Genomic DNA, 144,179 nt, shown 5'->3' on the forward strand with positions numbered 1-144,179 from the left:
TATAACTCAGAATTTCTAAAAACTTGTTTAAAAAATAAAAACCTCACTAGACCAGCATGATGTTAAGACTGGAGATTTATTTGCAGTCACCTAGCATTCACATCTGCATCCAGCTGTGTCAGAAATGTCCTTTTAACTTGCCTGTACACATGTGCTACCAGAGGACATCGAGGGCGCACCAGAGAGCTACAGCTGTATACAACTACCTGATGTGTGTGATGTAAACTATGAAAATGGTAACAGTAAAACCAATGATAATTCTGAGCTCAAAACTGACATAATAAACATCAATAATCAATAAAAAAACATGAATTCAGACTCAGACTGATGACCAGAGTCAGAACGTGATATTATTTTTTTTTAAGCTTGGCTTCAAAATAGAGAGCAGTGGTTCTCAGCTGGCCATTAGTCAGGACCCATCACCAGCTCCCTATGGACAAACTAGGATCCATATAGCTCACATGTTTTCAGTTTCTTTATATTCTATACTTTTTGCTCGCAGTACTCTCCTTACTTTATGCAGATTCTTCTTTGCCAAGCTGTTTTTACTGTATGTTTATCGTTGCGTAGCATCCCCTCTTCTTTTGACAGTCTGTAAATGTCTGGACAGTGAGGAGACAAGTTGCTGCAGGTTTGGGAAAGGAATGCTGTCCCATTCTTGTCTGATGTAGGTTTCTAGCTGGGTCTTCTTTGCCGGATTTTTCATTTCAGGATGCCCCAGTTGTTTTCTTTTAGGGAAATATCTGGACTGCAGGCAGACCAGTTCAGCACTCAGACTCTCCGACTGTTAAGCCATGTTGTTTTGATGGATGGGGTATGTGGTTTAGCACCGTCTCGCTGAAACATGCAAGGCCTTTCTTGGCAGAGACGTTGTCTGGATGGGAACATTTGTTGCTCTGAAACCTTTACATACTTTTCAGCACTGAAAGTGCCTTTACAGATGTAGAAGCTGCCCACACCATAATCACTAATGCAACTCCATACCATGAGAGATGCAGGCCTTTGAACTGTTCCCTGATAACAAGCTGGATGATCCCTCTCCACTTTGGTCCATAGGACATGGCACCCATGGTTTCTAAAAACAATTTCACATTTTGAATCATCTGACCACAGAACGGTTTTCCATTTTGCCTACAGCTATTTCAAATGAGCTTCAACCCAGAGAAGACGGTAGCGCCCCTGGATCGTGTTCACATATGCTGTCTTCTATGCATGATGCTACTTTAACTTGGATTTGTGGATGGCACAGTGAACTGTTATGACAGACAGTGATTTCTGAAAGTGTTCCTGAGCCCATGCAGTAATTTCCAGTACAGAATCATGCCTGTTTTTAGAGCAGTGCTGGCTGAGGGCCTGAAGATTACGAGCATTCAATATTGCCTTTTGGTCTTGTCCCTTAAGCTCAGAGATTTCTCCAGATTCTCTGAATCTTTTGATGATAATATGGACTGCAGATGGTGAGACATACAAAGTATTAACAATTTTAAATTGAGGGACATTTTTTTGAAATTGTTCCACAATTTTTATATGCAGTTTTTCACAGACTGGTGAACCTCTGCCCATCATTTCTTCTAAGAGGCTCTGCCTCTCTAAAATGCTCCTTTTTTATCCACTCATATGCTGTTTTTTGTTAGTACCACATACTTTTCCAGCCTTTTGTTGCCCTATCCCTACTTTTTTGAGAAGTGTTGCAAGCATCAAATTCAAAATGAGCCAAGATTAGTAGTAAAATGTCTCTTTCATGACTGATGTGTTGTTTGTTTTCAGTAGAATATAATAGATTTGTAAATCACTGCATTCTGTTTTTCTCCACATATTCTACAGTGTCCCAACATTTTTGGAGTTGGGGTTGTATTTGAGCCACAAGGGATTTCAGTCCGTCACCCCTTTCAGGAGAGCACACTAAGGACACCAGCAACCTGGCTTCTTAACACCCATGCAGCGGTAGTAATTCATGCAAAAGGAGCTCAGAACAAGTACTGAGTATGAATGAACAGAATTCTCCATGTCAGCTTCTCTGTTTTATAAATTCTTTGTGTTTTAATTGGTCTATTGTAATATTTTAATGTTGCTGTCCATAGAGTTGAACCCAAAGAAGCCGTTTTTCATAATAAAGCTTCTGTTTAAGAAACAGGACAACCAGTGACACACTGAACACTTCACACAGATAGTTTGTCTAACCAGAGGTAGTAGCACCGGCTACAATTGGGGCTCTCTGATTGGTGAGTCAGCTGACCAATCAGAGAGCCAACAAAGTGTCAGTTGATGAAGAAAAAAGATTTGTTAGAATATCCCATGCATTTTCCCAAATCCTCACTAATTTCTTTAAGAAGTATTTAATTAAATCATGAGAATTAGCACTAGAGAGCGTAATCCTCGACCCACTCCTCTCCTGACACGCACAAACTCCCACTTCTCAGAGCCGCGGTTCTTCCCTCAGTGATAAATGTCAGACTCCCTCCTCCTGAACAGATATCGATGGTTATTCGGGCTTATTTCTCCAATCTGTTGTTCACCTCGGAGCGGAGATGGAATCCATTTCTGCCTGGTTGGCGGCGAGGGGGACTGTAGGACAAGGTAATTTGGCCGCCTGGCACCCTCTACTATCTCTCTGTCTGAGCTGCTGAGCTATCACAGCCTCTATTTCCAAAGTTTACCTCAAACAAACAACTGCGGAGACACAAAACCCCTCAGCTCTCTGCTCTGAGACACACAAACCGGTCTTCAGCTGAAATGAAACAGGAGAGTTGTTTTAGTAGGATCTGCTTCCACTAAAACAATCTCCTGAGGAAGTTAAGGAAAGGACATGGAGGAAAAAACTTTTCTTTTTTAATCAGTCATTTCAGTTTATCTACATTTTAGGATTTCGACAGGAGATCAAAATACTGAACGGTTGATCTCTTCAATAATTGTTTGGACCCATGTGAATTCAGGAGCAGAAAATCCAGGATGAAGGTTAGAGAAATGTAGTGTCAGTGGATTTTAGAGGAGTGTAGTGTCTGAAAAAGGAACCAACTGCGGTAATATGAAGGATCCAGCTGGGATACAAGTACAGAAATCTCTAAGACTAGCACTAAGAGAGTACTCTAGGGCATAGCTCAAGCTTTTCTTCAAATATGGATCTGAACCCTAAAGATGGGATTGAGACAATGACAATGGCCATTTCTGTGCATTGTTGCCTTTTCCACAGATGGCATTTTTTGTGCTGGCAGCCCTCATCACCTCAGTTCATTGATGCCAGTCTTGAAAGTTAACCACTGAAGCTTGGCTGAATGTTGCGTAGTGCTGGACTCATGTAAGATTAATGTTAGGTTGTTCTTTGTATACGATATGACAGACTGCACAGTCAAAACCAGTCATTCTAAACTGCTGAGTCGAGATGAAAAGTGGGTTGCGGAGCTGATTTCTGCTGATGGCAAATGTGAATGCAAATGGAAAAAAACAGGGTATAAGTCTATAATGAACAGAAGCCTTCAGCATACATGCATCCATACTTTTTTATTCTACAAAGGTTTCCTGTCCTGCCGAGTAAATTTTTGTAATTTTCACAAGATTTCTACTGATTTATTTTTTTTTATCTATTTTCCCCTGATGAAAAAGCCACTTTTCCCAAGTTAAAGTCCCTGTAAACTGAGATCTAAATGTGTGTCTCAACACACTAGATATGTTGGCATATGGTTGATGTAAACATTTGAAAACACTGACATCTAAGTGTAACTGGATTTTGGATTTAGACCATTAGAAAGTTGTTCACCTCTTTCATTGCTTGGTTTTATTTGAATAGGGCTAATTCCCTATTCAAAGGGTCCCTTTGAATAGGGAATTAGCCTGCCCCACTAATGCTACAATGATATAAAACCACCATGCAGTTAATCTCAGTACAGTCTGTTAGCTGATGTCATATTCTTCATTGAAAGTTAAAAGCCATTGTGAGGTACAGTTCCCAAATCAAAACAAAGAGATTTGTGCCAGAAAACAGTAAATTTAATCCCCAAATTCTGTCTCTGCTCTGGCGCAGAGCCCAGCAACAGCGCTCTGACCAGAGTTCACCATTAGGCCAGGGGTAGGCTAATTGCTGGAGTACTCATCTATTTTCTACTTGAAACAGATGCGGCTGTAACAGAGATATTACTGCTGAAGGTGTATTTTAATCCATATTTAACTTGTCTTTAGTCCTGGATGATAAAAAGAAGCAGGATGTGGCTTTGTCTCTCTCAAAGCAGCAACAGTTCAATCCCCCCTGTCTGTTAAAGTTTAGTAACAGATGATAAACACAGTCTACTCCTGTCACAATAAAAGCCTCCAATACAAATCATCATTGAAGACTTTTATTTTGGATAGCAACAACAGAAAATGGGGTGTTTTCAGTAACAGCTAAACAGACATGTCAAACAGGACAAATAACTTCAAATTACTCACAAAATTAGATTTAGACAATATCTGAAGAGTAAAACACAGAATGAGAAAATTAAACTGACTTTTTAGCTCTAAAGTGTCTGCCTGCCATGACATAAACGTGATTGTCTCTCTGGTAAAAAGAGAGTTGTAGCACAGCAGCAGAGCGCACAGATGATTCCTTCTTTCAGATTGTAGAATTTTTAGAAAATTTGAGAGGATAGTGTTTCTCGTGAGTGGGCGTGGCTTCAGCTCATTCAACCAACACACTCACACCATCCTGAAGCAGATATAACTGCCTCATTTTTTCATGATTTTGAAGCTTAACTTTAAGAATAAACTCAGAGATGTTTTTCATGACTGAAATTTGGCCTGGTGGTTCATAACACACTGGTCCGTCATACAACAAACCTGATACAGATTTTTTTTTTATCACTTAACAGGAACTTTAATGGGGTAATTTCTCAAAAAATTACCAAAACAATGGAGTAAAAATAAAATATATTTATGAATGCTTTTTGTATTATACTCTTTTCGGACATGATTATTTTGCCTTCTTTTTTATCCAAGGTCCACTCCAAACTGCTACATTTTTATTTAATAAATTTGTGTGGCTAATATAAAAAAAGAATGGAAAAGAATAGAAAACCTGGCCTTAGACAGTGGAGATGAATTAAATAAACTCTAAAAAAAAATCTGTAGACACTGGAAATATCACTCTGCCAACCTTTACAATCATTTATTACAGTTAACACAACAAACACAGATCTTTAGACAGAAGGCATTGATGTTTCCATGATCTAAAATACTAAATACCACAGAATTATAACACAAGTCATTCTCACAGTGAAACACAGCAACTTGTAAAGGAAGAAACACAAGTCTTTCTTTGACAAATGACAACTTTAACTGATAATCAACAGTTTTGTTTTTGAAGACCCTGTTTGTAGGGTCTCACCTGCAGTTTCCATCTGGTCTGTGTCAGCAGTGTTCTGTCAGTGCAACAGTTTTGCTCGACTGATAGCACATGCCCTCACTCACTGGGTCCTTTTCTGAAGCTGTGCTCAGCCCAGCCCAGCAGTTGGATCATGAAAACACAAGTTCATGGGGCAATAAAGAAAAATAACAAACAGCCTGTGAGTTATTATTTTGTTTGATGCTAATTTGGGGTTCATCTGCTTCCTGTTTTGATGCAATTCTGATAAGAGTGCTGCAGGGATCACGTACTTCTGTAGGCCAAATTGAATGTTAGCATTGCACAGCTTTCTTTGACCAAATGCCTAAAGTTTTTTTTCGACATTTGGATGACTGCTAAAAAAAAAAAAAAAGCTCTGTGTTGAAAACATATTGAAACTACATTTATGTTCATCAAATAATCTTGATAAATCAACACTACTTTCATAATTTTGAAGTGCAAACACATTTGGCAAAAGTAAAAAGCTACGAAGGCTATGAAGGAACTACAGCACAGTCGACTGACTTAAAGATTACCACTAAACTTCCTACTTATATTTAATGCTGTTACCTCCTCTATAAATGTTATTTTTCTTACTTTGACCAACAACTTTCAAAGTTTTAGTAAGAGTAGTTTCAGTGCAAAACACAAACCAAGGGAAAGGTGGACTTGTTAGATGGGTCTGCATGTTTGGACAATTATCGTCCCCACTTTTAACTCTGTAGTCCTTACCATCTGCTGTTAGCAACTGCTGTTTAAAAGCTTCAAAATTCACAAAAAGGGCCCATCCAGAAGTTTTTTTTATGCTGCATAAAAATAAACTTTGCAATCTCTTCAGCTTTTGTTTACCACAGACCTCATTTTGGACTTCTAATGGAAAACAAAAATCCTTCCAGACTTCCAGATGAGGGAACTGATCGCACTAAAATGCTAATTCATTTACAGGTTTCAGCACTCCCTACTGCAGCACTCTATAGTGATGGGATAAAGGAACTGTTGTCTGTATGTGGTGTTTTATTTTGAAATCAAACGGATGCTCTGTGTGTATCTCAAGAGGACCAGAGTGGAGTGGCACCTCTGGAACATGATGCGACTTAAAGCTTGAGGTGCAGACAGAACACTTCTCAGACTGACAGTGGAAAATGCAGGTTTAGTGGTGTAGTACAACAGTAGTGAAGCTGTTTTTGCATACTGTATGTAGTCTGATATCATTTAGTGAGTTCTTAGAATTGTATCTTGCGCTATGTTTATCAGGGCTGCCCTCAAACGACCAAAGTTTGAAAAGCCAGAGCTCTTATTTCAGTCAGTGGTTTCTTTTGCTCTGTTTGTACAACTGTTAAACCTGTTTTAGTGAAGTCAGCTCAATCTTAACTTTTAAAAACATTAAAATCCCATGCAGTCTGTTATGGCAGCCAGACCCAGTGAATGGTGTTTTCCTGGTTTGTCAAGTCAGCAGAAAGACATCAACACTGGGTTAGATAGCTATGCTTAACTTCAAATATGTCCTAGTTGGTTTAAGTTTCCAATTTATGACAGAGTTTATGAGTAACTGACCTGTCAGTGTAGCACCATCTGAAACAGTAAAATAGTAGAAATATGAAGTGAAGATAATAATAGAGTAGAGTTAAATTAACTTGTGTTAAAGTTGAAAACTTCACAACACTATTGTTGTTTGACACTCAGTGGATTGCAGAGATTCATGTAGTCAAAATGCTTTGCCTTATTCTACATACATTTGTGTGCATTTGTTCTTCAATAGCCGAAGTTACTTTTAGCCTTTAGATCTGAAACAACACGGCACTAGAGAAGACACTAAAAACAACATTAAGAGAAAGATTTTTGCTGATTGTTAACATGAAGTTAAAACTTCATTTCTGCAACTATATTCTGATTAGTTTGGACCAGTTAAGTTCCTAAGCAGATAATTAAAATCAGGTTTAATGCAAATCAGAACTGCATTTAACCTTTTAGTTGCTTTTCCTATATGATGCTACTGGTTCTATCAGTTCACTGTTGTTTACTTTCATGCTAAAGAGGATTAGCCATTAACTGCAGCTACATTGGCAACCAGTGTTGGGTAGCTGCATAACAGTTAAGTTGGAGCATTTGACCAAAATTGTTGGGTTAAACTGGTGAAAATTTTACAAACTAGATTAACCAATATGCAACTGACTGCTAAGGGATCTGACTTCGGCCAGCCAATCACGGCCATCCCTGGTTTGGACGTTAATACTCTACTTGTAAAGATGATTCTTGTATTTCTGAAGTGAAACTCAACAACAACATAAGTTACAAACTAATGAGTTTCAGTGCAGGGTTCCTACTCCTGCTTTTTAAAATCAAATTTAAGACTTTTTAAGACCTGAACTGAGAAAAATTAATACCACTTTGTGCGCAGTAAACTGTCAAAAATGAAAGGCATATGAGGTTTCTCGGTACACTGGACAAGGGCTGAGTTTTTTTGTTTTTATGTTTCTGTTTATGAAATGTCAAATTGTACAGGGCAAAGAAATTTATTAAGTCATAGGGCACATAATGGATGATTTCTGATACTTAATTCAATCAATATTTCATATTCTGATATTCAACATAACACATTTCAGCAGGTGTACTGGGCTGGTTCAAAACAGTTGTCAAAATAAGGGTGGGCTGAATGGATTTTTAAGTTTGCATCCTGGTAGCCCAGATGTGAGAGAACAAGACGAGTGTTTTACAAGAGTATATGGTCTATTTTTCCACCAGTGAGACGGATAAAATCAGAGAGGCATCTGGGGTCCTCCACCAGGAAGTGTGCAACACTAAATTCCCTGAATTCTGGAGAATATTTATGTAACAATTTGTGGGCTAAGATAACAAAAACCGTATAAGGTTGGCTTAAAAACGAAGATTGGAAAAGGACATGTCTACATCAAAGTGCCTTCTAAAACTTAAGACCTCTCACTGGTAAAAATTGAAGAATTTTTAAGACTTTCTAAGGTCTTAAATTCTATATGTGCAGTTTAAGACTATTTAAAACTTCTCAAGGATCTGCAGGAACCTCATAGTGTACGGTTCAACCTAAGACAGAACTTCTTTATGGGTTGAAATGCTGATTATTTTCGGTTCAAAACATTGTCTTTACTTGCTAGGGTTGGCTTTTAGTTATACAGAAAAAAGCAAAAAAGGTCAGCCATAGAAGAAGGCCAAATGTCTTTCAGCTGCATAGCATGTCTTGACTAAATAGCTAGGGTAATGTTGGTGAGGATATTGGGGGGTTGACATAGTGTGTTAATGATGCTCTGTGGATGTGCTTTAGAGACTTATGTTGTAGTTTTCTACTTTAATTGAGGAGATTTTGAGTTTAGGGCAGCCCTTATATGAACACTATGATTACCTTTTTCCTAGAAATGCCACTACATCACTCAGCCAGAGCTACATCGGATCAATGTAACTAATACTTTGGGTTGATCAAAGATTGAAATTCATTAAGGCACTTTCACAGTGAGGCTGGTCAGGCATCGTGGTCATGATAAAGTAAAAACAACTCTAAAAAGACAGACTACCTAAAATTCATTTAAAAAATCAACAACATTGTAGATATTTACAGGAGTTACTGGTGCTGTAAACACGTAAACAGGAGGCAGATTTGCAGAAGGAGGTCAAAGTGCATTTGGAAAAAAGGAAGGACTGTCTTCCTGAGACACTGAAATGATTTTGGAGGAGTACCATAACAACTTCAACAGTACCACAGTGGCTAAACTGTTCTCCTTCGTCCTAATCTCCTAAAATGGAAAAACAGATTATCTGCAGCTGACTGCTCTCAGGTGTAACCCAGCTCAACTTTCTGTCCTTCATGGAATCAGTCCAGATTTAAGCTCCCTAACTAGCTAAGACACTTTTTGCTGTGAATGCAAATGGAATGATCATTTCAAGATATTCAAGTAGCAGAAATTAAGGAAAATTTAAAGGGCAGTAGAAGGAACACCATCATTTGAAAGTTGGCCTGTTAGCATGTGGACCACTGCCAACTATTACAACTCTGTGCAAACAGAGATGCACTAATTTTGGGAAAATTAGGGCAGCTACCAATGTTTAAAATGACAACTTAGCCGATACTAATGTTTCTCATTCTTCTTTTGTGTTATACTTCTGTTAGGCCAACAGTTTCTCTTGTGTTTGACAGACCAGAGTATTTTAAACAGGTGACTTATTCAGCTAAAAAGGTCTGTTCTTTGATTCAGCAGTTAGGTATACCTGATGGCAGCACTAAAATCATGACACACAACAGATAAACATCAGCTACTGATAGCTGTTAATGAAATTATCTGCCTTTGGCCAATACTGGTGCATCGGTACATCCCTAGCGCAAAATTATTAGGTGGAACACTGTTATATTTGATACTGATTTTATCCAGTAGGCTTGGCAGTAGGGATGGAGATCACTGAATCGGATTGATATCGATACTCTTATCAGTACTCTTTATTGATCCAAGTCCTTGTCAATAACACTATCAAGCATTTTTTGTTGTCTGATGGAAAGACAAAATGTAATAAGCTGAGTAGAGCTGAGTAAAAAAGCTAAAAGGTAATGATTCCATATCTGCCGGTCACTGCTGAAAAACAAATTTTGACACTTCCAACTGTATTAATTTAATCTTTTTTGTTCAAAACTATATTTTTGATTTATCAATGTGACATTTGAACATTATATTTACATAATTTGCATAATTGCCAAATAATCACTTTACTAAGCTGATCTTGAAATCATCACAATATAGTCTGTCTGGTGTTAAATAGCGTATTAACTTTTTATTCTGCTAATTTCAACACAAATATCAAGAATGGGTTAATATTTTCATCTAACAAGGCTTGCTTCAAAGTTTGGGGGCACCTTTAACTTTTTACTGATCTGAGCAGATGAAGAAGAAAATTGTCCTGTGTTATGAGTGCACGTTACTTTCAGTGCAGCCGGAGTCTTTTTCTTTTTTCTTCAAACCAATTGTTGAGGGTCTGACCATTTTTGTATTTGATGCACTTTGCTGATGTGCTTTGAGCTCATATTCCCCCTTGTAAGAACTGATGTACAGTCATGTGCACAGGTTGTAGGCATGTAATGTACTAAGGATTCAACACTGGTCTGATGTGCCACGACCCGGGGCAGTCAAGCACAACACATCTCGACACACGTGTGTTGCTTATCATCCAAGATCAAGCTCGACAGCATCTCTTTTGTCTGGGCCTTTTCACTACTGATGATACACCCAGAAACTGCTGGCATTGTTTGGCTCCTCTGGACATCCACAGCATAACCAGGGGCCTATGCCAACCCTACTACCCACCCTAACCCACATCCACCCCCAACTCCACCCTAAAGGTGTGGACTTAATTATTTTTTATACTGAATTTTTTCTAATGCCCCCTGGTAATACACAAGAACATCCATAATCCTTCCTGCTTGCCTGCTGGTGCCTACAGGCAGCTTACCTGCCAGATCTACACCTTATCACAGTCTCAAATTTTGGCCCAAATACGCCTAAAACTTCTGCACAGAACTGTATGTTTTTGCACCAGTGATAGGATAAAACAGTGTTACGTGAAAGAACTCACAAGACTTGATAGCAGTATTGATAAGCTAGACATCATTCATTTTCTGTTTTGAACTGGGTGTTTATGTACCCAGCTTTTGACCTCCATCCCTACTTTGAAGGTTTAATGTTTTGTCTGAAAAACTGTAGATTAAACTTTGGTACATTCAGCCACAGTTTGATTGTTTTGTGGCTAAAATGACTGGATAACTGACCTAATAATAAACCTCAGGGTTCCTTCAAACCTTGATTGAAATACCAGAACTACTAGATTTAAATGCAACACAAAGAAAGGACAACAAAGTAGACTTTTGTGATCCTCAAGTGGTAAGACATTAAAATGTTTTAAATATTCTAAAATAGGCCTTTTCTCTATGTATTGTTCTACATTGTTTGAGGCAGTGCAGATGGTATCATTCAGTCAGCAGTAGTTGCTGAGTCTAAGTCAAACTTAAAGAGCTATTTAATGCTCCTCAGTTGCGTTCTGGGTGGAGATGTTGATCATGAACCACTGCTGAGGTCTGCAGTGATTCTGCACCAAGAGTGATCTGTACTCTTTCAGAGGAAATCCGCAGCTGGTACACTGAAAATGACTCTCAGCTTCTAAAGGAAAGGAATGGTTTAAAGGTCGGTTGTGATGACTGGTGTGACACCATGGATGAGGAGGGTGGGGCCAAGGTCCTGAGTCAGCAGCTCCAGCTGGTGCAAATAGGTGTTGTAGCGGCGGGTGTCAGCTGGGGGGCGGGGAAGGTACAGAAAACGCACGGCAGGGGTGGGCTTGGCAGCCTCCCGGATCAGCTTGTTGACAGCTGACAGGTAGTCATCTGACAGACGTGTGGCATTGCTTGGGAAGTTGTTCACGTAATCCTCTTCATTGTCCTCTTCCTTCACAGCTCCCAGCTTGTTCTGTTCATTTCTGTCAGGAGATTGGGAATTTCTTTCCCACCCTCCTTGTCGCTGCCAGTGCAGCGCCACCTGATGGTCCCAGGGCACGGGGTAGATCTGAGCCTTAATCCTCAGCTCTTTTAACAGCTGGCCCAGTTTTGCCTCAGAGCCTCTCACACTTCTTCCTTCCTCCACACAAAGGAACAGACGAAGGCGAGCCTTGCGCCAGGCTCTCACCATGTTGAGGATGCATGCTAGCTGTAGCAAGAACAATGAGCACGTGTCGACATAGCTGCAACTGTCTGGACGTAAAAGATTGACTGGCCAGACGTCAACGTACACCCTCTTTTGGGATGGTGGAGACAGGGCCTGGGCTCTGTCAAAGTTGTTGAAGTATCGGGCAAGTACCACATTCTTTAACATCTTCATGGCGTCAGCGATGATCGACACATACTCCTGGGATCCTAGTGCCTTCCTATCCCCAAAATCCCCATAATCCTGTCTGTCGCCTGACCCCCGTAGGGAGGGGAAGTGGAAAAGAGGGGGTTCTTTCTCTTGCTCCTCAATGGGGTCAGAGGAATTAGGGCAATTACTGGTACTGAGTGTTGGATCAATCAGCTTGTCCTTTGGCAGACAGTCATCATAGAAACCAAGGACAAGGGTGTTCGGACGCATCCCACCTGAAGACAGGGAAGGAAAATGAAAAAAACTGACAAAATATTTCTTTCAATACAACTTATTTAGCTCTTCAGATAAGACAAAGGAAGATCTGGTGTGAGACATGTAATAAAATCAAAGACATGAGATATGAAAGGGCTGTAGAGAAGAGGAGTTTTTTTTTTTTTTTTTTTTTACGATATATTTTTGGGCTTTTTCGCGCCTTTATTAGAGATAGGAGGACAGTGGATAGATTCGGAAACAGGGAAGAGAGCGGGGAGAGACATGCAGGAAATGGTGCCACAGGCCAGATTTGGGCCGCCTGCATACATGGTGCGCGCCCTAACCACTTGACTACCAGCGCACCCCGAGAAGAGGAGATTTTAAAGTGAGACATAAGTGACAACATTCAGGAAAGACGGAAGACAGAAAATATGGAAAGCGTCAAGAGACACATCACTTTACAGTTTGGAGAGGAACAGAAGAGGAGAGGATTCACAATATGTGTTAGATATTAAAGGCTAAAGCTATTTCAAAACAGTTTGGGCAAGGAGAGCAACATCTTTTATGAAAACAAGAGGAAACTCGAAACTACACAGAGAGGATGTTCTTCATAAAACTTAAGCATGCTTGCAGAACTTAAGTGGCTGTTGAAACCGAATTACTGTCAAGTTGAAATGGAAGCTGCAATGAAACTGTTGAGAGAAGCTGAAGAGTCATTTCTGCTTAAACACAAAGCTGAAGTGTTATTTGAAACAAAATCCCTGAAAGGAGAAATGTCTGTTTTACAAAATCAAAGATGTGAAAGGAGTTTTTACCCAAAGTAAGTAGTGGTGTAAATTTCAGTATAATTATATCATATGTTGATATAAGTTGTTTTTTAAGTTACTCAAACAAAAAGACAAAAACTAAGCAATCCATGGTAAAACATGTTATGATGCTATGTCTTACAAGAAAACACAGACAGTTCAGCACTCACTAATGTCCTTTTAAATTCTATAACTCTGGATAAGGCGGTATGTCAGACAAAACGTATGTTTCAAAAATCATTCTTCTTCAGCCATGTTGCTAAGTCTGACAGGGCTACTTTGCCTCCCCTCAAGCATGATGGCTTTGTGCTATAGGGCAGTAAATCTAATATCTGTTTATGTTGTCATGATGGGACACTGACCTAGCCCAGAGATGAAGAGGAGATGCTGGACTCCATGACGCACAGAGTCGGACAATGTCAGGTTGACGAAAGCTTTGATGTTGAGATGGTCCACCAGAGATAACCAGGAGTCGTACTGAGACTGTAGAGGGTCCGATGGTAGAGTGCCTGGGAGGGGGAAGAAAACAAAACATCTGAGCTGACAGCTCAGTAGAAGCATTTTGGTATTCAAAAGGAGAAAGCAAGAGAGTAAAAGAGTCAGTATGACAGAGCTGGAATTAGAGGCACAGCATGAGATGGACACGAGACAAGATTCAGAGATGTCAGGGTGGGAGGCGAGTAGGGGTAGAGATGCTAGGCCATTTGACAGGTAGACAGCATGTGAGACAAAGAGGAAAACACAAAGGAGCACATAAAGTCAGGCAAGTAATCCATGATTCCAAAAACTAGACAGCAATGTGTATGAGAGAAATCCAGGGGACTAATGTGAGCTTCATGGACAATTCCTCACTGTATTAGGACCCCTTAGGACTCCAAACAACTGCTCTTCCTATGCAAAAATTTGAAAATGCATGATATGCATAGAAGCAATCACAAAGCAGAGCTGGTGTGTGCAATACTAGAAGTCATTTTGCTGTACTGGCTAGAGGGAAAGTAACTCTATTACCAGCAAGTTTTTGTCCATGCTTGATGGTTCTCATTTTCAACTGTTGTACAAAAAGCAGTACATCTGATAGAAAGGGTCCTATTTTAGCAACATAAAGTGCACTGTATAAAGCATACTGTCTGAGCATGTTATTTATAGTGGACAATTTGGGCACAAAGGCAGACACACAGAGAAAGAGGATTGATTTGTGTCTTGACTATACATGGGTGTGTTATGGGATTTAAATTTATCAAACCAATTAGAGCATCATCTCTTGTTCCCTTTTAGATGCAGGTGCACCTGCAGGCTGGAACATTTGTATTTGCTGAATGGATTTTAGTTTTTAATCTTAAATAGACCAAACTCCAGTTGCTCATTTTAATAGTCTCCTTAAATTATGCCACTGAACACAGAGATGACACACAGGACACAGATGATGGATGAAATGTTACATTTCCCTGAAACATTCCCAAAACATTAGAAAATATTTTAAAAAGGACTGCGAAAACCTCTGTGTTATGCACAAAGTGTTACTTTATTAACAATTAAATTCTCCATCAGTGTGTTCCCCATATAAGCAGGCGGCCCGGGTTCAAGTCTGGCCAGTGGCTCCTTTCCTGCATGTCTCTCCCCGACTCTCTCATTCCTGTTTATAACTTTATCCACTATTCAAATCTTTGTCAAAGGGGCAATTTGAATTCATGAAGTTCTTGAAGATATTTTGTCTCCTCCAAACGTTTTTTTCAGTAAAGTGACTGGGGCCAAAGCTAGAATGCCACCTTGGCGAAGATTTTGGCAACCATAGCCTGGATGAATGCCAACATACACAGACTCCACTATATTTCTCTCTTAATAAAGGCACAAAAAGCCCCTAAAAGATATCTTATAACAAAAAAGACTTAGAATCCCTAGACAAGGGATGGAGATCAAAATGTTCATACCCAAACACCTGGTTCTTCATTTTACATTTTCATTTTAAATGTGTTTCACCTTATTGATACTGCTAACAAGTCTTACTGGTTCTGTGACGTCATTTTATCAATCATAATACTGGCTTTAGCTGCCATAGGACAATTTTCTTCCTCATCTGCTCAAATCAGACCTAATAAATGCTCTAACTTTGTAGCAAGTTCAGTTAAAAATTAAGGATGTGCGTGGTTAAAGGATTAAATGAGGAAATTCTTTTATTAAATTAGCTGATACGAGATTTAAGAGCCCATTAAACCAATTAGCTATCATTTTTCTTTTTTTTTGTTCTTCATTTTTATTTTGCTTTTTTTTTATAAACAGATGACAACAATATAACAAAACACACAAACAGTTGGTCATCCATATATCCACTGTAACTGCAGTGATAAAAATACATGCCAGTTCATATAATAGTTGACTAATCACCTGTCAGCATTGAAAACACAGTTCATTTTTCCCAGTATTGTGAAAATTGTCCCTCCCTTTGATTAAGTGAAAAAGTCACTTTCTCCATGTTTTCAATACCAGTTACAGTATTTATCCAGTAGGTCTTTGTTGGAGGTTTAGGCTGCAACAACCTTCTCATTACTGTTTTTTTTTTTGTTTGTTTGTTTTTTTTGCTAGCAGCTAATAATATTTTATAAGGTATTTATCCTGTGCTGAAAAGTACGTAGTAATGTTCCCCAAATAAATTGTTAAGTAAGAACAATCAGTCGCAGCTCCAAAGGGTTAGGGTTTGTTTCTGATTGCTTGTGTTACTTCATTCCAATAAAGAAAAATAACTGGGCTACCTATATATTATTTTAATAAACACTAGCTTGAAATCCTGGTCTATAACGCTCTTTTAAACTGTAGTGAACCTCCTGTCACGAGAGGCCACTGTAGCTTCAGTTAATTGCTGCTGTCTTCCTGTCAGAGCTTTCCCCCTGGCACTTCAGCTAACTTAAATATGAGAAGCTTAGCGGTAGCTTAGTGGTTAGCGTGTAGTAGGACCAGTGCAGTATGCCAGTTTTTTAAATAGTTAATGGAAAAAAGTGGTATGTAGGTTGTCCAGGGTTGAAATCACTTACAGGTATTCAACTAAAAAGAAAAGAGGCCACATATCAAAGCATGGTATTAATCTGCAAAAAAGGAAGGACAGCTGGCAAAGCTAAATGCTAATGTTAGTCATGCTGTAAAGAGTGTATCAGGCTCACATACCTGCTGACACAATAACCCTGTCATGAATTTGACTGGTTTTTTTTTGTTTTTGTTTTTAATATTAACTTAAATTGACCAGTTGGTTAGACACAATTTAAATTGGCCTAGCTAGGGAAGTAGATGCCAGGGAACAGTATTATTAAAATATGAATCAAATGTTTAAATCTGTGTTAATGTCAGCAAGATAAAGCTTCATTAGCTCACCTAACGAGCAACGAACTGTTATTATATGATGCGTTCAACGACAGTTCGGTAAAAAGGAAATTTCTGTAAATGTGAATGAAATGAGAAGATGTGTTTAAATGATACATCAAAAAAACAAAATTCAGTTTTTGACAAGAAACTTGATCAAATACAGTTGTGTGGATGAGAAATTTGTTTTCAATCAAATTATGGTTACAACTTGTTGTAATGATAGGACTTTGATTGATAAGGAGTATTGAAAAAGGGTTCCTCATCAATAAAAATGTACAATCTCCATCCCTACTCTAGACACACTGATAGGTTTAGACAAGATCCATGTAAATTAATCATCTGTGAGCTCAACATGAAATAAAATATTTAGAAATAGATTTACTTTGCTGGATTGGTTTCAGACGGATGGACGGACACACAGACAGATAGACAGGCAGACAGACAGATATCGTATGTATTCGACTTGAACGAAGAGAGCTGTGAGGATAATTTCTTATTTTGAATACATTAGGCCAGCAGTGTGGGAGTATCTTGGAGTTCCAAACAACATGATCCTCTTCAATGTAATTATCTGAACAAATGACTCTTTCATATTTTCTCAAGACCAAGTGCCTCATCAGCACTCAAAGTGAGAGAAGGGCTCTTCAGTGGCTAATGAACATGTCATTTTTGATACTGTGAAGCACTAAGAGGATTTGAATTCTGAAGACTTCATTCTTTGACGGTCTCAGCCTCCAATTGAGACATAAAAACTCCAGACAAAATCCTCTGAAGACAAAGAAAACAATCAATGACCCTGCTCCTTTTAAAATCTAAGAGTGTGTTCCTCTGCTGAAAAAAGAAAGGGAGAAGCCTCCGGAGCATTGTATGAATGATTACTTCCATTGGAATAAAGCAGCGACACAGATCATGGAGAAAAGTCTAGCATGCTAAAAAGATCCATTGAATGACTCAGTGTGAAATGAGGACACATTTGCTAATTCGTATACTTACATGTCCTCTAAGAGATTTAAAGCAAGCTCTGAATGAGGATGCTTATGTAGAGTGGCAGTAGTTTTCCCAGGAAAGAATAATTCAGCTTTATCCTATTAAAATTCAACAATAATGCTGCAGTTGACTCTAAACAAGCTTTTAGCTTTGTCATTGCAGACTCTAAATGTCATAATAATGTTAAATTATCCAGAAAAAAAGACAACTATATCCCATCACGGTCGCTGATTTGTTTTTCTCATAATTAATAGTCGCCCTGTCACACTGTGCTAGATTGGATGAGAGATCGTGCAGAAGAAAATGTTCAAGCACTCCTCATGAACTAACTCTGTCATGCAAGAGAAGTTTGGAAGTCAAAACTATCTGGTGTCTGATCATTAACAAAGAAAAAACTAAATGTTTGTTTTTCTCTTTTAATACAAGAGTTGGATTCAGCATGACTGTTGTATAAACATCTGTAACCAACTGAGACTTTTTCCAGTAAGGAGCCAGATGTGGCTGTTTATGATGAAAATCTGTTCATTTGTCACCTTTTATCATGACTGTTGAGAAAAAAACACAGATAACCGAAAACCAAATTGCTAGACAATTTGGATTCTTAAACGCTTTCAAATGAGTTCAAAATAAATTTTCAGAGGAAGGCTTGAAAAGTTCAAGTAAAAATAAGATGTGTAGTAGACAAAAAAGGGAGACAGAGATACATATTTTGAAGACTAAAATAATTTCAATGTCCTTACTGAGATCTCCAAGCTGGACATGTCCCAGCACGTACAGGCCGCTCTTCTTGATGTCATTGATGAAGGTGATGAGGCCCACGCTGCTGCGAGGATTGGAAACCATCAGCAGGACCTGAGGCCTCCAGAACTTCACATGGTCCTTTCTCACGTCCAGCATGAGCAGGTATTTGCGCACCTATAGGGGAACAGAAAAGTAAGATGGACAATGTAATTTCTACATTTTCACCCTAGCTCTTCTTATCAACCCAAAGGTCCATAAAGATAGACTAGAGCCAGTGTCAGAATACATATTTTAAGCATGACTATAGTCAAATCTGGCAGTTGTAGGATTACTGGGGCCCACTGGTCATGAAAACCTATCCTTTTCCATAATTAATGAAAACTACAGCCACACTTGAGATGCTTCATGGCCTCCAGACAGACTCCATCATGTTTGATTTTGCTCTCTGCCTTCTACAATTTGTTTTCATTTTGCCATTTTTTGATAGGACAGCAGAAGAGAGACAAAAAATGTGGGGAGATGGAATGGGGGAAAACACGCACCGAACAACCACAGACACTGGGACTCAATCCTGCGACCAGTGTGTAGAGGACTACAGCCTCTGCTTATGGCTGCCTGCTCTACCAACTGAGCTACAGCAGTGCCCAACATCAGTGAGGGTGGCCATTCACGTGCAAGAGTCCAAAATGTAAATAAACCAAAGGGTGAAGTCAAAGAAGAATGATGATGTTGGTTCTGAGATAAAACTACGAGACAGAGGAAATGATTCTCAAGTTCTGGAAACAACATTCTTATTTTATTTGGAATGTGTTGTAGAGGAACTACCATCACGCAAGAACTATCACATACACTTCAGCAACCTTTTAAGTAACTAGGTCCATAAGCTTGGACCTAGTGTATCATTCATCATAATGTTTGGATAAAACAAACATACTATACTGTACAATAAATACAGTACATTTGTTTGTAGTTATCTTCAGGGAGTTGTCAAACCCCACCCCTGTTCTTTCCAAGGTCATCAAACCAACCGTTACTGGTTGGGTACCAACATGAAGCCAGTCATGTGTGCCTTTGTCTAGACACAGTACAAACTTATAGATCTGTCATCATCTAATCGGACACAGTGACCATCATAACAGACAAAAAGCTCATATGGTCTGACCTTGACTAAGACAGCCATGTGCATGGATGTTTTATTCCCTAAAAATACATCAGTCCAATTTGGAGTTAAAACAGCTTTCCCTACGTTTCTTTGAATAAAATGCATGTTCCAGCCATCAGATTTAGGGCAACATTCCTAATGCTTTCTAAATCACTGCAGAATTTTAATTAAGCCAGCTGAAATTGGTCTTATATATAATAAGACAAGCTCTCTCTTACATTTAATGTCTGCTTCATGTTTTGCTTTCCCTCTGTGACTGGAGACGTGTGCAGAAAGGGGAAGTAACTTTTATGGATCATTGATGCATTAAGATTCCACATGGGGTTCATGCAACGGCCTATAATAAGCCCAATAATGACTTTAATATCTATACTGTAGATCATTTCTTATGCACAAGGAAAATACATTTGTTAAATTGATCACTTTAGAAAAAATGTAATGAGGGTTGGTTAATGAACTAATCTAAGTTAAATAAGATGCAGGTGCTTTATGCATTTCAGATATAAGTATACCACTGAGCTACCACACAGAGGCAAAGGCTTTTAATATTCTGATGTTTTATTCATATGCACAAGACAATTAAAAATTAAAAGAGTGATGATAAAGTGGCATTTGTGGGGACACAAAGATGACTAAAAATAACAAACATTAAAGAAAACAATTTTCAAGCTATTTAATTATTATGGTATTAGGTCATTAATACTTTGCATCAACATCCATTTCAGCCATTTATATATAAAGCTGACTGCACCTAGTACGTGAATCAAAGACTTCATATTAACACCTTGTCTTCAGTGAAGACCTGCAACTCAGTGCCTGCCTCTAAAACAAGTAACAGCCCATACATCATTCTATGGCTCTCAGACTTACTGTGGTTATTAATGTCCATCTTGACTCGCTGGTCACTTACCTGGAACAAAGTTATCATTTTTATCCAACTAGTACCCTGCAAGATTTTCCTTTCCTGTTTATGACAAAACGAGGGAGAAAAGATGTTAAAGAGCCCCTGCAAGCCTCTTAACCTGTGGCTATAGGTGTCCCTGCAGTGAAGCTGCTGGCAATACAAATGAATGGAATTAACTAGCCACTATGTTGACATTGCTGCAGCCCTACATTTCCAATAATAGTGATGACGCATGCAGTTAGATAAACTTGAACCTGAATCAGTGGAAGGAAGCCCAAAAGGAACCCCCACATGCAGAGAGAACATACAAATTCCAAACAAAAAAAGCCTTGTCCTACTGAGATTTATCCCAGAAACTTTTATGCTATGAGGTAATAGCCCTAGCCACTGAACCACCATAAAGCCCTAATTGTGTCGGTTGAAACCCCAACCATCTTAGTACCGATGTTAATGGGGCTTTCTTTCTTAGAGCCTTCTTCAAGATTCCAGGCATTGCAGTTTTTATTTCTTAGATGCATATGTTCCATTTTTAAGCATGACAGTGATAGTGCTGCTAAGGTTAGCCACAGCCAACAACCACAAACCAACAGTGCACTGTTATGGTGTGAAATTGGTTTAGTACAGTTTGAAGTTGATCTGGGTCAATGATGTATAAGCGTTCATTCATATGTGGTTGCGTCACCTGACATACCTGTTGCGTGACTTGACATCTGCAGCTAATTAAACAGGAAAGTACTTTCACACGTTATTACTTTTGCTCTTGTTATAAATTGGATACATGTATTTTTAAAATAAAACGAAGAATATTTTTCTTAATTAAAACCGTGCTGTCTTGGTTGTAACACCTGATATCGAAAGTGTACCTATTCTCCTACGCAAAATTGTAATAAATCTTTTTTTCTTTAGTATGTGATACCTCTGCTCAAAAACGTCAAAATATGCTCATCAGGCTACACAAAGAGGTATTTGCCGGTACTCTTTCTGTTTAACCTAATTTCATTGAAAGTCACCAGTAAACAGGGCCATGTTTTTTAACTGTTGCTTGTTTGCCTTGTTTTACATTTCATAAATTGATTAGCAGATATCTAATACTGAAATGTCAAGCTTCCTAAGCCTGACTTGTGCAAAATGTGCAGTAAACAGGTTTCAAAGAAGAATTTGTGGAAGATTATTTATTTGGCAGTGGCATCCAGTGAGGAGCATACAACTTTAGCCATCCAAGTGGGGGTGAGACCATGCAGTAGAGACTATGTGAAGTCATATGCAAAGGTAAAACTGTAAATGCACCCATCTGTGAGGGTTATATTAAAATGCAATCTATAACACAGTCATCATTAGGATTCTGACAGTGTTTTGAAATTTTTGCATGAAAGTACCATTATGGAAATGCAACCGAGTGGAACTACACATTAAATCAAAACCTAGATCATAATATGAATGATTAACACTCCTTCAATGGAATTAATGACCATCTCAGTGGCAACATATCCACCATGTTTAATTATTGGTGAAACAGAAGGATTTAACTCTCTGAGGGAAGAATGATAACTTGAAGGTATAAATACATATTTTTGTTCTTTCATGGCCTTATTTCAAATTATAAAATTGTTGGAAAAATGAAAGACTGACTTTTTTCTTTTTTGCTTCAGTGCTCCTGGAAAGAATCAGGAAAACATGCCACTAATGACCGTCTTGGCAGCACAAGTTTAAGTCAAGATCCTGAAGCTGCAGGGTACACATTTGTGTCTAAACAACCATCAATCAGAAGTGAAGATGCAACCATTTCTAGCCTTATTACTGTCATAATCACCCTAACTGTTTTCATGCTCTCGTCCCGTAATTGCCATAAAAGACGTAGAAAACGAGGCCTTAGAGGCTAGGTCCAACTGCTGCCACTCATCTAATCATCTGTCTCTCTTTATCTCTCCATTCCCCCGCTGTCTTCTCATCCATCAGGCTATCATCATTTCTCCATCACGTCACTCTCATCCATCACTTTGTTTCTCCATCACTCATCCCCTCTGCCTGCTTATTTTCTGTCCCTATCTCTCCCTGCAATGATACCATCAGCATTTCTTGCTTCCGTTTGTCTTTTTCTTGGTTCTCTTTTCCTCATAAACATTGTCGTCAGCCGCCTGTTATCTTCCAGTGTGTTTTTTGTGAGCTGTTGTCTCCCATCCCTGCTTCAATGTCACCCAGTTGGCGCTCTGCCACACAGCCTCAGGCTTTAGAGAACAGGAGAGGAGGACATGTATGAGATATGTATATGCACACACTTAAGAGTTTCTTGCCAGACCTATCAGTTTAATCCTTTTATGAGACTGGGCTCCATGCCAGGGCTTTAAGACACTTTGGAGTGTTCTTCTGCATCTTATTTGGTCCTTGTGCATCTCCACATACAGCTTTTCTGTATGTCGGTGGTCATTGATGGTGTTCTTTTTGCATGTCCATTTGCATGTTTTGATCACAGTGCATCTTGCAGTCATTTACAAACATATGCATGCTTTTTTGGCATGTTGTAGAAAGTTAACAACTCTTTGTGCCATTTTTGCACATTTTGGTATCACTGCATCTTCTAGTCATTTATTTCTCCTTACGGTTATTTGTACATTTTTAAAATGGATCATATTTTCACATAATGATGCATCTTTATGATTATTTTTAATCTCTGTGTGATCCTTTTGCCTCTTTTTGGTCTTTGTACATCTCCTTTTACCAGGCGCACCACCTGGATTACAATTTCAGATGGGCCCATGTGATTTTGGCTTGGCTTTTTGTTCTCAGAGATTAAAACTGTTTCTCTTCTTACAGAATATCATACTTTTAAAGGGCTTACTGAAAAAGGCTTTCAGAGAGATTTAACCTGTGACACAGAGACAGCCTTTTGTTCACCTTCAGATGAGTCTGATATTAATTAGTTATTAACACAGGCAAAGAAACTATGCCACTCTTACTGCCTGGTATAAAATATGACCCTATGATACAAAAACCTGTAAATCAATTTTCAGAACAATGTTATCTAACCTTTATTTAAGAAAACTATTCTTATTTATTTAGATGAATAAATAGTTTTTCAACAGGTAGCAGGGAGGGGAAAAGAGTGTTTTGATGGACACTACATTGACATTCAGTGAGAAGTGCTGCATGCTTTGCTGTCTGATAATGAGCTTTTATCAACAGAAACTGTTCAAGTGGGCTTTTACAATAATTTAAAGACCAGGTAGGGAGTACTTCCAGTCTTCCTTCTTCTTCTTTTTTTTTGCTTGGTTTTGTTAACCTGAAAAGCTGATGGATTAGCTGGGTTCTGGCTGGCTGTCAAGCACGCATTTTGCAGTTTCTTTTTTTGGCTGTTGCGTACGTCTATGCTGTCATATGTTTTGTTGCTCTTATTGGCCCCTAATGAATTTGACACAATGTTAATCCAGTCACTCACTACCTTCTTTTCAAAGGTTTTCCCCTTCCCAAAAGGTGTAGAATACTGTGTATCTCGTGTAATGGACATGTGAAACAGCCTTTCTGGCTTGTCTGCTTGGGTTTTTTCTAACCTTGCAAAGCAGATGGCTTTCCCAGCCTCCGTGTCTGTCATTAGACAAATTTATTCTGCAAAGCTCTAATCAACAATGTTTGTGCTGAACTGAAAATGGCTCAGACCAAACAGCGTCATTTGACGTTAGCTATGGGCACTGTATGGTTGCACTGAAAGCCGCTACCTGCCGCTAGTGAAGCAATTAGTTTGGATATAGCCATAGTATAGCAGCAATTTTCTCAGAATTAGACCACATTTCTGAATGAAAAAAGAGCAAAAAAAAACCAGCACTGAAAGCTCTCCATGATGGCTGATCTGTTTCGCACGGAGGTGGATTAAGGACACAGGGGAATAAAAAAATAAAAAAATAAAACCTTGAGAAGCTATCTCACCTTTACCTGGGTAAAAGTTTACTTTCTGTCCTTCACATGTAGCCCTCTCTCTCTCTCTCTGTCCACATGCATCCATCTCCTGCTCTGAAAAGCAACATGATGTGCTTGTGGCTAGATTTAAAAGCTTGAGAAGCAACTGCCTGATACGATCGTTATGACTTCAACCATGAAATCAGCATAGTTAGAATTTTTAAAAGGGGAAACTGAAAGGTTAAATGTCATTCAAATATCAAACATAAATCAACACAAGTGCAGGCAAGAAAAGTCTATAATATCCCAATCACTTAGGTTGGGCTGACAGCACAAGTTGCCATAATGCCATGTCTTCCTTTTGATGATTTTTAGATCACTCTGTGTTAATTTCCCATACCTTTGGTCGTCTGAGTCTCTTTTTTGTGTTATGGCAACCACGATTTAAAAAGAGAATACAAATAGTTGGGATGTTGCAACTCTTTATCTTTGCACTTCAGTCTCTTTGCTGCTTTCTTGATCCTGATACATCTTTTCACAGTCATTTTGAAAACTTATTCAATCATTTTGCACAATTTTGTATGAAGTTTCAACCTCTGTGGTCATTGATCTCTACGTCTATGTACACTCTGTATTCAGTATTTTGTGCCTCTCAGTAACATTGATGTTTCACCATGTAAACGTTGGTATAATTCATAGTCTAGTCATCTTCTTGTGATTCTTTTTAGTTGATTTGTCTCTTTGTACCATTTGTTCTTCTGGTTATCTTTTGAAGCCACATTCGTTGCTCACTTTGTGTTTCCTTGTGTTCCTTTTGGGTTTATTTCCATTTAAAGGCATTGTTTTGTGCTCATTTGTGTTTGTTTTCTTGTCTCTTCTGGTCGTTGTGCATCTCATTTATGCCATATTGGGTCGCTATCTCTTAAATCTCTTTGTGGTTGTTCTGCTTCGTGTTTGGAGGCTTGCACATCACATTGTGAGTTTTCTACACATTTTTTCATTTTTGTCCCATTGCAATTAATTGATTAATTTTCTAAGAGGACATATTAACAGTTAGACACAGGCCATACTCCATGTGCTGCTTGGCCTATAATCTATCACTGGTATTAATAAGCCAACTACCCATCACCTCCTGATGATGGCCGAGTTCACAGTTTCATGTCCCTTTCCTGAGGCCTAACAGGCATCTTTTAAATATTTCATCATTGATTTTCTCTACAAGATGTTTTAACACTGGATGAATTCATATTGAATTTTACTCATCTCTGTGCACCCAGAACTATATCCCCAGGATATTGTCTGACCTTTTCTTTACCCATCACCTTTTGACTCTACAAGAAGAAGCTGGCCAATCAGAATCCAGGCAGGGCCTGGCTGCCCCTCTGGCCCTTCTACCCTAGCTTCTTGGAGTTGAGAGAAAAACCAAAGGAGGGAGAGAAGGAGGACAAGAAGAAGGAAACAAGGCGAAAGAAGGAAATAGAGGACAGGCTCAATAAGTTAAGTGGTTGTAATAATGTTCTGCCTCCTGACAAGCTACTGGCAAACCCAGCAACCCTCACCGTCCCAGCCCACAACCCCTGCCTGCAGCCTTGGCAACGAATCCCCTCTGCAAGAGGCCCTCCTGGCAACAGTGCCCCCCTCTTCCTGAGAGCAACAGGCTCACCAGATAGAGGACAAGGGGAGCTGGATGATGTAAAACTCTGGGTGTGTTTGTATGATAAATGTAGAGAGCTGTGCTGAGGGAGAAGATGCAGATGTGTATGTGTGTCTGGTAAACCTGATATAAACATGATAGATAGCTGCTGTAGAAACGACAAGGCAGTGTTATGTTTATGTTTGAGAAAAAAGACAGAAAGGGAAATGTGTGTGTGTTTGTGTGCTAAATGCAGAGGGTTTGGCTGAAGGAGAGGCAGCAAACATCAGTCTGTGTGTCTCTATAAACCTGATGGAACGATTGCTTGGCAGACGTACAGGCTCTTGTAAAGCTGAGGGGATGAGATTTTAGTTGCTCTGGTAATGACAATGCAGTATTGAGATTGTATGTCTGAGTGTGTGTTTGTGCGTGCTTGTGTGTCAGACCTGGTGGAAAATGAGAGCCTGGCTGATGTAGCCCCAGCTGGAGGTGGGACTGAGGTAGTGAATCACTAGAAGCAGCAGCAGCATGAAGGCGATGCTGGCCGAGGCGTAGATGGCGTTGATCAGAAACATCATGACGGCACAGCCCACGATGCCCAACACACATGTGTGCCAGGTGAAGTAACGGAAGGTAGGTCTAAAAGAGAAAAGAAGAGGTGAAAGAGTCATTATCAATGTAGAAAAAAAGGTTTGAATATCTTCTAAAAAATAAAAAAGAAACAAAGTTAACATTCCCTCATAATCAGTATCGTCAGATAACAGCATAAAGATTTAAATATCATATTGGCAGATATGAAATATGTTTGTTGAGATGAAGGAAGAACCTGTATTAAATCTGGCATTTTTTTTAAAATTAGTCTTATACTTTCTTTTGTTTTAGTCAAATCTCAGTCATTTTTAACCTTTATAGTTTTAGTCTAGTTTCAGTCGAGGAAAACTGAAAAACATTCTAGTCCAGTTATATTCAATAAAACATCTCTACATTTAAGCCTTCACTTTTAGTCAAGGCATTAAATCCTCTGAACTAATGTAATTATCCATATTGTCAAATTAATTAAATGTGAAACACTTGTATCAATGCACTATCAGTACTTGAATTAGTTAAATCATACTGATGAAAATACAGACATACTTAATATGCACAGTGCAGAAATTTTTATTTTGTTTATTTGGCATTAACATTTTAGTCTTGTTTTAGTATCCAGACTGAAAACTAAAATTGCTTTTTGTCCTAGTTTTTAATCACCAAAATTAATTTTAGTTAGTATAGTCTCGTCGTCCTCACGGAAAAAAGGTGGGCTAATATATTTATAAAGTTTTAATCTATGAAATTACCACAGGATAGAACCAACAGACCTACCTCCTCATTCGTCCTGATTCTTTAGAGCTTAAAATGTTTTCTAAGGACTGAAGTTAAAGGTCTGAAAAATCCAATGTTTTCTGCACTTGATAAGAACGGGTGTTGAGCACTTTCAGGATTGTCTACAGGAACCACCTAGCAAACCTGTTTCAAATTATAAACATTTATTTTAAAGCGCAACTACTGTAGAAGTCCACGTTTAAGTCTCACTTTTAATACTTATTTTTCACCTAAAAGGTTGGCTGCAGTTTGTTTAACAGTGTGACTTGTATACCATTACAAAGTGCTGAGAAAGTAATGTCAATACAAGGAGTGTGTGCAGCTATCACTGTCACACACTACAAAAGACCTAACAAAATGAAACAATCATTCACATTCACAGCAGTCACTGCACAGAAAGTACTGGAATCCATAATGACAAAAACCACTTCAGTTCGGGCTGGTCTTTTTAACTGCTTTCTACCTTGTTATTACTAACTGTGCATTTAAAGAAAACAGAGAGTATTATGTTAATAAGGGCTGGGTAATTAATCGAAATTTAGATTAAATTGCAATCTCTCCTACTGCAAATTTTCAAATCACAGAAGATATAATATTTCTGTGAACTGAAATGTCTTTCAAAATACCCTTTTTTGCAGCAGGGAGGTTATACTCTACGCATCATGCAAACTTTCAAGGGTTAAGTGTTGCTCGAGTAATTAATAAAAATCACTCTCTTTTTGATTTTGTATATGCGTATCTTATTTAAAATTAGAAAGACATAAAATCTTCATTCCCTTCAATACAGCAATTCATATCCCCAAAAAAATAATTTTATATTTTTTAATAATTGTTCAGCCTTAGTTTAATCTTCCAAATACTATGTTCATTATACTTGTCAGAATATTTTCCCAAATCATTCAGTCCTACTGTTATTACAGCTTGTGGTTTGACTGAGAGTACTCCTCAGTAAGTAACAAGCGACAGGTGGAGGTGGGCAGACTCACGGGCCATGAGTTTGTCTCACTAGAATCACCAGGGGCTGAGAGCTCAGCTACCGTAATATCACTAGAAGATGCGCAAACTCAATATGGTGAAAACAGATGGTACTAAAAAGCCATACAGTTGCACAAAAACAGCAAGTTGAGAACTTTGATGAACAAATGGAAATCTCTATGCAAAAGGACAGTTTAGCCCTTTTTCCCTTGGGAAATTTCAAAAACAGATTGCCGCTTATGTACCAGGAGGTTTATAATATGGTAAACCCCAGAGTTTGGTCTGAGGTGCATCTATCCCTGCAGTTAAACAAGCCTTTAGAACATCATGGCTGAGAGGAATAAGGAATTAGTCACCATCAACTCCTTGGTGCCGTTCCAATCAGCCACAACATAAACAGTCTTTGCTGCTTTTTCAGATTTGATTATCAGCCATAAGTCACAACCAACCAAGGCAGACTTACCACTAGCTATCTAATGAAATGATGGTATATGCTTCTGTAGAAGATACACGTTTGTTTGATATCAGCCTTGTTTTCAGATAAGAATGATTTATTCATGAGCACATTGAAAACAACCACGTTACCCATATGTAGGATCGTTTAAAACTGCATCTGTGATTGCTGTAGTCCTCTACAATAAAGAAATGTATATTCTGTGTCCAACATGTTTATTATCCAAAATCAGCACATATTATGATATATATGGTATCTTGAGGCTAATGAAAACACCAAGCCATAATCCAAACACAAGCACAATATGACTAATGATGTCTAACCAGCTTAAAAGTCTAAGAGTGACCACTGATGGCATTCCCCACATGAAACAGTACATGCCTCAGGAAGCAAAATGATTTATCAACTTTTATGTATGAATTGAATTAAATAAGAACTGATTATTAGATTTTAAAATCCTTTGAAACAAGCTTGTGATCAAGCTTATTGATTATTAACTATTTCCTTATATAGTTTGATTTTACGACAACTTTAACATCAAGTTTTTGTAAAAAGTCTCTCTACACCAGAACTGAAGAATTTTTCGATACAGTTTTGAATATAATCCAGCATTTTCCTTTAATTCTCCTCTAAAATGTCAGTTCTTAGACTGAGGGGAGATTTTGCAAACCACAGAGGATTTCAGGAAAAAGATGAGAGGAATAAAATCTAAATTCTTAGTGCATGTGTTTCTACCTGGGTTACATAAGCTAATGAAACAGGAAGCTCAGACTGAATTATTGAAGTCTAGCAAGGGCAAAGAAATTATCTTTAGTCAGGGTATTACCATCTACTGACCTTATTCCCACACTATCGACTCTATGGTCAAAAAGCACAGCAATTTTCACAAGTGTTGGATCTTTTACACAACATGAAACCATTTCTTTAGTCTTTCAACAGAACAGGAGTTTAGCACTTCATACATCTGAATATTTAATAACATGAAAATGTCAACCTGGCATTTGGAGGGGTTGATAACTTCAAGTGTTTTGAGGTGTAGAAGAAACATTTTCTGCCATTATACTAATAACTCACTTTTGAACTGTGTTTCATTCCCAGGGCATAAAAATGCCACACATAAAGATCGCTGGTTTATCCTCAACAATGAAAATAAGGTCCTTGGAGTAAGATGGAGGATGCTTTAATACTTATTTCCATTAATGGTTGGTGTTTTCGTACTTTCTACTTTTATGGCTTACTTAAAATGAGTTTATTCTGGAATAATAAGTGTTCAGTTTGTCTCTAAGTAAAAGTTCAAATGACTACATTTAAGGAAAAGGACAGCACTGTGAGAATTGAACACCGTCTTTACATTTAAGGAAAGAATTTAACATAAAGCAATTTCACAACAGCAAGTGAGCCATCTGGAAAGTGAATTAACTTTCACCAAGACTGTGGGAATCTTTAAAAAAGCTGCTTCACCAATGAAAGAATTTAATTTGTCTGGGTTTGACTGGAGAGTCTTAGTGTCCCACAATGGTCTAAATCACTCTTCCAGAGACTTTCCAGCCCTGACAGCAATGCAATTATTTAGAAAGCACTTAAGACACTAAATAAGAGTCATTTGTTTAGAAAATTGTAGAATAAAATTGAGAAACTCAAAGCCAGAAGTTCTAAGGCATCAGCTGAAGCTTCAAAAATAAAACATCCAAAAACATCAGAGTGATTAACTGTATTATCTCATGCTTGGCCTTGGTTATGGTCAGACAATTTTTATTATATGTATAATAGGAGGTCACAGTGCACAACAAAGCAAAGTAGACTGAAAAAACAACTAAAATAGCTGCAAAGGAACAATAAAATAAGACTGTATCAGCAGTAAGCTGGGCAGTTAATCAAATTTAAGATTAAACTGCAATATGACCTGCTGAAGTTTTCATATCGCAGAAGGTACAATATTTATTTGGCCTGAAATGTGCGTTTAAATGATCAGTTCGATACAGCTTTTTTGCCGCAGCAGAGATGTTATGCTCTACACATTGTGCAAACATTCAAGTGTCAATTTTTTCTACATCACTTTACAAAGTGTCCAACTTTCCTTGAAGTTGTTTTTCCTATTCAGAATTATAACGGCATAAAAATGATCATTCCCTTCAAAACAATTCATACTGAATTTACAAAATAGTCAAAAAATCTAAAGTAAAATACTTTTTCAAGATTGTTCTAGTTTATTCTATCTGATATTGTGTTGGTTGTAATAGAAAATGACTGATGATGCTTGTGTTGGTTTAAAAATACATAAAATGAGGAACTTAGAAAATAACTGCATAGTAAATTGAAATTGCAAATCTTGGGGGGGGGGGGGGGACATCGCAATAACATTATTTTCCAAAATCATTCAGTCCTGATTGGTATTGCATTGCCTGATCTCAATCACAGATGATAGATATTGGCAGCAAAAAATGTGGTGAGGACATCCTTACTCATAATATTCCCTTTCTGTTGATAATGTCATTTTTCTCCTTTTGTGTAATCCTTTTTTTACACAGTTATAGTTTGATTTCAAATAAACTGCAATTCTTTTGTACTTAACCAACATGCACAAATAAAAAGTAAACTATTTTGTCTGATGTTACTTATTTCAGTGACTGAACAGCAGCACTGTCAAAGTTATATTTATTCTAGCCTCTTAAAATTGAAAATATTGCTGGTTTTCATTTTAATACATGACAGTCAATGAAGTTTTTAACATTTGGTTGCACAGAAGAAAAGTGGACACAACTCTGGTCTTTTAGAAATTCATTTCTTTTTTTAAATGCTTTGACATTCATGACTGAAGTGAGGGTGCTGCAGGGATGACATATTTTTGTAGGTTAACCCAGGAGTATGAGTCAAGCTGTCTCCATCGATAAAAAGCCTATGTCTTGTCTCTTTTCTTTGAAGGGGTTATTGGATAATTGCTGGAAATCAGCTCTGTAGTGAAAAGAAAACATGTTTTGTTCACCAAAGCAATCCTTATGAATAAACACTGATTTCATAATTTTTGATACTTCGGTGCAATCAGTGAAAGTAAGAAGATAATGTTAGGCTATTAGGAAGTACAACACAGTTGACTGACCTACACTTCATCACCAGTAAGTGTCACCTTTAATTTGACACTCGTTCCTCTTTTATGAAAGACTCTTCCTTGTGCAGAGTTTGAGTTGAAATAGCTTTAGTAGAAAACATACTGTGTAATGGGTGGACTAGCTGATGAATTTATATGTCTGGTGTTTAATGTCCTTGACAAAACTCTGTTTTCCAAGTTAGCCACGTGTTGGCAACTGCCTTTTTAAGACATAAAATAAAGCTTCAAAATTCACAAGTGGGGCACTGAATGACAGATGCTTAAATGTGGTAGAAAATAATGCTAAATTTCAAAATCAAATTTACCACAGACCTTATTTTGGGTGTCTAACTGAAACTCATTAAAAAATCCCACAGACTTTAAACGATGGATCTGCAAAACTGCAGATTCATTTCTGGGTTTTATGTGTCATCACTGTCAATAAAGCTTAGCTCTGCATTTATGAATCGTTATCAATCACCCATCTTGTTTTAAAGTTAGTGTCACTAAGAACAACTACTGACTAGTTATTTAACTTTCCCATTAAATGTTTTCTAAAATGTACCCTCTTCCCATAAACTTTGCTATTTCTAAGGCTCATAGTTGATGCACCTTCAGCTTTGATTTTGAACATTTTTCATGTTTTAGTTGGATGCCATACAACAGCTGTATACTGAACACTAGTTAACCATGTTTGGCAGTTGGTGTGGTCCATGCAGGCAAACTCAGGAGGACTCAGCACACACTAGCAAAGCCCTTGACTTTAACAAAGGTATTATTTAACTGTAAATAGTTTAGAGGAAACATTAAATTAGCATTTTAATGACAGTTACATGATTTTAACTTGGCTACAATTACACTGAATTACTATTAAACTTTGCATTCAACACTGAGTATAATCTGAATATCACTCAGAAAATAAAGATAAAACTTCACTGCATAATCTATAAACACACACACACACACACCCAAACACCTAGAGAGCTATTTCCTGATGCGTGACTTCACAGCAGTGTTGAAAAGAATGTGGAGTGCGTGCTGGGACGAGAGCAATTAAAGCAAACACCACACATAGATAATAAGCAGCAGACTGCTTTAAACTGTCAGTGTTTGAGTGCATCCCTGTGCATTCATAAACAAATAAGTGCTTTAGAAGTTTTCAGTACACACACATACCCATTGTAATAGTATGTATGCATGGAGGACATGGCCAAATGCCAAACGTCATGGACATTTTATACATTTTTTCATGTCACCATGTACATGAAAAAAAATTTAACCACACATTAGTGAAAGAAATCAAGTAAATGAGGTCAATAAGCATATTGCTGTTTGGCCAGACATGTCCTGCTGTTCAACTCTGTGTTCACAAACCCATCTGACTGCATCATGAGCAGATCTGTGAATATTTGACTTTGTAAATGCACGTCACTAGAGAACACCACTAGAGGGCACATGACAGAGCTCAGGCCGCGTACAAGTGCCTGAGATGTAAACAGGACGACACTTGAGATGGTTGCAACTGCTCAATCCGAATTGAAGCTACCTTAATAAACTTAGCAAAAAATGAAATGTGTGTTTGGTAGATTGTTGTAACAATGCTTCTTGGCAATAAAGCCTACACTGTTGAAAAGCCTTTTTATTTCCCTTTAAAATGGTGTCACATTTATAAGGAACATGCAACTGTAGCATGAGCAGCAGAGCTGAGTATGTGGGTTGCACCCATGAAGATTTTGCCTGATCTTTTCTGTCAATGCCGAACAGCTTTATCTGCCATTAATTCTCGTTTGGTGGAGTGGATGAATGAAGTTTGAAGAAACAAGACATTGGCAAATTCTCACACTCAGCTCTGTTGCTCAACCCACAAAAGCATGCTTCTTACAAATGTGGCAACATTTAAAAGGGAAATAAACAGGCTTTCCAAAGGTATAAGATTTATTGCCAAGAAGCAACAAAGAAATAATCTACAAAATACAAATTTAGAAACATCAGTAGTAGACAGTATGTCAGATCACCTCTAATTGACTATTGGTAAGAACAAACCATCAGCACTAAAAATCTCCTCTGCTGACACTACCATATGCCACATCCCTTCTGTCTCTACATTCCTTCCATAGGTCATAAGATAAAGTGTCTTGTGCCTATGTTATCTCAATTTTTGTAGACATGCAAAGCCCATGTAAGTGATATGGTCTTTCTCTATATCTCATTTGAAAATACATAAACATATCTTAAAACTTCAACCTCCCAGCCCTTTATGTTAATGTACGTGTCAGTAAAGTGTTGGTGAGTTGAAGTGGTTCTGGGATCAACACAGCTGATGGGGGTACTTTCTGTTGACCCCAATTTCCCTGCAATAACTGCAGCAGTTTGAATAAACAGCTGAAATTACACATAACCAGACTGGACTTCTGCACAGACCAAATATCAGACTTATGGGCATACAACATAGACTGATATTACGACTTTCTTCTGTTATGACTATATACACATTCATTCACAACTTTATTCTTGTTATGTTATGACTCTGACCTTATTCTCTCTTTAAAGTGGCCATAAAGCTCTGTCATAGTGTGGTGTTGTACTAACCTGAAAAAAAACAGGATTGAGCAATCAGATCTTAACATTGAAGAGACGAGTCTGAGTCTTTTGAGTCCTAAAGCCGATGTAGGTTGGTTAGATTGTTTGCAGCTTTTTAAGATGGAGTCAGGCAGGTTACAATGCAAGTTTAAGAGACTGTCATATCTGAGGCAGCAGAGTAAAACCCTCATAATAAAGAGGAACAATCCCTCCACACTTCATTATTTTATTAGTGGATGACTATATCATCCCGACTTATCAGTCCTCCCAAGCTTGCTCACTGTTTCTCGCCTTAGATATTCCCTATTTATTTCCTCTGGACTTGATCCCTTAGCATCGTTGGTGCCCACAATTCTTCCGTCTTATCCCTCTTTCCATCCCACTGGAGAGAGGCTGTAATTACGATAAAAGCTCACCTAACAGGCCCACCTCCCCCTCCCATCTCTTTTCCCTCTGCCCTCCTTATATCTTCAGCGGTGGCGGTCCCTCCACCGAGTCACCTCGCTCTCACCCATTCTGCCGTTTCTCTTGTTCTCCAGCAACTGATGTCACTTAGCTGACGCAGCAAAAGCAGCGTGAAATAATCGCTGCCAATCAAGTCCTTAGAGACATTAAGAAAAAGAAACGGAGAGCGATGGAGATAGAGAGAGAAGATCCGGCCCTAAGCCAAAAACACACGTCATAATTTAGGGAAAGTGGGGACTGGAACTTTGTTGGTGGTCGGTGAGTTATAAGATACATTAGACAAGGCCACGCCATTGGCAGAATACCAGTGCAGACTGGTTTAAAAAAAATCACTGAAGAAATTCTTCACATTGGATCTGCCTGATATAACATGATAACCAAATGGGCTCAATCTCAGGTTATTCTTTTATCTGATAAACCTCCAAACAATACAAACAAAGACATGCATTTTCATCATGTTTTGTAAACTGCATGTCTGGCTTCTTTTTTCATTTATATGCAGTTAAATGCCTTGATCTCTGGAAACAATTGAGAGACAATGATGGTACAGAGGTGGCTGAAGAAGAAAGGATGGGCCGGTTTTTTCGAGGTAGTGTTTGGTAGAAATCTTACTTTTTTAATGGTGAAAGTGCATGTTTTATAATAACCTTCACATTACAGATCTAGTTAAAGAGATTCTTTCTTTGATTTGGAATTGTGGTGCAGGTGTATCATCTCATCCAGCTGTGCCAAATACGTTTCCTTGTGGGAGTGTTTCAACAAGGCTATGTTGCTTACTCTTATGAAAAATTTGTTCACAGACACGCATCGCTGTGTTTTTGTTGTAAAAGGACGGTTTAAATTCTCTTTTTTCCATGTCATTTGTTTAGTTCCATCATATTAAACATTGCTTTCCCTTAGAAAAACTGATATTCCATAATCCACAACTGCCCACTCCCCCAAGATTTCTGCTGGGTTCCACTCCCAATGCAGCCATCTACCTCAAAGCATTCTTGAGATATAAAGTTATTAAGAGATATCAAGTTCACAAGCAAGGGATTGCCATAAAGTCAAAAGGCCTAATGACCCTTAGTCTTTCCGATGTCTGATTGATTCATCCTCAAGTCAGACAGGACATTAAAAGTTTGAAGAAAATTCCTCAGTGTTTTTAGACATTACTGCATTAAAAAGATAAGGATGAACATGACCCAGGCCCCATGATCTTGGCCTTGAAGTCTAAAATGTGATCAATTCACTCTTCTTTGCAAAGCATTCTTGAGTAATGTGGTCTTGTGTCAGAGTGGACATTAGTGTAAATCCATTCATTCCTCCATCCATCCATTTCTATTGCACTTACCCCATTGGGGGGTTGGGGGCTGGAGCCTATTCCAGCTGTCATTGGGATTGTAATTGACTTGACATAATTGTAAATGAGGGTTCCCCTCAATGATATCTCGAGTATAAATAAAGGTTGATTTTGATTGGGCAAGAGGCGGGGTACACCTTGGATTGGTAACCAGTCAATCAAAGACATTAGTGCAAATTCTGAACATCTCTCATAGCATACTCAAGGTATTTGGTTCACAAGAAAAATCCACATGTATGTATATATGAAGGTGTAATGAAAACATAAAGCCTTGCTTTACCCTGTATAGAGTTCTAAAAAATGCCCCTGTTGCAAAGAAAGGTTATCACACTGTGGGATTGTTTTGAGAAACATATCAAACTCATGCAAAGTGCTAACTTCATACATTTTAGAGAGAAAGAGTCTCACCCAGTACCCAGTATCCTTCATGTAAGGGAGTTTCTATAGACTGGCATGATATAAGGAAAATATGTGATCACATTGTTCAGCAACATCATGACAGTATGACTAATCTTAAATAAACAAGTGTGTTTGAAGTGTGCATGAAACGTTTCCATCTTTCCGCTTTATCAAGCAGCCTGTGTCATTAGGCCCCAAACATGTGCTTCCATTAAAAACAAATTTTTCATTACCCAGTTATTTCAACAGAAAACGACAAAAAGATGTAATGACTCATATGAATATACGTATATTTCACTTCCTCTACCATTAATAATATACTACTTTACTCAAAAAAGCTTTTGTACTATTAAACAGTATAATGATAAACATAAACATGGCATTTTCAGGGAATGTATACTCTTTTGTTAAGTCATCAAGATGCTCTACTCTTCCCGAGGTGAAGAGTTTCCATGTATGAGAGGGAAAAATTTGAAAGAGCAGAGCAACTATGTCAAAAGAGCTTTAAAATAAAACAGGTAAAATAAATCCACCTCATGACCAAAAGAGTTTGTATGTATCATGTCCTCAGCCAAATAACAAGTAGTAACCTCTGCCAGGTCTCTGTGGGGCTTGAATATTTCTGGATGAGTCATTCTCACAATGCCTGATAAACTGTTGTAGCGATAGAAGATTTTGACTTACTGCTGCCCTGTGTTCTGCTTCTGTTTAAATATTGTTGGGCATTTCTTGTATTATTTATGGTTGTGCTACAGGTGGCAATAAGAGTTGTCAATTTTCTCCGAAAGAAGCCATGACTTCTCTTGAACTTCTACTCAGTACCTCTGTCTGTAGCGTGTAGTCTCTCCTCAGTCGTGGCAACTCCATATAAAGTACATGCATTTGAATATAATGTCATACAGTCCCTGCTGGGATGGTCAGGGGGATGAATAATTTCCAGCATTGCTATTTACAAAACAGAAAACCAACGCTTTGTTTTCATTCATAAATTTCTCATAATGTGGGAGAAATGCACCGAAAAGGCACTTTGGTTTGGAGGTGGCCCAGATTCTGCATGTACGCTCCAAGTAACATTAGAGTGCAGTACACATGTGCATTCTGGGACTGAGAACTGAGTCCTGCATTCAAAACAATAAGTAAACAGCAGAGATGGCAGCGCTGGTCTGGACTCGTCATAATGTGTTTTTGTTTTGGTTGAGTGCCCCCTTTTGGTGGAATTTTAGGTACAGTGCTTTTGATTGTGCAGCACTAGTGTGCGCGATAACCAGACATTTGTTCTCCAACTGGTAATGGCGGTATAGAAAAAATCCAATTTGAGGCTGAATAAATGTCATTGAATGTACTGATATCAGTTTTCAGCCCACCACTGAAGGATTTGAAAGCTGACAGAGACCTTTTTGGGCCAAGGCAGGCCCTTTTATGTTCAATCATAACAAAGTCATACCCACCGATTATCAAATAATGACTCTGTAACAACCTATGTTCCCTCATCTATCCAGACACAGCTGATGATCCATCTGGATTTTTTCACAGCCCAATCTATCAAACCACACTGACTTGTATTTGGACAAAGGACAGCCCCACAGTGGACAATGTTTTTGTTTTAGAGCTAGCAGTTCAGCTGGTCACTTCACACAGATTATTTAAGAGGCAATCACGGAGGCTGCAGAGAATGCGGCAGCAATTTGGACATCAGATGGCATCAAGCTGGTAAAAGTAAAAGCAGTAAAAATGTGTTTATGAAGAGCTGCCAGTTGTGTCTGAGCTTCATGCTCTGACTGAAGGTCGCCGCTTGTGTGTGACTGAGCTCAGCGCAGCACCCTTTGGCATCAGTGCTCTGTTGTGTCCCGAGTTTTGGCCATTGACCCTGTCCTCCAAAATGAACGTGTGCCTCTGTGTAATGTGTTTGTTCATGCATGTTTAAGCCCCAAGTCTGAGTTGATGGTGCCTGTGCAGCATCAGCAGCAGGACACAGAGCACCCCCAGTGGAGCACTCATACACAGCTGGAGCAACCACTGATAAAGCTGCAGCCAACAGAAGCCTACATAAAGCACCACCACACAGATAAAGCTGCAAACACACACAAATGAGGGAGAATACTAGCGAGCAGGCAGCCACAAATGCATAGATAGTCCAACAGGCATATGCACTCACATCAAAGATATGTAAAAACATTAAAAAAAACACCCGGTGGTACTTGGATTACAGACAAACAAACATGATTTTAAATTGCATACCTTCACACTTGTGTTGCACACTTTTATATGCAAACACAAACCCAAGCAAACACACACTTAAGCAGACATATTTTCCGCTACATCATAATTTCATCCCTCCCCTCTTCTACACAACGGCAAATTTTCGAGAAAGGGAAATATTTCTGCTAAATTAGTTATGCTAATTACAGAGCAGTTCTCAGGGGGAGAGACGGCGCTAAATGGCTTTTAATTCTTTTTGCCTGGAAAGAGATGTGGGAGAGAGCCAAACAGAGTGAAAGAAGCACAGAGCTGGAGAATCAAATAAATAAACCGACAAACACACAAACAACTGGCGTTAAAATTTGCTGGTGACACAGCAACAATAAACTACCAGAACTAAGAAACTCATGGGAAGTAGAAGGAGACCCAAAGCAGGCGTCGGGCCAGACAAACAAGCCGCCTTATCAGCTCCAGGGCCCCCAAGTCCCCCAGCCGACAGGGAGGGAAGAGATCTACGGTAGAAAAAGTTTTGCTGCTAACTTTGTGTCCTGTAGCCTTTGCCAGCGGTCACGCAGTGATAACAAGGCCTGAGCTGATAGTATACACTGCTGTACATGAAGGACACCAGAGAAAACACTGGGAAACTGTAGCTCAGACATTTTTTTTCTCTCTCTCTCTCACTCTTCAACAGCAAAGTCCAGACTATTCCACTGCTGGACTCCACAGCCTGCCATTGATGGGGCACTCTTGTGGTAGCCAAACTGAAGAGGATCTATAAAGCATAATATCTTCATTTACTGGCATCAAAAGTGTAATTCTAAACATGTCATAGTTAAAAAAGTTTTATACATCTAGTACTTGTGATATGACCAGTATCTCAGCCCCCCTCAGTCAAAAACAAATAGATTTAGTTTATTTTTTTAAATATATCAGAAGTGCCACAGTTCAAACAGTGCAATTCTGCCAAGAATACATGTAAACACTGAATATACAAGAAATCTGTTCTCACAACTGATGTCCACAGCAGTGTCAAAAATCTTTCAGAACTTTTCAGACTGTGTCAGTAAGTGTGAAACAAAGACTGAGTGCTCATAAAGACGTGGTGTACGGCTGCTTCTTTTTTGATACCAATGCAGCTAATGACACTATGCCCTTATTGGGATCAGCTCTCAAAAAACTCATTAGCAAGCTAAATGTAGCTAATGCTAATGAGCTAATGTTTACCCATATCTGCAGAAACAATTCTCTGCTACAAGCTTATTCACAAACCTCAAACATAAGTCAACAGTTCAATGATGCAGCTTATTTAATAACTTTGGATGGTAGCTATCAGAGATGTAACAGTATTGGGAAAACTGCAGTATCTCGGTGACAGAAGTGCCTTTATGTTGTTGTAGACATGTGATGGTTTCATGTGATGGTTTTCAGGGCAAAAAGTGAAGTACTTTAGTGACGCAGAGCAAAGGGAAGTGTGAACAACAGTTCCCACAGGCCCTTGTATACCCATTATCCTTGGCGCTCTAACAGCACAAAAATGGAGGAAACTATGAGTGGCAAAGAAGAATCAGTCTATGGGGAGAACCAAGTGACTGAAGTTTTTGAGATTGCAGAAGCTCCAGCAACTTTTAAATCTGACATGTGGAAGCATTTTGGTTTCTCAGAAGTGAGAAGAAATGAGAAAGGACAAAAAGGTGACAGACAAGGTGACAGAAAACAATATGCAGACACTGCCGTGGCATATTTCATGGTGATACAAGGAGCCACTTGGCAAATCAGATGAGCGAGGATACGAGGAGCAGAATCGGGCCAGGTTAAAGGACTCTAGTGTTCACAATCTCACTTCCCCACAACAGCGTGAGGGCTCAACAGATCACAAGTATCAACGAATATATCACCAAGGACGTACAGCTGATTTCAGCGGTGGACAACAAAGGTTTCAGAAGGTTAGTAAACACTGTAGCCATAGTATGTTTTTTTAAGCCAATGCACACCTACGGCGCTTTTTCTGCTATACTGTAATATTTGAAGTGCAGCTGTTGTTTCACCCTTTCATCCATAGGCCCTTTTTCTGTGTTCAAGCTTGAGAATTACATGCCCAAATACAACTGAACATTTCTCAGCAACTACAAAGTCTACATGAATAAGCTTGGCATCAATGTAAAGACTCTTTATAGATTTCAGCAGACATGTAAAAATCCCTGTAGAAGTTACTGGGACTGAGTAAATAAAGTTGGAAAACAGCATAACTGTTTTTTTTTTGTCTGCCTAAAATTGTACACTTTTAGAGTAAATATCTCCTGTGAAATCTGTAGCAGCCTCAAAAGCTCTGTTGGAAGCCGTAGAACAAGATGTCAATATTACTGTTGCCAAGATTGATATAAATAAAGTGAAGCAGTGCAAAGTTACAGAGGTTTAAGTAAAAGAATGCTCAGGCACAATCTCCACTGTGCCATTTTGGCACAATTGGCACCCCCTGTGCCATTTGATATTACTCAGAAACAAGACTGTTTAACTCATTGAATTCTATTTATAGGTGATAATATCAATTCTATCCACCCATTTACAACTTTATTTGGATATTTTCAGATGCAATTTAGTATCATTCTAGATAGAATATGTCAAATATAATCTCTTTTCTTTATGTGAAAACCTTCCAGACCTCTTTGTGTGGTTGAACTGAAATAAAATCATACAACTACAATAGATTTTATATACACTTTGATTAGATTTATATAGAATGTTGTAAAAATGTACATAGACAAAATATGAGTTGTACTAATATATTGAACTTGGAGATGGATGTCGGTTCGTGAAGGGAAGGGTGTGGCTGAGAAACATGTCCAGAAGTGCTTCTAGTGGAGCTACGTCCCTTTGACTGGAAGGAAGGGGGAAGAGGGTCCAGCTGAAGAGCCAGGAGCAATACCAGCAGAAGCTGGACTAGGCAGTTCTTCATCTTCATCATCACTGCCACCGTCATCTCTGCTAGTGACCAAAAAGACAAAAGAAGTCAGAACCAGATGTGATGAATTTACCTTTAAATAGGCCTGTAACCCAAACAGAATAAACAGTACCAGAACACAAATGCATGAAATGTAAACAGTTACAAGATTCAGGAGTATGTAACTTTAGTAAAGAAGTATCTGTAGATATCTCTACGTGTCTTTATATACCTTTATCTACTTATTATAGTAACTGATTTACTGTAAAAGCTTTCAGACAACCTTATAAGCCTATTTATAGTCCAATTATATTTTATTATATAAATCCAGTTGTTTGAACTAATATATCTATGCCATTATGCGGTAAACTCTGTTTTTATACCTCTGTTTCACAGAGAAAGCTGCTCATAACCCTGCCTTTTAGATGTTGTTTACAAACATCCCGCTGTCACTTTGATCACAACATAAACAAAAAGAGCATTGACTTCAAGCAAAAGTAAGAAAAAAAAAAAAGGAAAATAAGAGGATAAGTAAGGGGAATGCAGTGTTTTATGTAGTAAAGTTGTGCTGTTTTAGGGTCCCTGCTTCACAGTGAGAGTGATAATACACACTTCAATGTTTGTTGACGTCCGCCACGCCGTTATCTATGCCGACAATGCAAATAAACAGAAAACCGACTTCACAAAAACATAAGAAATGTGACAGGAGAACACTAGTAAGATATCCAGCAGTTTTTGTAGTGAAACACGGTCTTTTTACAGACTATTTTACAGAGACAGCGATGACATAATTATCTTTGTAACATGAGACACAAAGTGGCTGATCTGAAAAATAACCTAGCCATGCATTCTTAGCAAAAAGAAAACTCACCATGTCTCTAGGGCTTGATAATCCGTCCCATATCCTTATATCCATATTGTTCAAGTCCAGCTTCCAAGAAAAATCTTCCTCGTCAGACTCCAAATCAGTCTGGATTTTTACAGCTAAGTTGTCAGAGACCCAGAGAACCTCTTCCTTCGTCTTCAGTGAACTGTTGTTGTTCATTTGTAACAAACGTTGCTTGTTGAACAGTGAAGTGCGTTATCAGGCACAGACTCATGCGCTCTGCCATGCCCCCTGGGCTTGTATATGCGTCATTGCTGTGTGCGGTTCCGCGTAAGCACAGAAATATCTCGGCAATGCGGTGGTCAATCCTAAAGCTCGAACCCTCTCTGGAAAGCACCAGGCTCGTAGAATCCCACAGAACTTTGTAAACACAGGTCAATGCATTCAGTGAACTAATAGGTGGCAGCAAAAACTGCATTTTCTTAGAGAGGGCATTAGGCTTTGGTCTGGTTCAACCTGCCCCTAACATTGTAGAAATGGAGACACAGAGACTTGGATAGGCTCAAAATGATGGGAAGACATTGGAGTGTTGATTACAAGTGCACTTATTTGATTGGGACTCTGTCTGATCCAAAAAACAGCAAAGGTATGATGAAAACTATTGTTCTTATTGGCGAATTGGATTTTTGCTTGGTCTGTTTTTCTGCTGTTTACTTCGTGAGTTTTGATCCTAGAGTGGCAAGAGGAGTACGGTTGGAATCTGTGGAGTCTCAGCTTTCATCTGAGGGGTTGTTTGTGTCATGACATATACAGTATTGAGGGAGCCTTGTTTGCAGTAAAGTAATGTGTTTAGAGGAACAGTAGTTTTTGACATCTTTTCATTCTACTGGTTGTAGTCTGAGCTGTGTTTTGTTTAGGTGGAAAATGTTGTGCTTGTTTGCCAAAATCTGTGGGCTTCAAACAGTGTGTAACAGGACTCTGTCATGGACTTTGAGAGTGCTTTTTAAATGCTTTTCTCTTGCTATCTTGAGACCACAGTCCACCAGTGGATTATTGCTGGGGGTCTGGATGCTTTCCAGTTTAAAACTGTGCATTTCCTCACTCCTAGCAAGGCTAGATGTGTGGACCTGCATTCATATTTAACCCACTGGTCTGACATTTAAGTTCCCAGAAAACATCATTGGAGTAAAAGGGAATAGAAAAATAGAAACACTGAGATTTCAACCTGAAAGCAGAGTTCCAAAACACAGAAATAGGTCACATGACCAAAGTAAATACTGATCCTTACCATATTTGAATCACTTCATGAAAATTACGTTTATATCTACAACTACAAAGGCTCTCAACTGAAAAATAACAGGCTTGCATTCGATTTCATAAACTTTTGTTATTATGAAGAAAATTTAAGTCGAATCTGCATGAAAGATTTTAAGATATTACAGGTTATACGATAATATTCGGGAAAAACAGTGGAAGCAAACAAAACTTCCTTTCATTGACCACTTTCATTTTGCTTACTATGTCAACTTCAGTGTTTAACTTGGTTATATCACAGAACCAACATGGTCTAAGATCATTATAATAGTGAAGAAAGGGGGATCCTCTTAAATGTTGTACTAAAGTATAAGGATAGACATATATAGTCAATGACTTTTTAATAATATATGATTAAAAATGCATGCACTCAGAAGGGTTAATTATAGAGCTAATCATGCTTTATCCCACTGCAATCAAACACACTGTGCAGTTAATGCACTGATGAAACATGTTGGCTCGCATGCTTAACTAGTATTTGAAAGTCAAAACAAGGTAGGTTTGTTTGTTTGTTGACTCCCATCCCAAATAAATGGTCAGATCAAAAGGCACATTGTTTACAGTTTAAGTGTTTTCATACAATATATATTGATCTAATAACTGCTATTGATAAGAACAGTCAAATGTCATACCCGCCCTTTCCTGATTGACTATGCCTCCATTTGGATGAAAACAAGCCCAGAGACTGAATGGTGGTCAATTAGATAACAAGCAACATGACTGAGCACCATTCCACTGTTTAGTACTACAAATAATTCAGTTTATAACGCGTCTGGTCACAAGATGAGCTTGTTTGACATTAAAGACATCAATCTTCACTTATAACTTAATTTATTTTTTAATGCAATGATGCCAATCCCTGTTCAGAAAAGTCATGATTTTTATGTTTAACTCCCTGGCCACTGGATGTAGTCTCCAAAACAAATGTAAAATCATATGATTTGGTATTTAAGCATTTAAATTACTAAAGACCCTGTCTTTCCTGTTTATCACCATTTATTGTGAAGGAATGTTTTCACCCAAAAGCTTCAGGGCCTGCATCATTTGGACAAGTACCTACACTGATTGCTCTTTTCAGTTTGTATCTTTGCACAAAACGTGGCAGTAATAGATAGATGGCTTACAAAAAACATTTTTGACCTGATAATTGTTTTTTATTTGACTTGCATGCTGTAAATGTGGTTAAATATGTGTTTGCCCTGCTTCTTCGCCTCCATTTTATAGATGTCCAGAGTGTCTCACAGTTTGATTCTGTTTTCTGAATTCAGCTAAACCTGACAGAGGTGTCCTTGATCTAGGAAGCTGCAGATGTATTCTCATCCTTTTTCCAACAACTGAAGAGAAAAATGAAACACAGAATGCACTGCTGAAGGCAAACTGTCACAACAATAAAGTGATACACGGTGTTTAAACAGTGTCTCTCCTCCACAACAAATAAAAACTGGAGCAATTGTCATGTTCAAATGTATTTCACAGCCAGTGGAGAAGTTTAATCGAGGGAAGGTATGCCTTTAGAAAAACAACTTTTTTAAATTAAAGATTTGGAAGACAGCATATTTCTGTGTGACAACATAAACACTTCGCACAGAAAATCTCATAAAAAGTTGCAGAGTGAATCGAATGGCAAACTGTGGCTACGTTGATGTTATGATATAATCATTGAGCTACATCTGCGCAGTTTCTGTCCTCAGGTTATGCTACTGTTGTGTGAAAATGGCTTCAGGGAGCGTTTATAAATCAGGATCATTGCAAGTGTCCAGAAACACAAACAACCCACGCACACACATCGATGCAGAAATACAAACATTGTAAATTTAAATCTTTAAGCATCTCCATGCGTTGTTACTTGAGCATTCAGTGTAGGCTGCAGCTCCACAAAAACAAACACAAACTCACGGTTTTATAGCTGGTCCCTCTCCAATATGAGGCTATAAGCAGCGGCCAGTTTTATGTCTTTTAATTTGTACACTGTCCCCATAGCAGCATCCAGCTGGCACTCAACCAGCTGCTTCCACACGTACATAAACAATGACAGAGGTAGAAAAAAGAGAAGAAGAGTGTTTAGAGGAACAAAAATTCACTCTGTAGGATGTCCATCACATGCCATCATTGTGTACATTTTAGCCTTTGGAAACCAGCAGTAGCCTTCGACCTATGCAGTATAGAAACTTAGGTACATAGCTATAGGCATTTAATGTATAGTTTTCAGGTGACTTCATACACTTGTGGAGCAGTGGTTAGTTCTGCTAAGAGATCCCTCATAGGGGCGACCTGAAGGCAGTACAGTAAACTCACAAACCAGGTCTCAGCCTTTATTTCCCCTGAATGTCCCAGAGGGAACAGAATTCTCTTTGCCTGACTCCAATGATCTCAGAGCAGACCTTAACAATATTATGCAGGCTATTCTTGTCCTTAATGGATAATCCAATGAACCAAGAAATAAAAGAAATGTTAAAAGGTTTTTAATAAAGGAACAACCAAAGTTATTAAAATCCTCTTGCTAACATTGAAAGAGTTCAGCTTCCTCATCAAATGAACATAAAACAGTAGCGCTGAAGAGACTGCCTCTAATCCTGCCATCAAATGTAAGATTAAGTAGATCAATAACTGGGCAGATGACCTAATTTTTTTTTTCACATTAATAATATGGTATCCTTTATCAGCCAGAACATCGCTCAGACTATGCTGCTTTTCATATTTGACTGTTAGCCATAATGTCATATCCATTTGGGGTAGACTTACCACAAGCTACCTCAGTGTGAAACAATGATATATGGTCATGTGGAAGACACAAGAAAGTGTATTATCAATATCAACCTTGTTTTAAGAATATCAGGATTTTTTCACAATCTTAAGTAACAGCACTAAATTACCCACAAACTAAGAGTGTCCCTGATTGGTGGGTGGCAAATTTCTGCTGTCGGCTGCTATGAATGAAGATCACTTTGGTGGAAAAAGTGGGCGCTAACTGTTGAATACTGTGACAGATGGCACAACTTACATGACTTAGCACCAAATCAGCCTGTAGATATTTAAAAAAAAATTAAAAAAAAAAAAAAAGCTCAATTTCAGCCAGCAGTTTCAACCTGTAGAGGACAGTCACTATACATATAATGCATTTCATTCAATCTCAGAACCTGGAAATTCCAAGTTGACGTTGTCAAAAATGCACCCTGAAGTCGTAATTTTGACTGACAGTCAGAGCAACCTCCAGTCAGGAGCTTGTAGCAAATGGAACACATTCAACTTAGGTGTGACTTCATTCCCAGCTCCCATATCGGACTCCCGAGATAAATGGGACACAGTAATTGTCGTCACCTGCAATTTCCACGTAGAACACTCTGCCCTTCGCAGTGCCACGGCTTTGCTTTGACAGGAGGAGAGTGACCTTACCCACTGGAAGCGTGTCGAGAGGGCCGTGCCGCTGCACGCAGCCCTGATCAGTGGGCAAAGATCACGGTAGAATTGCGAGTTCACCCAGGAATAGTGTGTCAACAGCAGACTATTTTACCTTTTGGGTTTAATTTATCATCCACTCCAGTATAAGTCCATGATATTATTGCTTCCACCATTGGGTGAGCACATTAAGAAGTTAAAAGGTTGCTTAAAGGATCTGTGGTTTTCTGTAAAATTCTTTGGATTAACGTTGTCAAAAGTTAACTTTTCCCCATCAATGGCGCCGTTGTAGCTCTGCATCCCACTGACCTCCCGGTGACATTCTGATGATTTACAATTAGGAGTCCGTGCATTGTGTTGTATTTTGAAAGAACCGGATATTCTACGCTTGTGACTTTCTGTTTGGAGCATTCTGATTGACAGGAATTGACGCGGTTTAGTAGCGGCCAGTGCTGAAAATAGACCTGCAACGTATTCCCAGCGAAGTGGAGCGGAATGGCGATTCAGGGGCAGTGGAACTGCTCTGACAGGGAGCGACTTGCTCTGCTGTACGATTCGCCGGAAGATCATGGTGCAGCAGCTGTATGTGGAAATTGGAGGTAACACAAAATGTAGACTTTAGATACTTTGTGCTAACATGACAAGATTTGGACCCTAATTGAAAAAAAGTGGTGTGAGGGTTTAGTTAATCCTTAAGCACAAAGGATTAACCTGTTACTCTTACAAATGATAGAGCCATTCCACGAGTAAGGTAGAATGGGAGCAATGACTTGAGGGTGACTGGATGAACATTCTGTCTTTCACATTCATTATGGGCAACATAACATATGAGGTGTCAAACCTAAGTCAACTGTTGATGATTCAACATTAGTATTTAAAGCAGCAATTCAAAATGGTCAAACCGATTGCACATTACTCCACAGTCTAAAAAACTTGTATCAACTGCAAAAGAAGCTCTTACTGTTTAGTTGTTTTTAACAGTTACAAACCAGATTTCAAGAGGTTGCACGAATGTAAATGTGTACCTGAAATTAGGTGCAGATGCCCACTCCAGAGCCAGGCATGCCAAGTCCACAGCCGCGTACACCAGTAGGAAGAAAATGGTCACAATACTGGCGATGGTGTTGAGTTTCCCAGAGAAGAGCACCAGCTGAAAAAAATAGGAAGGAGAGAAAAGGAAAGAAGGGTTAGACAGCAGAAAAGGAGGACAGTGGATTAACAGTTGGACAGTGAAGCGGAATTTTATAATCCCTGTTCCATGTAACCATTTAAACACACAGAAAAGATTAATCTAAAAATCTAGGACATGCAAGAAATTTTTGCTTGTGTTCTGAAATGTGTATTTTATCAGTAAAAGATATTTTATATATTTTTTCTTATTAAGTATTTCTAAATTTTGTATAAGACCAACTTTACATCCTTATTTCGGATTCTGATTTACAAACCAGGGTACAGTGCAAACTTTTACCCAGATCCAAAGTGAGACCAGTGATCAACTCCACTCCACAATCAGATTATGAATGCTAGACAACCAGTGTCATCCAGTATTTTTACAGATGAAAGTTTTGCAGTTGTATTCATTAAAATAAATGTGTTATTTACAGAAAAAAAAAAAAAAACATGAGGCTTTCTACCCAATGATCCCAGATAACAGAGCACCATCCCACTTTGGTCCCTGTAGACTTTCTGCTGTTAGATATGATTATGTGTCTGCTCTGTGCTCAAAGGTCACATTAAGAACAGATTTGACCAACATCAAGGGAGCACGACATTTTGAAATTAAATTGTTCTACATTTTCCTTGGGACCAGCGCAGACCACAGGTGTTCCTGTGGCTCTAGTTTGGGGGCAACGGATTGAGGCTGATGTTCAGTTCTAATTAAGATGGTATCGAGCCTGCTGCTGTGTGCCAGCTACAGCAGCTACATGGCAATGCAGTCCAGTCCAGCTTCATGGACAGTCGTCAGCAGCTGATTTGAAGGTAGGGGTGGAACACCTTATAATACAGACAGCACATGAATGTTTGAGATTCAGCTTCACCCTCTGACTGAGGAGTAGCCAGTAACCTCTGATCGAGGAGCGAGATGATGACCTCATTATAAGCACTGCTCGCTGCCAGGTGCTCTGACACCTGAATGTGTGAACAGGTCTGTGTGGAACTCACTGCAAGTTATTACGGACCTGAGAGCCAAAAATGAGGGCAAGACGAGCCTGCATTGCATTTTGCAATTACAGCCACAAGGGGTGGTGTCAAAGAGGCTTTTTGTTTATGTCATCAAGCAACATATGTCCACCAAATCTTACACATGTAGTTAAAAACAACTCTAACGGGACCCCTTTAGAAAATTTCAAGAGTGCTATAGACATACTTTGCTTCACTCCAGCATGACACCTTTAGAATATTAATTTTTTTTTTGATATTTCAAGTGAGATCTCAGGCAAAATTTGTAATTTAAGGACATAAAAGAAAGAAAAAGACAGAAAGACAGAAGAATAAACAAATAAACTGCAAAGTTGTTGAAGGGAAATCACTAATGCATATGCATTATGGCAAATAGCATATGACTCCCTTACATTTCCCTCTGTCAGGTTATCGTGGTCTAACTCATTTGCTCAAGGACTGCTGCTCAACTTCTTTAGTTAAAGACAAAACTAGGTCTTGCAATAGTTTTGGCAGATTGGGTAGGCCTAGTGATTAAAACATATCAAAACACTGACAAAGTCAGTATGAGTGTGGCCATAATCAAGTAAAATGAGCATTCTGGAATTACATTGCTGTTTTGTGTAAAACATTTAGATTTCCTGAACTTGAATTCTAAACAGTTAGGACGTTGTGTAAAATGTAAATCAAAATGCAGTCATTTGTAAATCAATTTCAACCAACATTTAATCTCATTCAACACAAACTCTAGATACTTAATGTTCAATGTGATAAACTATTGTTTTTGGAAATATACACACATTCTAAACACATTCAGCAACATGTTCAGAAAAAGGTGGGTCAGGAGCATGTTTGCCTCTGTGTTGCATCATCTTTTCTTCTAACACACTCTGTTGTGGGACTGAAGACACTAATAATGAAGTTTTGAAAGGGGAATTAAGTTGCTCAACAATGTGAGTGTTCTATTGCTGATTTTGCACTCCATGATGGGCCATACATTTTCAATGGGAAACAGCTCTGGACTACATGCAGGCCAGTCTAGTACCTGCACTCTTTTCCTGTGCAGCCATGCTGTTGTAACTCATGCAGAATGTGGCTTGGCATTGCCTTACTGAAATAAGCAGGGAGGTCCTTGATAAAAGTGTCAGCTGGATGGAGGGATATGTTGCTCCAGAACCAGTCTGTACCTCTCAGAATCAATGGTGCCTCCATAGAGGTGCAAGGAACTCATGCCATGGGCACTATTACACCCCCATATCATCACAGATGCTGGGTTAGGAATTTTGCTGGGTTTTGAACCAGGACTCTTCCGAGAACCAGTTGTCCAGCCAAACAATGGCAGAGTGGCTAGATGGAAGCCTATCGTAATAGTTAAAAACATGAATGCTCACTTGGAGTTTGCAAAAAACTCCACACGAAAGCTCAGATCAGTGGAGGGCTGCATTATCCTCCTGGAACTTTGTCCCAGCTCAACACAGGATCTCTGGAGCCCATTCAGAGAGAAAAAATCAGGCTCTTGGTCACCTCTCGTACTTAGGCTCTGAGTTTGGCCAGGCGACCAGCTGTTGGAAGAGTCCTGATTGTGTAAAACTTCTTCCATTTGAGAATTATGGAGGCCACTGTGCTCTTGCGAACCTTCATTGTAGCAGAACGTTATTGTAGCCTTCCCAAGATCTATGCCTTGCAACAATCCTGTCTCTAAGCTCTGCAGGCAGTCCTTTTGACCTCATTGCTTGGATGTTTGCTCTGATATGCACTGTCAGCTGTATGGCCTTCTATAGAGAGGTGTGTGCCATTACAAATCTTTGTCCAATTGTCCCACAGTCAAGGTGTAGAAACATGTCAGCAACAATCCAGAGAAATGGGAGGCACCTGTACTTTTGCAAAGGGTCTGAATACTCACATCACTGTGATTTCCAGTTTTTATTTTTCATACATCTACAAAAATGTTGAAAATTCTTTATCCATTTTGTCATCATGGGGTACTTAGTGGAGATTAATGAAAACAACTAGTTTAAATGATTGTATCAGGCTGCAACATAAAAAATTTCAAAAAAAGAGAAAAGGGGGTTCTAAATGGCTTTCACTTTGTACAGTAGATCCCAAACGTACATCTGTAGATGTAGGGACGTACTGGGTTAATTGAGTAGGTTTTTTTTAAGTGTATCTTAGCCTAGGCTGTGGTATCTACCATAGAATGATGTTCAAGTTTAGTGTAGTGCTGCCTGAGGGATTGAAGGTCAAGGACATTCAATGTTGGATTTCAGCCTTGCAGAGATTTCTCCGGATTCTCTGGATCTTTTGTGGTATTGTAAGGCATGGTAAGACAATAAAGGGGGAAATCTCTATACTCCCCACAATTGTATGTTGAAGAATGTTGTGCATAAACTGTTGGACATTTTGCCCATGTGGCCTATCACAACGTGGAAAACCTCACACCTTTGTTGTTTTGGTGATTATATATGACTGAGGTTTCAGGAGTGCTCTTTGTGTACCAAGTCATGGCTATAACTTGTTTCCAGTTAACGTACTAAGTTGTACAATGTTTTAGGTGTTTTTTTCAAGTCTTTACCATCCCCCTTTTTTTAAGTGTGTGTTGAGGATTACAGATTCAGAAGAGGACAAAACATTAAATATCTTGTCTTTATGCTGCTTTCAGTTGAACATTTGCATAACACTGCACTCTGTTTTGATTCACAAGCCGCGTTTCCATTACCCTTAGAAATGTGCAAAATCTAAATAGCACAATAAAAAACTGGTAATGGAAACACTGAATTTCTAAAAACCTCTATATATTGCTAAAAAGTTTTAACACTCTCAAGAGGAAGTTTTACAGACGTTTCAATATAGAAATATATATCAGAAGTGCAATAGACACACTTTCTGCACTTACAAGTCACAGGACGTAACGTTTGGTGTCACGTGACCAGTTCATCCTGAGACAACATGTACAAAAGAAGACCGAGACTTTTCTTAACATCATACTTATACCCTTATATGTAGCTTTTGCCATACATATGCACATTGCCTCTGAACTATCATCCTTTGCCTTTGTCTTTTGTTCACAATAATCAAAGCAAACACTGTAGATGGAATCATAACCGTACCAACAAGCAACAGGTTTTGAGCGTCCAGCTTCCTTGCAGCGGAGTCTCGCCAGATAAGATTTTACAAGAATCGTGAGGTTCGTGTCTAAAACTCCCTTCAATGGAAACACATTCAACGTGCAATTGAACTTAATCGACATTGAAGAAATATCACTTTGATTTTGTGAAACATGGTAATGGAAGCACAGCTACATTTTGCACTCTTTGAAGCATGTGATTGGCTGAGTAGATGTTTGTGGATGTGAGCAGTTGAACAGGTATACCTAATGACATGGTGAGTGTACATCCAAGAAATGACTGCCCTAGTTCTGCAGAAGAGCATTGGTTAAATTAACTGCACCTGAATGAGATAAAGTTATCCTCACACGACAGTATGTTTATCCACAGATCGCCATGGAGTTTCGGCAACTATTCATTCAGCTAATCTTTTATGGACTTGTTCAAAGGTATGAGTACTTTGAGGTAAAAAAACAATGGGAAAAGTCTAATTAACCATTTTCAGCTTCACATGTACCACATCTTTTTACTTTGGTTGAGGAACACAAAGAGTGTTTCATCAACATCATTAAGCGTGCCTACTTTATCCATCTGCAAGCTGCTGGAGCGGCACAAAACAATGATGGAAGTACTGCACTGTACTTGCAGATAACCACACAACATAGCCTGTCTATCCAAGTATTGTGTTGTTTTTTGGATCACAGAAGAACTCAGTACAAACTGTGGAGGTGGATTAAGTCACAACTCTGTGATCACCCCCTTTGTGACCATGAACCAGAAGTAAACTGAAGGGGAGAGATACAGGAGAGAAGATAATGATGGAGGATTAAGATTAATGCTGGCACATTATTGACAGATCGTGAGAAACAGAGAGAAAATGATGAGCTGACAGAGCAATGAGGGCGGAGAAGAGTGACAGAAAAGTGAGAAAGGTGAGATGAGAGATAGAAAAGATGAGATGCATAAGAAAGGAGGAAAAAAAGAAGAGTGAAAAAGAGAAGGAGAGAATCTCTGACCTCTGGCAGTCAAAGTCAGTGGGTTTCTCTGCTGCGCTCCACTGGGAGTCTGTTTGACCAGGGCATTAATTAGCCATTAACTCTGACACAGGCCAACATGGACAACTGCTGTCATAGCATACAGACTGTGTGTGCATGAGAAGAGTGTGTGTGTGTGGTTAAGCTTGTCCAGCCATGCACATAATAAAACACTCTACTGGGTGTGTTTTTGTGTGGAATTTGAAAACTGACGTAGTGGAAAGAAGTTTGCATAAATTTACATAAATTTCACAGGAAACAGTGGTCACATAAAGACATTTTTATTGAATAAAAATAGGTGGAAATGGCTAAGTAATGCTTTTCTGCTGGAAAACAAATGATTTCTAGAAGGTTAAAGGCCCCATAATAAGTGCCCTATTTTCTTTAAATCCCAAGCTTTATTATCCCTTTCATCATACCCAGGTAAAGCCACTGAAACATCTCTCTGCAATGTAAAATACAGTTTAGAGTAAATCCACCGCTGCTCCTTAATGCCTCATTTCAGTTTAAAAAACTCAGACAACTAAGTGGACAAATCAAAAGTCATCTGCACTTGGTGTGATCAAACATTTACCTTTTTACTGCTCCTTATTTCCTTTTCAGTTCCTTTTTCTGTGCTTACATTTATACCATATGCTCCGATCCACCTGAAGTTCCATTTTTCTCTTCCAAAATAAAAGCAGGTCTGTACCAAGAGGAAGTCAATCACACTTCAGGCAGCGCTAGAGTCCAAAATAAAACAAAGACATTCGGAAATGCAAAAAGTGGTATTCTGTAATATGACAAAAAGGTGAGATCAGTCATGATTAACTATAGATATTTATTTTAGTTATCTATAGATAACTATAGATGTTTATATTAACTGGGATGAAAAAAGATGTAATGGTTTGACAGCCCTAGTTCAAAGGTAGATAACAATGGCCATAAATTTATTTTTTTAAATTCCTGAAACTGTTTTTTTTTTTTAGATTATCTTAAGCGCCAGCATTTCCAAGTGAATTCTAGCTATTACCGATATCGATGTATACAATATTTCCCCCATCACTTTAAAGAACACCAAGTCTGTCTTACAATCTAACGCTAGTTGAGACAAACTATTTGTTTTATAAACTGATACAAAACACGACAAGTAATAGTTTATTCTGTAAAAAATGATAAATAAATGTAATAAAATCTGCTCATAGCTCAACACTCACTGTGGAAGCGTGTGAAGTCACACAACCACAATATCAAAATAGCCAGAAATTCGTCGGACCAGATGGGAGCAGCTACTTGGACCATGGTTGGCCGTCATGTCCCCCTGTACAATGTATGACAAACAGTCAGACTGAATGGGGTGGTTTTCTTCTCTGCACTTGTGCTGTATCATCAAAAGGACCTGTGCTATCCAAGCAAACAGGGGCAACTGTAGTGTGCCATTTGAGTAATGTGTCCCTTGAGAGTTGTTGTAGCTGTCACAAGGCAGATATTGTTGCTGTTATCCAGCTTGCAGTGCTAATAAAACCAAAGCTTTGGCTGGACAAGTTAGACCCCTTTTTAGCATTTAATACTTTAATTCTCATTGTTTACTAACAACAATATTCAGTGTGACAAACACAAAAAGTTCTGTTGCACATGTAATGCTATAGTTTAGCTGTTATAGTATAAAACAGCATATTCACATGGCATGAGTGATGAAACATTACTTGAATAATGTCAGCTACATTAGCTCAAAACCCTCCCTACTTCTAACACAATTAAATTCATTTTCCTTCTCTATAGATTCTAGATTCAAATTCAGCTTAAACACACAATACTTTTTAGTTGGTTTTGGTTATTGTTTGTTTTCAACCCTATCTCCACATGACCCCGTCTTAACACAAGTGTGATAAAGGAAAGCTTTGGCTTGTGCTTTGACCATCTTCCCATGCCCTTATTTCCAGTCCTGTGGTGTGTGCAAGATTACAATCAGACTTTTGTCATCAGTGAATCATTCAAATGGCGGAGAAAGAGAAAGACGACGAGAGAGTCAATGATCTCTGATGGTGACTGCAGGGCAGCTAATGATTTTCCATCTAATTGCTCCTCCTCACAACTAAAGAGTAGCAAGGGAAGAAGATGACGAGAGAAGGACAGGATGAAAAGAAGAGAGCAAATAATGACAAGGCATTCAGCCCTTTACACTCACCTCTAATAATGATGGGATAGTCAGGTCTATTTACTCCTAAGATCATTCTGCTCTTTGCCTGGCCTGCCTCATCCTGCTCTTCTCTGCCAATATTCTCTTCTCTATATTGACTTCTCTCCAACAGGTATACGATACAACAAAAAAAAAAAACTTTCTTTGGTGCCCCGATGGGTACTTGTTTGTTTTTATAATAATGTTTGTGCTCTCTTTACATTTAATCTGACCTCGATATTGGCAATCTTAGGGATATAATACAGCCTTCCTCCCCTCTTCAAACCATTAAGGTATTCCTACAAACAGGAATAACCGTCTCACCTCCAACATGTTTTAACTTTGATTTAAATATGAACTTTGACATGTACTCACCAGCTACTTCATTAGGTCCATATGTGCAGCTGCTCATCAACACAAATATCTAATCAGTCAATTACTTGGCAGCAAACAGTGCATTTAGACATGTAAACATGGTTGAAATTATGTTCTGAGGTTAAGAATTAGAATTAGGAAAAAGGGGATTTTAGTGGCTTTGAATATACAATGGTTGGCAAGAGAAAGTTTGGGTCAAATGCCTCCTTTACAATAAGAAAGGAATCATCAGAAAAGTATTTTCCACAACATTATGCTATCACAGTGAAGTTAACCTTTTGCCTTTTCAAGTCATGAACTTCTCATTCCCACAAAGGATGTTGTTTGGTCCATCTTCTGGTTTGCATTGATGCAGACTGAGCAGTCACAGGAGACCCAGACGTCAAACTGCCCAAACTGAACTAGTTTCTTCTCTTCATGATGAATCAGGCTTGTTTGGAGGAAGAATTCCATTGAGTTAAACAGAGGCCTTTCTGATCTTTCTGCCTGAGGAGAGTTTCTATAAAAAGACTTCACTCACCAAACAACAAGAGCTCAGGCTTATTTTGTCCCACCATGCCAACCTTCTATTACCACAGAAATGAAAGTAACTTATTTGAAGCTTCTTTTTATTCTTATTTTACTGGGCTTTTATTGTCTCCATGGCTCTGCAGGAATTTATCCTGATGTAATGGTTTTTACAAATTATTTTTTTACATTTATGTATTTATACTTCTGCCCTAAGTCTGCGCTCTCCCTGAAGCACTAATACTGCTTTTTAGTATTTGATGAGGCTTTGTTCACTTATATACGCCATAATTTTCTGAGTTCTACAGTAGCTTTTGCACTAGTTCTGTTGTTCTGTCATTTATTGTTTTGCCAATGTAGCAACAACCTCATTATTTATCACTGCAGAGTGTATTTTAGTCAATTGTCCATTTTAGTAGGAGATGACTACTTCTCTATACCAACATTACTTTGTCGTTGGTTTCTTTTATCATAAATGCTGGTACCCGGTAGTGCATTATTGTTGCGATACTGATCACAAACTACGAGACAGTCTGACACTGTCGCACAGACCTCGTGAGGGGTACCAGAATGTGTGTGGTTTAAAAGTTAAAGTGCTTAGAATCTGGTTACTTTACACATTTCTTTCTATTTTTACTCTCTCCTGAATCTGTTTCTGTTTTTGCTTGCCAATTATTATACAACTGTCAACCTCTCTTAATAGTTATTGTATTTGGTATTGATTTGCACATCCTTCTTTCATTCACAATAAAGTTAAACAATAAAAAGGAGCCAATCTCAGAGTGACTGCTGACAGCAGTTCTACTATTAGTTCTATTAGTTCTTTGGGTGAGGGGTGGGTGGTGGTTTAAGAGGAACCTGAAGCATAGAATCAGTGCCTTAAAAAATAAAACCAGAGGGAGAGACAATCAAAATAATATAAAATCAATACAAGCTACATATCTGATCTTCCTGTAGGGATTTGGTAACATACAGTCATGGACGAAAGTATCGGCACCCCTGGAATTTTTCCAGAAAATACATCATTTCTCCCAGAAATTGTTGCAATTACAAATGTTTTTGGTACATGTGTTTATTGCCTGTATGTGCATTGGAGCAACACAAAAAATCTGAAGAAAAAAGACAAAATGGACATAATTTTACACAAAACTCAAAAAATGGGTCGGACAAAATTACTGGCACCCTTAACTTATTATTCGGTTGCACACCCTTGGAAAAAAAACAACTGGAACCAATCATTTCCTATAACCATCGACAAGCTTCTTACACCTCTCAACTGGATTTTGGGACCACTCTTCTTTTGCAAACTGCTCCAGGTCTCTCAGATTTGAAGGGTGCTTCTTGCAACAGCAATTTTAAGATCTCTTCATAGGTGTTCAGTAGGATTTAGATCCGGACTCATTGCTGGACACTTCAGAACTCTACAGCGCTTTGTCTCCAACCATTCCTTGGTGCTTTTGCGGTATGTTTGGGGTCATTGTCCTGCTGGAACACCCATGACCTCTGACGCAGACCCAGCTTTCTGACACTAAGCCCTACATTGCGACCCAAAATTTTATGATAGTCTCAGATTTCATGATTCATTGCACACAGTCAAGACACCCAGTGCCAGAGGCAGCAAAATAACCCCAAAACATCTTTGAACCTCCACCATGTTTGACTGTAGGTACTGTGTTCTTTTCTTTGTAGGCCTCATTCTGTTTCCTGTAACAGTAGAATGACGTGCTTTTCCAAAAAGCTCTACCTTAGTCTCATCTGTCCACAAAATGTTCTCCCAGAAGGACTGAAGCTTACTCAGGTACATTTTTGCAAACTCCAGTCTGGCATTTTTATGTCTGTCAGCAGTGGGGTTCTCCTCGGTCTCCTGCCATAGCACTTCATCTTATTCAGAAGACGACATATGGTCCAAGCTGACACTTTTGCACCCTGAGTCTGCAGGACAGCCAGAATTTGTGTGGAAGTTGACTGAGGATGTTTATCCACCATTCCAACTATCCTGCATTGCATTCTTTTGTCAAATTTTCTCTTCCGTCCACGTCCAGGGAGATTAGCCACAATTCCATGGGTTATAAACTTCTTGATCATATTACACACAGTGGACAAAGGAATTTCAAGATCTTTAGAGATGGTCTTGAAACTTTGAGATTGTTCATATTTTTCCACAATTTAGCTTCTTAAGTCAGACAGTTCTTGGCTCTTCTTTCTCTTCTCCATGCTTGGTGTGACACACTCAGGCACACGACACAAAGGTTGAGTCAAATTTTACACATTCTAACTGGCTTCAGGTGTGATTTCTAGATTGCCAGCACCTGTTACTGCCACAGGTGAGTTTAAATGAGCATCACATGCTTGAAATAAAATGATTTATCCACAGTTTTAAAAGGGTGCCATTAATTTTGTCTGACTTTCGTCCATGACTGTATCAGCTCTAAGTGCTCTTATGGCACTGTTGTCATAGGTCCAAGGCAACCGAAGAATGACTGCATGACTTACCTATCTCTCTAATCTACAAACCAGTGTGTAGGAATATACAATGATTTTTTTCAAATGTTCAAATAGACATTATTTCATTAAATATCTAGGACTTCATTACACTGTTATCTCATTCTCAAGCTATATTTTTTCATTAGTTTTACCAGCCCCAGAGGTGGCTAGAGCTCATCTAAAAGCTGTTTGCTAACAGTCATTAAAAACAAAAAGAAGACCATAATGTCCAGTGACATTAAGGTACTTAGAAACTATCATTGCTTTCTTTAACTTTGAAATGATCTATTGATCTAATGACTTACTGAAAATGTTATGTAAATGTTTTGTTTAATGATCTATTAAATAAGTATTGTCAAGGGAAGTATACTATAACTTGATTTAAAATTGGAACAATGCTATGGTAATGCAGAGTCGGCGGTATTGCAGATATTGTACCAGACCGTTGCAGTGAAGAGGTAGCTGAGCCGGAGGGTAAAGTTCTCAATTTACCATTTGATCTTTATTCCAGACATCACCTATTGTCAGGAGCTTTGGGTAATGACCAAAAGAATATGATCGCAGGTCCAAGCAGTCCATATGACATGGAGTGTCTGGGCTCAGCCTTAGAGATAGGGGGAGAAGCCCGGATTACCGGAGGGAGCTGTGTGTCAGCATTGAGCTAACAAACTCAGATACATCCTGGTCAATCCCTTATGATTTTTGACTTTCTTTTCAATAACTGAAACACACATCCCCACCAGTGTGCAGCGACACTCTTGACTTTTGCATGACTGAAGTCTTCTACAGGCTAAAACTATCCTCGGCATTGCTGAGCTTATTATTTATAAAGACCTGACATTATATTTCATGACTGATTGTTTTTTTTTTAAATCTAGTGTACAATTGTATCTTTGAAGTTGTTTCTCAAGTTTTTATCAACACATTTACTGAGATCTTCTTTTTACCTAGCAATAAATATTTTTATTGAGTATCACACATCTTATTTAAAGATTTGTTATTTTTATGTATTTGTGTATTTCCACTTACTTGCACAAGGAACCAGGAGATGAGCACTGAAACCCAGGGGTTACCACTGTGGGACGTCTTCTTAGCAGGAGATAGCACCTTACCTGCAGGGGTTAAAAACGGATTCTTAAAACTATTAAATCCTTTAACTAGGAGAGAACTGCTGGCATGAAAATCATCCTCATGAGCATTGTCCTTAAAAGTAGATGCCAGCAAGACACTAGAGGCATTTCATGGAAAAGCCTGGAATTTTCCACCATCCATGAGTTAAATGGGAACTTCTCTGCACAGCATGTTGGAGTACAATATCACAAGGTATTTCTACTGTGACTGGAAAATTCTATGCAACATTTGAATGATGTACAAGAAATAACAGGTGAAGGACTCTAACAGCTTGTCTATACACAAGCTGATACTTGCTCAGTTTAATATGAGCTCCTACTTTAACCCCTTCTCCTCTTTTATTACTAATGGTTGTTCCTTATTGATGTTTGACACTCAACATTTCCAGGTTATTTCCTTGTATTATGTAATATGTAGTTACTTCTGGCATGCGTGGTCTAGTGATTACTTCTAGCAGGTGTTCTGCCAAAAGGATGCTTTCTTAGTGATTTCATATTAAGTAATAAGAAACCAAAGAATGAAGACCTGCAGTGTTACAGTAGTAAACCAAATCTACTCCTACTCCAGCTCCATCCTCCATGATTTGGGCTGGGTATTTTCCACTGCTTCATGTCAAAATAAACATGATGGTACAGAGACCATGATACAGGTACTGTTCTTTATTTAGAGACTGAGAAAAAAGGCATAATTTTAAGGATCTATCCTTAAAACATTTTCATTCAGATCTTTCAAATTCAGTATTTGAAATAGCCCTCCCTGTTGCCTCTTGTTGTCTTTTGGTACAATATTATTTTGTTGTCACTATAAGCCCACTTGTGTCAGCAAACAATGTCTTTTTATTTTACCTCTGCATTTAACATAGGCATCGTATTTTCAGTAACAAGCTAATGTGAGGATTTACCTGCATTACTTGCAGTTCATAAGCAGCTGTCTGGAGCCGTAGTTATCAGCTACACTGTACAGGCTTACATCTTTACAGTTAAATATAAAAGTTCAGCCTGTGATCTTCTGATCTCCTTGAGTGGTCAGTACATGTTGGGATGGCACAAACCAACCTGGTGTAGCAAGTCAAGCTGTTCTCAATAACTGCTTATTGGCCTGGTGTTATGTGTAGATGTATTTAATCTTATATATTGTATTTTGTCTTTATCTTGTTTTTGAACAGCTTGCATATTGCAAGAGTAAATTTTGACAACTATTTTAAACTGAGTTTTAGTCTTTAGATAAGAACCATTAGTTTTTGTCAAATTTGTGCCCGCTTTTAACCTTTCATAGTTTAACTCTAGTTGTAGCCAGCGAAAACTTAAAAATATTTTTGTTCAGTTTAAGTCATTTTAAACTCTTTACATTTGAGTCTTTACCATCAGTCACAACGTTCATTCTCTTTGAAATATGTACTTCATAGTGTAGAAGAAACCCAACATATACAGTTTCTTTGCTTCCTACTGTATCTTACTGGCAGCCGACAGACTTTCTCAACCATGCTACCCACAGCTTGTTTTGATCTGAGGCCTGTGCAGCATCCTGCATTTTACTGTATTGTGCCACATGTTGCTAACTACACTGATAGTGTCTTTTAGGAACAGCGAGGTTTAGCACTATTTTGGTCTAGAAAATGGGGATAAAGTTCCACAGGCTGTGTCAGGTTCTAGTTCCTCATAAACCAGGTCACTTCCCAGTCAGGGCCTTTCTGTGCGGAGTTTGCATGCTCTCCCCGTGCATGTGTGGGTTCTCTCTGGGTACTCTGGCTTCCTCCCACCACCAAAGACATGCCCGTTAGGTTAACTGATCACTTTAAATTGGCCGTAGGTGTGAATGTGAGCATGCCTAGTTGTCTGTCTCCATATGTCAGCCATGTGATTGACTGGATACCAGTCCAGGGTGTGGTAATCGCCAAATCACAGCTAGGATAGGCAAGTTTAGGAGTATCAGTAAAAGTACTTTATCTGATGGACCATTCATACACACGGAACCGGCATTTTGGGAGCGTTTTTTTAAACCAGGTCCCATATTGAACAAATCTGTACACGCTTCCTTCTTCATCTCCATGTGTACAACCAAGTGCATCTTTCTTGAAATGATTATGTCATAGCCCCCCTAACATGCATGTGCAAGCCCAGCCAACAACGATACTCACGGAAAGGTTTTGGGTGTGCTTGCTTAACAATCTTCTCTGTTTCTGGTGCATTTTTGTTGATTTTTTGAGTAAATGCCTAATTTGAACTTTCAGAAACTTTAAGCAAAGTGTTTTGAAATAATAAAATATCAAAGTAAACATCCTTGTTAATGAATTAACTGTTAACAGATTTAAATTTTTAATTAGCTGTTTCCACCTCTTCTGTTGTTAGTGTTGGCTTTTATGAAAGGACAAAGTAAAAACATGAGGGAAAAAATAATTTAATGATTGTCATTGCTTAAAAATTCAAGGGGAAGTTGAAAAAGTTTCATCTCAGGAACATAAATAAAAAATATATATAAAAATCTCTAGTACTGTGGTTCTTAATTTCTCAAATTCATGTAGTTTCCCATAAAGCAACACTACAGCGTTGAAACACTGCTGCTTGATGAGATTTAGACTGCAGATGCCACTTTCTAATGTAAGTGACATTTAAACAAATTTCTGTGTAATTAGCTACGTGTCTATTCAGAAGGAGAGGCGAAGTGTGGGGGCAGCAAAACAGCGAGTTAGACGAACTAAGCTGACACTAAACTTTATCTAATATATATGCCTGTATGGTTTACTGAGGAGCAATTTACATAGCATCTCTCACTTTATTTAGATATGACATTTCATCATGACATTTATACTGAATGCCGTGGCAGCTCTGTACAGGTGAGGGCACAAATTGAGACGAAAGGCAGACCTGACCACAGGGACAAGAGAAAACAAGGAAAGAATAAGAGCTGAAAAGAAAGAGGGAGCGTGGGAGGAGGAGTGGCAGTATGGGGCAGAAGGGGAGAGTGAGTTTAAGACTAAATTTCACAGCTGATAAAGGACTGGAATTTAATCAGTGGGAATTTAAAGTCAAATCAATGTGAGACTGAGTGATGGAGAGGATGGAGAAAGGCAGGACAGAGGAGAAGGAGTTGGAAATTAGTGAGTTAAAGAGAAAAAAAAAATAGAGGGGGTGTATGAGTGTGTTGGAAAGTCATCACATCCATCACTCTGTTTGCATAAGACAGTGGAAAGGTAATGTTATGAGCAGCATGCATGAATGACAACAATACACACACATGCTACAGTGTGGACATACTAACTATTTCATCCCTCTACACGAGCATTACACATTAATGGTTCCACAGTGCGACTCTTAATTAAACACATTAATCTACGTTAACCCTTTGTGTGTAACAGACAGCCGAACAAGAGTCAGCTGCCTCTGCTCTGTCTGATCACTCCACAGAGGAACCTCCACTAATACAGTCATTTAGCTCCCCTGACACTCACACATACACACGTACACACAGACAGAGGCAGGACAAATCAATTTGCAATGGACTTAACAAAGGAGAAAAGGATGGGAGAGGCAATCTGCTCAGCATCATTAATAATGACAAAGATGCAGGCAGCGTGGACTCACACAGAGAGGAAGAGAGAAACAGAAATCCCATGGAACACATTATTCTTGACATACCGTTGAGTTTAACAAAAATGTTTAAACCTGGTAGAGAGCCAAATGATCATGTTGACTGGCAAGGTGAGGTAATACTACTGGGCTGCGCTCAGTTAGGACTCTGCTAGTGTCTACAGCCTGTTAACTTTTTGTAGGTGAAGTATGTTTATGTTACGGCTGTAAAAATGTAAATACTTTGATTATTTATCTGTAATACATGCTTTAAACGATTCACTGTTATTTGTATGTTTGATTTTACTGACAGTACCAAAGCTCTGAAGAAAAGGCATTTATACATTCAAATTTCAACCCAAAGCTGCTGTGAGCAAAGAGAGAGTGAGACAGGGTGCAGCGATGGGCAGTCAAATGACAGTGCCAGTGTCCTGCTGTTAAAGCAGAGCTGTTATAAACAGAGATCTGCTCTTTCATGATTGTTTCACAGAGGTTACACTCTAAATAATTCAAAAACACATCAAAACTTCCAAACAGACATGAAGGAAGATTCAGGATTTTGTTTGATTGATGCTTTAGAAGTTTCTGTCTGCTTGCTGTGTGCCTCTCTGATCAGCCCTGCATCACTGACTGTTCACTTCATCAGTTGACAAATACGTTTTACCAAGACCCTTAGGTGTCTCTTTAAGATGCATGCATTAATCTTAGTGTTTGTACAAACAGAGAGCGCGCAAGGGAGAGAAACCAGAATGTCTCCTGGTCCCTGAAAGTGTTCCTTCCCATCCCAACCTGCAGTCTGATAACAGCCTACAGGCTGGGAAACGTGAAAGAAAACAGAAGTTTGGGGTGTCTAGGAGGTCATTTTTTGTGTCTCTGGTATTGAAACAGGTGACAATATCATTTGATCCAGTACTTTATCGAAACTCGATATTCTGGTACCACGACAACTTCAGTGTAAGTGAACTCAACTGTTGCCGTGATGTCTGTGAGCCCCAGCCAACACCTCCTTTGAGAGGATAATTTATTGCTAGCTAGCTGAGCTAGGTTTCTAAGTTTCCAAACTTATCAGGCTAACTTGAAGATTAAGAAAGAAACAAACAATTTTTGCTTTTCTAAGGTGGATCACTTGCTTAGTAATCAATTTGTAAGCAAGTCTGAGACACAACCTGCAATGTCTTTCTGCAAATAGCCAAACATGCAACAACACCAATGATGAATTGAAACTGGTTTAGTGTCAACCTGTGATCATCATCCTCTGTTGTTACTAGTTGTCAAGAATTCAAAAATATACACCTATCTATATTTGCCTGTGTTGATAACTTGCTTTAACTTTAAAGACCAATCTTTGTCATTGTAACACACCCCTCAAACCACTCCCTCCTTCCTCACTCCAGCATTTGTTGTTGTTAGTTTACTCAAGTTGACTCCAGCTTCCTTGGTAGTGTACGTAAAGTTGTTTTTAATTGTGCTTAATACTTCTGTTTTTCAAGAAACATGGAGACAGTCTGAAAGAACCCTGTTTAGCCTGGAATCTATGCCCTAGAAAAGACGAGTCCAATTGCTTCTCTTCTGTAATTATCGGAAGTCCACCCCCTTCTTGATTTTGATTGGCAAGTGAAGAAGAAGTGACACAGGAGTGCAGCATTGTCCCAAAAGTTACACTATGTTCAGCTGGAAGTGCTTAAAGCATGGCAACAATAACAGCTGGTGCTGGGGATGTTTTTTTCATTCAGAGCACTGAGAATGCCAAGAACTCAAGTTAAACTTGGTGCTTACAGTGCAAAAAATGCCAGCTGGAGACTTGGCTCTACTAGCCAATGGAGGAAAATGTCATCAGAATTTTTAAGACTATTGAGTACATAAATAATTTAAACCCTGAACATAGTTCAAAGACTGTAGAGCCTTAAAACACAGAAATATGATGATCCAATCAGCATTCAATATGTGTAAACAATCAGAAAACACATGGTGTTGATTGTGTTACCTACCAAACAAGTCGTCCTTGGCCAGCGCGTAGAGGATGCGTGAGCCTCCAATGAGGTTACTCATAGCTGCTGAAAGAGTCGAGGAATAAACCCCGATGGTGACGAAGGGGTTCCAGATGTTGATGTCTCTGAGGAAACTGTTGTCCCTCTGAAGTAGGATGCTGTAAGAGTTTGGAGAAAACAGATCAAGAGATTACTTTAGAAAACAGCCTTAGAATTTTGGTCCTTGATTTAACATAGAAAAACAAAAATGTTACATATAGGGATACACAATACTATTGGCAGTATCAGCTTAAAAAGTGAATTATAAGTATCAGCAGATATAAAAATTTCTGCTGATATTTTGGCTATAAAAATCTGCCTATATCAGCTGTAAATACTGGCCGTACAAACAAATAAATGGAGAAATAAGAGTGGAGTTTTAGGCTGGACCAACAGACCTACGTCACACTTGAAAGTCTGAAATGTGTTAATTTGCTTCTCCTCAAACTTTAAATTGTGTGTTTTAAGGACTGAAGTTTCAGATCTGAACTACATACATCAGTCTCAGTATTGGCTAGGGGTGTAATGGTTTTTGTATTTGTACTGAAATGTAACGGTCTGGGGGTCACAGTTTGGTGCACAGGGTCACACGACAAAAACATCGGAACTATCAAAGAGCAAACAAAAATACACAAAAGTGACAAATATATTGCCAACCAACAAAGAAGAGGAAGGAGAGGACAAAACAAAACAAATGAAGAAGAAACATGACACTCCCCCAGCTACAAGAGAAGCTGAGGAGTGAGACCCCCACGCTCCTACTCCCTCTCCTCATCTCCACGCTGTTTTTAAAAAGCATCCAGAAGCAAAAGCAGAAAGGGTTGAAAATAATAGAGATGCTGATACATTTTAAAGACTACACACAGTTACATGGAAGTAGACAACAGAGGCTACAAGCGTGTTTTTAAACTCTCTGTTCAGACTCCGCTGTAACATCCCATCCTGTGTTTACATGAGCTGGTCTGTAGTACTCCACTGACAAACACAAGCCAGGATTTTGCACAAGTATCCACCACACTGGCCTTTTATTAACAAGGGTGTCACAGCACACTTCATGAACCAGAAATATGATACATTTCTCTTATTTTAATTTTCATTTCACATTCTTATTTTTCCTCTTCAAATCAGGAGAAATTATTCTGTTAATTGTGCATCCCTACTGAATACAAAGCAAGCTGATTGGTACAGAATTCATCACTTTACAATGCTGCTGGTCAGAGTAAAGATGAAGGCAGGAAAATTACTGGCTGGTATGTTCTTTTTAACCCACCAGCCACAGTTACAGGTAGACAACCCTGTTGCATTCACATCAGAGGGTCAAAATCAAATGGTCAGAAAAGGTTGTGTGTCATTTCACACTCATTTGTCCTTAGGGGGAAAATTTTGTCCAATGATAGCGAACAAGATTGACAAGGAAGCAATGATTACTCTGCCAGGGTGCCTAATGATGAGATTGTGGAATAAGGGGCTGACTCCAGCCTGAGTGTGTGAGAGAGAGTGAGATGCTGGAGAGGAGAGATCAGAGAGTACAAAACCCACAGCAGGGTGTGGTTGATTGCAGGCCGCCCCCCACCTCTCCTCAATACAACACAGCGAGAGATTAGAGTGCAAGGATTTCTCTCTCTCCTGATCCATCTCTCTTCGACTCTCAATTCACGCACCCACACATCCAATACATCTATTTCCCTCCCTCATCACCTCCATCTCCTTCATCATGATGTTTTTAAAACCCACTCGAGGGTTTTCTTTTTTCTTCTTTTTTTGTCACCCCCCTTAATTTAATTTCTACTTGTGCCTCTGTCCACTGCCAATCGCTCTCTGTTGCTCTCTCTCGTAATTAAGAGTCTCATCACGTTTTCTTTCAGGTCCAGTGATTTTAATACTTATTATCATGGCCCTGTTAAGTATTGTTCACTCCAACCACAGATCTGAGCACACTATTATTTCACATGGAGCCCGAGAGGCAGGCAGCACACACATTTACACACATGCACCAAGCTTTAGTACACAAATACACACACGCCTTCGCATTGCCACAAATCAACTAAATAAAGGTTCTGCAGAGAAGTTAACATCGCCCTGGAAATTAGGAAATGCCAACTACTTTGTTTATTTGGGGTATGTGTGTGCATGGCTTTCTGTTTGACTGAGGGTATGTGTGGCGTTGGGCATTGCAGTGAAAGTTTATGAACCATTGCTTTAATCAGACTCTCTGACATATTCATAACACCAAAAAAAAAAAAGCATTCAGTGATACGCTTTGAGTGGAGACTTGCTGCGTTTGTTGTAAAAATTGTGAAAGAAAAAAAGAGAGCAGGATTAAGAGCAATTAAAGTGTGCATGTCTGCGTGTAAAAGAGAGGTGAGTGATGATGCAGGTCAGAGCTTATAGGCTCATTATTAATTTCTCTGACGTGATGCAGGAGCGAAAAAAATCTGGAAAAAAGCTTGACATTTCACAAACTGGCTCTCAAAAACAAAGCCGATGCAAACTGGGTGTCAGCGATGACAAATGGGGTGTGTGTGCTTCTGTGTGTATTTGTGTAATAGGGAGGCTGTTCATGGACTGGTTTAAAATAGAATGAAAATCTACTAGAGCAGACAAAATCATGATTATTTTGACTGATACTGAGAGTGCTATGATTAAATACAGATAACTGATTTAACATCTGTATCTGCACCAGAATTGTAAATCAGAAGGGGGAAGGAAATCTTTGTGTTGCCTTGAGAGGCAACAATAGCTATGTAACTTAAAGTGTTGAAATATCTTTGTTTTGGACACTGGTTTAGCTCAGTGGTTAGAGCAGGCACCCATATACAGAGGCAATAGCCCTCAATGCTCTGGTCGCTGGGATTAACTCTTGGTCTCTGCGCTGTTTGGCGCATGTTTTCCCCCTGCTCGTTTCCCCATGTTTCCTGTCTCTCTTCAGCTGTCAGTCTAAATAAGGCAAAAGCAAAGCCCAAAAACATAATCTTCATATATATATATATATGTATATATCATGGACGAAAATATTGGCACCCCTGGAATTTTTCCAGAAAATACACCATTTCTCCCAGAAATTGTTGCAATCAACAAATGTTTTTGGTATATTTGTGTTTATTGCCTTTATGTGCATCGGGAACAACACAAAAAATCAGAAGAAAAAAGACAAAATTGACATAATTTTACACAAAACTCAAAAAATGGGACAGACAAAATTAATGGCACCCTTTTAAAACCGTGGGTAAATCATTTTATTTCAAGCATGTGATGCTCATTTAAACTCACCTGTGGCAGTAACAGGTGCTGCCATATAAAAATCACACCTGAAGCCAGTTAGAATATCTAAAAGCTGAGTCAACCTTTGTGTTGTGTGCCTGTGTGTGTCACACCAAGCATGGAGAAGAGAAAGAAGAGCTGAGAATTGTCTGAGGACTTAAGAAGCTAAATTGTGGAAAAATATGAACAATCTCAAGGTTTCAAGACCATCTCCAGAGATCTTGAAATTCCTTTGTCCACTGTGTGTAATATAATTGAGAAGTTTATAACCCATGGTACTGTGGCTAATCTCCCTGGATGTGGATGGAAGAGAAAAATTGACAAATGAATGCAACGCAGGATAGTTGGAATGGTGGATAAACATCCTCAGTCAACTTCCACACAAATTCTGGCTGTCCTGCAGACTCAGGGTGCAAAAATGTCAGCTCGGACCATACGTCGTCATCTGAATGAGATGAAGCGCTATGGCAGGAGACCGAGGAGAACCCCACTGCTGACAAACAGACATAAAAAAGCCAGACTGGAGTTTGCAAAAATGTACCTGAGTAAGCCTCAGTCCTTCTGGGAGAACATTTTGTGGACAGATGAGACTAAGGTAGAGCTTTTTGGAAAAGCACGTCATTCTACTGTTTACAGGAAACAGAATGAGGCCTACAAAGAAAAGAACACAGTACCTACAGTCAAACATGGTGGAGGTTCAAAGATGTTTTGGGGTTATTTTGCTGCCTCTGGCACTGGGTGTCTTGACTGTGTGCAATGAATCATGAAATCTGAGACTATCATAAAATTTTGGGTCGCAATGTAGGGCTTAGTGTCAGAAAGCTGGGTCTGCGTCAGAGGTCATGGGTATTCCAGCAGAACAACGACCCAAAACATACCTCAAAAAGCACCAAGGAATGGTTGGAGACAAAACGCTGGAGAGTTCTGAAGTGGCCATCAATGAGTCCAGATCTAAATGCCATTGAACAGCTATGAAGAAATCATAACACTGCTGTTGCAGGAAGCACCCTTCAAATCTGAGAGACCTGGGGCAGTTTGCAAAAGAAGAGTGGTCCCAAAATTCCATTTGAGAAGTGTAAGAAGCTTGTTGATGGTTATAGGAAGTGGTTGGTTTCAGTTGTTTTTTTACGAGGGTGTGCAACCAAATATTAAGTTGAGGGTGCCATTAATTTTGTCTGGCCTATTTTTTGAGTTTTGTGTAAAATTATGTCAATTTTGTCTTTTTTCTTCAGATTTTTTGTGCTGTTCCAATTCACATAAAGGCAATAAACACATGTATACCAAAAACATTTGTTGATTGCAACAATTTCTGGGAGAAATGATGTATTTTCTGGAAAAATTCCAGGGGTGCCAATATTTTCGTCCATGACTGTATGTATATATATATCTATATATATATATCTATATATATATCTATATATATCTATATCTATATATATATAGATATATATATATAGATATAGATATATATAGATATATCTTTATATATAGAGTGCATTCAAGAAGTATTCAGACCACCTTCACTCTTTTCAATTTTGTTTTTTTAGCAGCCTGATGCCACAGTAAAAAAAAACAAACAAGCAAACAAAAAACAAACATTCTTATCTTCATTAATCTACACTTAGTGGCCCATCATGACAAAGTGAAAACAGAATCGCATTTTTTTTCTGGTGAATTGAAGGTCCCTCCCATTTCTCTGGATCTTTGCTGAGATGTTTCTGCACCTTGATTGCAGTCCACCTCAGGTAAATGAAACTAACTGGATTTAATTTGGAAAGGTATACTCCTCTCTATAAAAGGCCTCACAGCTGACATTATTAGAGCAGAAACCAAGCCATGAGGTCAAAGGATCTGCCTGCAGAGCTCAGAGACAGGAAGGTTAACGGGCACAGATCTGCAGAAGACTTCAAAAAAATTCTGCTACACTGAAGGTTCCCAGGAGCACAGTAGCAACCAGAATTTGGCACAAGGACTCTTCCAAGAGCTGGTCGCCTGGCCAAACTGTCCATGCTAATACTGCTGATATTGTCCTGTGTGGAGGTGGGACAAAGTTCCAGAGGGACTACCTTCACTGCAGCCATCCACTGATATGGGCTTATTGCATAAAGGCTAGGACGAAGCCCCTTCTCTGCCCACTTGGCTCTGCTATAGGCTCACATCAGTGAAGGGCTGCAGAGATGTTTGTCTTTCAGTAACTTTTGTCCCATCTCCACACAGGATCTCTGAGGCTCAGTCAGAGTGACTAACAGGTACTTGGTCACCTCTCCTACTAGGGCCCTCCTCTCCTGATTGCTTGGTTCGGCCAGGAAGCTCTTGGAAGAGTCCTGGTTGTGCTCTCAGGAACCTTCAGGGCAGCAGGACATTTTTGTAGCCTTTCCAAGATCTGTGCCTTGCAACAATCCTGTCTCTGAGCTCTGCAATCAGTTCCTTTGACCTCATGGTTTGTTTTTTGCACTGATATTTATTGTCAGCTGTGAGGCCTTCTATAGAGAGGAGTGTGTCTTTCAAAATCATGTCCAATTAGTTTCATTTACCACAGGCAGTCTGCAATCAAGGTGCAGAAACATCTCAGCAAAGATCCAGAGAAATGGGAGGAATCTGAGCTAAATTCCAAGTGTTTTTCCATAATATTTATGCCAGTGTCATTCATTACCTTGTTCTTTTATTCAATTAATCAATCTGTAAAATTTAAAAAAATTCTGTTTTCACTTTGTCATGATAGGGTACTGAGTGTAGATTAATGAGAATAAAAATGTTTCTTTTACTGTAGCATCAGGCTGTAACATAACAAAATTGAGAAAAGTGAAAGGGCTCTGAAAACTTTCTGAATACACCGTATATCTTTGTTTTAAGAGATGCTTACTCCACTTAAGTGAAATCAGTGCATGTCAGTGAAACATACCAATCACCCTTCATTAGGGATCCACGATGTTGGATTTTATTAAATAAGTAATGCTGAGATTTTCAAACTTTTTTTAGCCAAACATATTTATGCACACCTTTTTTGATGTATAGAACACTGAAGATCTCCTGTGCAAAAAGAGTCTGAGTCAAGCAGAGCTGAGAGAGGAGAGGGGGAGAACGACAGTCTGGTAGCTGCTTTACTTTTGGGACTTTATTCTAAATCAATAAGTCTCATGGGCTTCTTTGAGTGTGTAGCACACTAGGCAACCACCTACACCAAATGGTACAGTTGTACATTTTGCTGATATTCAAAGCTGATGTATGATATAATACACACATGTAAATATCACCACAAATGTCCATATCTCCCAATACCAATATTTAACTTTCTAAGCTAATATCCTCCAATACTGATATCCTGCCAATAATATCATGCATCCATACTCTTTATTTTACTGGCTGTTTTTCCATACCATACAGCAATGTATAGATGTTCAAGTCTTGGAAATACATATTTTTAAATAAAATAACTACTGAGCTTAGGGAACATTTAGGAGCAAAAAATACCCTGCATGCACTGCAGGAGTAAGAGATGAAGTCCAAACAGCCTTTTGTGATTTGTGTTCAGTGGCTTCAGACTTAAAAATATAAACATTAGGTACTGTTCAGGTACAATGCTGCAAGCAAATGAGGATGCATGCACTCTGTTTACCTCACATACCCAAAGGAGCACAGTGGCACAGTAATCTTTTACTTTCTATTTTCTTGTTTTTATGATTGTGGGAAGCCAAAATCGTAATTGTAATTGAAACTCAATTAATCCCCCAGCACTAACGTCTATCTTGTGTTTTATAATTTGCCGTTTCCATCAGAGCTGCATGTTCACTACCAGGAGAGTAATGCCTCCATGTGACTCTTTCTGTGTGTGTGTGTGTGTGTGTGTGTGTGGGTGTGTGTGGCATAGATAGTAATTATTGATCAGATCATCCAGCTGAAATGAGCTCTGCCATCCAAATAAAGAGCAGAACAAAAGTGCCAGAGAGCAGAGTGACAGATTAAAGGAGCTCGTTTAGAGTAGGGGAGGAAACAAAGCTTGACGACTAAAAGGAGCCCACAGAGATCGTTTGGCCGATTGTTCTCACTCCTCCCGCCCTCGCTCCATCCTTCAGCTCATTTGTTTATCCCTTTTCATTCATGCCCTCATTTGGGTATTCATGTGTATTCATCTTTTAATCCATCATTTCATGTGTTTGTGCTTTTGATTATTCACCAAGCCTTCTAGTATTAAACATTACAAATTAATTATGCATGATTTTTCAAATGAGATGAAAAATAGAAAGCCGAAAAGCAGAGCTCGTGCCAATGTTTAGGTGTATTACAACACAACACTTGTCACAAAGAGTGTCGCTGTGATCCAGGTTGTTTCAGCTCTCAGAGGGCGAGGTCACTCCTCATCAGGACTAACATAACAATTCAGGATCATCTTGTTTAATGATCCTGAAAAAAAAAAAGCTCCAAAATGTCCAATAAATGTCTGAATGGGATCACAGCTAGTTACTGAGATGGCTCCTGCTTATGGCTAACATTACTGTTATGCTCACTGCACAATTATGTGACCATTTGTGTCTCCGCAATACGGACTTGATGGTCCTTTAAGTCAATACTCTCAATGCAAAGGTGAGTCTCTCTTATGACTCTACATCAACTTTACATGACAGTTTTTAATTTAATTGCACTTTTCTCTTGTTGGATCCTTTTCCTATGATTGCAACCACACACCTGAAGAAATAAAAAAATCTTTAACAGGAAAGGATGTTAGAATCCCAAATGGACCTTTTGTTAGTTCTATGATTGGTCAACTGATCCACCAATCAGACAGCGTCACTCTGTGACAGTTGCCTTGTTATTTACATCGTGAGCTGTTAAACATTTACATAAAAATGCAAAAAATACATTTTAAATAAGAAGTTCTTCATGGGAAGAAGTCTGTTCAGGAATGTTCTGCATTTATCTTTTCTCTTCTTTCATGGGTGAGGATGATTCTGTACGAATCTTTATTATTTGTTAAACAGTGGACTTATTAATCAAAGAATACAGGAAAAAGGGCATGTTTTTTAATCTTGATGATTACAGCTCACAAAGATTAAAAAAAAAATCGACAATCCTAAAATATTAGAATATCACAAAACGCCAAACAAAAAAAGATGGATAATACAGAAATGTCACTCCTCTGGGAGATTATGTTTACTCATGTAGTTGCTACTTGTTCAAGACCCCTTTTCATGAAGTACGGCATGTTTGTGATGTAGCATGAGGCAATCATTTTGTGGCACTGCTGGGTTTCCTGGACCTGTCTGAGTTTGGTGGCTCTTGAGCCCCTGACTCCAGCCTCAGTCCATCCCTTGTGAAACTCCCTAAGTTCTTGAATCTGCTTTGTTTGATAATCCTTTGACAGCTGAGCTCATCCCTGCTGCTTGTGCATCTTTTCTTACCACACACTTTCCTTCCACTCAGCTTTCCATGCTCCATCGTGCTTTAATACAGCATTAGCCTGCCCTTTCAGCAATAACCTTCTGTGGATTACCCTCATGTGAAAGGTGTCAATGATTATCCTCTGGACATTTGTCATGTCAGCATTCTTCCACATGATTTTGGTTGTGTATACTGACTGGAAGTGAAAGCATAAATGCTCAGGCAACCTTTTTATATTGTACTTTTCCACAATAGTCAATTATTTTGAGGTATTGGTTTTAATTTTTGTGAGCTGTAAGCTGTATTCATCAAGATTAAAACAAAAAAACTTTGATGTTTCACTGTGTGATTAATCTAGAATATACGGAAGTTTCCCCTTTCTAATTAGATTAAAAAATTGAACTGTTTCATAATATTCAAATTACTGAGATGCACTAATATGTTGCTTTGGACAAATGTGTTTCTAAATGAAAGTACAGAACTGAGAAACACATATTCATATCATTTCTCTGTCCCATTTTACACCAGGCTAGTGAAGAAACAAAAAAAAAGGAACTCTTTCTTCAAGCAAAGCTAGTGTCAAAGTCCTCTGTGCACACTTCAAAAAGTCTGAACAGTAACAGCCTGAACATGTGGATCTCAATTCACCAAAGACTCAAGTTAACTTTACAGAGTCTGGGTCTGGCCCGGTGTGCTTTGAATGAGCTCAAGCCTCTTAAAGACGACCGAATCGACTCCATAGTAACAAATGCGGCGGCACAGAACTACACCGGTTTCTGCTGGGATTTAGTGTTGGTCTTTAGCCTCACTTCACCTTGACCTTGTAGTTAAGAGTGTAGCCAGAGTGCATGAGGGGAGAGGAAGAGATACAGACACATAAAGAAGCAGCAGAGGAAAAGGAGGGAAATGGAAAGTAAAAGGGAGGCAGAGAGAGGGAGAGGCGAGGGAGAGTTAAGTGCTCTCATGGGAGTAGACTGTGGTTAAGGATTATTAAATGGGATCAATAACTAACAAGGCACACACTCACACACAAACACACATCCTCTCCCTCCCTCCCACCTTTTCTCTCCCCTTTTCTCAGTCTCCATCCTTTTCTTCTTCCCTGTCACTTCACATGCACTCTGCACATCTCAGCTTTTCCTCAGCCAGTCTTCTATTTACATTTTTATATGTTCTTCACGTTTTCCCAGTTGCTCTCATCTTGTTTCAAGACTGCTATGCTTTTCACTGGTTCCAGTTTTCAGCTCCTCTATTCAGTCATTATTTGCATCACCTTCCAATTTGCAGCAGTTGGTGTAACTCCATCATTTGCCTGCGATGCTTTTAACTAGGGGTGACTGATGTGAGATAGAAATATTGACTGTTTTTAGCCATGATATTCAGCATTCAAAAGACCTATGGGTAAACACTAGCACCAACAGTGAAACAAAACAGAAACACAGATAGAATCAGTGTAACGTGAAGATAAAAACCTCATAAACATCTGGGTAGATGACTGGCAGAGATACCCAAATAGTCTTTGAAGGTAAAACTGTGCAAAATCTGAAAATGAGGAGCAAAAAAGTGTAACTTAAGTTCAAACCATGAGAAGTTTATGCTTTACTTACAGTACTTAAAGACCCTGTAAAGTGAAAAAAAATCTGAATTTAGGTTTGTTGTATGATAGATCACTGTGTTGTGAACCCCCAGGTCAAATTTCAGTCTCATGAAGCATCTCCAAGTTTATAAAATTAAGCTTGAAATCAATGAAAAATGAGGCAGTAAAATCTGCTCCAGGATGGTGTGGGTGTGTCTGTTGAATGAGCTGAAGCCACGCCCACTCAGGACATGGGTAGTCTGCAGCATTAACCCCCTCACTCATGGTGTCATACCTGGAAAAATATTTTCCCCTTAAAACGTGAACCAATAAACAAAACATGCATAACTATAACTTTGCAATGAAACATGAACATTATAGAACGGTACAAGAGTACAAGACTGAATTCCTTTGCACAAAATAAACCAGAAGTCCCTGCTCCAGGTGACTGCTTCCTTCCACAATATTGTCATGTTAGAGGGGAGGGGTCATTCTCTACTGTGGGCTCATGACATCGTGAATCCACGTATTGGCCCCGCCGACATGAAACCAAGCCAGGAAAGAGATGAAATGGCCTAAATCCAGAATTCAGTGTCATGTAGATCTCAGAGTTTTCACATGTTTACAACAACCAGATTCCAACATTTCTAGAGTGTTAAGACAAAAACTTTGGATTTCACTTTACAGGGTCTTTAAGGTTAAATCTGTAGTACAGAGAGGTGATTGCAGTTCACAAAAAGCATGTTCTGTATAGGTTTCCTGATTTAGTGTTGATGTTTAATGTTTAACAGAGCATGATATACCACATTTACACATTCTGAATTCAATGTCTACAACATATTCCAAAAAAGCTAGGACAGGAGCAAGTAAAGACAGGGAAACAAACCTGTGGTAAAGTGGTAAAAAGTTATATAAAGTTTAAAGTTTATCTCTCAAGATAAAGTTTATCTCTTTGTACAGCACTTTGACTTTAAGCGCTTTATAAATTAATCTATTATTATTATTATTATTATTAATAGTAGTAGTAGTAGTAGTAGTATTAAAATTATTAATAGTATCCTGATTGGAAAGGAGCAATCCTGAGAGGTTCAGTTGCTCACAATCAACAAGCGCACAAGGTTGTCCATCTTATGAAAGACTCCACATGCAAATCGTTTAACCCTCTGAGACCAACGCTGTCATATATGACAAGGAGGGACACAGGTTATAAAAGGTTAAGTAACTGTTGAACCACAAATGGTAGCCCCTTACTTTTATTCCACTTGAAGCTAGTGGTTGTGCCGTTATAATGGTACTATAGATGCCTTCAGAACCCTTACAGAACCTTTTCTAGCAAGTCTGGAACTTGGGTGACTTTCCAAGGTACTTAAAGATAAAATCCACACCCATTAATCTGATATTGAGTGGGTTTTTATCCATTTTTAAATCAATTTTTGATCGGTTCTGCTGCTAGCAGCTAATACGAGCCACTGTATCATTTTCCCAGAATGCTTTGGCAATGGCCTGGGTAAACAATGGCAGGCTGTTCTGTTCTGCCAAACTGGGTATGTCTGATTGGGCAGATCAGGGTGGAGAAGGCCTGAATTGCTCATAATAGAGAGAAAAAAGGACAAGGAGCCTATGATGTGGTGTTCTGCAGACAATAACTGCTTTTGAGTAATGGCACAAATAGAGCCAATACATAGTAGCACAAGGGCATTTTTGTAAATACAGTATGTGAGTATTTTGAAGACGTTTTGGCATTGAATGATTTTTTTCACTTTTTGGTCACAAAGAGATGGGAGAATTAGTTTGGGCAAAAAAGTCTTAAGCCTGTTTCAGACTGGGAGCGTGTTTTGCTGCTTGCGTGTGTCGTGTGTGTCAGCTCCGGCTCCTGCCGGTGCGGCTTTCACACAAGGCGCGAGTTTGTTGCGTGTCAGCCGCATTTTCCTGCTATCAAAGCTCTGTCCTTCTTCACGAGTTTTACCTGAATAAACCCCCCTACAAGCTTATTGATTCAGCGTATTGAGGAAGTATGTCGAAACTATTCAAAACAAAAGCATTCTGTACGAGTGAAAGGAGTTTCTCTACAGAAATACTAAACCGGGCTTTTAATTTGAAAAGCACAAACCAGAAAAGCATTCATACGGTGTTTATCTTTCCTGTGACATATTCTACCAGTGTGGGGACATAAAGCTTCACTAATAGTAGATCTTTAGAGAACAACTTTATCAAACAGGTGCACTTAAGCTTGTGATATTCCTCAGGGTTATCAAGAAACACAATGCAAACATATTCTATGTGCATATTTGCCACAACGACGTAAATATGGCTTTCCATTTATCATTTTCCTGTTTAATATGGTCACCAGCCGCACGCGGTGTGCGGAAAAATGGGTTGGACTTCGAATCTCTCAACTCTCCACGCCTGAGCCGGGCATATCAGCCGTGCGAGATGCGGCACACATGCAGGCAGACTGAAAGCCCTGACTTGTTAACATGCAATCAAACCGAAAATCCTAGCGTGTCGCGGTCAAGACACGCGCGTCACGCTCCCAGTGTGAAACGGGCTTAAGTCATTTTTGTTTACTGTGTGTCACATAAAAATCTTTATTTTTATTTCCATGTAGTTTTTTTGTCTTTATAGTACCATATAATCTTTAAAATTTAAGTGATATTGCTGCAGCACACATCTTCTTAAAGTCCAGGTTGTCCTGAATATAAAGGATGTTGAAAGCTTCACGGTGCACTACAAAGTTAATGTTATACAATAAGTACAGCTCAGACAAAATGGTTTGAAAATAGCTGAGGGCTTGAACGGTTTACAGTTTATGAATAATGCTCCTCAAAAATCTTTCTTTCCTTCTTTTCAGAATTTAGAGGTTTGACAATCTACAGCCCATAATATCATCAAACGATTCAGAGAACCCAGAGAAATCTCTACCAGTAAAGGGCAAAGAATAAAAAAACAATCAGGCACCTGATAGGCAGCACTCTTGTTTTGAGCTTCTGGGGTACCAGAAGCTCAAAACAAGAGTCAATAGCAGCAGAAAAATAAGCTGTTTGGCACTGGCACAGAAGATTGGCAAACTTTTCATGGGCACAACCCACGTACTAAGCTCTGCTTCTCATCCCACAAATGCATGTTCCTTACAAATGTGGCACCATTTAAAAGGGAAATAAACAGGCTTTCAAACAGTATAAGATTTATTGCCAAGGAGCATTGTCACAACATTGAAAAAATCTATCAAACACAAATTTCCTTACTTATTGTCCTAAGTTTATATTGACTGAGCTATGGTGGAAAAGTGTGCCGTGATCTGACCAGTCCATATTTCTAATTTTATTTCGAAATAACAGCCCTTCAAGTCCTCCAAGTTAAAGAGTAAATGAACCAGTAGGATTGCTATCAAAGAAAAGTTGAAAAGCCAGCATCTGTGATAGTGTGTGGGTATCTTAGTGTCCATGGCATGGGTAACTTGCACATCTGTGAAGGCACAAGAAATTGACAGAGGACAGTCAGCTTTGATTTGGATTGGGCTTTAACTCTCTCTGAAAGCAGCAATTTCATCACCCTGCCACCCTGATGTAGTTTGTGCATTGTAAGATTTTAATGAAATTTTATTGATAGATTAACAGCACAGCTTTTAAAAAAATATGTAGAAGTCCTGAAAATTGAAAAAATAAAAATAAAACTATGTGGTGCATTAGCTACAAATATTCAGTGCATTAGATACAAATATTTTTTAAGCCAAGAAGAGTTAAAATGTTATGATTCTCAGTACTCAACTTGTAGAATATCTAAATTTACCTCAGGCAAATGTTTACTTTCTTTAAAAGACAACAGATTGAAATCTCAAACAGATTTGTGACATGGGACAGCAGAAATCCCACAAGTGACATCAGAACTTCCACTTTTCTCACATCTGTTACACAGAGACTAATGAATATATTGTATTAGAATACAAGCTGAGCTTCTCACAGCCGACAGGTGGTGTATTCATCAATTATTGTCAACTGCTTCATACCCTTCAGGGATAAAACCAAGTGCTTGCCAACCCATTTTAAATAAAAAGCAGGATATCTAACCCCGCAGGCTGTCACCAGGACATGTTGTCAGAGACCTGGCCCACACTCCCACCATTGTTACCCGCACCCCTCCTTAAAAACAAACAGGGACAGGCAGTGAAACAGAAAAAAGAGGGGGTTGAGAGTAACTAGAATCTCTGCTGTGGAGAGATAGGGAGTGAATGACAAAAGGAGAGAACATGGCTGGGTTGATGGATGGATGAATGATAGACAAGAAGAGCAGGGAGAAAGCAGAAAAGGAAGCCAAGGATGCTGTTGTGTGCTGATACTGCCCAGAGAAAGGAGGAGAGAGGAACAGGGGAGGGAGGATGCTGGACTTTTTGCCTAACAATAGATACAGTCTGGAACAGAAAGAGAAGAAATGATGTTAAGATTGTGTGGGATGGAGAGTGCACGGTAAAACACGAGGTTAATGCTTAGTTAACTCCAGTGTAAGGAAGCCACACAAGAAGAGTTATTTGAGCTTGAATTGTTTTAGAAACATGTTTTGCTTCTATACTTTGCTTCTGTTAAAGACTGGATTACAGTTCTTTCACATTTGAGCATTTTGCTGCTGTACTGAAATGTACCAAAGTCCTGATCGATGACTGGTGTAAAGCAATACTTTTTCTATCTGTACCACACAGTCCTCACTGAAAACTGACTGTTTCCTCTCCTTGAGTTCAAGGGCTCTTATTCAATGAGGATGCATTAAAAACATTTTTTCAAGAATACAATTTTTACTGTGTTTGGATCATAGGCTGTGTACATATAAGGGCTGAACGATTTGGGGAAATAATCTAATTGCGATTTTCTTGTACACAATATTGGGATTGTGATTTAATATGCGGTTATTTCTTAAGTTCCTCACCTCATGCATTTTACAACAAAAACAAGCAATAATTCATTTTATATTATAGCCAACACAATATTTGATTAAACTAAGGCAGAACAGTTTTCACTCCTTTTGCAATTTTATATGAACCGTTGTATTGAATGATGATTTTTATATAATTCTCATATTTAATAAGAAAAATGTACAAAAATGAAGAAAATAGGATTTTCTGTATGGCATTTGCATGACTGCATGATATTTAATGCATAATATCTCTGCTGCAAAAAGGTTCTTAAGTGGTATTTTGACACAAATTTCAGGTTACAGAGATATTGCACCTCCTGCGATTTGATAAGGCCACATTATGATTTAATCCAATTTGTGATTAATTGCCTAGCCCTACTACATATTTCTGATTCTACATGAAAATGTAGAATGAGGTCTCCTAGGCGGATAATTTCAAATCTGATTAAATGCCTAGTTATATCTGCTTTAAGTCAACTTGTCTTAAGTGAGAAAAAACTCGAGCATTACATATTTAAGATGATATCACAGCAGCAGTTCATGGATGGTGTGAAGCTGGTATGCAGAATCCAGTAAACACTAGCAGTGCTAGAACCACCTGCTTTTGATCATCTTCACAGGTTACCATCTACATTCCTGTGCTGAATATTGTCACTCTGTGCTCAGTTATATTTTTCGATAATCTAACATTGAAGTTATCTCCATTTCCAAGATAAAAACAGTGCTAAACTATGCTGTTCCTATGACATGCTATCAGGCTATCATCACCGTTGTTTACATTTGGGTTAAAGAACTTCATGGCAACATGGAAGTAGTCATTAACTGCGTCAATGTTACGACAGAACATTGGACCTGAATTGTAGGCCTCAACTGATAAAAATGACTCTCAGCTGGCAAAGCATTACTGCAAAATAGTGATGAGCAGGAATCATACAGCAATCAAGGTTAAAGACAGGAAATATACAGTTTACGTGCAATTCTATCCTTGTAGGGACATATATGTTTATTACACAGTAAAGAAAGAAATCTCTTTAAATCAAGTGACTGTGAGAGTCATTGTTAGGGAAATGATGCATCATCTCCTCCAGTCACAGCAGTGTGAACTCACAGGATTTTAGAATGTTACTACTACTACTAGAATACTTTGAAAACAGTTAAATTCATCACAGGGTCACTGTGTTAGTCCCGCTGTACAGAGTATATCAGACTCACATCACACCACTTACATTAGCAGCTAGCTCCGTGTTTTGGTATGTGGCCCCTTCAGTTGAGTAGTTAAATGCGAGTTCAGCCCTTGACAGCCTACATTATACTTTATTTATTTAAAAAAAAAAAAAAAGTCCTACCACACTGCTCATTCCAGTAAAGTGCCCGGGGAGAGCTGAGACAGGAAAGCAGCAGCCATTCACTGAAGCTACAGCACATTCTAGTGGTAGGAGGTTCATCACAGTTTAAAAGCACATTATAAACTGGGATTTCAAGTCTGTGTTTATAATATACATATATATATATATATATACATATATATATATATATATATATATATTAAAAAAGCATTTTAGGGAGTGACGTTTTAGGCCTGAACTGAATCTGTATCATTATGGGTATCATTCAAAACGAATTTGTAGATATCAGAAAAAATCCACTATCATGCATCCCTAATCATAAAGTATAGCATCTTAATAATCTTAAATCATACTCCTAATTTAAAGACTGAGAGAGCACAGATTGAATTGCTCAAACACACTGACAACATTTGGAAAAGTGGGTAGAATGCTTACTTCCTTATCAGCTCTTGCCATGTTTCCACATACTGCATATGCATTTGTGAAATTTAGACCGCATGGAGGAGTTTGCTGACTGTTCTTTATAATGATAAACAATTTATCACCCAAAATTTGCTGCGTAGGACTTGTACTTTTTACCATTTGTATCAATATGATTTGATTTTTGAAAACTCTAAAATAATTAATTGACAAAAACTAATAGATACCTCTCAATTTAGACCAAACGTTTTTGACAGATTATTTTATGGTCACTGAGAATAAAATTGTTAGTTGCTCTTACTGTAAATAATATTTTACTGAGCATAAGGCTTGGTGTCTGTCTTTTTTAGATAGTTTCTAAAAAACTATAAGATAGCTGTTATTTTAATGCAAAATAAACTATATCAATATATTTTTACCCTCATTTGAAAATGAATCAGTATATCTTAAGACTCCATAAAGGAAATATGGCTAAGATCCTCTTGCACCATTTCATCTGTGATGTATGTGAGTGGGTCCTTGAGTTATTGACAGAGTTTGAGAGTTCTGAGAGAAGCTCCTGCAGACAGGAAGGCACTAAAGCCAGTAAAAAAACTGTTGAATGAATAAAACAGTAAAGAAAGTAGGATACTGAAAGATAGCCAGTGTGAAGGCAGAAAGGGGACAAAATATAGAATAAGAAAAGAGAGGAATGGAAATAGACAAAGCGTGGGTGAAAAGACAAGAGACACAGAGACAGCAGTAAGACAGCAGAAAAAGGAAAAGAGCTGTGACTAAAGATAGGACTTTTCTAGAAAAAGTGTGAGGGATTAGATGCAGTTTGTGTGTGAGATGAGAGACAGAGACACTTCGGGGGGTGTGCGGATTGCACACACATTCACAAGGCTGCATGTCAGAGATAGCACAACAAAAGAGAGCCCAGCAGATTCAAATTAATATAATTATCAAGTCAGTTATTAATACAAAGCTTCTAAAGCGCAGGGTGGATTAGCCCACAGGTCACTGGCGCACGACACTGGAAGAAGTACATGTGAGTTTGCATTTGTGATTTAAGTCTGAACCCACAAAAAAGTCCATCAGGCAAAAATAGAGAACCCCACGCACTGAACCAGTTATTAACAGTCAGGCATGAAACCAGCTCTGAAATAAACAAAACTGAGGTGCAACCAAACGAGTCGTCACGCTCACTCTGTTGCTCTAAGTGCACATGTAAGCTTCTAATCCACACACAAACACATATTCACAGCAAAAAGGCCTAGATAAAGCAGAGACAGGGCAATCTGTCATGGTTGGCTAGCTGGTCACATGAGGTTAATAGATTCCCCGCTTCTATCTCCCATCCTCTGAGCCTTCATCGGCATCATCAGAGGCCGCAGTTGCATATCATCACTGATGATCTTGAAACAGAAAAAATATGAGGCTGCTCTATTAACAGCGACCTGGAAGCCAGTTTGAGAGTTTTACATCCAAATCAGTCCCATTTGCTTTGCAGCGCTAATAGCTGTGAAGCAGAAAATGTGCTTAAAAAACACACATAGTGCTGTCAGTGCATTTGAAAAGTCTGTCTCACAGTCTTTGGGTTCCCGTAGTAGAACTGGAATTTCACAACAATGGTGCATTTTTTTGACCTGAAAGCTTGTTTAGGCTTACTCCTTCAACCTGGTATTATCTTTAAATGGAAACTAGTGGTGGGACTTAATTTAAAAAAAAATTATAATAATTAGAGGCTTTGTAATTAATTAATCTCAATTAATTGCATATCAATATTTGACACAAGAAGCAACATTTTTCAACTGAAATGGATTTTGGTATATGACTGAATCAATGAACACATAAATGAGCTTAAACAACAAAATCGTGTTGATTTTCATCACTGAGTGTTAACATAAAGTGCAATATGAATAAGGAATATTATGATTGCATTGTTTGAAATTTTCTTTCTGTATGGCAGTTCATAATTTGGGTCAGACGACGCTATCTGTAGTACCGCTTCTAGCCCCTTATCATCTACCACCGCAAGCGGTTGACAGTCCACTACAGTCCATTTCACCAGTGAGTTTGTTAATTTGTCAGTGGTGGACTTACTCATTTTGGCTCTGAACCCTTTCATCTTGTCGAGTGTGGATTGGCGACACTGCCTGCTCAAACTAGGAACGTTGTCTGTGATAGCTGCAACATGTTTGGCATTGAGGTGGTAGCGGAGGCTGGAAGAGCTCTGGTGATAGGCACATTCTTTCTTGCACAATTTGCACACAACTGCACTTTTATCCAGGTGTCTATCCGGTAGTTTTTCAAAACTCAATTTTCTGCCCACCAAACCCAGCAACGACTTCTCATCAGTTTCCATGGTGTTTGTTCGTGTTCGTGTTGTGTCCTGTGCATCAGTATGACGGGTTTACCGGGAACTCATGCAATGAGAAATGTTCTGCGCTGTTTGGAGTGCAAAAATAATATTGCGATTAAATGCGTTATTTTTATTTTTATTTTTTTTGTCGCGGTTTTTTTTTCTGTAATTAATTCATCTTAATTAACGCGATAAAGTCCCAGCCCTAATGGAAACATAACTTTTTGGGTTGGTCAGCTTCATTCTACAGGAGCCCTGCCTGTTCCTTCAACAGGCAGTGAGCGAAAGTAGACAAGGTAAAAATAAGTGATGTGTTAAGGAGTATAATTCCCTGTTCAATTAAACAGAAAATGTAAAGTCAAGTAAATGCATACCATGAACCAACTGCACTGCATGGGAAAGTCACACCATAACAATGCGAGGTTGGTTTGAATGTAGCTATTGTTAACATTGTTGGCACCACAGGCCTTTAATCCTTTTTGCAGGCTGACATCCACATTCCTGTGCCAAGTATCATCACTCATTGCTTTGGTTATGTGGAGTATGACCTGACAAATCCTATGGACTCTGTTCCTACAAGATACTCAGTGCTATCAGTTCACTGTTGTTTATGTTTGGGTTAAAGAGCTTTATGGCAGCGTGGCAGTAGTGGTTCACCGAAGCGATAGTGGTTGCTAGTGGTAGGTGGCGTCATTACAGTTTGGACAAACATTGGACTTGGATTGTAGCCCTAAACTGATACAAAAATGTTGATGATTAGTTAAGATGACTCATAATTCCGGTGCCGAATTCAAAAGGGTCTTAATTTACAGTTTAGCTCGCTTATAGTGCCTATCCCTTGTTTTAATACATTTAGGGAATTTTTCTGCCTCTATCCTTAAACAGGGATGAGAGAATGGGGGACAGACATGCCAGAAAAAAGCCGCAGGTCAGACTTAGACCTGGGCCGCCCATGTACATGGGGCATGACCACTGGTGAGCGCAAAAAGTTGGTATACTCTTAATTAATACCCTAAGTGGGTGTATTCTTCATTCTAAAGTGGGTACATTCTATGGTGACAAAAAAATAAGTCACAACCTTACTACTAGGCCATCTGCACTCCAACTGTGAGTATCCCTTGTAAGAATATGATCATACCATACTCATGATTGATTAATGTCTTTTCTTGTTTTGTTAAGCTGTTATTTTTTGGCTAAAAAATGTGAACATAAAAACTGAAAAGGCTATCCCTATTTAAAGCCCAGTCCCTTTTACAAGCCTGGTGTTTCTGTACATTGTGACAAACAGAAGCAGGTCTCCATTAGAGTATTCTATGCATTCAGTGCTGTCGAGCTAGTGGTTTAATAAGAAGGAGAAAAAGCAGCTAGACACAACAAAATAAAGATGAACTCCAGCATCTGTCCAAGAAATACTGAATAATGCATCAGTGAGTGGCAGGTAGGAGTGGGAGGATTCTGCAGCTTTTGCCGACTTTAGACATGAAAACAAATTTTGAAATTATGAAAACAAACTTTTTTTCCCCTCTCATCTTAAATGCTGACAAAGTAAAATATGTTTAAACCAGTGGTTCATACTTGGTGTGGCCAAGTACACCAGTGGGCCTTGAGGCAAGTCTAGGTGTACTGTGGGAAGATGTACAACCATGTAAATATACAACGACTAAAGATACTATAACAAGTACCAACAGGCTAATTTAATTGTATATGAATATGGTGTGTCTTGAATTTTTGGCTCGATCTCAGGTGTTCTTTAGGGAAAAAAGAAAAAGTTTGAAAACCACAGCTTTAAACAATAACGGCACAGCATTCATTATATAGGGATTATAAAAACAGAGGATCTCTAGGTTGGGCAACCTATAGAGGTCTTAAAATTCATTGATATCTATTCATATGAGATATATGGTAAAAGAATAAATTGTGTCTATCTCTAAAGTTTATGTACATTCAAAAGAAAAAAGAAGCCAGGCCGAATAGAAAGATTGTTTAGAAACACTACTTTCGACTACTTGTTTAAATCTCTTTGAAACCAGCAGTCTAAATGAGGAATTCTCTTTTTTCTTCTTACTTTATAATTTTCAGGACCCTTTACATTATAGTAAAACCAGATGATATTGGCTCTTGTTTGATAACACGGCAATAATAACAGAAGTCCTGGGATATTTTCACATTGAGCATGATTGTTTCATACCACGCCTATGCAAACCTTAGTATGTTTATGCTCCATGCAGTCACTGTAGTCCATCCTGCAGGCTGCTGTGGTTGTTTTTAATATTTTGGAGACACCATCAACGACCCTCTGCAGACTTCCACATTTATCATGCTGCTTGGGGGATTAAATGAGCCCACGCTCATGTATATGACAGTTTTTGAAGTGATGCTTACCCCATACTCCAGCATGGTTACATTTACATCTCCAGCCTACTTCACCCAAGTCCACATGAATCTTTCCTATGACCACCTCTTGACACAGATTTGCACCTGAGTCTGAGACACTCAAGTTCACACTGACTTTCTAAACAAGAAGGAACTAGACTTTGGGGTCAAGTTTATACCACCTAGATAGCCAGCTGCTATTTGGTAATTTATTGTTTTCAGAGATCAAACTCCTGCATGCTACATTAACTGCACATGTATACTTCGTCAACATTTGAAAAAGTTGTGGGGAGCGAGGGTGCTCTCTGTCTTTGGGTAAAAATAAGACTGAAGATCATTAAGTTTCAGTGTTGTATGATACCAGGAATCATTAGGATAAAAAATAATTCAGCATTTTGATACACATCGTATTTTAGAGCTCAGAAAATTCAACAACTCTAACCCTCTTTGCACAGTTTAGACTGTCTGCAATTTTTAATGTGTCTAGAGCTTCTATTTTAGTAGCCAAGGTATCAAACATCTACAAATATTGGTTGATTTTTTTTCTAGAATCGTGTGAAATGCTATAATTCTGGTACTGTGATAAACCTTGGGCCCATGTAGATCTGACCTAGAACTGACTTTGTTATTTCTTAATGAAAAAATGTGATAAATCTTGTGTATCCACATTTAGCCAAAAAACAAACAAAAAAACATTTGAGATATAAATTTTTCCACTTCGCTTAGTCCTAGGATAAAAAAGGGTTCGATTTGTTCAAATTATGCTGAGAGTGCATGTGTCTTGCTTAGGACATAAATCATAAGTCCCACATTCTCTCTGTTGACATGATTCTCCATGAATTATATGACCACTGACAAGTGCACATAGGGCACTATAAAAGAGTCATTGAAGTTAAAGTATGTTAAAGCTCATGTTAAAGTCAGGTATGAGCCGACTGTCAGCCCTGGGTTAAATGACCTCATTATAATGAGTTCTCACAGTCATGCCCAATCTCATGTGCTCAAACCTGAACAAGAGCACTGATCCTGTAACATCAGCGCACACACACACACATACACACACACACACACATTGACACAGGTATAAAGGGGTACCTTTACCATGCAGAACAATGGTTTTCAGTGGCTGCTCTCTCCCTCTCTGACATTCACTTTAAACACAATCCTAACCACTTTGCCTTTTAAAGCTATGATGCATAACTACAATTTGCAGAGGGTAGCAATTTAGAGGAGCTTCGTGTAAAGGTTAGTTTGTCACTCTAAATCCTCCCATTAAATGGAGCATGGCTGTCTTAGTTAGAGAGCAGGACTGCCACCTTTTGGACAACTCATGCAACTTCAACACAGACTGAATCCTTCAAATGCATTTGTTTTTAGTGGAAACCTTTGAAAATCATATTATTCTTGCTTTAAAAAGTTGACAACACAATTTAGCAGTTTGCTTTAACCTCTTAAAACCTTTACAGTCTTCTACATATATTGAAAGCATTCAAAATGTTTGAATAATTCCAACAGGTTTTCAAACTATTCTCATTTAAATAAGTTGAGATAGTGCAATTATCATCACTCATCAAAGCTTTCTTTATTTTCTCACTCCCCATATCATTACAACGTACATTATTTTCCTAATTTCTTCATGAGGATATTGTAGAATGGTTGTTAGTTTTTAATTATGTACATCACAAACTCCTCCAGAAAAGTGGCAGACAAAATACCTTCTGTATGAATTGTAGCTTCAGTGGCACCCAGAGTGGTCTCCTGCTGCTATATTCGAACTGCTTCAAAGCTACATGTGTTGTGCACTCAGAGATCTTCTGCATATATCACTTTGAATAATTTGAGTATTGATTTTCTGTCAGCTCAAACCTGAAAAAGTCTGGTTAGTCTCCTCTGAACTCTGCCATCAAAATCAGAGAACTGTCGCTCTATACTTTTCTTTTTCAGACCATTCTGGGTAAATCCTACAGATGACTGTGTGTAAAAATCCCTGTAGATTATCATTTTTAAAAAAACTCAGACCAGCCAGTCCAAAATTAACAACTATGCCCTGTTCAGAGTTACTAAAATTATCTTTCTTCCCGTTACTGATGCTCAGTTTGAACTTCAGCAGATGTCTTGGCAATACATGGCAAAAACCACACAGGTAAACTGTTGTATATATCTATTACATGGAGTGGAAAATGTCTCTCATCCACCTTGGCAACCGATCATAACCAGGCACAAATGTTTCAGATTGGTTTGCAAGATAGATTTGCCCGAGTGACGGACATGGGACCAGGCCAACCTTTCAGCCTTGCAAGGTTAAAGCTGAACAGGTGTACCTACTAAACTGATCAGTGAGTGTATGCTTCATGTAATGATAGTTAGGGTTTGTATTTTTTATTTCTTTAGACACATTTAAATTAAGTCAATATTTGTGACCAAAGTACTGTACAACCAAAAAAAGACAACAAAATTAAAGACAATAACCAAAGAAATAACAAAGAGTATCCATGTACAAAGTAAGTTAGGAACTGTTAATGAAGTTTAAAAAAAAACTCTATTAAATATGATAATAAAAGACAACATAAACTATGAAATACCCTTTTAAATATAATAATATAAGACAACATAAACAATGAAACAACAGAAAGGGTCAGAGTTTTTTAAAATTTAAGGTCATGGAGAAGAGTTTTATCTTCAGCAGGGACTTAAAATTGTTGAGGGACTGGGCAGATCTGATGCGGGAGGGAAGACTTATCCATAACTTTGGAGAGGCCAAAAGCTCGATCTCCTCAATTTTTATGTTTTGAACTTGGGACTTCCAAGAGCAGCTGGTTAGTTGACCTCATAGGTCTTTTCCGAGAATGATGATGCAGAGGGTCAACAAGATAGGAAGGTGGGACTCCGTTTAAACCCTTAAAAACAATCAATAGAAGTTTTAAAAAGTCCTAAAATGGACATGAAGCCAGTGAGGAGAGGCTGAAAATTGGCACAATAAGGTAGCATTTCATATAAACTGTAGCTGCTGCAGAGAACACTGAGCTACGTCAGTATAGACAAAATTACAGTAATCTAGCCTCGATGTTATGAAGGCATACATTTCCTCTTAAGAGTCACTTGTGCGCAGACAGGATTTTAATTCTGTGAAGACTTTGGGGTGGAAAAAGGATGGTTTGAACTGCTGAGATGGTAGGCTTGTCAAATATACTGTAAATGAACAGTCAAAAATTGCATCAACATCTTTGACTGATGTAAATAAGAGAGAAGCAAGAGGACCAAGAGCGGCCTGCAAAGTCAACCAAATAACAGCCGAAGTCTTTCTGTTTTTTTGAGAATCTTGCCATTATTTTGTTAAGACATAGATCTGGACATGATCTGAAAGGCATTAAGAAAGTATTATTAAATTAAAGTTCTGTGATGAGTGATACGAGGACCTAGAATTTCAAACAGCTTTAACGCCAGCCTTTAATTTCTATGCAGTAGTAAACCTTAAGTTTGATGATTTGTGATCATATGTCTTAAGTGGTATTAAAGCTGTTTTCAACAATTTTCTGATTAAAAAACTGATTTGGTGCCCTGTAATGGCTGCTGGGCGATTATGGCAAAAATCAAAATTCAGATTAAGTAAAATTTTTACCTCGATTACGACTGATGAATCATTCTCCCACCCTCAACCTCAACTTAGTTTGTGGGGTAAATATTTTTATAATTCTATAAAAAATAACTGAAAGTAACCTTCACAGATGAACAATTTATGGTTATATTTGAAATAAATTTTTCTGTGAAAAAAGTGAAATTTTCCCAGAAAAGTAGCAAGTGTACAACTTGTATTACGTGCTAACAAAATAAATGCTGCTGTATAAAAAGTAGAAAATAACTCACATTGCATAGTCAGTTCATGTTTGAGTTTTAGCAAGCTGGATGATGCGGTGTCATGTGACTGCTGCTTCTTCTTTTGGGTTTCTGGCAGGCTACATGCCTTGTGATACTTGGCTGCCTATTAAAGATTGCACAGCTAGTAGTGTGTTCTTAAGGGATGGGAGTAGTAGAGAGAAAATTACAACAACAAAAAAAACTGAAAAAAGACACAACATGTTCATGTCAGTAAGAGGTTCTAAATGTTGGTTTTGATTATCTTTAGATTAATTGCCCAGTACTATCCTGTATCTCCTTAAAACTACATTTAATGTTATGTAAAAGGTTTTACATATAAATGCATAGCATGTAAACTCAGCCGCTGGGGGTTCTCAATCAAAACAACAACAAAAGATGATCACAGGCTATAGGGGAGTCATAGGAGGGTTCCCTGCTACTCCATTCCCCAAACCTCAAATTAAAATTAACTCTAAAAGGACCATTGTTAAGATGATGGTAGAGAATAATCATGGTTCATCACAAGAAAACAGCGCAAAACATGAGCGAGATACAGCAACGGAACGCAGCTTTCAAGTTGCAGTTCATGTTTCTTTATGTAGCAGTCTTTGATGTTAAATCAAGCATCTCCACAGGAACAACAATAGTATACCGTCTCTGTTATTGTCAACAGATATGTCCTATTACAGCTATAGTGGTTAAGGACTCCTCTTGCTTTGCAAGCTGGTTGAAACATTTGGTAATGTAATTGCTAGGATATAAAGTCATTTTAAAATTAATTTTAGGCATCTTAGTGGAAAGGTTCTACAAACTATACTTGTACCTTTATTTTTCAAAAGTTTAATAAGAAATTCCCAAACCCATCAACCCCCTCTGTCCCCTTGTAAGTACCTACAATAAAGACACTATGTTATCATTACAGTTACATTACAGTCATGTCTCAGGCATGAAGGCAGCGCCATAACATGATAAATTACTTTAATAAAAGCAGTCACGTTTTAATCTATGACCATTTCTTTGGTCTTACACAATCTTGCGTGTCGCAGCGTGCAGAGTTAAAGTTAAATATTTATTTTCCCTTTGTTCCTCTTCATACTAATCCAAGCCACTGCATAATTACATAAGAAACTAAACTCATATAACTCTATTTATATGCAGATCTTTTACAGTACATTTCACAAAATGCTCCCTCAGAATAAGTTTGTGGACTCGTACTTTAAATAAATGACTTGAATTTTCTTTATTTCTGGAACAATTTGCACTCAGTAAATGGATGGCACTTAAATACCTGCCTGATGATAAATTTAGGCCTTCCTCTAATTCCTTTACAGAAAATCAATAATGTTTTATGATGCACTTAAGGTGCTGTTGGTAATATTTTTCTGGGACTGAGCCCATCTAATGTTGCAGAAATAGCTATGAATGACAATGTTTCCTAAAAGCACAAGATGAAATACACACAGCAGCACTCTGCCTACAAACAGGTAATGCACCACAGCCTTTATTATCTTTATTACAAAAACAAAAGCTGCATGTTAAAATACATTGTTCATTGATGGGTCCTTTTCTTGACATTTTACACCCATTTATCTTGCCTTGGTAGAGGCTGCTGATGTGTCAGTGTCAAACATCGTGTGGTTACCTTTTTCATATCACACAATGGACCCATTGTATTAATCTGGGGTGGTGAGAGCAGTAAATCCCTAGCATTTCAATGGAGGAGAGATAATACCACATAGTGAGATTTATTCATATCTTTAAGCAAGATAAGAAACACTCAGAGAAATGTAAGGCTACCCAAGCTGCTGTATTAAGAAAACTATTTCCAGTTTGGGTTTTTTTTGCATTTATCAAAATTTGAAGAAGAAATAAGTCAAATTTAAAAGTGCAGAAATCTGGCATGCTCAACAGTGGTAATTCTCAAGAGGTAACAGCAAAATAAGCTGTTTAGCATTGGCAGAGAAGATTTGTCACATTTTTCATGGGCACAACTCACATGCACAGCTCTGCTGCTAATACACCAAACACAAATTTCCTTACTATTTGTGCTAAGTTTATTTGTGTTCATGTGCATAGAAGTGACAGAGAAAGCCTGAACGATTAGGCTGGTTAAACAAAAATGCTGTCTTTGACTGACTTTGGGTTGAAGAAAACAAACAAACAAACAAAACCCATTAGCTCTGGCTGCTGCTGCAAGAAACATTCAGACAAAGGCTGCTAGCTGTTGCTGCTGTTGGACAGGCATCCTTATTCTTTTTTCAATGCAACCTTGGCAAATGCTCCCAAACTTTGCATCACGTCCAGTTAAGCCTGCCACACACCCAAAATGTTTAAAATCTCAAGCAATTTTAAAAATGTGAGAGATCCAGATATATATAATAATAACAGACTTTGACAGTTTTTGTTTAGAAAGTTTGTGGTGTGCATGGAGATGACCAACACAGCACACCACATACTTACCACTCTCAGAACTCCAAATCTCCCTCAATCAACGGCAACTTTAGAGTAAACAAAGCTAAATGTGGCTACCTTGCCATCCACTGTAACAGCAAACTTCTCTGCTTCTCAGTAATTGTGGTATCCTTGCTATTTCTTTGTTTGTTACATAGAATAGATCAAATCAGGAAGCAAGCTAACTGAGGGAGGAAGCTTAACAATCATGCTTGTGCCCGCACTGCTCTCCTCAGTATTTCTGGATTTCAGGTTTTCTGGTTATAAACATTGAATAAGTTTACTGTTGATGATTTCAAGTCATGGCAGCAAGTGATCAACCTCCAAGTAGAAGGGAAAGGCCATGCTTATCACAACTCATACCACAGGGACGTGTGGCCAGACAATCCTAAGAGCCATCTGACAATCTGGCCTTTGCTGGAAGGGTACTTGTCCCAAACTGGCACAATTATATTGTAATGTGTATCCCACTACAGATAGAAATAGAAATCTTGTGTTAAAATCAGTGTTGAAAATCATATTTAAGGTGGCATACGGTAAAATTGCGATGTGCTCACTGACAGGTCAGCAAAATGACTATTAGGCATAGGTATGTAAAAGCTAAAAAAAAAAAGTCAGTTTTAGGTGAGAAACTAGAATAAATACATGGTATGAACGCATTTGGCTGCATAATGGTTAATTCAGATCCCTGTATAGTCTGCACTAGTGTTACTCGTCAATTACAATAATTTCTATCATTTTTTTATCAGTTTAGACTCATAATCCCAGGCAAGCTCTCCCTCTAAAGTGTAATGCAGAAGCCTGCCACTAGTAGCTACTGTAGCTGATTGTTCTTAAGGCCTACTGCCATCCTGTCATAATGCTCTTTACTCCCAAATCAATAACTGCTATCAGCTATAGCATCTTATGGAACAGCACAGTTCAGCTCCATTTTGATCAATAAATGGGAAAAAAGCTCTCCAGAGTTTGTGTCAGTTTATATTCATATATATCCGAAGAAAAGAGTGACTATATTCAGCACAGGACTGTGCATGTTGACCTGTAAGGATGACTGAAGGCCTGCGGTGGCAGCATTGGTAAAGTTAGCTGCATTCTGCCAGCCACATTTGCACTGTTACTATGTGACACTGTTTACAGTTGCACTGTGAAATCGGTATACAGAATGAATGTTTGACTTTGGAGTGGTCACTAAATGCAATTATATTTTGTGTTTAATTAGATGCAAAATTACATCACTATGACTACAGATACTGTTGTCTTAAGGAGAAACATTCTTACTTTCCCATTAATATAAACAAATCTATTGTATTTTTTAATGACATACTTTCTCATCTTTCCACCAAATAATAGAAAGAAATAGCTGAAAAATTAGTTGGAAATTACTATAACTAAAAGTACTTCATTAAATAATTAGCAGTGCATTAATAAGAGTGTTTTTATTAATTTAGCATTTTGGCTAATTAGGTTGGTTTTAAGCGAGTCCGTAATCCAACTAAAAGTAATGTATAGACAACTTACGTTGAACTTAACCTTAACCTTAAACTTGATATGCGTTTTGTTTTGTTTAGTTTTTTTTTTTTTAAGTTTTCATGCGCTAAGACTATAAAGGGTAAACATAATGACTAAATGTGGCCACTAATGAACATTTTCATCTAAAGACTTTGATTTAATGTAAAACAGCTGCCCAAAGTAAGAATTAAGCTCATAACAGACTGAAAAAAGCACAAAATAAGGAAATACTCTCTCAGTGACTATCTTTTTAGTCCTTCAGAGAAAATTATAACACATTTTCTCTACTGAGATAAAACTTATCAGATCGATTCTGGTCAGCCTCAATAAACCAAGTGACCCCGAGCTAAGTGAAGATAAGACAGAGAGTGATGTCCGGAGCATTAAACCAATAAAAACAGGATTTTACACTCAGAGAGATTACTCCTACTGTATTTTATAATCAAATATGCAACACAGCTTTGAGGAACTACATGTTTCACTTACCATCCCTGCCATAGACAAGACTGTCATATTGTCATACATTTCCTCTCTACTGGAAGTCATTTGTCCAGTAATCAGATTTCCACAGAAGCCTTGCAAACTGAAGCTCTCTCTCTTTCACACACATACATAAAGCACATGGCACGATGTCACATGTCCCTGCAGATGACAGGACTGAAAAGTAACTTTTGAAGGAAGATGAAGGAGATATTCATGTAATTACTACAGCACAGACTCAAACAGGCAGTCCATGGTTACATACACACAATCCTGATGTGTCATGTGTCTCCATTAGTGACCAGATCCAGCTGCGGTTCTCCACTGACCTCCATTTCATTGATTTGTCTGTGACTGCAGTCAAACATGAAGCAATACACACACAAACACTTCCACAAGGCATAAAGGGGAGAGCAGTATTTTCTGTTTAAAATCAATGGACTTTAAAACATACTCATTTGGCAGGACTAAATTCATTTGAGGGTCAGCTTGTATTCACAACACGCTCACTGTCACCACCCTTTGCTGTTGATAACTGAACAATCCAGGGAGACTAGCTCAGAGTGAGCTAGGATTTAAGCTGGATCTTATTCAGCATTTTTGGTTATGACAAAATATACATAAATTAAGTTTGTTTGTCAGGGTATTAGCCATGATTAATGGGCCCAAGCCGCACATAATTCGTCTGTATCCAGAAAACATTACAGGTAATTCATATTACATTACTCAGCACGTTCTCTCTCCTGCCCTGTGATTGACTGGCGACCAGTCCAGGTTGTACCCTTCCTCTCACCCAGTGACAGCTGGGATAGGCTCCAGTCCCCTATGATCCCAAGTAGTATAAACGGTGTAAAAAAATTCGATGGATTCTCCCTCCTTGACTGACCCCAAAATTTGCATTGTGTCTAACTTATCTTTCTTGTTGCTTTCTTTGAGTTTGTCAGGGTTTTCTTCTCCTGCTAAAAAAAACTGGGGGCCATTCACATGGAGACGAGCCAGTTCAGTGAAGGCTATTTTTTGAAACCAGGTCCCAGACTGAACAAATTTGTATACGCCAGCTGTTTTGCCTCTGTGTGTACAACCAAGCACATCTTTCCTGAAATGATCACGTCATAGCCCACTTAACTTGCATGCACAAGCCCATCCAACAACAATAATGGTGGATTACATGATTGTGGTCATGTCATCTGCTCCTCTGCTACCACCGGTATCGTGCTTATGCAGACACTTCATAAAACGATGCCATGTTTGTTGAAAACTTATTCAAAATGAGACAGAAATATATATCGTTTTCATATTTGTGTGGACAAGGTCTTAGTTCGCCTTGTAGTGTTGTAAACAAATTCTGAATCTGAGGAAGAGGAGGCTTCTGAAGGAGCTCAGAATGAGCAGAAGTATTTTGGGGTTGCTGAGAGACTGTGAAGTCAGTAATCTTGATGTGTGCCTTGGCAAGACACTTAACCCCAATTTGCTCCCACTGCTGCATCAGTGGTGTGTAAACGTGTGTGAACAGGATCAGTTAATGCTGATGGCCACTCTACACAGCAACCTTTGTCGTCACTGTGTGAATGTAGAATAAAAGGTTAAGAGTAACCTGGGATGTGAAAAACACTTTGAACAGCCAGACACCTACAAAAGCACTACATTTAAAAAAAAAATCCATTACTGAGTAAAAAAATAAAAAAATAAAGTCAAAACAAAGAAGTCCAACCTTTAGTCAACGACATAAAACTGGGCAGTCTGTTACACTATGGTCAGTAGCACAAAGCAAGAAAATGATTCCACACTGCATTTCACTATGTTAAAGGTATGACTCTATCTAAACAACCTGGTTGGAGGTTCACAGTACAATGGTCTTGTTCTTTTTTCATCCCTGAACATTTTGTAGCTTAGATAAAATAATACATGATTTTATGTATTTATCTATATGTGAAATATCCAAAAGAAGAAAACTAAAAAATGTAAAATTTTTAACGGTTTCTGGTATTTTCCCTTTTCAGTGCAACTGTATAATAAAATAGATGATTTTGTTAGTTATAAATTAATTCATGATTAATTATGATTAGTGCATGTATGTCTTTGCATTAATCATATGATACATTGTCAATTTCGGCACACTTTGGTAAAGTCACTGCAACGTCCCCCTGCAGCCATAATGACTTAAAATAAGTCTGCCAAACAGGAAGTTTATTAAACTTGGTTAAAGACAGTATATAAATCCAAAATTCAGTTTTAAATGCAAAATAGTGGAATTTCAAAATGTGACAGAAAAAAAGAGTAACTGGGATTTACGACAGAAATTCTGACATTAATGAAAATTTTTTTAAAGAAATAGTCATTTGAAAGTCTTACTTTCAAATCTTTTTCTTAATATCCATTATCAAAATAACAGAGATCTCATCTTTTTTTAATTTGGTGTAAAAAAAGGATCAAAGTTTTGAAAATTGTGACTATCTTAGAAGAAGGTTATGATTAAAATATATTTCCATTCTCTGTTTTGCATATTCAACTTTAATCAGAGAAACACAGTCAAAAAAAGTGGTATCAAATTGAGTTAAATTTTCATCTTTATGGTTGAATCTAAGTTAGATTTTTGGGTTTGTATGTTGGGCAACATTGTTACAGCGGGTGGACCCTTAACACCATCTTCTGACATTGTTTTGATATAGCGGCTCCTAGTGGCGTGCATTTAAACAATTAAGACATAAATTCTTGCTTCACAGATATGTATTTATTTAAAGTATTTTTCTGTTACTAGCAGTTGTCTGTTAAAAACAAAGTTATAAAATAATCTTCAGGGAGCTTGAGTCTGCTTTTCTCATTTCTAAACTGGTAAATACACTATGTTGTTTATGGATTTCTTTGGATATGTTTGTCTTTTTTGATAACCTATAAATCTACCTTTTCACTACAGAGGGCAACCTTACAATCTTTCCACACACACAGGCAAACTTATAGTCACACACACATGGAGTCATGTGAGGGACCCCTCTGGCCTCTTTTTCTACGTCATGTGAGCAGGGGGCCTCAGTGGTGACTTGGTCTGGCTTCAAAACACTCACTCTGTCTCTGGTCTTACTGATGTCACCATTAAAGTGCATATTCTACCCAACATATTTCTTGGTGGATAAAAACTAGATATGTGAGGAATCAAAGTCCTATGTAAAAGCACCAGAATAAAGTAGCAGATCATGAGTTTTTCTGGGGGGTAGAGGAGTGCAGCAGAACCCCAGTGAACACAGGGAGGATAGCATGGCAGGGTAAATGATAGCAGTATTGATCTCCAATGCTCTTTTATAGCCCTGTCATGTCAGTTTAGCACCTTGGCAACACTCGCTTTAGAGCTGCATCGATACTGAACTCTGGCCCTCAGCTAAGACAGATAGAAAGAGACAGATGAAGCTAGACAGGCAGAGGGTAGACAAATAAATATAAAAATACACTTCAAGGTAAAGACTACATATCTCTGACCTTAGAAGTGAAGTGTGAAAAGTGAGGACAAAGGCTCAAGCCTCCCTGATAGACTGCGAGCCACATGCTCACACAATAAATACTAGGCTTGTGGATTGGACTGCATGAATGAGTTTCAACTGATTCCTTTTCTTCTTTTGACTCTCAGTTGATATTTAAGGGTGAAATGCAGTTTCAAAGCCAAGATGATACCAGCTAGTATCATCTGTAAGAGAGAGTGGTGGGTAACAAACTTCTAAGAGTCAGGTATCAGATCCACATGGACAAGACACTCAGTATGTTTCTATGTCCAGTTAAGTCAGTCTTTGATTAGCCTAATTATGCCTTCTCGCTGCATTTCTTTTTGTGTTGTTGTACAAGCATTAGGGTAGTACTGATGCAGCAGGTGGAACTTCTTTGTGTTGACTTTTTATATCTCTGAAGCTGGATCCAACAGTCACTGGGTTTCAGGACCTCTCAGCTTCAAAACTCAATCCTTAGTCCAATAGAGTCTCCCACAACGAATGACAGTCAAGACTACAGCTAGGACACCACACAACCTCCTGCAATTTTCTGTCTGCCATCTATCATTTGTTCTCTTGCATCAGTGAAGTTGACCAATGGGAGCACAGAATGCTCTGCAAAAGTCGAAAGCAGGAAAAAAACTGACTCAGAACAATTTCAGCCAGACTAACATGCTTACAACTTTAGAAGTCCAGGTTTTGAATCTACTATCACAGTTGATCAACATTTCTGACATCATGTAACTGAACTGACTGACTGTTACGAAAGGTAGGAAGGCAGACTGGAATCTCAACGGAGCAATTCAGTGGTCTTCAGTTGTCTTTAGAGGTGTCATATTATTACGCTCATTAGGGCCTTTCAAGGTACCCTTTTGCATCTGATACAGACACACATCTGTTTTATGTTACTATGTGGTATCTGTTTTGAGCCTGTTTTTCTCCCATTCTTACAAATGTTCAGGTCTATTTAAAGGTAACTCAGCATTAAAGTTCAGTAAAGTGATACAATTACACAGGCTAAGCATACCACAAAGTTTTGTTTTGCCCCCCCCCCCCAATTTTCATTCTCTAATACCCAGCTCAACTCTCTCTCAAATTTACTGGCTTAAACTCTGGAGCTGGAGTGTTAGTTCAAGCCACAATCTCAGCCAGTCTGAGAACTGGACTATGTCCTTTATTATTCGTTTTTTCATAATAAATCTGATTTTGTAATTGCTTTTTCAGTCTCTGGGGAAGTTACTCTAGGTAACTTGCAAAGCCATCAGATGCTGCTCTGCAGTCAGAAAGTTAGAACCTGGATAAAGGTTAGATCTGCTTTGATTTACTGCAGCTGACTTTATATTGTTTATGCTTCTTGTGGTGCTGCTGGCTTAACAGAAAAATTGTCCTTTGGAAGAGTAATGATATCTTAAATCAAACCTTAAGCATCTATTTCAAGATACCACGTTCTGTCTAATATATCCTAGTGTCTGTTAAAGGGGACATATTTTACCCTTTTAAGACAAGTTTATATTGGTCTCAGAGGTCCCCAAAACATGCCTGAGAAGTTTGTTGCTGAAAAAAACACTCCAATATAGGAATTTTTGCATGTCTGTTTCAGCGCTGCTCAAAATTAACCGTTTCTATGTCGTTTCTGTTTTAAACAGAGCGACACACGGTAGTGTTTATAAGGCCATGGCTGTATTAAACTTCTAGGGCTGTAGAATGTTTTCTAATGCACAATTGCTAATAATCACTAATTGTGATTAATCACATTTTTAATTTAAAAAAAATCAATGATTCTTCATTTCAAATCTTTTTTTTAACTCCACATCAATAGTGTGAAACAATTCTTATAACTGTCTAGATTTAGAGTCAATGAGTGTAAAGAGATGTAGTTATGATCCCTGATTTATAGATTCACTTCTCAAATGAGACACCTTGAAAGTGATATCCAGTGTTAAACACTGTTATTAAGAAATATGCAGAGTGCATGTACAAAGTGACTCAGTGAAGCCCAGTGCTCAAAATTAATTAGCCAGTATTTGTACTTTTCCGACATTTCGGTTAAATTGAATTATGTGTGTATGTAACTCAGTTACAGCACATTTTTACATTATTATTTTGCACGTCTCATAACACACACAAAATCCTTTCACCCAACTGAATTCATTTTTCCCCACACAAATAGCTTGCTAATTGTGTAATTAAAGCTTAGATTTATATTTCATTAACGTGGAATTGTATTACAGTCTAAGCTGGTCTAAGAACTGGAGTAGGTGCTTTTGATTAGCTTTTGAGCCTTTGAGCTGATTTCCACTTGATTTATGGGTCACTGGGTGGAAGGTGTACTATAAAGTTTCCATATCAAGCTTAGATTTGGGAAACAATCTTAATTTCACTCTTACCACAGATTTAAAAATATGTTTTTGTTGTAGGAGATAAAGTGCAAAAACAGTGCTGGAGTAATAGTTGGTCATCCTTTTTCATTCATGAATGCTGTATTTAGCTGAATGGATTTCCTACAACTGGCATTGAATACCATTCTTACAGACTCAGAGGGTACTGTCTGTGGAGTGTCCATTTAGATCAATCTTCAAAAGTTATTATGGAGTCAGCCTTCTACATTTCTCACATATGGTTACCAGGAGACTGTATATTTTCTTTTAGGGGTGGATGAGTTGAATTACATTTGAAAGTTGTTGAAGGGTTGTTTCACAATGGGGACCCAGGCCTGGATCAGAGTCCACTGGAACCCAAAGTACAGTTCATATAATCAGTGTGAACACAAGCATACCAGATTCAGTATAAATGTGATTATTTGTCATGTCTCAAAAATGCTAAAAACTTCCATAATAGAAAGATGTATTCCACTGTCTGCACTGTACATAAACTAATGTCACACATTTTTACTGGAGACCCATTTATAATGGTGTTCAAGCCATGGTGGCCCCAATTCAAATTTGGCGTAAACTACTAATCATTAGGCAAGTTGACTGCATAAACTAATGTCTCTGACATTTTATCACTGTTCCAAACCATTGTGTAGGCTGCTGATAGTTTGGCTAAATTAATGCTTGACTCACTCTGGTCCCAACCTGGAGCTTTATGTTTTGCAGGCCTGGAAAGGGCCACTTCCCCTCCGTAACATAGACTTTCTTTTTGCATGCTTGGCCCCTTGGGCCCTAAGAGGTTGTCTGGTCTGGAACAATGCATTCCTTTTTCTTTAGCACAGCATAATTAAGTGTGACTGTAGCTCATCCAGTGGCTGGTAGAGCCTTGTTTGTGTTTCATTATAGTGGAGAAGGAAAGTGTGATAGGGTGGAGCTCCCCCATGTGACTCGATTGTATACTGTAAACATTAGTGTCACATTAACTACAGTAGGGAAGAAATTCTTAAAACTTACTTGGTAATCTAAAAGAAATTTCCCATGACCCACCCATGGGTCAGGGCCCAGACTTTGGGAATGAGCGCGCTAGTAGACACTATGGATGTGTCATCTTTTTTCTTCTTCTTTGCAGATTTGCAAATCAATAACGTGTGACACTACTTTCTGTATATCAGAGTGCACATATGAAAGTAGGCTCTTGCATGGAGCAATGTTATTTATGTGAAAGCAGACGGGGGGAGAGGGAAGTGAGAAGCAATAGTGGTCGGGCATAGTACAAATAATAGTTTATGTGAAAAGTTCCTTATTCAGTAAACTTCTCTCAAATCCCTTGCTGATTGTGTACTCATTTTTCCAGCTTTTAATCAATCAGTATGAGATTGTTTTACAACAAAGTCAAGTCTAAGAAGTGGAGTAGGTCCTGACTGATTCATTTTTTAATCTTTAAGCTGATTTCCTGTCGCTTTATTGACCGCTGAGGAAGTAACCATCGGTCACCAAGAAAGTTTCCATAGCTAGTTCAAAATTGAGAAACATATTTCACATTTATGACATGCAGATCTAATACTCCATACTGTCCACAGGGATTCAGTGTCAGGCTAAACTTGATAATATCAGACTAGTTATTCTCTCACAGAGTAGTAAGTCTCCATTATACTGTCCATTGTTATTCATGCTTGCTGAGGTTGTTTGGATGGATTTTATGACACCTGGTGTTAGATAACATCAACACTCAGCATACATGGTTTTGAAATTGGCTTCCACTGCCACTTCAATTCTGTTTGGTGAAGCAGAAAATGAACCCCTGTTTGCATTATCTGATAGTCACTAAGTATTGGATTTCACCTGCTGTATCTATTACTACAGCTCTACTGTTTATCTGTCATCAACAGGAAGGTTTAATTAATGGCTTTGTTTGGATGGGTGTAAATTAATGATTAATTATGGGCCTTAGCACTGCTTTTTGTTTATCTGTTGTTGAAAGTGATGATGCTTAAATATGAAATCATGTTTGCCGCTACAGCAGAGTGTTTGTGTGACACTGACCGGTCACAGGAGCAGGCCACTAGAAGGCTGAGAAGATTGTAGATGATGAAGGTGAAGATGACAGCTGTGATGGTGCCACGGGGGATGGAGTAGCTGGGATTCTTCAGTTCCCCTGGTAGGAAGAGAGATTTACTGTAAGTTCATACCAAAGTAAGCTCACTCCCCTAAACAACCTTGTATAGTTAAAATAAATACGTAATAAATGTCTTCACACACCTGACATGTTAGATCCAGCCATGATGCCAGTGCAGCCATTAAACATTACAGCAAAAACAGTAGCAAAGGTCATCATATTTCCTGTTGTGTAGTCCAAGACATAGTCAGCTGTTGGAAGAGATAACAGCAGATAAGTCACTGTTGCTGTACTTTTTATCATCATCTTCACTCTTCAAACAAAAAGTTCAATTAAGTTTGTTGGCACACAGTTGTCTTCTGTATCTGCTCCCTTCAAACTTCAATATGCTTTATAGCATTGAGTGAACCCTGTTTGAGCAGCAGCAAATACACAAACACAAATCTTATTTTGGTTATCTAAAGATAACCAAAATAAGAGCACATGGGCCCCATTTTACATGTTTGTGAACACTTAGTAAGTATCAAGTATTTGGGAACTGGCCAAGTAGACTGCCTCAGCAACCATGAAATAGCTTTACATCCTGAAATATAATCCTTGGGCGTGAACGTGCTTTATCAAAGTACATCCGATAAAACTTTTTATTACTGCAGCTTTCAGGCTCCGACTATTATGAGGTATAAGAAAGTATTGCAAACATGATACCACAAAGATGGAACTTGTTGTGGAGTTAGATGCCTTTTGAAACCAGAAAAAGTCATTACATTCCCTCCTGAGAAGCCACCAGTTTGCACTCCTAAAGGCAGCAATGTTGTATCATAGGACATGGGAGCTGCTGGTCTGCTGCTGCCTAAATCTTTTAGTGTATTGTTTGGGGTTATATAAATATGAGATGTTTGATGGCTCAAGATGCTTTTTGACCAGTCCACTGAGATATCTGTGAATTTTAAAAATGATGAAATGAAAGTTGTAGTGGCATTGGTATTCTCCATCACTGTGAGAGCAGGGAGACGCTAAGGTGAGTAGCATCCAGTTGCTGCTCTGCTAAGTAGAGATGTACCAATTGTGAAAATCAGGGATGATACTGATGTTTAACATTACAATTTAGCTGATGCTGATGCCAATTGTTTTTTTTTATCACTTCTTGTGGTGAAAGATTTCCAACATTTCTCTCAGGTTTGACCATGAAAACAGATCGGTTTGTCTAACTAGTCACTTCCTCCGTCCTGCAAAAAATATCTTTTTGGATTCAGCAGCTACATATATCAGATGCCATGATAAAATGTACTGGACACAAAAGATGGATATTAGTAACTGATATCTATTCACATTGCATCATTTGGCCGAGAGCTGATTTGTAAACAGAGCCCGTATTGGCTGATACCAATGATAAACTGATGCATTGCTGAATCCCAACTGCTAAGGTAGCTTAATGATGTTGTACATAAAAAGGACAAAATAGCCCACGATTTATGCAATTTTTAAAAATTCAAGGATTATCAGACATTTTTCGCAAGGCAATAAACACATCAGCACTGACAGCCCCTCTAAAAACTCTGGGACAACAGAGATTCTTCCCTGTCCAATGTTTCCACACACCTGTGATCTCTATGCAGCCTGTAAATGAATACAAACTAGCACTTTGGTGGCATTTACTACAATGTGGCCAACCATGAAACAAAATGGTTGTTTACCATTTTGTAAATACATCTTATGAGGTGCAGCAAAAAAGACTGCTTTAATTCAAATCAAGCAAGCGCTGGAAGTGGCCTATATGGGCCTTACGCAGCTCAGAAAAGTCCACTGGGGTCACACCATTACAGAGAGAGAGAGAGAGTTGACCCTAAACTATAGCTGCACAATGTTACTGACATGATTTTGGTATCAGCAAATAACAGTTTAAAAAGTTGATAATTGTATAGGCAGAAATTTCTGGTGTTATTTACAGCTGTTTATTTACTGCCTCTTTCCTCAGGTTATTTTGCTCCTTTAAATACTAGTTGTTGGGGTATAAAAAACTCATCACATGGTTATATCATAAACATGATTACTCTTTCTTCTTTGAAGTAAAAAAGTATTAAATTACCATGTCTGTATGCGTGTTTGTTATCTGCATATTCAGTCTGAATTCAGGATTATTCACAGCTTGACAGTATAATAGCTCTCACATGTGTCTGCATACATGCCCCAGTTAGGCCAGTTAGCTTAGGAATCATGTGAGTGGAAAAAAATCCCTGCAAACAGAGTGCAGGGCTTGGTTAGCTGTCCATGATAATCAAAACTAGAGACCATACAACATCAGATAATACATAGATCCTAAAAGTACAGAGCAGTGGTCTCTACAGCAGAGGCTGTGGCTCCTGTCAGAGTTAATCTGATATTGCATTGTGTGACGAAGGTGTAGATATCAATTCTATTCACATTTCTGTATAATATAGCTGAGCCAACAGCTGCCGTTAGTTTGCTTAGCACAAAGAGCAACTCCCAAGCACACCAATTAACAACTCTGTGAGAATATACTGAAGTATGAGTTAATATGTGTATGGTAGAATAGAGAAAATATATACATAGTAAAGTTATTATTACTTCAGGAGCTAGTCAAATAAAAGCTGAAGGCCAAAACAATCAAAATCTGTCAGTCTTATTTCAAAATAAATATAAATCAATTGAATAAGCTTATCAAATTTCCAACTTTACAACACAGTGCTTGGTATTGTATGCCAGCTTAACTAGAGGCTAAACCTACACAAAACCTTAGATTGAAAATTAATTCAATATGCATAAGATATTATTTCCCACTAAGCCCCTGCTGGTCACCTCTGACCTACATACACATGAAGTAAGACCAGGCTTGGAGTCCGTCATTGGCCAGAGTTAATGTTTTTTTTTTCAGTAGTCTTGTGTAATCTAACTGCTGCCTTTAACTCTAAGGAAGGAGGAAAAATGAGTTTTATCACCACCAGGGCGGCATGATATGAAAAACAAAGAAATCCTTCTTACTTATTTTGACAGTGTGATTGTGACACAATTCTCATTTTCAAGATAATTTTATCAATGTGGTTCTTTTTGATATTAGTCTAGGTCCTAACCAGACAAACATTTTTGTTTTTTTTACATCGAAGGACAAGTTGAAAGAACAGGCCATCTCTGAATTCGACAGTTCCTCTTAATTACAATGCTAAATTGTCATACTTATCTGAACCAACAAAATACAACTTCTGACATCTGAAAACTTCCTGTGGCTGTGTTTGGATTTACAAAGTACTGTATACGTATCAAACAGAGGTGTTTCAGCAGGTAAACCAGGTAAACCCAATGAAGAAACTGGAGCACACGAATCACTTGATGACATTCAATCAGGTGCAGAGGACTAACGTTTCGACGCGCACTGCGTCTTGAAACACCTCTGTTTGTTGCTGGTCCTTCTGTGAGCACCGACCTCCACTAGTGGAGGGGCTGAAGCGCAAGAGACTCTCTCACTACTGCATACGTATGTTAAGCATCAGCTACAACTGCACTTTATGTGGGCCAAACCCAGATAAAGACACTTTCAGTACCACACAATTCCGATTAATGACCACCAGTCCACCACTTCAGCTGCTTTTAAAGGAAATTATTTTAACTCAAAGCAAACTGCAGGCTTAAAATTTTGGACAGAGACTTGTGCTAACAAATTAATTTGGAGCTTTGCCTGTCAATCAATTTTTAAGTTGTGATTAATTGCTGGATATGAAATGAAATGAAAATTAATCACAACTTTAAATGCATGATTAAAATTAGGTTAGGTTACAACAAAGATTTACATTTGTATTGACAATATTAAGTCATTCTTGGTAGTGTCTTGATTCAAGATCAAATGAATACAAATGTATTTGTTCAATGATCTTGATTTTAGATTATTTTTTAAATGCTGTACTGCTACTCAACCATGATTTGAAACCATGACTTAGAGGTAACAGACAGTTTCAAAGTGTTTATTCTGTGAAATACAGTGGTTGACACTGTGAAACAATAAGACATATGCAGGAGTGCATATACAAAATGACCCACTAAAGTCTGCAATACGTAGTAAGCAATTATTGTGATCAAAAAATATTATGTGCTATTTTCAGACCTTATTTACAGTTAGATAAAGGCCTGCATTTTTGCAAATGAGTTAACATTAACAGCTCCAGTAGGAACAAAAAGTATGGACAGAAATATCCAGAAATGATGCAATGCACATGTTGGCATCAATTCTGGCATGATGTATGCTGCAGAGCATATAACTACAATCAAACCCCTCTCTTCTAGTGATTTCTGTTGATGAATAATGCTATAACTTATACAGTTAATCACATCTATTAGCTGTTCAATAATTCACTTTAATTTTAAGCCAATATGAAGAAACATGTTAAAAAAATAACATCTTATCTTTGTTCCCCTTACCATGCAGGTTCCCGAGCAAGGTGTCCAACTTAAAGCCTGTAAAGTTTGCTGTTGTGGGAAACTCTGTTCCATTAAATATGTTAGAACTGGGTAGGGTAACAGTTCGAGGTTGTACGGCAAAGAAGCTGACAAAGATGGTGCCCAGGACAAACATGACAACCAGGAAGATGAGGAAGGTGGCCTTGGCGTAGATGTGGGCCCCCACAAGGCACACTAGGAGACACAGCAGGGCGATAGCTGTGCCATATAGCAGAGACCACCAGTAGCCCGATGGCAGGACCTGATACTGGGAAGTTGGCAGTCCATCTAGCGGTGGATGAGTTGATAAAGAGGAAGACAAACATTAGAGGAAAGAAAAAGGGGTCAGATTTGTCAGTACTCATAAAGATTGACTGGAAATTTTCAAGTGTGTTGTAAAAGCAATGTTTACTCATTTGTTAATGCAAAAAGCTTGATAAACTTGATCAGTCTGGGATCTTTAATATTGTAGGAACCTGAGCCAGCCTAAGAGTGCTTCATGGCAGCCAGGGCAGACATTTTATTTGGCGCTTTATTTGGCTTTAGTGCCAGCCATTAGGAATAAAGAGAGTCTGAGACGCTTCCACAAGGATTTAAGGCACTTTTAAAACAATAACCAGTGTCCACTTACAATATTAAGTATGGGCCCTCCTGAATGATGTACTTTGCATTATATCTCCTTAAGCAAACATAGTAACACAGAAATACTTGATCTACCCCTTAATACAAGAATGTATCAACCTATTTTGTTCAGGTGAATAGTTAAAGGATACTTTATTGACATTTTAGGAAGAAAATCAAAGTACTTAAGAAGCTACTCAATAAGTCAACTACTTGAAGATATTGCAAAAAAAAACCCAAAAGAATTATTCAAGATTTTAATTATCAAACTCACCTTCTGGTACTCCGTAGGTGGCTACAATGGCTTCAACCAAACCCAAGACATACAGAGCACAGCCGCAGACATTAGCCAAGAAGAACATGATGCCAATACTTCCACCAAACTCGGGGCCCAGTGCTCGGCTTATCATGTCTGACTCAAGTTAAGGGAAGGTGCAAGGCCAACAGGTCTGTTTGTGTGTTATGTATGTCTATTACTGCTGATTTCCATTAGTGCTTCAGTCCTTTAGATATAAAAAGCAAAAGTGGGGGCTGTCTTTTTTCAGAGGGTTGAATTCCACACTCTAGGAAATTAAGAGTAAAACTAAGTATCTGGGACCTTGTAAGGAGGATTTTTTAAGTTCCTCCAAGCCCTCAGCAGCAAAACTGGACCATCAGAAACATTCAGGGTTAACCGCTAAAGTCCCTGTGCTTCTGTGAAGTCTCCCACCTGGTCCAAGCAATGAAAACGCAGAGTACCTCCTGAGACCCCAAGTCTAAAGAAAAGGTTTGTGAGGGAACAGCACCAGTAATGTGTTTGACATTTTGGAGTGCAGTAGAATCAATTTCTATCCTTTCTGTTAAGAATCAGACCAGAGGATTTGAACACATGTGTGTGAATAGCAAATATCTTTTGACAAATATAGGGTAGCAAACTGAAAAAAGCCAATGAACCTCATCAACTGACAATGTACGGCATTACGGAAATTTGCACAAATGACTCTTGACTCTGCTTGCACCTACAGCTCATTGTTAGCATGTGGAATATGTTTATTAAACTGCCATCTAGGTGACATGGTTTAATGGTTTAAAGGGTTAATGGGCATTTTGAAGGGTGTTATTTATCACATGCTTGTTGAAAAATGTTTGTAAGGTTCAAAACTTGTAAAGCCAACTTAAAATGACAAGAAATGAGAAAACTTTTAGTCAAATGATAGATTTTTGTATTTATTTTTAAGCAAATATGAGACACACCTGGGGTTAGACAACTTTCTGAACCAAGTAAACCTGTGAAACATGAGAGAATGATGACACTAATAACGGTACAACCTACTGTTACATTGCGAACTGTAATGAAGAATATCTGCAGTGATGTACACTCTTCTGCTGGATTGTTCCTTTTTGTCTGGCATCAATCACTGTCACTCTTTCATTCTTCACTGCTCCATCCATCACCCCCCTCTTCATCTTTGAGCCTCAGACCTTTGTTTTAAACATTGCCAAGACTTGGTTAACTGGCTTCTTTTTAGCCTAAGGCTGGTGCATGAACTAGTGCTGTTAAGCCCTGTGCACACTCCTAGGTTTAAACAGTGCTGAAAGCAATTAACCTGAGTGCTTGGTGGTTATTAAATGGATGCCATTGTCCCTTTTGAACTGTTATATCGACTTTGAAACGATTGTTTTAAAGTGGAAAAGGTACATAAGAGGCATTTGAAAACATTTTTCCAGGTCATTTGGGTTTTTTTTCCACCAAGGTTAAAAGACAAAGATTAAAATTTAGCTGCTTATTGATGACTTGAACTTCTTAGTCAGTGGGCAAAGTTCCAATGCTGGACACACGGCTTTAGCTTAGTTTAGCACAGAAATAGGAATGGGGAAACAGCTAGCCTGGCTGTCTTAATATTGCAGATTTATTTGCAGTTACTAAAGTCTTCATGAGCACTATCTTAGACATAGATTTCTTTAATTCATTCAGCTTTATCTTTCAGCCCGCGGAATGAACGCTTGAGAGCTGATCAGAGCTGCAACAACCAAGTGCCAATGACATAAAGCTGCATGTATCTAAGTGTATTGTTTGTGTTATCGCACATGTCAGTCTAATCTAAGGAGAAACTAAAATGAAATTTACTGTCCTTAAACCAGACATGGAAATCGCTTCTTATACATCAGCTAATGAACGACCTATCCAATAAATAAAAAAATACAACAATAATGAACAGGATGCTGGAATGTCGACAGTTTGTCTTTATCTAGTGAGGAAAGACATCCATTAGTGTGCGCTTTGGTATCTAAAAACTGACAGTGTTACTGATACTGCATAGACAGACATATTAATGTCATGTCATTTTTGATAAGGATACAGTATGCTCCTCCAGCATCAAGGGCTCCATTGGTTGAAATGGCACAGACGGACAGCACAGTCATAGAGATGATAAAGTAAGCCACCAGAAACATGGCGATGGCTTGGTAGAGTCCAGACTGGCCAACCACAAAGCCTAGGTAAACAAAAGAAAGTCAGACAGAAACATCAGCTGGTCAAAAAAGAAGAACTACAGCCTCGAAAGTAAAACAATGACAAAAGGAAGTTAAACCTCACTGGGATGGTCCCACTCATTCAGTAGAGGATGTAAAAAGACAGTGTGGCATGGCAGAAAGGCCAAGAATCATGCAGACATGGAGGAAATATAAGAAAAGATATTCCTTTATTAGTCCCACAAGGGGAAATTCCAAAATTTACAATGTGATCATCTCTGGGAAACTTGAACGACTCATACTGAAAGTAACTGTCTGATTTAGCACAAAATGACTTACCCTGACATTATGACTGCACTATTTTAGCCAAAATGATAATCACAATTAATTAATGATCTGATACCACTTAATAATCAATATAATTTATTAATTTTAGGTTTGATTTTTAGTTGTTTATTTTAAAATCACACACTTCCCAGTGTTCAAAGTTCAAACAGAGCATCAGAATGGAGAAGACTTAAAGGTGACGCTGAACATGCAACAGTTCTTAGTGATTTGGCAGGCTTTAATGTTGTTTATGTCAAATTCTCCTGATGGCATTTGAAACGTCACAGCAGATATCCTGCCTCATCAGACCAGGCTTCATTTATTCAATAGGGGTGGGACAAGAACCTGCGCCATGAGAGCAAACAGGCGGCTACGAAGCAGTCTTATTTAAGTGAAATGCTCCCTGCTATTTGTCCAGACCCTTCAAAATCATTTGTGTGGCAGCTAGTAAAGAAACGGAGCATATCTGATCCCCTCTACTTGTTCGAATCACTGCTGACCCTCCTAGCACTCTCAGCGAGGAGGGTCGTTCGAACCGCACATTACCTGTAGACTTAGAAAAATAAATCATCTCTGATTCAAATCCACTGCTGCGAAATGTAAGTGCACAGTCACAGTGAGGATACAGCATTTAGATAAATACACACAGATTCTCACAGACAGCCTGCAAAGTGATGATATTAGTTGCTTTCTCATTTTTCACCCTTTTGCCTGCTGCCTCATCTTCCCTTTTTTCTCTCACCCCATCTGTCACTCATTTATCAGCTGTTGGATGTATTTCACATTAATCAGAAACTTAACATCAGTAACGTAACAGCCTGTTTTTGCACTGCAGCGGTAAACTTAGCTGAACATTCTCCACCAGACTGCTTTATAGGCTTCAAAAACTGGAGCTACAGTCACAGACAACTGCACAATTTGGAAGCCAAATTCTTGATTGAGGTTGAAACTTTATTAATTGCCCAGCCAAAATTTGTGCATAACATGATAATCATCCAGCTATGAGAGGAAGATATAACATATCAAGATCTTTTCACATGAGAAGGAGCCATCTTGATTGTGTAGGAAAATTTCTAAACCAGTGGTTCTCAAGTGGTGGGGCATCAGGACCACAACTATAAGAAATGACAACACAGTTTAAAAAAAAAAAATCAGCCAAACATGTTTACTTAATGAAAAATGTTTCAGTTTTGACTGTAGATATTAAAAAATGGGATTAGAAAAGAGAGATAGGAGACAGAGTTGCTATGCTTTTCTTAATTAAAGAAAAGTTATTAAAAAGGCCATAAATTTTTTTAAGTTCTGCTATAAGAAAACTGTACATGTTTTCTTAAATTCTTAAATTTTCTTGCCAAAGCCTAAATTCTTTCCCATAAGGTTATTACTTCAACAGATTACAATGGTTTTTTATTGGCCTTCACCTCATAGTATTCACTGACACCACCTTGAACATGTCCTAATGTAACCTTATGTCAGCTCATTTAATCAGCTAACTAGCGTTTATCTTGCCTGTTTCAACATGGATTTCAACACTGGGGTACTAGTTTTACCATATTAAGGTTTGGGGGATCTTACCACAGCTGCTTTGAGTGGAGGAGGATGACTGACCTGAGGCAGCAGCAGACAAGTTAACAGAGATTTTCAAACCAATAGATGAAGACGCTGCATTTAGGTTTCATTCAGTCCACTATGCTGAGGCACTTAAAACTTATTGCTTTCATTTAAATTATATTCAAAACGTTATTAGACAATTGTTGTGTTTTTGTGTACCAGGGATTTATTTCAAATGCCTGGACTAGAGAAACAATGTCACTTTGTATGACCAACAAGACTCAACAGCAGTATCAAAAAGCTCAAACGCCACAGATTTTCAGATGTACAAAAATGCAGAACTGTGCCCTTATGCAACTGGGTTTAAATTCTGACCCCTATTTGTCAATGCATAAAATCTGCTCCATTATAGTTCTACTTTGTTGACTGACCTAGCTTGAATAAAGCTGGACAGAAATCTAAATAACCAGGAGTTGGACCAGACTAATATGCCAGAGTAAATGAACCACAGGCTTGTGGATTAGTCTGGTTCCCAGCCTACCCTCAAGGACCCAAATTGGCTAATTGCTGTAGGGATATTCTGGCTAAGAACAATTGTAACTGCTATATATTTAAAAACTCTTTCCGCAACGTGGACTCATTCGAGAAATCACTGTTGGACTTTGGTACCTGTTACTTTCATCCGCTTTATACATAGCTCTTATTTTTCAGTGTTTAACAGGATTTTTATGATTCAATTTCTAGGTTAATTCTTCTAGACCAAAGATCATTTCTAATGTTGTATTTTCAGGTTTGTATTTCCTCTACTTTGACCATATCAAGCAGCCGGTGATCCCCCTTTTTACAAGGTGTTGGACACAAACCAGTTTATTCAAGAAAACTGAGCCAGCTTGATTACATTTGGAGGCCTTCAATCCAGTCAGATCTTGGAAAAAGAGAGCTGATATCCCTTTCTACTTGTGGAAATGGGTTAAGCAACAAAGCAGGTTTAAATATTCGCAGTGATTTATAATGAAATGTTCCAAAGCAAAGTCATGTGCATCTGATCAAAGTATGACAAAACACATCAGTGTAACTTTACACACTGCTAGGATCATTTTTCTGGATAACCGATACTTCACACCACTGTGTCTCATTGTTTATAATTAGATACCAGAAAGAGCTGTAGCCGTAACAGTGTAAAGCTCTGCTTTCATCAACTTTGAACTTATCAATATAGGCCATCTTCCTAGAAAACAGGCCTAAAAGCAATAAACAGTGAGAAAAAAAGTGTTTGTAAATAGTTTTGGTAATGTTTAACACAGCAGATGCTTTGTGTTTAATACCAGGAAATCTCATTTGATTTGCTAAGATGTTTGTTTATGATAATGGGAACACAAAGATTCCAAAGATATTTTTTCTTGAACAACACAGAAGACTCTTCTTTCAAAGATTAAAGTGTTCACAGCTGATTATGTGTAAAACAGTTTCACATCCACTATGAAACCACTAGTTCCTCTCCAAACATTAGAAAAGAGAAAATGGTTCTGAAATCTGACATGGAGAGTTACAATGTGTTACTATGTATGAGACTAGAGCAGGTGTTCATTAAGCCTGATTTATACTTCTGCTTTGAATCTACGTCATGGTATCAACACAGGTTTACAGAAACCTAAGTAAGCTGAAGTCTACCCACATAGCCTAGCATGCATGGTCTCAAAAAATTTTATGACTATAAAATCATGAATATTAATCGCTCCTGTGAAAGCCACACTCTGTTTTTCAGAATCTCCCAAAGGGGAAAAAAGATTTAAACCTCCCACTCGCATGATGATTTCCATTTCATTCAGCAAAGTCCACAATTTTCTGTTTCTGTCCAGATGTGTTACTCTTCTTGCACCATCTGTTTTCACTGTATGGTGACTGTTGTGAGACTGACTCACAGCCAGCTTACTGAGAAGTGTTTCCAGTCAAACCAGCCCTCAACAGTAATGGTAACACCAACTGTATACTTTCAGTTTTCTCTAAATGCACAATTATGACCCAAGAGGGGGGAAAAAAAGTGGTAAAAATGGTGCCAAGTCATTCCGGTCTGGTCTGTGCTGTTATGTGTTCCAGCATGTTCTGAGCAGTGAAGCTGCCATTAAATTTAAAATTAAATGGAGTGATTTTTTAATTGTCTTAGGTCCCGTGCAGTTTGTGACAGGACAGCTGCACACACTTGCAGTAACTCATTATACAAGCCACCTTGGTATAGCCTATAAGCTGAGCCAACTTTTGGATTAAAAACGGTATTAAAAGTGAGACTTTTACACCAGATTTTACTCTATTAGGCAAAACAACACAAATTGAAAGTCCTGTGATTGGTCCACTTGGTAGCATCGACTGAATGCTGGTCCACAAGTAATGTCTATAGGCATTTGTGTACTCTGTTGGTTAATGGCTGGAGATAATTAATTAATATGTCAAATCTACTTCCCAAGATCTGGAAAAGTCAGTATCTCCTCATCCATCTGTCTGTGGCTGAACAAGGGTAACACATCCCCCCATCTCTGCCTCAACTCATTAAGTGGCGATACATTCCATCTCTTACACTGTCTCCTCTCTTTTCTTCTTTGCAATGATTGCAGGATAATCATCATTATTTATAGGCTCCAACTCCAAAACATTATGCTTGGTTTCAGCCACCATATTTTCCAGTACAAACAAGCAGAGAATATGACGAACCTAAGAACTGGTGGTAACACTAGCAAAAAAATCCCAATGCCAACTGGTGTTAAGATGAAGTATTGCACAGTGATGCACAAGTATGTAGTGCTCATGACGGCGTGTGTCACTATGTCGTAGATTAAATGCAGCATTATAACCAGGCTTTAGAGTGTAGAGACTGGATGTATTGAGTACAGAGTTCCTATGCTTCTTTATCTACTGGCTTTAACCAAATGCCACTCTCTAATAACCCAGATGACTGAGGAAAGGAGAGATGGGAGATGAGGTTGCATGTGAATGATCCATTTGCTGATGCTCCTCTGTAGTTACAGCCGTCTATTTTTATGCTTTCATGGCAAAAATGTGAAGAAGTGAACTGCATGACACATTAGGATTTCTTGCTTTACACATGCATTTTTCACTGGAAAATGCAGCATGGATGCATGACATGAAAAAAAACTCACTACAGATTAGAACAAAACAGACATCCTTTTAAATGACTTTGGCTTTATGAATACTGTCAGTCTGGTATTTTTTTTCCAAATAGCATTTTGGAAGCCGACATTTGCATATCAGAGAGAATTTGGTTCTAGTGGTATGGTAGCAGCTGTAAAGAGCTCATTCTGGGTGGATCTGATGATTTTAATCATTTTTGCCAGGCTCAGTGTAGATACTCTGTAATTTATGGAAAAATGCATATAAAGAATGTCATCTAACTTTCTTTTGACATTTCCTTATTTTAAAGTCAGAGAGTTTTAAAGAAATATAAATATTTGGAAACCCATTTTTAAAAAAAATAACTTTGCAAGCCTTTTGGTAGGTTGAATCTGTAGCTGTTTTATGTATGTGCCAGAGGTAGCATTTGTATCATATTAAACACAATTAGCTACCTGTTAATGTGAAAAATGGTCAACTCCAGAATCTAGACATATGCTATTAGCTGCTTCTAATCTTGCTCAAAGCAGCCATGAACAGCACTCACAAACTACAGAGGAAGTCCCATTACTTTAAATATCAGTCCAATGTCAACATCTGTGAAGAACTGGGCAGGATAAACATTATTTAGCCAACTAAATGTGTTGACATTCAGTTTTACTGAGATGTGTTCAAGGCTAGCGTAACAAAATGACTATTGGGTGAAGGTAAATGCCATCATGATGTGTTCAAATGTCACATGAACCAAAAGTTTTTGGGTGATAATATTTGCTTGTTTTCCCAGCAATATGAAACATAAATGAGTTCTGGTAAAAAATGTAATGTTGCCTCATCTTTCCACCAAATAATAGAAAAGTACTGACAATACACCATTAAAGACTCTAATCATTTACCTGTATCAAGGGCATTTAAACCTAGCACAAAACTAAGGAAGTTTGTCTTTCTGGTGGATTATTTATTTGTTGTAGCAATGCTTCCTGGCGATAAAATGTATACCATTGGAAAGTCAGTTATTTTCTGTTTTAAATGGTGCCACATCTAAAAGGAGCATGCATATGTGGGATGAGCAGCAGAGCTGAGTATGGAGGCTGCATCCATGAAAAATTTACCAAACCTTCTCTGCCAATGACTTATTCTGCCATTGACTCTTGTTTACTGTTTGGTGGATTGGATCATGGAAGTCTGAAGAGACAAGACATATTGGTAATTTAACAATTCATTCATTTAACAAACAGGAGCCTCAGTAGCGTGTGGAAGAACGATACACAGCCACAACAGCCTGGCACCTCCTCCTCATGCTGGTCATCAGCCTGGTCACATACTGCTGTGGGATGGCATCCCATCCTTCAACTAGCATTTGTTGCAAGTTAGTATGCCCAAGCTAATCCCACAAGTGTTCAATGGGGTTGAGGTCAGGACTGCTGGCAGGCCATCCCATCCTCTCCACTCCCAAATTCTGGAGGTAGTCTCAGATAAACCCCGCCCTGTGGGGGCGGGCATTGTCATCTTGGAGGATAGCATTCGGTTCCAGACTGAGGAGATATAGGATTACTACTGGTTGTCGTATCTCATCTCAATATCTCTCTCCATTGAGATTGCCTCCAAAGATGACAAGCCTCATTTTCAAGTGAGGAAGATTCCACCCCACACTATCACCTGCCTTCCCCAAGAGACATTACTCTATCTCTGCATCTTCTCCACACTTTGACCCTATGATCCAACTGTCGGCAGAATCTGGACTCATCGCTGAACATAAAGTTTCTCCACATGTTCCACCATCTGAAGGGCAGTCGTGCCAGGCCTCCTGGCAGACCTATGAGACTGGAGACTGGCTGAGTGCAGTCTGGGCAGAGAGCTGTCAGCCATATCATGCTGCAAACCTTGACCGCGAATCTGTAGAAGACAGCCAACAGTTCCTAAGTGCTGACAGGCACCTGATTGTTAGCACCTGGGGTTACCAGAAGCTCCAAACAGAGTCAAAAGCAACAGCAACATATGCTGTTTGGCATTTGCATGGAAGATTTGTCAGTTTTTCCATGGGTGCAACCCACTTACTCAGCTCTGCTGCTCATCCCACAAATGCAGGTTTGTTACAAATCTGGCTCCATTTAAAAGAGAAAAAACAGGCTTTCCAACAGTATAAGATTTATTGCCAAGAAGCATTGTTTCCATGAAGAAATAATCTACCAAACAATATATTTCCTTACTTTTTGTGCTATGTTTATATTGATGTAAAAATGATCCCATCCCTGCTATGAACATACTCCTCTACAAGTGGTTCTTAATTTGACATTTGCCATTATTTTCACCAGTTCATTTGAAATCAGTCAGAGTTAGAAGTGAATTTACATGATTTTTTATATTCATTTTAAAAGCTGGCTAATTAGGTTAGTTTAATGTGGAGATTCTCAGCTGGTGGATTGGGACCCAAAAGTGGGTTGCAGAGCTGTTTTCAGTGGGTCAGGAAATGGTGACTGTAAAACAGTTGTGGCAGTGAATCTGTTGTTTTCTTGACAACTTGACTGATTTACCCTGTAATCTTGGACATTACATTACATTAGCATGGCAAAACAGGTTGAAAATAATGCATGTTCTCCAAAAGTTATGTCCAGTTTCTTTGTAATTCACATTTTTCGTTAGGGTCCAAACTGCAACATTTTCCAATGAATGAATTTGAAGGGTTTAACATTTTTGGAAATGTGGGTTGCTTTTTCACATAAAGAATGCAATGCTGTCACTTTACACTTTACCCAGACTTAGGAGTTTTTGTCAACTAAAACCCAACTGCAACTAAAGATGTGTGACATCTTAAACATATTAAATCTACCAAAAGCCAAAATTGATGGTAGTATTCTCACTAGAACACTTGTAATGTAACGGTCACTCACGTTCTTTGCATTTAACATGGTCTAAAAACTACATCAGACCAAATCTGGAGACCTTAGAAACAAGCAAAACTTTAAAAGGTCAATGGATATTTTGTAGAGCAGGTTTGTATGAAACTTTTGCTGAGTTTTTCCAAGCACAATTAAAGTGATATGGGATGCCATTGATGAGGGACAGGGGTGTTGCATGTATTGGACTTTAAAGTTGCAATTATAGCAACGTTGAAATATGAACCTTTTGAACGAGGTTTAGCTTGTTTCTACTGTTTGGACACAGTGTGCTGTGATTTAAGTGGGTACCTGTTGTCTGATTACTCACCTATTCTGAGAAACACAACCACGCTGAACATTGACAGTAAGGTGGGGATAACAACACCGAAGAAGATGGACAGTTTCTTTGGTTGTCGCTGTTGGTTCGACCTCTGCCTGGGGGCTCCCGGGCGCTGTTCCGGAGCCTGGCCGGCTGGGGGTAACCGCCGGTCGGATTCATTGACGCTGGTGGAGAGGCGGTAGTTCAGGAGAGGAGTCCGCTCTGCCATAGTGCTTCACAACCTCATAAAACGCTCAGAATAACAGCAAGCTGTCAGTTCAGCCTTGCTTTAAAAAATAAGACTATTCTTAGGACTGTCCAAGACACGTTAGTACACGTTTAACGGTTTTTCTCTGGAGTTAGCCACGCGCCCTGATTGTAAACTGGTAAAAACTCAGCCACACGTACCTACATATTTAGCAAAAAAACAAGTGCTTTCAATACCAGTAAAAATAAGTTAAATTAAAACTAGCGTTAAAGACCAGGGTGTAAAAGTGAGGGGTATCCACCTCCTGGGGTATTTCAGTTAAAAATCTAGACCAACTGCCCGCTGTCAATGTGTTTCTGTTCATTTTCCTACTAGATTTACTGAATAGAAATCATGTGACACACAGACGTCGCACAGCATCAATCAGGCCAACAACTTCCGGTTGTGACTTTCAGTATAAAAGCAGAAAGCAGCGTGAACACGCAGCTAATGTAAATTCGTACATGACTTATTGCATGTTTGCGCTACTTGCGCGGAGTAAATATATTCAAATATTTTGAATCATGATAAATATAGAGTGATGTACAGGGGTGCAAGGGTGTTTCTTATTCAATTTGAATGTCCAAAATGAGACCCTTGAAGAAAAAATTCTGAAATACAAACATCTATTCTTAAGTGACAAACCAAAAGAACCACAGGGCGCACCCAAATCTGAAATATAAATGTCGTAATATTAAACGGTGCATCACCTTCAGTTACCTCTTCAAAGACATCATAGCCTACTTTTTTCACCACATCGAAATATCTTCAAGTGCATGTGGGCCAGGTTTCTACGGTGGATTTTGATACCGATTATTGAATAGAGAAAGAAAGAGAGAGAGAGAGAGAGAGAGAGAGAGAGAAACCCCTCCATGCATTTTTGTAATAGCGCCTTAATCAGAATGTGATGCTTTTAATTACATAGCTTCCGGTTTAGTTCTGCTTTTCTCCACCGGCTTGACTGAAGTTTGTAATACAAGCGTTTGTATATGATTTCCAGCCTGTTGCTTTCGGTCATATGGTCATGTCGGCTGGCCAATCAGAGCGCTGCATTTGCCAGGACACCTGCCATGGCATCAACATGCTGTGAAAATGGGGAAGTAAAGTCTTGTAAATTAAGCAATTAAGAACATGACACTGTGAGGAAGTTTGACGTGATTTTGAAACCTACAGAAATGTAAAGTGTTGTCTTTCTATTAAAGAAAAGATAACACCATCAGAATGAAGATTTACTGTGTCTATAAAGGATTTTATGACTAACTCCTATCACACGGGTAGATATCAGACAGCAGGTTGAACAACAGTCTATGTTTTAATATAGAGATGCACAAGTGAAGGCTCATTTATATTCCACATTTGATACGGGGTCATTCCGCCTGGTGCTCCTAATGTTGGAACAAACATTCCTACAGTGCCTTTATGAATGGCCCCATGGAAGATAAAATTGATAAAATGCCCTCCAGGGTGCCCAGGAAGTCAGAAAAATTCTACAAAGTGCCCTAGGGCAGTGGTTCCCAACATTCAACTTGTGGGAAGCTCTTCCCAGTGGGTCGCAAATTAATGCCAGAAAAAAAAAATGGCCAGAAGTCAGTGTATGAAAGATCTAAGTGGACATACAGTAAATTAATACATATGTATCTTGGGTTTTCCTTAGATAACACAGTATTCCTCATTAAATTGCCAAATTTCAACCAAATGTCTCGTGAAAATGGAGGAAAATAAGATGTATGCAGGGATGTCTTTCTGTAATGATGTGCTTTTTAAACATTTTTGTTTGTTCTTTTCTCTTTGTCCAGTAATGTTTTGTTCCATTCGGGGTACAAACTGCAACAATTTTCATGAAATAAATTTGAATAAGTGGGCAAAATTTGAAAAAGTGTCCCCAAAGTTCCCTTTTTGGTGCCTTCTTAGTGAGCATAGTTTGACATAGTGCCCTCTAGGATGCCCTCCAAGTTGGCAACATTTGACAGTTCCCTCTAGGATCCTGTCTAAGTGGACGCAACTTGATCAAGTAACCTCTAGAGGGCGCATGTGTACTTGTAAAAAAATACAATATGGTGCTATGAAGTTTATTTTCATTAGCATCCAGACTTTTGTGTCTTTGTAAAATAAATGGTTGAATTCCTTGTCTGTACATTACAGAGGTGCTGCAGGTAAGTGGGCAACATTTGACAATGTGCCCTCTTAGGCTGCCTGTAAGAGAGCAAAATTTGAATAACTGCCTCTTAGGCAGAATTTAAAAAGGGCCCCCCAACTCAAAAAGGATTAATGGACAGTGTGCCTGAAATTTTCTTGCAACTTTTCTAAATTAGCACTGATACAGCAAATGCTGGGATTTGTAGCTGACTTGTCAGAAGTTAAAACACAGGTGCTGATTTGCTTCAGTTTACAGGTATTAATATCAGGCCTAAAATTTAGGTGCAGGCCAGTTGGATAGACAGGCGCCAATCATTAGCAGTTCTTCATGTTGATATAGTCAGGCAGACAGTTTAGCAATTAACCCTTAGGGATTGTTTTAATATTATTTGTACTCAAGCTGCCAAGCACAAAAGACATGTGGTTTTCATATGGTAACTTAAAAAAAATTATACATCAACATTTCATTCTATTTTCATTGAGTTAATTTTTCACAACTGACCTTATTATTTATATCAAATATTCATTGATTTTAAAAGATTTTAACCCTTTGAATGTAATTTTTTTTATAATGTAACCATTTTTCCAGAAGGGTAAAAAACAGAAAAAGGAATTATTTTCCGTAAACTACATGCAAAGTAATTTTTGTGTTGAGTTACAGCCTGGGAGACGTTCATTTTCAGCAGCAACATTGTTTTTGTTTTTTTTTTTTGTTTTTTTTTTTGGTATGATTACTTTTTGCATGTTTAGGATGTTTATTATGCCAAATATGGTCAAAATAACGCCATCTGGTGGAGAGTAGTAAAAATCATCAATTCCAAGACAAAAGTCCAGATTGACAGGCAGATATAATAAAATGCATGTATTGTGCTTTAATGGCAGTGAGACCAAAAATTACAGTTTAAATGTGTTTCAATGGTTTCAGTGTATTTTAGACTACTGTAGGAGACAACCTGGAAATAGCAGGAACAAATAAAAATACACAATCTTGCAAAAATTCATGTCATGTACATGAACAGAGCCAAAATATCAAAAAATGAAGAATGTAAAGCGCATAAAATGTACACAAACTCCCCTAGGAATTATGGTAGACAAAAAAAGTTTAGCTACAAACCAAAAAAAAAAAAAGTATTTGTAAAGTATCTAGTTTTCTTTGCACACATATAGGTCTTTACTTGTACACGTACAAAACTTCCTTTGCATGCATATCAAATAGTAGGGAAATAGATTAATATATGACCAATTACGTAAATATTGTTAACAGCGTTAAAACTAGGTTTTGATACAAGTGAAAGTGTTTGAATCCACCACTAGTGGTCAAAGTTCTCACATTAAACATTTCACATCAGGAGAGTATGCAAGTATTATCAGAAAAAACTCTGATATCTAAAATATTCTTTTTCAAATGTCTGCAAATGTCCTATTTTTGAGGCTATGAATTAAAATCATGTTATATTTAACATTTAAGAATATAACTGAATGAAATGTCATCAGGATTTTGATGCAGTATGTTGAAAATGCAGTGCGCTGTTGTAAAAAAATAGTTGAAGCAGACTGAAAATGCTCTGTCCCCTCTTTAAGCCTTGCCAGATAAAGCAGAAGCACTTGTTCACCATTGAGACTTTTACTTTGAAAGTTATGGCAGGTTTAAATTAATGATCAGCGTGATCCTAATAATACAGAGTAGTGCAAAGGTCAGAGAGTTTAAAGTCCTCTTCAGTAAATAAATAACACCTTAATAAACACAACAAAGTCTGGCTGGCAGTCTGAATTTCTTTTCTACACACCACAGTCCCTGAGTCAGAATTATTTATGATTAAAAACAAAGCACAATCCATCTATGCAACACTTACAAATATTTATAAAGTAAATTCCCACTTTTCTACAGCGCTTATAAAAATGTCATGTACTGTAGAAAATAAAGTTTATTCATACACAAATACATAGGTTACAAAATCAGATCTTTGGATATTAACACTGACACCTCAAATATGGCTTAACATACTTGTTTACTTTCAATAACAGCTAAAGAAGACTCGCCTTTATGGCTCTGTTAAGCACATCTGCATAGTTTGCCACAGCTGTATGAATAAACTGATTAAAAACAGGCATGATCAGTTTGATTATATGAGTGTTGGCAGTTTCTTATACATCTGAAGTCTGATCCTTTGCAACTGCCAACACATGCACTGGAACATCAAAATTCAAACATCATTTTTTGAGCTGTATTCAAAATATTATTGTTTAAGTGTATTGTTAAGTGTTTTCTAATGTAACTGTCTCCTCTATTCATCTGATTTCTCTGAGTAGAGTTGAATTAAGACAAAATAAGCCGAAACTACATGTTGGTTGTGATCAGCTCTGAGTGGGCTATCCACAGTTGTTAACAACACTAAAATACAAATGTCCTTATATTTATTATAATGTATCCAAAAACATAAATTAAAGTGTATTTCCTTGTTTGTGGGAAAAGCAGTCATGTGCTGAAGCTACATGTCTGAACTACTGGTTACCTTTTAATAAACCCCAGTTAAACTATCACACTCTTTGGGTGGCTGTGGTAAAGTCAGTTTTCTCTCATCCTGAAGGTGGGGGGGCAAATTTTCCCCCATTTGAACACAGGTAAACAGCTCTGATAAACAGTGATGTTTTGCCCTGCAGCGTGACTGGAGGAGCATTTCTTCTTGACTGTCCTTCCACTCAGAAGCATTCTTTGATGGCCACTCCATGTGAGTTTTAATAACATCCAGCTCAATCCTATTACTACCCCCTTTGGTCTTCCAAAACCACTTGCTGGTAATCTCTTCACTAGCCACGTTTTCAGTGTACATGGCAACATATAGGACTGTTCCAACCCTGGTCTCTTACTCCACTTTGAGCTGCTCTTCTGAGAACCTGTTCTGTGTTAGGCCAGCTCTCAGGTATTGGCCGTACTGGGTTCTACGTTGCATAAAGTGTCTTTCAGGTCATCAGCAAGGCGCTTCAGTTTACCCTTGAGCAGAAGTTCGTACTGCTCCAGCACTTTGTTCAATTTGCTTTGAGTGGAGCAGGTCTGCACTGCAGGATAATTCAATGGCTCTGGGTCCTAGGGGGGCAAAAAGTGAAACAAGTGTCACCAATCAAAATTGTGTTTTGCAGAACTGACATAAAATAAATGCACAAACAATCTGTCATTGCTTTCTCTGTATTATTGTGTAAAAATGTCTATAATAATACACAAACAAACAATATTCCCATGTTCCTCCAAGTGTCCATGTTCCACACACAGCTTGGGCCATCTTCTTGTGAGAACAAGTTCATGGAAAAATTGGACAGAAGTATAGCTAATGTAGAGTTTACTATTAAAGTTAGGACTTTCCTTCATTGGTCCTGATGATGCTCAATGGCCATAGTGTTTAATCAGCAAAGATGTACACCCTAACAAAAGCAAAAGGCTGCTTAAGCCCTGGGGTCATACTCAGACAAAAGCACTAAGTCTAGTGACCAAACCAGGGGGATTTCTTGACAATAAGTAAAAGGAATTTTCTTCACTAGAGGAAATTGAGAATTTTAGCCCCATAAACATGAAGACAGCCTGTGTGAGTACAGGTTTTTGCACCAAAAATGATGAAAAGCAAGTACCAGGCAAGGCTGAAGGTAGAGGATATGCAATCCTGCATCAACAGCATAGATGCAAACTCACTAAATAAGAAGGTAGAGCATAAAAATCAGGTCGTATTGGCAATAAGTTCATCACTGAAACTAAAAAACTGATTGTCTTGGAGAGATGGATGTTTGAAAATATATGCTGAAGGAAATATAAAAAAAATGTTATAATAAAAATGCTTAGAGATGATACATGAATGTTTGAAAATAAAGTTGTTAATTTTTTCTTTTTTTTTTTTTTTTGTGCTGGGGGTCCACAGAATAAATTATTTTCTCCTGAGGGAGGCTCACTTTCCTAAACATTGAAAACCCCTGATTTAATATATATTTATTTAAATCTAGTAAAATGTTTAGAATTTATCTGTGTTTTTGAAAATAACATTAACCTTGAAGGTTTATAATTAAGTACTGCTAATATTTACACATTACTGCAGTATTAGTACAGTTTAGTGTCCATTTTCCAATGACGGGTGGTCTGATAATTTGCCTGTTCCTTACAAAGGATTTAAAAATTAAACTGAATTCAAACTGAGTTTAGACTTATTTTTCGAATGTTAAGGTTAGATCGATGCCCTGTACCCCATACTGTAAGCACAGTAGTTTTCAAATTAAACAGAAACATCAAAAGGCAGTTCTCTATTGGTCAACTAAAACACTTAACATGGTTCTTGTTATGTGTGTGTTTATTTATTACCTGTATCTGAAGGCTGTTGATGATATCAATATAATTTATGATATGATGCTCCAGTCTCTTCAGAAGAGAGGCCTGACACTGCAATGTGGTCTGATTTGTTGCCCCTTGTACAACATCTTGAAAAACTCGTAGGGCCCCAAGTATCTCGGCACGCTTCTGCTGAACCTGGAAAACACAAATAAGCTGTCAAAATGTTGCTTTATAAACAAACAGACTGGCTTAATAGGTAATAAAAAAAGGACTAGAAAATCATAGTTTAAGTGTGGGTTGTGTGTGAGGCTGGCTCTCAAAAAAATACTATAAAATCATAACCAGATTCTTTTGAGAGACACTACACATTGCAACAATGACAGATGTAGACAATTTTGTTCTGTGTGGTGTCAGGCAAAATGAGCAACACGGCTAACACGCATTGGTTCACCAAAAACCACAGTCTCCACTCTTAAAACTCCAAATCTCGCAAAGTCAAATTCAACTTAGAGTAAACAAGCTAATGTGGGTGTCTACAACATCCATGTAGATGGTATGTTTTACAGGACAGGATGTATAAACATTGTAAATCTAATATATGATTCACATCTACTACCCTGCTCTGGCTGTGTTCATTGTGCTTCCTCTTTTGGTCAGCTTGCTCTGTTCCACATAACATCTTCACCAAACATAAATACGGAACAAGTTTGATATCATGATCTCAAGTCAAAGTGGTTCAACATGTCTTCTGAGCAGATTGGAGAGGAAAAGACAGTTTAACACACTACAGGAAAATTAGGATAATCCTTTGAACCATACGATAATCAGGCCTTTATTGTCTTTGATCGGAAGTGGGGAATTATATATAAAATCTTACCTTTTATGGTGGGGCAGACTTTAGTTAAATACAGACAAAAACATGCGAATGCCACAAAATCTCATTATGATTACTGACTGAAGTTTAAAAGGTGTTACGTCCTGTGCTGGTTTAATACAGTTGACCTGAAACCTGATACAAAACATCTAAAAAAGCTAAGTGCCAGCTTTTCCTCCTTAAAAACATGTAAACACAGCTAACATAGATAAGTCTAATGCTAATGTAGCGAAAAAGCTGTGTAGGTAACGCAGTTTATGTAGCTAATCTAGCTGAGCTACAGTTGAAAAAGCTACATTAGCAATGTTAGCTTATGCTGAGTTTGCTTGAGCTAACCTGTTTCAGAGGAAGTTGCATGAATGGTGGCCTAATTTAGCTCTGTTTGCTTTAGCATTGGCTTATGTAGTAATGTTAACTACGTAGCTAGTTTAGCTATGCTAGCATTCGCTAAAGCTAACAAAGCTAAAACAAGCCACCACATTGGACTGTAACTTTTTTTACTAACTTAATCCTGGATCAGACCTCTGACCTTTCTCTGTTTTATTTATGAAATGTTGCGCAGTCTGTAATCTTTGAAATGTGCTTTTTATGAGTGTAAATGCCAGACTTTGTTTATGATTAAGTTTAATCTTTCTTTTTTTTTTTTTTTTTTTTTTTTGCTTAACCAGGAAAAATATTGAACCAGCAAATAACATCACTTCCATCCTTACAGGGGCAGTATCTCACAGTAGTGGTCTGCAAGAGTGGGCATCTAAAGTCTGCCACCAGACCCCTCTTAAGAAAAGGGCATGTTTTTATGTAGTGAACACTGATGTAGAAGGTGATGCAGTAAGTAACACCCAGTATTTCCACGAAGATGATAAACATGCTGTGAGTTGTTTTGGTGGTCTCTACTAGACAAACCCTGATGAAATATTAATATCTTAGAATTTCAGGCTTGAAAACAATGGAAAATATTTGAGGTACATTAAATTCTAAACTGTTGAAATGTATATAACATGGAAGTCATTTTTATTCATGTAGGTGTAAGAGCTAAAATACAGCGTTTTATACCTTTTAGTGAGTAAAGTGGTGAATTATATCAATACGTCATGCCAGGTGCTGCACATCAAGCGGAAATGGAAAAGCTGATGTTATCTAACTTTTCACAAGATATGTCACGTGTTTTCCTCACTACTTGATTCATATCTCTCATTTCCTTCCCTCTTGTTGCTTAATCTTTGCTTGATAAGCTTGATGCACAATTTACAATCATTGCTCAATGCTTTCAAGCGTGGTGTTACTAAAAAGTCATTAAAACATCTCCTATCATTCTGCGTTGTTCTGGATACATTCATAAGTACTCGACAACTTCCCATAATATGTGGGCGTCTGTGTACGTGCTTCAGTTCATGTTAGGTGTTACTCACAGTTTTGTTTGCCCATTCTGCTGGTTGTACCCAAACACATGGTAACTGTAGAGGAGAGGGCAACATGTGAGAACCCACGCAGCCAGCCTAAGTACATGAACAAAGTCATAAACATGCAGACACAGAAAATCCCACATAGATCAACAATGTTTTAGAATAAAAGCCCCTGTGGTATGATTCAGTATTGTTGCTTTACATCCATACTAACTAAAATATGCAGATACATGTATGATTTTGGGTTTAAAATTATTAAAGTGTAACTAAACACCTAGAAAGTGATACCTATTGGTATTTCATACTGATATTGAATAATTCAGGTCAAACTCTAAACAGTTCATATTTCAAAACTTGTGTTATAAATATGCATATTGCCTGCCCTCCACAGGTTTCAACCTGGCTACTGCAGTTTAATTTTTCTATTGGCTGATCTGGTAACAGATATCATCAAACCCTATCGATTCAAGTCTACCAGTTACACTGGGTTTTCACAGTGCAGTTTTAAGCCAATTCAAACACATTTTGAGTTGCATGACTTAAAAGTCAGGCCAACTTGGAGCCTGATTGTATGACATTAGCCCAGTAGTGTATGGGGGACACAACAGCCAATCACAGCCTGACCAGCTGCTCACGACTGGCCCGATTATTTTTTGACATGATATTTTGGTCATATGAATGCACATACTCTCACAGTGAGAGCAGAGCTAGATTACTCATATTTTGGGCACTTTTTAGTTTTGAAAATTGTCAGACAGCACCTTAAATCATGAAAGCAACAGCAGGAATGAATTTTTGAAGTGTCTTTTACCAAAGGAAATAAACAACCAGGAAACAGTCCTACCTATGAACCTCCAGCTGACATTGAATATTTGTTATTATTAATCTGCCAGTTGTGTTTGCTGGCGATGCTGTTTATGTGTATGTGAGATAGATGGCAAAGGCAGTTTTGTTGCTGTTTGCAGCTATTTGAAGCATGAAAATAAGACAAGAGATACGACTTCAACCTCAACATTTGAAACTCTTCAAAAGAAACTCCGGTGCTGATATTCCATCACGACTATTAAAGAGTCTACTTGAATTACAGTGTCATCATGCTTTAAACTTTATGTGCAATCAGTATTGTAGTGGAGTCACCAAACCGTGAGTCCGAGTCGAGTCCCGAGTCCCTCATGTTCAAGTCTGAGTCAAGTCTGAGTCACCAAAGAAAAATCAGAGTGGAGTTCGAGTCCTACATGAGTCCACAGTACCTAAAACCTAGAGCCTAATTAAATTAAATCATGAATTATTTTCAAGCCATTACAGCTTTTCAGGTGGGTTGCATTGATGTGCTCCATTAATGTATGCATTTCTTTAACTTTTTATTCTAAAGGGCCAAAAGGAGCTGTTACACTATTCATCTATAATACTAGTTATATTAACAGGATTATTTATGTATTTAAAATGGAAAAATGAGACATATTCTTTTAACTGAACTCATGCTTTGCCTCTATCTTATACTAAATATTCCTCCTTTAAAATGACTGGATTTAGAGTATTCGGATTTCTCACTAAAAACTAAAATTCCAATTTTCTCTGTGGGACATTTGAACTTATCATAAAAAGGTCTCAACTTCGTCCCCCCTTCCATACTCCAAAGTCTGAGATGTCATTACACACATCATAATTTTATCAGTGTTGTCTCGCCGATGTTGACGCAGATTTCAATGTTGGCTTGATATTTTTTACTAACGGGACTCACTACAAGGTTTAAGAGTTTTTATCACTCTGTCCAAGACTGAGGAGGACTACTAAACAGCAGCAACAGCAGCTAATATGATGAGTCTGAGCAGCTGATGGAGATTTTCCGTGAATCAAAGGTAGGCTGACTGCATTTTAGTTTAATTCCTTGTAGATTGCCGCGGGAATACAGAGAAGAGTCACAGGTTTAGGCTACCTATCAATCTGTCAGCTCCTCTCTCTGTCACCCAGGCTCCCAGATAGCAGGTTGGACTCACGTGAGCGAACATGCAGATGAACACACGTGCCAGGCACCGTGTGAACACTGATCAGTTATGAGAGGCTTTCTCACACAAAAACAACAAACATTACAAAACAAAATAGTCTTCAGCAAAAAAGGTTTGAGTCATCCTCGAGTCCTGACACAGTTAAAGCCAGTGTCTGAGTCAAAGTCCGAGTCATCAGTGCTCGAGTCCAAGTCGAGTCACAAGTCCTCCAAATCAGGACTAGAGTACTACAACACAGTGTTTAAAGATAGATTTGGAGAGTTTTTTTTTTTTTTTTGAAAATCTATGGCAGCTAAGACTCTAGGGTTTAGTTTCCATTTAAAGAACATTTTGATGCAAGACTAAACACATCCAGCATCAAATTAACACAGAAAACAGTTTAATTTCATGGTAGAGCTAGAGGTGCACCACTAGGTAAGTTCAATTTACCCACGCTTTCTTTGAGTGTACAAGTTCAATAAAGCCTTAAGTTAGAGGTATCATGAAGCTGATAAGAACTTTATCCCTAAGATTCAGTTAATTTCTGCTTTAAGCTGTGTATGAAGTCATATAAAAACGAGGTGTCATCTGTTCAAGTATGGATATTGAGTTGTGCATAATTAGGGGTATAGCATGGATAAAACTGCAAGTTAAAACTATTTGTCCATAGGCTTAAGACCCTACGGTGGCCCTGAAGGCCAACAGGAAATAAATATTTCAAAAGGGCAAAATATATTTCAGAAAACACAAATACATTTCACAAAACACAAAAACATTTCACAAAACACAAAAACATTTCACAAAACACAAATACATTTCACAAAACACAAAAACATTTCACCGGTCGCAAAATACATTTCACGAAACCGGAAAGGGTAGGACCATGGTACTTGTTTGTGATTGGCTAAACCCAAGTCTGTCCGGCATCAGTCATTTATCATTTCCTGTTTATACTTCTTACCGCAATAGCTGAGCGAGCACGAAATTTCAAGTGTCTACCGGCATGGAAGAGGAACTTGAGTTGATAGCGGAATACTTCAACAAGGGAAATACATATAGTGTGATTCTTGATATGCTCTCCTCGTATCATGACATACACATTTCAATTGGAACCCTAATATCTCGCTTAAAGTGTCGTGCCAAAAGAAGTACCCCCGGTAGGATTTGTATCCCCCTGCCGCCTTTGCTGAAGGAGCTGACTATCGACTATCAGGCGTAGATTTCGCCTCAGTGAATAAAAATGACAATAAAAGAATGTATAAAGCAGAAGATTAGTTTTGATCATCTATTTTATTCATCATTATCGTGTTTTTGTCGGTAATATCTTTTAAAATAAGATCTTTTAAGTAAACGTTTTGATACTGCAGCTTGGTGCACACTCATTACGCTGAACTGAGAACAAATCTTTTTCCTCCTGCGTCCTGTCATTGTATTTTGGCGGCGTGTTGGTCATCAAATCTAGGTCCACGCTGCTATACATGAGTAACAGACATATTTTCTTCATAACTTTTATCATCTTCTATTAGCACTGTTTAGCGTCAAGCCGCTGACATGCACTCACCACTTCCCACTTCCGCCTCGAGGTATTTCAAAATAAAGGTCCTGCATAGCCATATCACTGAATATTAACTTGTTTATTGACCAGTCTGAACAAGATTTATGTACAGAGAGATCAATTTCAGACCATTTATTTCAACACATCGTCCACTTCGACTGCATCCCACTCTAAACAAGTGTTTCACAGTGTAAAGAACTGTAAAAAACAAAGGAACATTTAATTGCAATCAAATATGTCATCTCTTCAGGGTGCATAAATGGTGCAAAGTCTATCCCCCCTCCAGAATGCTCAAATCATGAACTACCATCATAACATTAATTTTGTGTTCATTTCTGATCAAGCCTGATAATACTGGAGAGTTTGAACAGGTTAACTCACTTCTTTTTCAAGTTACAGGGGATACAAATTATTTCAGGGCCAAATCTAGGCCTGATGTATTTGTTATCCCCCCTCTAACTTCAAGAGTAATGCTTCAAACTTCTCCAAAGTCCCAAATGTTATCAGTTGTGATGAGAGCTGGCCAAGAAAAGACAATTGAGGCAGGGGCCCTCAACCCTGGCTTGTGGGTGGGGGGCACAAATTATTTCAGGGCTGAATCGGGGCCTGATTTGTTATATCCCCTCTAACATCAAGAGGAAAGCTCAAAACTGTTCCAATTTCACAAATGTCATCAGTTGTCATGAGAGCTGGCCAAGAAAAGTCTATTGAGGCAGGGGACCCCACCTCTTCCTTGTGGATGGGGTGTACAAATCCTGGCAAGGCTAAAATGAGACCTAAAATCATTTGTAATTTGCATTAAAGCAAAGACAAGGCAGTAGTATACCATTTATGCACCCTGAAGAGATGACATATTTGATCGCAATTACATGTTCCTTTGTTTTTTACAGTTCTTTACACTGTGAAACACTTGTTTAGAGTGGGATGCAGTCGAAGTGGACAATGTGTTGAAATTAATGGTCTGAAATTGATCTCTCTGTACACTGGTCAATAGACAAGTTAATGTTCAGTGATATGGCTATGCAGGACCTTTATTTTGAAACACCTCGAGGCGGAAGTGGTGAGTGCATTTAGCAGCTTGACGCTAAACAGCGCTAATAGAAGATGATAAAAGTTATGAAGAAAATATGTCTGTTACTCATGTACAGCAGCGTGGACCCAGATTTGATGACCAACACGCCGCCAAAATACAATGACAGGACGCAGGAGGAAAAAGATTTGTTCTCAGTTCAGCGTAATGAGTGTGCACCAAGCTGCAGTATCAAAACATTCACTTAAAAGTTCTTATTTTAAAAGATATTACCGACAAAAACACGATAATGATGAATAAAATAGATGATCAAAACTAATCTTCTGCTTTATACATTCTTTTATTGTCATTTTTATTCACTGAGGCGAAATCTATTTCGTGCTCGCTCAGCTATTGCGGTAACAAGTGTAAACAGGAAATGATAAATGACTGACGCCGGACAGACTTGGGTTTAGCCAATCACAAACAAGTACCATGGTCCTACCCTTTCCGGTTTCGTGAAATGTATTTTGCAATCGGTGAAATGTTTTTGTGTTTTGTGAAATGTATTTGTGTTTTGTGAAATGTATTTGTGTTTTGTGAAATGTTTTTGTGTTTTGTGAAATGTTTTTGTGTTTTGTGAAATGTATTCGTGTTTTGTGAAATGTTTTTGTGTTTTGTGAAATGTTTTTGTGTATTGTGAAATGTATTTGTGTTTTGTGAAATGTTTTTGTGTATTGTGAAATGTATTTGTGTTTTGTGAAATGTATTTGTGTTTTGTGAAATGTTTTTGTGTATTGTGAAATGTATTTGTGTTTTGTGAAATGTATTTGTGTTTTGTGAAATGTATTTGTGTTTTGTGAAATGTTTTTGTGTTTTGTGAAATGTATTTGTGTTTTGTGAAATGTATTTGTGTTTTGTGAAATGTATTTGTGTTTTGTGAAATGTATTTTTGTATTGTGAAATGTTTTTGTGAAATGTATTTTGTGTTTTGTGAAATGTATTTGTGTTTTGTGAAATGTATTTTTGTATTGTGAAATGTTTTTGTGAAATGTTTTTGTGTTTTGTGAAATGTATTTGTGTTTTGTGAAATGTTTTTGTGTTTTGTGAAATGTATTTGTGTTTTGTGAAATGTATTTTTGTATTGTGAAATGTTTTTGTGAAATGTATTTGTGTTTTGTGAAATGTATTTTTGTATTGTGAAATGTTTTTGTGAAATGTATTTGTGTTTTGTGAAATGTATTTGTGTGTTGTGAAATGTATTTGTGTATTGTGAAATGTATTTGTGTATTGTGAAATGTTTTTGTGTTTTCTGAAATATATTTTGCGCTTTTGAAATATTTATTTCCTATTGGCCTTCAGGGCCACCGTAGTTAAGACTCAAAAGTGGCAGATGTCACTCAGGCTTCATCCATTACAAACTACAGTCTAACAAAAAAACCTGGTACTGACCAGGCAATAAGTTTACAGTCGGTTCCCACGGTGATCTAGTCAGGTTCAAAGAAAGCCAGCTTTGTGATCAGAAAACGTTGACTTTAGGCTCAACTGAAGAGTCTTACCCTCTTTTCAGACTGAGTGCATGTTTGCTGCATGACAGATGTGGCGTGTGTTCACTCATAAAAGACGCTTGTGCCATTATAGATTTCAAACCAGGTGCATGTGTGCAGTGTTTTGATTGCAGTTCTCTGCTGTCTTTCTGTCCCTGTCTTTCTTTACAAATTTTACCTCAGTAAATCTCCCAAGAAGTGACTTGATTTATATACTGATGTGCGATAAATTCAGGATTAAAGTACTTTGTACAAATGTGGCTACCTTCTCTACCTTGTTCTCTACCTTATCAATTCCAAACAGGGCTTTTAATTTGAAAAGCACGAACCAGAAGTGTGATCAAACTATCTTTGCTGTGACATATTCTACCAATGTGAAAACGGAAAGTTCAGCCTCCAATTGTGGTGTAGAGGACACCTTTATTCATCATCACATTTCAGCTTGTGTATGTTTTTTTAGGTTCTTGGCAGAGGAGAAGAATCACACAGGCAGTCTGAAAGGGTTATACCACCAAGTCTGAAACAGCTGTTATCTTCTAGTCTCACCTCGAGGTATACCCCTGGATGTGTATTTAAAAAGTGTGGTTTTGTTTGTTTTTTTTAACGTTCAATCTTTTTAAGCTAAGTGGTCAGGAAATCAAACTATGTTTTCTCTAATTTCATTGTGTCATCAGTTTTAATAAATGTGTCCTTACCATGTCTTCCTTCAGCCCCCCCAGCATTTTCACCATATTTTCCCTTGCTTCTCGCTTGCACCAAAAGCCAACAGGTCTGGCCTGTACTCCTGGAAGATGGGAGGAAATCACTCCTATCAGCAGCAGCAGCAGGACTCCTAGAGGAGAACACAGAGGAGACTGAGAAGATGCCATCCAGCTATTTTCTGGAGTAGCAGTCAGGAGTAAACCTGCATGCTTTTGTTGCCCTTATATGCCATTCCTCTGGATTGCTCTTGGCCCGACTCTCATCTTATCTTGCCAAAATCACACCCAGAGGTTGTGTTCTAACAAGTTTAATTACAAATCCATCCTTCGAAGTCATGCTTTACCTCAATGTGCTGAAAAATGATCAGTCTTCCGGCCAACTGAAGAGGAAGTAGGGGGCTACTTTTTCCATGAGGTGGACCCTTTTGCAGTTTCTCCCCCTTTTTTCAGAATTTTTAGCTTCAGATAAGAAGACTATATTGGAAGCACAACACAAATCTTGTGGAAGTGGAAAACTATACCAATGCAAAAACATCACTGCAGGTCCCAATAGTTTTGGATAGCTAATGCTTTGATTAAAAGAGTGAACAAATGACCTGTAAGTAATATTTTTTTACCAGTCTTACATTAGGATAAAGGTACTGACTTTGTTAAAACAAATAGGAAAAAATACAGATAAATGATGGACACAAATCTGGCAGACTGTGACCAGTGAAACAGGCTCCATTTTTTCCAATTAAAATGAGCTGTCCCTTAATAAACTTCTCTGCCATGCACATATTTAACAACACATTACACAGAGATGAGTCATATTTTACTGTTGTAGACATTTGCCTAGAACCCAGAGTTCTTGCACTTTGTCAGTAATAAGCACAAATTCTGTGCATACTGTATTGTTTTGATAAAGACTGTCCGTTGGCAGCCATAGGCATACATTTATTTTAACTGACCAGTTAAGAATTATTGGCCATTTTCTTTTTTTATAATCTGGACCATTTTAAACCTGGACCTCTAGATTTGTGGAGGTTTTCCAATAAACTAGTCTAGGCTCACCTTGGTCTATAGCAGGGGTTGGCAACTGGTGACCCAGGGGCCACATGCGGCCCTCCATCTCACTCAATGCAGCCCCCCAAGTCACTATCAAATACCAAAGATTTATAAACTATTACAAGACATGACAGAATCATTGATGACACCAGAAACATTTCTCTTGTAGTTGTTCATTACTGGTGTATCTTCAGATCATTTATCTAGTTTCTTGGTGTGATCAAAACAATTTGAAATTTGTTTTCTTTTTTTTTTTTTTTTTTACATTTCTATTCATGTTTTTTATTCTATCTTGACTTATTTTTATTATATTTGTATTTATTTTTAAATTTGTTTTTAAATAGAATTTGTTTTTAAAAAAAAATAGAAATGAATATATTCACTTAGTTTTTTATTTAATTTTAATTGTATTATTTCATTTCATTTAAATGTTGTTGTATTTCATTGTTTTATTTTTTATGATATTTTTTCTATTTCTTTGATGAAGTTTTTTGATTAAGTAATCTTTTAGTTTCCCTTTTGAGAGTTTCTGTATTCCCTGTGTTTCTGTGTTCTTTTTATATTCATCCCCGAATGCACTTGTCAAAAAATATATAAAAGTAAAATAACAAGTAACTATCAGGTTCACTGCATTCAAAAAGCAGCTTTAAATTGATTTTATTCTGTGTTATTAAATTAACTACCTTTTTTGCACTTGAGTTAAAAAATGTTGGTAAAATATATAAATGCTAATGGAAGCAACATGTTCTTCCTTTCATTGAATTAATAGTAATCACAGGGTTTAAATTAAGAATACCCAACACTTTGCACTAGTGATGGGTATTCAGGCCCTTTTTAGTGATTCTGGTCATTTGGCTCAGCTTACCAAGAAAAAGCGGCTCTTTCAGCTCCCAAACAGCTCTTCATTTTGGTACAAGTTTGGCTATGTTTGACCTGCCAAATTTAGCAATGTTATGGCCTATGATTGATATTTTTATGGTATTTTACTCCAATCTGAACAAAAATATAATGTAATTTCAGCTACATTTGAAGTGTGTTTCAACTAGACACCTTGTGCTCAGATGAAATATGCTGGGCTGTTATGACACCTGATATAAATCATTAATATTACACCATCAAGTATGAGTACTTAATATGTACTTTTGGTAGAGCAGTGGGTAAAAAAGATCAGCCCAATCATGTTATGAAACAGTTCTCAGACAGGATCCAGATCTTATCATGCACATAAAAAGAGCCAGCTCGGTCATGAACGACACATCACTACTGTGCACAAAATGGCAAGTGAGGAATCTTCTAATGGACATGAATCACAACTTTTCCTAACACTTATTGGATAAAACCTTTTGACTTCTAGTTTGACATACAAATGACATATTCACACAATCATACGTGTGAACAGTAGCACAAAGCCCATTAGTGTACACTTACTGCTATAAGCCATAACCCGTTCCTCGGTGCATGGTGTCCCTCAGCTTTGGTCCGTCAACCTGCATTCGTCGCCCTAAACTTCAGAACTCGGAACACATATCCTTAAAAAATCCTTCTGTATCCAGTAGAAGCACAAATTCCCATGTATAAAACTAATTCAGAATCACTTCAACTTCTCTAAGCTGTTTTCTCCTTAAACAGCAGTTGAGCTTTGTGATGGGGGGAGTTTCTCGTACGAAACTATGACATTCAGTGCAAGCTTTTAGAGCACGCCAGCTTTATATTTGATTTAGCCCAAAGTTAATGTTTGACAATGGATTCTCAATGCAAATAAGACAAGAGAGGCACCACGTACACCTGGACAGTACTAACCCAGATACAAAATGATTACACTGCTGTCTAGACTTTAGCTGGGTTGTGTCTTCTCAAAAACAACTAATACTAGTACTACTTCAGCATTGATAACCATTGCTGGTTTTGATTGATAACAAAAAAGGGATTGCTCCACTCCACAACATTTAATGAGAGTGTAAAAACACACCTTGTTATTATTTAAGGAGGTGATAAGGTTGCAATGGCATCCTTCTCTTCTGCACCGTGATCAATGCGCTGCCTCCTCCATCTTTTGAAATTTGATGGCCCCTATATTTTTTTTACATCATTGGGATGAGGTTCAACAAGCCTCCTCTTCTTTGTTGGAAGGTACTCTTCATCATCAGTACTCATCTCTTCATCATCACTGTCCACACTGTCAGCCTGGTGACCTCCCTGTGCCTGAGCAATCATATCCTCAGCCAGCAGCTTGAGGTCAAAATACTGCAGCCTCTCTTTCTCTGGTTCTCCAGAGACTTGGTGGTCTGACCTGTATTCGATCCAGCTGTTTGTTGCGGCCAGCTCAACAAAATGCAGGGCTGTAAGGATGGTCCACTTTCTGTGTGGCTTGACATCAGGTAGTAGCATCATGTGGTCACACAAATCAACACCACCCATGTTTTTGATGTATTCAGCTGGTCTAGGCGCAGTAATGTGGTGCTCCTCTTTTGTTGACCATCTCATGCAGCTGTCCTGGGCCATGTCCCATGGACAGTGGAGGCCATCAGGATTGCGTTACTATCCTTGCGCTTTGTCACGGTAACCTCAGACCGTTTTCAACAACCATTTCTGCCTTACCTCTTCCTTGATTTTGTAGTTTGATGCCATCTGGCACCTTCGATTTGCACAGTGCAGGTATTTGATTCTTCATAATTGTCCCTGTTCACAGGAGACCATTTGCTTTCAAGCTATCCAGCAGCTTGATGGAGTCAAAATACCTATCAAAGTACAAGTGTGTTCCTCTTCAAAGAGATTGTGCCATCCAAGTGACTGTTGCTGGTCAGTGAACACATTCTTGCCCTTGTAAACTTCAAAATCCAGTACCAGACCACTAGGATTGGCAAGGACAAATACTTTCAGGCTTTGTGGTTTGGTTTTCCAGGCACAAACTACCATATGAGACACCAGGCCTGTGAACGGAATCATCTGCTCAGTGACACAACTTCCCTGCCCTGGGCAGGTGGAGGCAGCATTGTTGCTCTCTGTTTAAGAGAGGTCTTCCAGAGGTGAAAAATCTGCCTTGACTCATTGCATCAGCTGTAACAGGGGGCCTTGTCTTCGCCACCCAGTACATCCTAGGGTAGCCCAGGCATGCAATGTGCATAGACATGCCACAGACGGTTTTCAGCTCCTCTGGTGTAGTCTTCAGACTTCCTCCAGTAATGAACACTTCTTTAAAAATGTAGTCATCGATATACTGTTGGAGGTAGTCAGAGGGCTTCCAATTCTGATGGATGTGTCCAGTGTTGTCATTTGAATTTTTGTCTTCCACAACTTTCAAAACTTTTAAGATAAAGACAGGAGAGATGTACGTGAAATGCACTTTCAGCAGATGTATTTTTAAATATGTAAACCAACAGGGTCAGTAGTTTGCCAAATCAAGTATTTAACTGATTGTGTACTGTTCCTGTGTTTGATCAATAGTGTGAACTAAAATAATCACTCTCATTTCCATTTCTACACACTGTAATACCTAGGGGTGTGAATTTCTCCTTCTCAAGACATTTCGATTCAAAGCAGGGGTGGAGGGACATCAGAAAGTCATTCTAGCTGTTGTCATGGTAATTTAGGATGCTGACAGTTCACAAAGGAAAACAATCCCCCAAAGTTGTTATTCTGCTCGCGTTTCTGAGACATACGACCAAAATACAAAATATCAAACATGCCAGAAATCTTCACGACCAGTCGGGAGCAGGTCATACGGTCGTACAACGGGCTGTGGTCGGCTGTCATTGTACACAGCACGAGAAACGACGTCTGATCCGACTGAGAGTCGCACAACTCCAAATTAGTGGCTGAATCGCAGGAAAATCGCACAGTGTACACCCGGCTTAAAGCGTCAGTTTTATCAGAACTTGACGACAATTCTTTGTTAAAGGAAGAACAAAGAACAGCACTGAGTTCTTTATTTGTTTTATTTTATTTTTTTCCAAAAAAATAAAAAAACAAAAGTCATGTACTGACATGTTTACAGTTGCCATGGTTCGTGTTATGCAGTTCTGTATGGAGTTTATTCCTTCAGTAGGAGCGTAGCTCAGAAGGAGCTACTTCACAGGTTTTGTTGCTCTGATTGGCCACTAAAGATGTGACAGAGAGAACGTTCATCCAGTCACCCTCCGAGTTATTTTTCAAAGGCTCTGCCCTTCCCCAAACACTGTCTATGAGTGGTTTACCAGGTTAGAACAATATCATTATTGAATCAGGACAACTTTTTGCTTTAACAAAAATTATTCAAAAAAAGGATAAAAAAAGATAATTTCATAATAATCTAAATGCTAAAATATAATTATTATTGTTATCCATGGATTTTCAAATTTACTGATTTACAAAAAAACTGAAAAAATAGTAAAGCACATTAATATTTCTTGATTAATATGAGAAATTATAGTTATTTACTTGCATTCCTGAACAGAAAAATGAGTTTTAGTTGGTTGTTGGTAGTAGTTGGTTGAATGTTATGCTTGATTCATTTCTGACTTCTCAGAGAAGCCCAGTGAGCCGACTCAGATTTGGGTAAATTCAGTTTGAAATCCCTCATTCCTGTTCAAAATGGTAAAACGTGGAGAGCTCACTGAAAATGAAAGAGTCCGCATTAAAGCACTTCGTGATTCTGGATGGTCTTTGAGACAAATATGACAGGTGGTCTTATAACTTTGTTAAGCACTGTATATTTTGCCCTTGTTTTTGTTATTTATGGTATGATAGACTTCATGTACGTAAAAGATACCGCATTTTGAAGGAAAAAAAAACAGAAATTTTGAATTATTTTAATGATGGTTGTTATAATGGTTTTGAAACCATTTCCAATTTTTTAATGGCAGCAAATAGTCACACCTGTTGTCCTCCTGGGTCAAACTGGCCCAGTCTGTTTTAACTGCTTGTAAAGCATGAGGTATAAAATAATCGCCATTTTTTTGTTTTACCTTTTCAGTAAACTTGTTTTCAACATGTTAACATATATTTCATGTTTGTTTTTGTTATTTATGGTATTATAAACCTCAATTACATAAAACTATACCTCTTTTGAGTTAAAAAAAAAGCTGAAAACCTGCATTATTTCAACAATGGTTTTGATCAGAGGCATACTAGTTGATGGAATACCACAGCCTGGTATATGTCAAAGTTAAGTCAGTATATTGTTTTGAAACCATTTAAAATTTTTTCAAGGGCAGAAAATAGTCACCTGTTGTCCTCCCGGGTCAAATTGACCCAGTCTTGTTTGACTGTTTATAGAGCATGAGGTATAAAATGTTTACACAATTTTGAGTAACACCTTTTAGTCACCTTGTTTCCAACATGTTAACTCACATTTTTTCACTTATTTTTGTAATGTATGGTATGGTAGACCTCATTTACATGGATATATACTTCAATTTTTAGGAAAAAAGGAGAAATTGTGAGTTATTTAGCCAGGACATAAGGCACATATGCTGATGGATTATCACAGACTGATATATATCAAGGTTTAGTCAGGATATCGTTTTGAAACCATTACATTTTTTCAATGGCAGTCAAAAGTCACACCTGTTGTCCTCCCAGGCCATATCATCTAGTTTGACTGTTTATAAAGAATAAATTGTAAAGTGAAGATCCCATCATTCCATATAACATTTTTAGCCAACTTCATTCAACTTATTACCACATATACTACACATAAACTTCCTTAATTTTATAATGCTTTATTTATGAATGATAACCCTCTTTTACATGAATTCACAACATGTTTTAGATAGGATAAGCAGAAATTAACTATTTTGGATCATTACTTACTAGTTTATGTCAAAGCCTAACCAGGGAAAGGTATATTTTGTTGATTGTCATCTTGTCCCCAATTGGAAAAAGGAATATTCTGTTTGTTATCTTGTCCCCAGTTGGAGAAAGAAATATTCCGTTTGTTATTTTGGCCCCTAAAAGAGAAGGGAATATTCCGTTTGTTATCTTGTCCCCAGTTGGAGAGAGGAATATTCCGTGTTATCTTGTCCACAATTGGAGAAACCAGCAACCTTCTTGCTGTGAGGCAACAGCGCTAACCCTTGCACTGCCTTAGGTTGAGGTTGATCCAAAGTTTGCTTGAGAGTGATTTCAATAAGGAGGCCTCCACAGATTGGCATCAAAAGCTGTTTTAGTCTGCCTATTGTAATCAAACAGCTGACGTCACACAGGCTTTGTCCAATTCTTTTTACAGTCTATGATAACCTGTGTTAAAGTCTGCTTCTGCATCTTCAGTACAAAAATAGGCCTTTCTTCCAATCAGCTTCTGCTGCATGATTTCAAGTAGTAGTGGTTATTCTGAAAATATGACAAATGAAGCAATATGATAGAAAGTAGTGCCACCCCCTCAGTTTGTATTGCTAGATATCCAAAAGACCCACAAAGTATGAACTAATATATGCAGCGTCTGATTGGCTTAATATATTCTTACCCACCCAACTAACCAAATAACCATGACGTCTGATTGGGTACCGTGATAATTCTGTTTTTGGTAAAAATTGGTCTCTGCTGGTGTCTACATTTTTCACGGGTGCAACCCACATACTCAGCTCTGCTGCTCATCCCACAAATGCATGATCCTTACAAATGTGGCAACATTTAAAAGGGTATTAAACAACTTTCCAACGGTATAAGATTTATTACCAAGAAGCATTGTTACAACAAAGAAATAATGTACCAAACACAAATTGCCTTACTTTTTGTTTTAAGTTTATTTGAGAAATGTTTGTAAAGTTGAACACTTGCGAAGCTAACTTATTGACAAGAAAGAAAATAACTTTGTGGTATAAGATGGACTTGTGTAATTATTTGTAAGCAAGTCTGAAACATAACTTTGGTTAGATGACTTTCAGCACTCGGTGAAGCTGTGTAACATAAGACAATGAAGGCACCATTAATGATACAGTCTAACATTACCTCAATATTTGTTCTGATTGTCTGCAGGCATGTAGACTCGGTTGTTTTGTCTGGCTTATTGCCTGCTACCAAAGTTACATAGTGCTTAAAGCCGCAGAATGCAATGCTCAAAGGAAATGCAGCAGTAGCCATTCTTTTTGTTGGAAGCTATTGTATTCAAATAATGACTTTGAAACTACCATTTTAAGCTATAAAAATTAGTTGCTAAAACGTTGCTATTTTAAGTTTTATATTTTTTACAAGCTGTTTGGCAGTGAGATGACGTAAAGACTCCTTTTTTTACTCTCTCTTTTTTCCACATATCTTGTCAACAAAGACACAAAGGCTCAAAAATCCCTTAAAATGAACTTCCAGGCATGCATTTTTCCAGATCTACACTAATGTAGAAATTCCTTAAAAGATTATTTGTGGGGTCAGTATTATTGGTAGTTTACTGAGGGAACAAAACTTGTTAATCATTATGATTCTGATTCATTTTGTTCCCTTGTGTCCTATTATTGTGTTTGATTCGTGTTAAGCACTTTCAGGTTATTTTCAAGGCACTGTGGAGGCTGAATGAACTTGACTCGACTTGATATTTTCTGTTCTGAGGGTGGAAAAACAGTTCAGCTTCCCTGGTATCCTGTTGCATAAAGCTGTGATGACACATCTGATGTTCCCAGGAAAATTCATGAAAGGAATTTAATATGCTGTAGGAGCATGCATGTCCCTTTTCCTACAAACTGTCAGCTTTAGCAGTTGAGACATGCTGCCTTAATTTATTTAATTTATGTTATCAACAATCCCTCCTCTTCACACACACACACACACCCCCACACACCCCCACACACCCACACCCACACACACACCCACACACACACACTAGTGAAGTGGAATTCTGGAATCATTCTGATCAGCTCAGCTGAAAGTTTAAAAGACGGCATTCGTGAGTGGTGCAGATTCAATTTAGCCTTTAAATAACAGGAAAATAATGGCAATGCAACATGTAATCTGGTTCCTCTCTTTGCTTCTTCCAGTCTTTATTTTATTTTTTTTCATTTGTTTATGTGAAAA

General features: G+C 38.2%; 1 protein-coding gene across 1 annotated transcript; it reads right to left on the reverse strand.

Annotated features, from left to right (window-relative positions):
- Positions 1 to 10,693: 10,693 nt before the first annotated feature.
- zgc:153039 (uncharacterized protein LOC767698 homolog) lies at positions 10,694 to 119,947 on the reverse strand. The gene is made up of 13 exons (XM_041796024.1): positions 119,396 to 119,947; positions 111,079 to 111,213; positions 109,014 to 109,151; positions 108,101 to 108,406; positions 103,816 to 103,923; positions 103,600 to 103,711; positions 65,777 to 65,934; positions 60,121 to 60,203; positions 48,295 to 48,419; positions 26,378 to 26,570; positions 18,344 to 18,518; positions 13,628 to 13,774; positions 10,694 to 12,479 (listed from the first exon to the last, which is right to left on the reverse strand). Exons 1-13 carry the CDS (start codon positions 119,613 to 119,615, stop codon positions 11,536 to 11,538), a joined length of 2,844 nt encoding a protein of 947 aa, XP_041651958.1. The 5' UTR covers positions 119,616 to 119,947; the 3' UTR covers positions 10,694 to 11,535.
- Between the last annotated feature and the right edge of the window lie 24,232 nt (positions 119,948 to 144,179).

Source organism: Cheilinus undulatus, linkage group 2, assembly GCF_018320785.1.
Source record: "Cheilinus undulatus linkage group 2, ASM1832078v1, whole genome shotgun sequence".
Lineage (NCBI taxonomy): Eukaryota > Metazoa > Chordata > Actinopteri > Labriformes > Labridae > Cheilinus > Cheilinus undulatus.

Coding starts and splice junctions, on each gene's coding strand:
- zgc:153039 (XM_041796024.1), bottom strand. CDS start 119,615: ATGGCAGAGCGGACTCCTCTCCTGAACTACCGCCTCTCCACCAGCGTC. Junction 103,712..103,815: donor GGCTGGATCTAACATGTCAG/GTGTGTGAAGAC, acceptor TCTTCCTACCAG/GGGAACTGAAGAATCCCAGC. Junction 48,420..60,120: donor TCTCCTGGTTCCTTGTGCAA/GTAAGTGGAAAT, acceptor TATTTTTTTCAG/CTGGTGCTCTTCTCTGGGAA.